The sequence below is a fragment of the Engystomops pustulosus genome, chromosome 6 (assembly GCF_040894005.1).
Source record: "Engystomops pustulosus chromosome 6, aEngPut4.maternal, whole genome shotgun sequence".
Classification (NCBI taxonomy): domain Eukaryota; kingdom Metazoa; phylum Chordata; class Amphibia; order Anura; family Leptodactylidae; genus Engystomops; species Engystomops pustulosus.
The window spans coordinates 76203618-76347796 of NC_092416.1; the positions used below are offsets into that span (position 1 = coordinate 76203618).

At 43.5% G+C, this 144179-nt stretch overlaps 2 protein-coding genes across 2 annotated transcripts in view; both read left to right on the forward strand.

Annotated features, from left to right (window-relative positions):
- SC5D (sterol-C5-desaturase) overlaps positions 1-2534 on the forward strand; it is a 9603-nt gene extending 7069 nt beyond the window's left edge. Inside the window, exon 5 of the mRNA XM_072156644.1 lies at positions 1-2534. This exon is cut by the window's left edge and continues 162 nt beyond it. Within this exon, the coding sequence (XP_072012745.1) occupies positions 1-249 (249 nt within the window). The 3' untranslated portion in view covers positions 250-2534.
- A 24694-nt stretch (positions 2535-27228) lies between these two features.
- Positions 27229-106977, forward strand: SORL1 (sortilin related receptor 1). Its single transcript, XM_072113499.1, has 48 exons — positions 27229-27464; positions 35576-35692; positions 35880-36002; positions 38976-39137; positions 39606-39673; positions 40181-40361; positions 42310-42411; positions 43086-43252; positions 44112-44304; positions 44405-44519; positions 45150-45223; positions 45325-45413; positions 46076-46254; positions 48778-48964; positions 50264-50392; positions 50704-50789; positions 52870-53042; positions 53126-53257; positions 53521-53612; positions 55112-55358; positions 55444-55582; positions 56904-57077; positions 58728-58841; positions 60296-60418; positions 61223-61342; positions 63972-64097; positions 64185-64292; positions 68657-68788; positions 70418-70549; positions 72148-72282; positions 74003-74152; positions 75734-75883; positions 76102-76230; positions 76534-76660; positions 76903-77072; positions 77213-77325; positions 77601-77705; positions 77890-77956; positions 78337-78419; positions 78667-78763; positions 80226-80410; positions 82232-82351; positions 82422-82586; positions 84304-84478; positions 85489-85559; positions 86095-86287; positions 86480-86692; positions 102815-106977. Exons 1-48 carry the CDS (start codon positions 27264-27266, stop codon positions 102880-102882), a joined length of 6501 nt encoding a protein of 2166 aa, XP_071969600.1. The 5' UTR covers positions 27229-27263; the 3' UTR covers positions 102883-106977.
- The last annotated feature ends 37202 nt before the right edge of the window (positions 106978-144179 follow it).

Sequence of the window (144179 nt, forward strand, 5' to 3'; positions counted from 1 at the left end):
ATCTGGACTGTGTCCATCCATGATGGAGATTATCGCGTCCCCAAGATGTTCGAGAGCATCATTAATGGCGCCGCTCACCACACTGACCATCACCTCTACTTTGACTATAACTTTGGCCAATACTTTACTCTCTGGGATAAAATTGGGGGGTCCTACAAGAACCCCTCAGCTCTCGAAGGAAATGGGCCACATGACTTGTGCAAGAAACTGGAAAAGGAGAAAAATGCCAATGTCAAGAAGAGCAACTAATTCTGATGTGGCAAGGATTGGTCCTACCATATCCCCTGCACCTTATCTCTTATGATTGAAAGACCTGCGACCTCAGCTCATTAACCTCTTCCTGCATTGAGGGAGGCAGATGCCCAAATAAACTCTATTTAATTGCAGTGTAAGGTTAAATGAATGACAGCTAAATCAGGGGCCCAAATTGCAGAAATTTCCAGGGGCACAAAGGTTGTGGGTGTGGACTGAACTGATCAGATATCAATTGGATTTTCTGACCTTGACAAGATACCTTATCAGCCAGACTATGACAGATGGCGACTGGCGAACAAAGTCCAAGGACGGCTAACTGTGTCAGTGTTCCTGTGAATGCACCCTGGAGGGGCGGAAAATGTGGTCCTGTCTTCTGTAAATAAAGCTTGATATTTCTGTAATCAAAACTTTAGCAAATTTCATCCGATGTTTAGTTTTCAAGATCAATCTTTGCTGCCAGTAAATAAGTGACCAAAAAATTGTTATGATCTAATACTTTCCACAGCTGAGTATTTGGTACAATGTTATCCAGTTATACAGTTATTTTCTGGGAAAACTTAACAGATGTAAGGCCACGGCTGAATTTTGCTTTGAGTTATAGAAGTGCATAACAGAAGCTAAATACAGAACGTGCAGAGAAGGTTTACCTTCGTTCCCCTAGTGCTACATGTACAGAATGCACCCTCCTGTTACGTCTCTGTTAATTATAACAAGAAGAGAAGGGAGATATTGATGGTGTGCACCGAGCCTTAGCTGTGCTGATACATCCAGACTTGTAACAAATAGTATGGGGGGCACTTATCAGTGCTTGTACCCCGGTTTTCTGGTGTAAAAGTATCAGGGTGCGTTCACACGTTACAGTTAAAACTGCATCGCGATCGGCTTTGAGGTGGTTTTAGGTACAGTTTTGTCAATTTAACGGGTGAATGAAATTTTGAAGGGGAAACCTACTCCACAAATCTCATTCAGAGTGATGCCACACATGGCATTTTGAACCCAATTTTTGGTCCGTTTTTAAGCAGTCCGTCAAAAAAACACATGCGTTTTTCAAAAATGCATGCGTTTTTTAACGGACTGCTTAAAAAAGGACCAAAAACGGGTTCAAAACGCCATGTGTGGCATCACCCTCACCCGTTCATGTCTTTCTCCTGTTAAACTGACAAAACTGCACCTAAAACCACCTCAAAGTTGATTGTGATTAAGTTTTAACTGCAACGTGTGACTGCACCCTTAGGTTTTCAGTCTACAAACTAGATTAGCTTTATTCATTAACGGCAAGAAGAGTTCTGGAGGGTGCATTCACACATGGCAGTAACGCATGCTCGCATCAGAACAGTTAAGAGAAGATTTGCCCGATTACATACCAATAAACATTGCATCAGCGCAGGCGTTTGTTAACATATGTGTTTTGTTAACTCAATGTTAACAGCTATGTAATCAACCAAATCCCTTCTCAGCTGTTCTGATGCATTACTTCCATGTTTAAACGCACCCTGAAAACAGTGAGGAACGGAACAAGATGGGGGACTTTTGCTGCTTAATCAGTGGCAAGGGAATGTTCTAAAGTTATGAAAAGGCGTACATCTTATCATAAATAAGGCACATCTTTCAGCTATCTTTTTGTCAGCTGTGAAGTTGGTAAGATTTTAGTCACAGTTTAGGTCAGAAAACTGGTGTAAATTATGATCTATTTGCTGGGTGCTAAAGGACCCAGCCAAACATCGTAACTGCTTACATCATTTTAGTGCTAGTTTCCCAGCCGCAAGTTAAAATAAATGTCCCCAAAAGTCTAGTAAAACATTGTAGAAGTGAACTATATCTCTCATGCTTTATTTATACAAGACAGGTCGTCCTATATTTGACATTATGTAGCCTAAAAGTTTAACTTTATTTTGTTGTTTCCTATTTTTTGCTGAGGTAAATTCCTACAGAAAACCTGCAGAACACAAAAGCTGAGACGCGTCAACTCGTTCAGTGATTGGTTCTGGAGCCTGATTGATATCTTGCTTTATAGAATAAAATTGCCAGTAAATTGAGTTGTCCACTTATGGCTAGATGTGAAAGTTTCTCCAACACTACATGTTGTCACACAGCCTTCCCAGTCCTGCAGGGTAAATCTGCAGCCATTGGGCTCCCACTGACTTTGGATTTTGTATTAAAGTTCATAAGTATATAATATCTGTGTATCCCTCAGTGCCAGAGATGACTTTATATTTTACATATGTTTGAGCACAGACTGGTGGTTGTGCGGCGGTGAAATAAATTAGTTTTCATAATGATCAATGGTTTGTTTCCATTCATAATTCGGAAAGATTTCGAGGACCCCCTCCTCAGCTGCACATTATGACTAAACCGAAATGAACACTATTGCCTTACTGAGTGTAAAAACCTTGAGGTACACACAGTAATGGTTTAGGAATGGTCTGTGTATCTTTAGTGTATGTTCAGCTCTTAAATCTTTTCTGCTAACATAAAAGCACAATGATTTGCTGCAGTTCAGGGAGAATTCCACTAGATGGTGCTTGCTCCTAGCAATTGTGCTCGCCTTGTGTATAGCCCAAGTAGTGCAGGGCATGGGGTGCCAGACATCTAGAATCTCAGAGGAGATCGTAACAAGATGTGCTAAATTTATCACAGTATATCTAGATTTTCTGTACCTTGCAAGAAATTGGATACTTTCTCTACTTTAGGCCAAATAGCTACTTTCTTGATACACGTGCATGAAAATCAGACTGTATTAGAATGGCATCCTAGTGCCATCTGTTTTTATCCACACTCCTTATGTGGGGGAAAGGTATTAACACTGGAGCTTTGTGCTTATATAGTATAGTGTTATAGTCTCAACACTCCCGGGGCTTGACCCGCCAGGATTATTAGCAGGTTGTGCCCTTGAATCAAATCTACGCCAGGTCCTTGACTTAATGCTATAGGGTGATGGCACACATGGCGTTTTGAACGCATTTTTGGCCCGTTTTTAAGTAGTCCGTTAAAAAACACATGCGTTTTTGACCAGTTTGAATTAAGATAATTGGTCAAACCTGTCAAAAACAGTTGCATTTTCAAAAAACGCATGCGTTTTTTGACGGACAGCTTAAAAACGGGCCAAAAACGACTTCAAAACGCCACGTGTGCCATCACCCTTAGCTTCGCCATGGAGCAGTTATCAAGTGATAAGAGACTTGATAATGACTCCAAGATGCAGCAGAAATGTTGTGGGTTTTTTTTACCATGGGTAAATAAAGGAACATATGAATTCTTTAGGAGTGTTGTTTCCATTGACTTTTTTTTTTTACTTATTAGATTGTTCAGTGGACAGAAAATGGGGCCCTTATCCGCACAGTGCCGTTCCATAAACCCTTTCTTCAGCATCAGCTATCTGTTATAAATCGCAGATCTTCCTTTCTCCATGGGGTAAACCTGCAGTACATAGCGGCATGTTGTAGCTTGAAAACCTAACAAGTCACTAGGTTTTAGTTGCAGCATGCAGATAAAACTATGCCACTACTGTAAAGCACAGATGTTTTGAGTGTTTGCCATGAGAGACCTTAACCAGTGGAGAATCTTCACAGAGGGTACAATAAAAATGAAATTCCCAATAATTATTAGGGAAAAAAAAAACTTTCAACACCTCAAAATGGCAGCCCTTAAACTCCAGGGCAGACCCAAGGCCTTCATGCCAGAGCCTCAGGTTTATTACTATGAAGGGGACAAATGGCGTCCGACTGTTACTGTTTGTTTCACATTAAACATCATATCTGAAAGGGTTAAGGTCTGATGCAGAAGTGAATGGGGGACAATGATCTGACCGTGAAATATTCGCAATAACTTGTGAACCACCAGGCTTTGTGATTACTTCTCTATAACACCACTGCACACCCTCCACTGGGCGTGAAGAGGGTGCAAATGGTGGCAGAGGAATGCCCCACGCCTCCACACTCACTATAGCCTGTGATCATTTAGGCTGAATGGTAGCTGGTTTATAGTTTTTTGCCAGGCAGGGTCTGGTGTAGAGTTCAATGCTGTGGAGCTGCCAGATGCATCAGGAGGCACCAAGCGCCGGTGTATGATAAATCTCCCCCAGTGACTATAAACACAGAGGGTTGTGCCCATGTTCCCAATGAAGATCCAGGTCTGGCCGTAGCCGATGATATATACCTGATATATACATTTTGGATAATTGTGAGTCCCCTCCCTGCTATGCAAGACATCCGCTGCTTCCATGCAGAGAATACATGAAGATGTGGGCACACATTTGAGACATTTCTCTTTCACATCTTGATTCATAGCAGCTTCAGACCTCATTCACACGACTATACATCAGGCCTTGATCTGGAGGCACAAATTACAGATCACATTGCAGCCCCACAGGGGTCAATGGTGAGACCTGAGAAATGTGTAACCACCTTTGGTGACAGGCTGCCACCTGCATAAGTAATACAAGGGTTAGGGACCCTTATCTTGCATTTATATGATAAATTAAACTACCCCATTAAACAGCGGCTGTATTGTGGCCTGATAGAACCAGGTGTAGAATACTGCCTGGTGGTCATATTATAACATACATTACTTTTAAAGCTGTAAGATCTCATCTGGCTTACAGACATATGTAGAGCTGGCACAGAACGGGTTAACATGGTCAATGTGTTTCCTTTCTCATATTAATTGTTTTTGCAATATCCCCAACATCTGTATACAGATGAGATCCCGCAGCCTGACGACTTCTGTGTGGCAGATAAAAGTATGAGAGATTGGTGAAATATTACTTACAGCCCCCGACTTCCATCAGCTTATCATCAGGGTGGTAACCCTATCTGTTAGCAAGAAATATGAGCTGATGAAAAGATTGGCTCTGTACAGGAAGATAAAGTAGAGGGGAGAACCCAGGCGAGGTCTTACGAGGTTCCAAGAACTCACCCTCAAAAACCACAGCACTGGGAGGGGTAAGGGTCGAGAAATAGGGCCAAGTCGGCAACAGCCACAAGTCTATGGGAAGTGAGGATTTATAGCGGCTTTACACGTTCTTTTCCAAGAAAAACATGATACTTCTCGGAAAACTTAACGTTCTTGGAAGTAAAAAAATGTTTAATTCATTATAATGAACACAATTCAATAAAAAGGCAAGTACAATACACCCCACAGCAGGGAGAGCCAGGTACACAAAAGGGAATTTCTCTATGGGACCTGACTATTAATACTCAGTTTGTAATATTGTTTGTGTTTCAGATTTTCACCATTATCAAGAATTTGGCCTGCTGTCAGTAAAAGGAACATTTGTGATTTCATCCATGGGCTGAAAATCTCTGCAGGCCTAATAGTCCCCTCAGTTAAACCTTTGTCTAGACCAGGGGTCCCCAAACTACGGCCCGCGGACCGTTTCTATCCGGCCCCCGTCCCATCCAGCGCCGAGCCCCGGGATCCGGATTTGTTATTTGGGGGCCCCCGGCCGGCGCTCCAGTATGGCAGTCGGGCCGTATCCAGTTCGGCAGTCGGGCAGGGGCCTCCGTCCATCCGGACAGGAAGCTCCTCCTTGTCACTGAATAGTGCTCGATGTGGCCGGAAACGGCCGCTCGAGCACTATTATTGCAGGTGGAGCGATGTGGCCGGAAGACAACCCCGGCGCACATCGCTCCTTGAACCTGGATGCGCGGCCGCGTGATTAAGTCATCACGCGGCCGCGCACCTTTTCCTGTCCGGCAGCAGCCCGAAGAAAGAAGACGCTGAGCCGCTGCCAGAGGTAAGTACAGGGTTTTTATTATTTTTTTTAAAACAGCAGTAGAAACATTGTGTCTGCCCTAATATATGAAATTATGGATTATGGGGCCATTATAGAAAATAATAATGGAGGGGCAGCATAGGGAATAATTATGAGGAGCAGGATAGGAAATAATTAATTATGAGGGGGCAGCATAGGGAATAATTATTTCCTATGCTGCCCCTCATAAATAATTATTTTCTATGCTGCCCCTCATAATTAATTATTTCCTCATAAGGGGTAGCATAGGAAATAATAAATTATGAGGGGCAGCATAGGAAATAATAAATTATGAAAGGCAGCATAGGAAATAATTAATTATAAGGGGCAGCATAGGAAATAATAAATTATGAGGGGCAGCATAGGAAATAATAAATTATGAGGGGCAGCATAGGAAATAATTTATTATGAGGGGCAGCATAGGAAATAATTTATTATGAGGGGCAGCATAGGAAATAATTTATTATGAGGGGCAGCATAGGAAATAATAAATTATGAGGGGCAGCATAGGAAATAATAAATTATGAGGGGCAGCATAGGAAATAATAAATTATGAGGGGCAGCATAGGAAATAATTTATTATGAGGGGCAGCATAGGAAATAATTTATTATGAGGGGCAGCATAGGAAATAATTAATGGCGGGGGGGGGCAGCATAGGAAACTTGAAGTGGCAGGTATAAGAAGGACATACCGAGCACCAGCTCAGGAGCCTATTTTTGTTAGTGTTTTAAACCGCTGTATCGCAGTTTAAAACACTTTTTAAACTTTATAGCCGAAGCTGCTTCGGCGCAGGGAGGTACGCGCTCAGCGCTTACCATGCGCACGGCTACATAGGAAGTGAAGGAGAGCCGTGCGCATGGTATGCGCGATACCGCGGTTTAAAACACTAACAAACATAAGCTCGGTATGTCCTTCTTATACCTCCCACTTCAAGTGGTAGGTTTCCTTTAATGGTGGGGGGCAGCATAGGAAATAATTATGAGGGGCAGTCTAGTAATTAATGGGGGGGCAGCATATTTAATAATTAATTGACCCAATTAATTCATTAACTGGGCCAATAAATAAAATAGTTCACAAAGGGGTGCAGTATATTAAATAATTAATTGAGGGGGGCCCAGTGTATTACAGATGCAGTCGCATGTACCGCTAGCGCTGTAATTTCTTATTTTTTTTATTTTTAAACTTCAGTCCGGCCTTCCAACGGTCTGAGAGGGACAGTGATCGGCCCCCTATGTAAAAAGTTTGGGGACCCCTGGTCTAGACAATGCTCTGTGAGCTAAACACTGCAGAAGAAATTAAAATCTATCCTAATGGTTTACTACAGTTTATCAGCTCAAGTAAATGTAGCAGCTAGTCTAATCTTAGCTGTTTATACCATAGGGGGGATATAACAGTAACCACAGCAGATTCCTATTATATCAGGATGGAATTTTCTGCCTCTGGTTACAACAATATCATTTCCATTCACTCATTGAACATCATCTGTTCCTGAAAAATGTTTGGAACAGGTTGTGGGTCCCACAGGACTAATGGCAAATCTAAGGATGGGTTCATATCTAGTATGTATGTCAGGAAAGCTTGCCGCTCCTAAACTTGTCTATAGATTTATACTGGCAGAGGGAGGCTGTATAAATCCTGCTTCCTGCTGTAGAGTGCAGTTTGTGCTCAGTGGAGGCCGTTAGAGGCTATGGGGGTGGATACAACTGTGTGGCATCCATCCTCGGCCTCCACAGAGTGTACCATCTGGGAGGTCCCCAGTGATGTAACTGTCCATATAAGGATAGTAAATTCACTCGGGAGACCCCTGAACATTGTCAGCAGACAGGGTCAGAGTTGAAGTCAGGCAGGAGGTCAGGACCGATGGCAGAGGATCAGAGTTTGGAAAGTAGCAGAAGGTCAAGGCAGGTGGCAGAGAATCAAGGTCAGGAAACGAAGAAGAGGTCACAACGGATAAATCACTAGAGTCTCAATAACAACACTTTCTCTAAGGCAACTGGGCACAAAGATGCAGCAGGAGTCATAGGAAGAGGCAGGCTATAGAGCAGGGCAGTGGCCAGACAGCGCCAATTAGTGGCACGCTGGCCCTTTAAATTTCAACGCACTGGACCATTGGCGCCGTTGCTGGAGCGTGGATGGGTGAGTATGCCTGCAGCCGCTGCACACGCAGAGGTACACAGGCGCGGCAGCGATCCAAGACATCTATGACTCTGTATACCAAAGCGTTCCCGACAAATTCCTATAACATAGGGCCTGCAGATCAGACTGCATTTTCTCCTGTGACAGGTTCCCTTTATGAAGTGTTTGAATTAAAAATTTTCAACAACTGGACGGCAGATGACGGCCTGATGTTACTTAATCTCTGTGTAAACTCTGTCCTGCGATCTGTCTTTCTATTTTATTCTGCCTTGGGCCCTTTTCTTCTACACATATAATGGACTGGACTGTAATAAATCTTTAAGTCTGAGACACAGGGACAGACTGGTTTTTCTGGTTTCTTGGATAAACATAAGTTTCTCTGCAGCAAGTGATCACCATGTACTATATGCAAAGGATATGCACACATGTCACCAAAAAACACCCAAGAGCTTTTACTGTGAAAACATTTCTGATCTGTGCATTTATGTGATCCTAAAAATTCCAACAGTGTTGAGATCAGTTGTCATGTGATCTTGAGTAACAATTTGTATGATACTGTAAGTGTGCGTGGACTGTAGAGGTAACCAGTATGGTCTTGAAATGTATTGCCGTGTAACTTCTGCATGATTCTGAAACTCACATGATCGTAGGGAAGAACCTGTATGATTTTGCTTTCACTAAGAAAATACTAAACAATCTGCAGATAGCAAGTTGTGGAGCAGATTGATATACATTATAGATTTTGGGGAAAAGATGCAATATGTAGTTTTATAAACTTTTATCATAAATAATATACAGATACATCTATCAATCCAATGTATATGGTGCCAACATATTCCACTTTGCTTTATAGATTATGGGGTACATATATATACGTATATATATATATATACATATATATATGTACATATATATATATATATATATATATATATATATATATATATATATGTGTGTGTATATATATATATATATATAAAATAACATATTACATAGTAACAATATAATCATATGAAACAATAGGACTAGGGTCCCTGCTCACTTCTTACAACCTATGAGGAGGAAGGGGTGAAAAGGAGGTATAAACACTTGTACAATGTCTAAGATGTTCTTCATAAGGTATCAGAATAAAAAAACGAAATTAACTAAATAAATAATGCGACATGAGCTATTTTTTTGTATATAGCTCATTATGCATGCTCTGTCATCAGCAGGCATCTTTATGTACATGAGTCTATGGTGCATGGGCTGCAGAGTAACTTGTATAACTCTCAGGGCCGGATCATAGGGGGGGCACCAGGGGAGCAAGCCCCCACCAAATGTAGGCGATTCATGCGACCGAATTGCCCCCGGGCCATACACAATACACCTGCCCAAATACAGTCTATGGCAGAGTGAGGGAACATTAAGTTCCCTTCTTTAATTACAAAGTATCCAGAGCACTAGTTTAAGCTACAGAATATGTTTTATTAAAACATTAATGTACTAGAGGTCCAACCTCTAATGTACTAGAGGTACACCATTGGACCTCTAGTACATTAATATTTTAATAAAACTGTATTTTATTGAAAAACATATTCTGTCTATTTTATTTGCAACTATAATTGGGTGTACCTGGTGCTCTGGACACTTTGTAATTTGTTTTTGTTTGTTGCTGATACTTCAACTATCCGTGGGGACATGTTTTTGGACCCCTATTGGATGGAATGATATCCGTTGAGTAGCCCCAATCCTTTACCTATAAGTTCCCTTCTCTGCCATAGACGATCAGACCTTCAGCAAGATGGTCCATAGACAAGATGGACAATAGGACAATCGGACCTGCCGCCTGCAGCAGGGCGTCACCATCTTTTTGAACCTCCGATATCCACTCGTGGGAAGATGAGGACGGCACGGCACGCATTGGGGATGGAAGGTGTGTACAATTTTATTATTTTACCTAGGACTGTATATAGTTATTATGGGGAAGGGGGTGTATATAATTATTATGGGAGGGGGATGTATATAGTTATAATAGGGGGTCTGTATATAGTTATTATAGGGGGGCCTGTATATAGTTATTATAGGGGGTTATATAGTTATTATAGGGGGTCTGTATAAAATTATTATAGGGGGTGTATATAATTATTATAGGGGGCTGTATATAGTGATTATAGGGGGTGTATATAGTTATTATAGGGGGCTGTATATATAGTTATTATAGGGGGACTGTATAAAGTGATTATAGGGAGACTGTATAAAGTTATTATAGGGGGACTGTATGTAGTTATTATAGGGGGACTGTATATAGTTATTAAAGGGGGACTGTATGTAGTGATTATAGGGGGACTGTATGTAGTTGTTATAGGCGGTGTATATAATTATTATAGGGGGGCTGTATATAGTTATTATAGGGGGGCTATATATAATTATTATAGGGGAACTGTATATAGCTATTATAGGGGGACTGTACATAATTGTTATAGTGGGAGCTGTGTATAGCTAGCGGATTCTGTATATAGTTATTATAAGGGGAGTGTATATAGTTATTATAGGGGAACTGTATATAGCTATTATAGGGGGACTGTATGTAGTTATTAAAGGGCGGTTGCATATAGTGATTATAGGGGGACTGTACATAATTGTTATAGGGGGAGCTGTATATAGTTAGCGGATTCTGTATATAGTTATTATAGGGGGAATGTATGTAGTTATTAAAGTGGGACTGTACATAATTGTTATAGGGGGAGCTGTATATAGTTAGCAGATTCTGTATATAGTTATTATAAGGGGACTGTATATAGTTATTATAGGGGGCTGTATATAGCTATTATAGGGGGACTGTATGTGGTTATTATAGGGGAACTGTATATAGTTATAGGGGACTGCATATATAGTTATTTTAGGGGGTGTATATAGTTATTATAGGGGGCTGTATATAGTTATTATAGGGGGACTGTATATAGTTATTATAGGGGGAATGTACATAATTGTTATAGCGGGAGCTGTATATAGTGATTGCTAGGGGAGCTGTAAATAGTGGTTGCTGGGGGAGCTGTATACAGTGGTTGCTGGGGAGCTGTATACAGTGATTGCTGGGGGAGCTGTATATAGTGATTGCTGGGGGAGCTGTATATAGTGATTGCTGGGGGAGCTGTATATAGTGATTGCTGGGGACTGGGTAGCTGGGTATTAGTCTGATAGTCTGGGGTACATACAGAACTTATTTTCAAAGCCGTATATACCATTTACGTATAGCACAAGGCCTAAAAAAATGCACAAGTAGGGCAAAAGCTTTGCACTTTCTATACTCACATCCCTTCGGCCCTGATTTTTAGAGCTAAAACCAGAAGTTTACATACATTATATAAAAATACACCTATGCATGTTTTTTCTCCCTATCCTTTATCTCAGTGATGGCGAACCTTTTAGCGGCCGAGTGCCCAAACTGCAACTCAAAACCCTCCTTATTTATTGCGAGGTGCCAACCAAAAATTAAAGCAGTAACTTATTGCTCCCTGTTCTTCAACAACGTTCGATCATATTGGCCTCCTGAGGACAAGATGGAAAATTTGCATCAATTTATCTTTTTTCCGGTACACAGAGAATTGTGGGGCCAGCAGAAGGTCTTCCAAAGTTAATTCGTCCCTGTCTACTCATTCTCCCTCTTCCTACAAGTAGTAAAGTATGAAAGTGTGACTGAAAGCAGCATCTTTTAAGCTGCTTAGAACTGCAGGAAGATTCTTTGAGTCCTGTCTGGTGTGCTTGGGTGATGGCCCGGGTGCCCACAGAAAGGGCTCTGAGTGCCGCCTCTGGCACCCGTGCCATAGGTTCGCCACCACTGCTTTATCTGATATGAAATCAGAATAAACCTTTCCCGTTTTAGAATTACCAAACTTATTTATTGTCACAGTTTGTAGGGATGAACCGTCAGAGAGTCTCTGTGGGAAGAGTCTGTGGACTCCCTGGACCACTGCGGGGGATGATGGTACGAGCCGCAACCCGGGAGTGGAGTCTAAGTGGACCCATGGTCTTCGCCAGAGCCCACCGCAAAGCGGGATGGTCTTGCTGCAGCAGGGAACCACCAGGTCGCTCCAAGGGTGCGACTCGGCCCACGTTGGCGGCCAAGGTAGGGACACAGGGAAGGCAGGACCACGAGAAGGCAGGACCACAGGAAGGCAGAACCTCGGGTAGGCAGGACCACGGGTGGGCGTGGACCTCAGGATGGCCACCTGGATACAGGACCACCACAGGAAAACAGGACCGTCACAGGAACACAGGGCTGCCACAGGAACACAGGACAGCCACAGGAGTACAGGACTGCCACAGGAACACAGGACCGCCACAGGAACAGAGGACCGCCCTAGGAGTACAGGACCGCCACAGGAACACAGGACCGCCGCAGGAGTACAGGACCGCCACAAGAGTACAGGGCCACCACAGGAACACAGGACCGCCACAGCGCCAATTAGGAGGATGATGGCCCTTCAAATTCAGAAGAGTCGTCGCGCATGCGCCCTAACAGCAGGAGCGCGCGGCCCAGATGAAACAGGCGTACGGTCTGGCCGAAGACCACAGCCTGGAACCCGGAGAGGTAAGTACAGGCCCGGGGGAGTGGGGACAGCGTCAGCAGGCACGGGTACTGAGGATTGTGGGTGTAACCGCAACATTTATATTTGCCAAATACCAGAATAACGAGAGAGAGGGCACCCAAGGAGAGAAGAACCAAACTTCTCAAGTCCACAATTCTCTTCCTGATATCTTGGCTAATTTCTTGAGGCTGTGGTCACATGTGGTATTTATATTGCATTTTGAAATGTGATTTAACAGATGAGGAGAGAAGATTTGCCTAATGAAATTGCTGTAAACATTTGTGTTTCCAAAACACAATGGGGCAGATTTACTTACCCGGCCCATTCGCGATCCAGCGGCACGTTCTCTGCGGTGGATTCTAAAATCATTTTCTAAAATTCTGATTTTACATTCTCAGTATTAGGTAGTGAAGTCTACAAAAGGGGAAAATTAAGGGACGGTGTCACCAGATTTTACCCCACTATACTACCTGCCCCCTAAGGTTGGGTAGGAAATGTCCTTTCTAGAATTATGTAAAATCTCTCTGTTAAAATAAAATTGCTTTTATAGTCATGTGAAAATGTTCTTAGAAGAGTAACCTTTTGCCTGAGATTAGTCACTTTTAGACACTGGAGGGGAAACTGGTGACAATGGTCACTTCTGTCTTTGGTTCTATAGACCTGAGGACATCACATACAGCAGATAAAGACATAGTTAGAAATGTGTAAAGCAGGTCCAGTTCCAGCCCTTTTATTCCACTACCCTCATCTCTGTTTCTATGGCTCCCAGAGCCACAACACTAATGTGATCTGAAAGATGTTGGGAACATTTATCAGGGCTTCTACATTAGAAAACTGGCCCTTAAATAATCATATTTATTATCCCATTAGATTTACGCCAAAGGGGGCATGGAGAGATTGGGCGTTCCTGCACTGCACCTGTGCACTCACTGCAGCCAATGAACTTTCAAAAGTGAGAGTTTGCAGGCTCCTCCATTTTTCTAACCCCGGTAGAAAAAGAAATATACACTGCGGTATACTATGGTGAATTTTCCCTGATATTCGTTTCTAATATAACACTAAAGTCATGTTTCAATGTACTATGGCACTAAAGAATAAGTGCCTTAATATCCGCCTTAAGCCTCTAAAGGTGACTCGTCTCAGGCAAAATATTCTCTGCTCATTTACCTATGAATTTGGAGGTGGTTTTACTAGGTAAAATTGACATAAAAGAAGCAATTCTGAAATGGTAGTGGTTTAATTGGGCAAAATCTCGTGACAGTGTGAGCTCTTTCTCAAAAAAATCTCTTGTTTCTAGGAAAGGGAAGCTAGTATGTAAAATGGAATAATATTATATGTACTGAACACAGCAAACACAATACAAACATCCAGAAACGCGTCCAACAACATTTTTTTCAAAGTGTCTTGTAATATTAGAGCCAAGAAAGAGAGCAAGTATTGAGCCGACATTGTGCTGGTGATGGATAATACACTGCAGATATTATTATAACCATCTGTACCCGCAGAGTGCAGCTCAGGCTCCGCACACAACATGCTGCTTTCATCCAGCACTATTGTTACAAGCCATGGACAGGAGGAGATGATAAAACTTTATAGAACTTTATATGTTAATTTTCCCAAATGGCACACAAACCAAGACATGAATTGTGTAGGGAATCTCCACAGAGCACTGTATCATTATTCATTGTTTTATCATTTGCCAGTCAAGCATTACAGCTCCAACCTCTCTAGTTACTTCCAGAGCAGTGCTTACAACTCTTCTACTCACTACATGCAACAAAAAGATGTGCACTCCTATTGTGATATGCAGTATAGGATAGGTAGTGGTGTAACTAGAAGCTGATGGGCCCCAGTGCAAAGTCTGTGCAAGACCCCTAACTATAATGTATGGTATATAGTACTAGTCTTCTCATATGAGAAATTGACACCTTATGAGCCCCCTAAACCTCTTGGGCCCGGTTGCGACCACCCCCTCAATTTACGCCTATGAGGATAGGATAAGAAAATCTTGGCCCTCATTCACAGTTTCAGACCATGCAGTAGAAGCTTAAATGTCTGACACACATAGAGCTATGGGCTTTTTAACACACGAGGAGCTGAAAGTGCATGTGTTAGAGACAACCTGTAGCTCTGCGCATGCCAGGCCACCACTAGGAATTGTGGGGTACCTTACTGGCAAATGTTTTGAACCCCCCCCCCCTTACTGGACACATTAGTTTCCCATCTTATAATACACTTCATCTCAAACTTGTTGAAGCCCTGGCTGTCAAGAGATTGTGGCCTCACAAACTATCTCAAGTTTTTAGATGATCTAACGTGTAGTGCACGAAAACAGTAATATTCCAAACCTTTTTACATAGACTATGGGGACAGTACCAAAACCAAACTACATAGATTCAGCACCAGAACCAATATTACTACATAGATATTAGATGTAAGATAACTTCATAGATATAGCACCTTAACTAAATAGAAACAGCACTGGAGCCAAACTTAATACATAATACCAGAACCAGAACGGTGTTCACTACATAGATACATTACCAGATCCAAGATTACTAGATAGATAAAGCACCTGAACAATTATTACTACTTAGCTGCAGACCTGTAACAATACTTACTAAAAAGATATGGTACTAGAAACAAATTTACTACATAGATATGTTACCAGAACCAATATTACTACATATATACAGGACCACAATCAAACAGAGAGACAGATCTGAACCAGATTTATCACAATGGGGCAGATTTACTTACCTAGCCCATTCGCGATCCAGCGGCGCGTTCTCTGAACGAGATTCGGGTCCGGACGGGATTTAGGAAGGTAGTTCCTCTGCAGTCCACCAGGTGGCGCTGCTGCGCTGAAAATCATCTGAACGCGCCGGAATACACCGAGCTGGACCAGGTGAAGGTAAGCGCTTCCCAAGCAACACATTTTCGGTTTTTAAATGCGGCGGTTTTTCAGAATCCGTCGGGTTTTCGTTCGGCCACGCCCCCCGATTTCTTTCGCGTGCATTCCAGCGCCGATGCGCCACAATCCGATCCTGTGCGCCAAAATCCCGGGGCAATTCAGGTACAATTGGCGCAAATCGGAAATATTCGGGTAACGCGTCGGGAAAACGTGAATCAGACCCTTAGTAAATGACCCCCAATGTCTGATGATTGATGATACAATGGGTACAGAAAGTATTCCACTTTAAAATGCTCACTCTTTGTTTTATTGCAGCCAATTGGTAAGATCAAACATGTTCTTTATTTTGATCATTAATGTACACTATGCACCATATCTTGACTGAAAAAAAAGAAATGTAGATATTTTTGCTAATGTATTAAACAAAAACAAAAAGAAATATCACATGGTTTTATGTATTTCCACTCATAATTAATTCACATGCTGTCCATTTCCTTCTGATCCTCCTTGAGATGGCTCTACTCCTTCATTGGAGTCCAGCTGTGTTCAATTAAACTGATTGGACTTGATTAGGAAAGGCACACACCTGTCTATATAAGACCTCTTAAATACTAAAAACACAACTGCAGGAATTATAATTTATTCTATTACTCTAACTACTCAAAATCTAGAGCACCCTCAATATTGTCAGCAGAATACCTATTCAAACCTCCATTAGAGCAAAATAATATATATATCCAATAATTTATTACAAAACACCTTAAAAAAAATCTCATCTTTATTAATAATGAAATTAATCACAGATCTGAGTTAAAAAACCCAATTAAAAGAGATACACATAAAACATCAACATGGACAGTTTGGGAATAACTGGAGAGGAGAATACCTGTGTATAAATACCTCCATGGGCAATGGCATTATATAATATTATGTGCTAAAGCATGTCACAAATAATACGTCATATGTTCCATACTTGTTGAACATCCCCTATCTCCTCAAACATGCAAACAAAATGCCACTCACAGATCCACAAAATACCCACCATAAGCCATATTCCAACCAGTTCCACACTGTCCGACACACCAACATACATTTCACACCCTGCTTCATCAGGGGGTGCCCCCCAGATCTGGCCATGGTTACAAAAGAATTTCTGCAGCACTCAAGGTTCCTAAGAGCACATTGTCCTCCATAATCCTTAAATGGAAGAAGTTTGGGACGACCACAACACCTCCTGAACCTGGCTGTCCAGCCTGACTAAGCAATTATGGGAGAAGAGCCTTGGTGAGGAAGGTAAAAAAAAGAACCCTAAGATCACTGTGTCTGAGCTCCACAGATGCAGAAAGGAGATGGGAGAAAGTTCCACAAAGTCAACTATCACTGCAGACCTCCAACAGTCAGGATTTTATGGCAGAGTGTGCCGAGGAAGCTTCTGCTGGAAAATGGCTTCCACCAACGTTCACACCCATCCTGAGGGAGCTGGAGAGGGTCTGCAAGGAAGAATGGCAGAGGATCCCCAAATCCAGGTGTGAAATACTTGTTGCATCATTCCCAAGAAGACTCATGGCTGTACTAGCTCAAAAGGTGCTTCTACTCAATACTGAGCAAAGGGACTGAATACTTATGACCATGTTATATTTCAGGTTTTCTTGTTTCATAAATTAGCAAAAATATCTACTATGTTCGTTTTTTTCTGTCAAAATGTGGTGCAGAGTGTACATTAGTGAGCAAAAATAAACTGTTTTGATCATATGAATTGGCTGCAATGAAACAAAGAAAAATTTAAAGGGGTCTAAATACTTTCCTTACCTACTGTAAATCTGTATAGGGTTGTCTCCATGTAGCGTCCCTATTATAGATGAATATATCCTCCCCTTTATAGATAAAGATATCCTCTTTTTTTGTTTTCAACTGATCCTTCTTCCTACAGCTCCAAGGAACAGCTATAGGGGCGGCTTGTGCCCCCTCATATGCTCATTTGTTCCTGGGGCTATGGGAGAGGGATCTGTTGGGTAACAATCGGGATGTCACAATAGACCACGTCATTTTTTTTTGGTGCGGTACATAGACGACATCCTGATGGTCTAGAGGGGCGATAAACAGGACTTTGATAAATTATTTGCTCTCCGGAATTGTAACAATCATAATATTAAGTTAACATATTGCTCTGATCCAAATAGGGTTGAATTCTTGGATGTTACGTTACAATGAGATAAGAATGGCTATATTCAAATATAGGACATTTTAATAAAGGACACATCTGTGAACTCACTGCTCCATGCATCATCTAATCCCTAACAGACAGCAAATGTGATTCTGACTGGCAAATTTCTTTGTATGAAGAGAATTTGTTCTACCCCCAATGCTTTTGAGAGACAAACATGTGACTTGAAACAATGATTTAAAGAGAGACAATATACCGTTTTGCCCTGAATTGCCCCGGGTTTTTGGCGCATACGATCGGATTGTGGCGCATAAGCGGACAAACCGCGGAATTTAAAAACCAAAATGTGTCGCAAGATCAGCACTCACATGCACCAGGAAGAAGAAGGTGAACTCCAACGGACCTCAGCGGGGAAGCGACACATGCAGGAAATTGGACTTAGTGAATCACGGCAGCTCCGAATCCTCGACGGACATTCCAGATCGGCGGCGTCAATGAGAAGGGTAAGTAAATGTGCCCCATTATGTTCGTAAGCCTGGACTATTCACATGTTATCATGGACATAATGGGTCACCCGTCCATGTCGCGATCCCCGATCCGGAATGTCCGATGATCATGCATTGTGCCGCGTGTGCCCGATATCCTGCATGTGTTGCACCCCGCTCAGGTCCGCAGGAGTTCACCTTCTTCTTCTCGGTGTATGCAAGTGCATTGTCTTGCGACACATTTTTAAAGTTACAACTCAAAGACAACAGATCCAGTGTCATAAACCAAGCTCAATCATCAAGAATGTAAAATAAAATCCAAACATTTTATTGGTATATTTAAAACCACGTAAAAAATGCGCAACCAAATGTGTGTCACAATTACACTGTGAAAAATTTGCAGGGTACTCCCCTCAAAAATGCCTATAAATGAGGCTAAATATGGGCCAGGACAAAAGTGCAGATAGATATGCTCACATCTAACACAAATGTATCAACAAGAGGTAGCATAATACATGACATAAATAAATACAAATACCGTAATATCACTGCAGTCCATGTGCCTGGAGGAGAGGAAAAATCACCACGCGTATCGCTCCGATCCTGCGGCTTTCTCAGGGGTCTATTTTAAAGTTAAATCCCGCGCTTAGTCTGAATCTGTCGGATTGTCGACGGCCCTCCCTCGCATTAAAGCTGGTGCCCATGATCTTGTGCGACACAATCCTTCTAAATCCCTGTCCCAGCAGCACGATCCCCAAAAATGTTGGAAAACCCGACAGAAATGCGGCCGCAGGACGCAAATGATCTAAACTTGTCGCATGGTTACGCAATTATGAACAGTTTTATTCCTTGTTTGCTATAGTAATTTATATGCATTGACGTTTATGTATACGACACGTTTTTATATATACAGGCGGTCCCCTACTTAAGGACACCCGACTTACAGACAACCCATAGTTACAGACGGACCCCTCTGCCCACTGTGACCTCTGGTGAAGCTCTCTGGATGCTTTACTATAGTCCCAGACTCCAATGATCAGCTGTAAGATGTCTGTAATGAAGCTTTATTGATAATTCTTGGTCCAATTACACCAAAAATTTTGAAACTCCAATTGTCACTGGGGCAAAAGAAAAAAAATTGTCTAGAACTTCCATTATAAAATATACAGTTTCGACTTACATACAAATTCAACTTAAGAACAAACCTCCAGAACCTATCTTGTATGTAACCCGGGGACTGCCTGTACTGTAGCCACTCTATTCATTTATACTGTATTACTGGGCAAATATGGATGATATTCTGCACCTTGTCACGTTTTTCATTATTTTTGTATTATTGTAATGTAATGATTATATTTATGTATATTTATTATATATTGCTGCAAAATTGTCCTTGTATCCGATGTGCTCGTTTGTGGATGTATTTTGCAGTTTCCCACCATTATGCCGTATCTTATTATAAGGAAGTGCATTTGCGCAAAGAAACAGCTGCCTGACGCCTCTTCATGTGCCCACATCTACTCACCCGTCCTCGCTCCTGCTTCCGGTCCCACGGCCATGCGCGCCAGCTTCAGAAGATTTAAAAGGGTAGCACGCCATTAATTGCTGCTGGCCTTACCCAGAATCCTCTTTAACCCAGCCTCGCCCCACAGACCCTGCTGGATCTTAGTGCTCTATCCCGATTAGAAAGCTTATGTCCCTGCTTTGTCTATTGATTTCCTGTTGTGACCCCGGATCCGTGTTTGACTTTGATCCTGGTGCGCCTGCCCTGTTGCTACGTCCCCGACTCTGATCCTGTGCTGCCCGTCCTGAACTCCTGCCTGTCCCCGACTACGATTCTGCCTGACCTCTGTGTACCTCGCCTCGGCTGCCCCCACAGACAAAGTCGCACCTGTTGAACAACCTGGTGGTACCTCGCCACAGCAAGTCCTACCCGCTTTGCTTGGGGCTCTGGTAAAAACCAGATGCCACTTAGATTCCAGGTGTTTTCTTACGTCATCGTCCATGGTGGTCCACTGGGTCCACTACCACTGGGCCTGACAACGCTTCTCTGTATCTGGGTATCTTGAGCCATGTGTACATATCGCATGACAGGAAGAGACAACCTGATAGATGGGACATGCAGGCTTGTGCCTCAACGTTCCTGCACCATGTTATTAGCGCTTCCCCTTCTTCTTATATTCAGGTGAGTTTCACCTACGGCATTGATGGATAGATTGCCAGCATGGTGCCTTAGGGTGCAGTCACACGTTTTAGTTAAAACTGCATCGCAATCAGCTTTGAGGTGGTTTTAGGTGAAGTTTTGTCAATTTAACAGGTGAAAGACATGAACTGAACGAGTGAATGACATTTGTGGAGCAGGTTTCCCCTTCAAAATAAAATTCACTCATTCAGTTCATGTCTTTCACCTGTTCAATTGACAAAACTGCACCTAAAACCACCTCAAAGCTGATTGGGATGCAGTTTTAACGTGTGACCGCACCCTTAGTGGATAGCATTACAACTTTGCAGTGCTGGGGACCTGGGTTTAAGTCTCAGGGTCAACTTCTGCAAAGAGTTTGTATGTTCTCTCTGTGTTTGCGTGGGTATCCTCCGGTTTCCTCCCACACTCCAAAACATACTGGTAAGTTGATTAGATTGTGAGCCTGATTGGGGACAAGGACCGATTTGGCAAGCTCTGTGCAGCGCTGTGTAATCTGTGTGCGCTATATTAATGAAGAATTATAATTATTATATATTTTCATACTTTGGATGGCGCCACCTCCAGATGAAGGCTGTAATGGCCAAAACGCAGTCTTGGTGGCATCCAACGTTACTTTATGTAAGATACACTTTGTACTGGATAAATTTGTGAACTTATTTAACTCAGTGGGATAACTGTGAATTGTACCCCCTTAGGGGTATACTAATACTCTACACACCTATGATGTGTAGAGTATATACAAGTGTAAGCACTTGTATATGTTCTTCTTGTGCAACTGTTTGTATATGTTGTAAATATGGATAGCCTATATAAACTCCGGGATGATACCCTTAATGTAAATTTTTATTGATGGATATAAACCATTATACAGGCAGTCCCCGGGTTACATAGAAGAGGGTCCATAGCTTTGTTCTTAAGTTAAATTTGTATGTACCGTAAGGCAAAACTGTATATTTTATAATTGTAGATCCAGACAATTTTTTTTTTGCCCCAGTGCAATAGGAGTTTAAACATTTTTTGCAGTAATGGGACCAAGGATTATCAATAAAGCTTCATTACAGGCACCTTACAGCTGATCATTGCAGTCTGGGACTATACTTAAGCATCCAGAGAGCTTCACCATAGGTCACAGTGGGCAGAGGGGTGCGTCTTTAACTAGGGGTCCTCTGTAAGTCGGGTGTCCTTAAGTAGGGGACCGCCTGTACTAATAATATATTTTTATACACTAAAAATGTTGGTGTTAGTTGATATTCTGTAGGTTTATATTATAGATGAAGATAACAGAGTCTGGAAGTTACTGTGCATGCGTGTGAAAAGGCTGAATAGCTGAAGAAAGCTGTGGGGATGTGCTGAGAGGTAAGACTTCAGAGGCTACAGAGGTGTGGTGTAGCCTTACCCTCAGCCGTGCATACAAAAAAGATAAAGTTTTTATTTATCTATTTATTTAATGTTAGGGAGAATTGTTTGGTAAATGCAGTGTAGAGCTTTGAAGGAAAAAAGGAATATACCAGCAGGAATACCTCAGTTAGTGTTGGCTGAAAAAAAAGAAGGATACTGGCGGTATCAGGCAAAATAGTAAAAAAGTATACATTTTATTGCTGGAAAAACATTGTGGTAGGTTTCCTTTAACTGCATTTATTCATGTCAGGGCTCATTCATATTGCTGTGCTGCTGTCCGTGATCTGGTCGCATGATTTGCGACCAGGTCACAGTTCCCATAGACCTCTATGGCTTCTGGTCACCGCCCAGTGAGCACACAGTGCACCACTGCACTTTGACCTAGTCGGGCTTCTTGTCTTCCTATGGAGAGAGAAAGGATGGAGAGTGTATTCCATTCCCAAGATATTCCCAGTTAAATCCATATGTTGAGAAGGCACTTGGTACGCCCAGAGCACTACTAATCCCACTTAAATGACTCCCCTCTTATTCAAGTGTCACCATATACTTCTCAAAAGACAAATCTCCTGCATATCTGATGAAGAGCATGCTGGGTTCGCCAACTGCTTCATTATCATAAGGAGTTAAATGAGAAATATCATAAGAAGTAATAAATAAATGTCCCTTATAGAGGCCATGACTTTCCAATGACTAGTTACTATTGTAGAACTCTCTGCAAACAGTGCATGAACATATTTACTGGAGATGTTTCTCATTTAAATCATTCATCTTAATGATGGATCTGGAGGCTTTAATTAAAAACCACAGATCCCATTTCATTAATTACAGCTGAAAAGGAAAATGAGAGTCCCAGGGACTTACTACAGAGTGTAACCAGAGTACAGCACAAGCCTTCTCTATTCTACCTAGATATTAGTGACACCACAACTCCCAGCATGAGATTGCTGGACACTGTTAAAAACCAAGAATACTATTAGTTCAATCAATGAGCTCACAATGAGCAGCAGAGCCTAGAGAGGTTTGGCCATGAAATAAGGTTCTCATATTTTAAAACCCTACTGATGATTACACAATTACATCATTTCTACCCCCTTACTTTACAATTTTACTCAGTTTTATTGCTGTTACAGCTCATATAGCTCCTATCACAGTGATGGTCAGTGCAGGCACATTATGATCCCCGAGTGCTGACAAACGGGTTACATTATCAGGGTCGAGGTTTATCTACACCTCCATTTAGCTTATTAACATTCACTAGAATCTGACATATAGAAAAAGAGAGAAGAGACAGTTCAGAGATGAGAGATGATGACATCCACGAGTTATCCATGAGACACTCAATGACAGCTCTCCAGCTCTGCTAACTCAGCTATATCACACACACTATGTGTTGCCTGTAGCTTTTAGATTTAGTCTCACTAGCGATGGGTCGTCCACGTACGAGCTGGCACATAGAGCCGGCTCTGTCGTGTGAATGACAGGAGTCAGCTCCCTTCAGTGAGCCAATAGCTGACTTAAAACCCTAAATTACTTATCATGCCCCCTTTAAGCTGATAAAATCAGGTTAAAAGTGGAGTGGGTTGACTTTCTGGACTGAGGTTTCCTATTATATATTTAATAGGAAACCATTAAGGAGCCAGAAGAGCCATTTCTTCTTAATGAGTGGAGCCTAATGATCCAGCTGACTAAGAAGAGCCGGACTTCCCATCGCTACCCCTCACGCTGCTGTTTTCTGGCAGGAAGTGTGAGAGTCTGTGTGTGTGTGAACTCGTCTTGGATTGCAAGGGGAAGGGCCGATGCCGAGACACTGCAGGGAGCAGACAGGAGAAGAATCTTGTCTTCGTGGAAATACCCCTTTAATGTTGCTTTAAATCATTGCATTTTAACTGCGTTTTCAATTGTAATTCATGTATAATGGGAATGCGCTTGGCCATGGGTGTTGCCAATGAAACACATGCAAACAGGAATCAACACCGCATCTTTTTCATGAAAACCATTCAAAATACATAGTTCTTGTTAGGGACTGCACATGTTTTAGTGGAAACACATATGTGATCGGTTCAAACCTCACCCTGTGCGTTTAAATTGAGTTTCAATATACAAGTGAAATGCAACGTCTAAAATCAGAATTAAAGAGAGCCTGCCATTTTAAATTTGGAACATTAAGAGAGAGCTCTGTTACATCATTGACCAGTTACTTTATCAAGTAAGATTTGCAACGTCTGCCCCATGTACGTATTTGATCACATGAAATCACAGCAGCCTCCATGGAGGATGGGGAGGAGTAGAAGTTCATGGAGGCATGCTGTGATTTCATGTGATCAGATACATACATGGGGGAGATGTTGCAAATCTTATTGGGTAAAGGCCTTAGAGCAGTGATGGCAAACCTTTTAGACGCCAAGTGCCCAAACTTAATCCAAAACCCACATATTTTTCACAAGGTGCCAATGCGACAATTTAAACAGCAACTTATGACTCTCTGCTCTGTCACGTTTAAATTGTATAGGCATCTGAGGACACCAATACAGTATAAAGAAGAAGAAAAAGCTTCGGTTATCATTGTAGCTTCCTTCTAGGGTCCTGGGCTGTCTGGAACTGCAAGAGGCTTTGAGTCCTGTCTGCCGAAGTCTGCGGTGGGGTGATGGCACGGGTGCCCATAGAGAGGCCTCTGAGTGCCACCTCTGGCACCCGTGCCATAGGTTCGCCACCAGTGCCTTAGAGGACATCACCCTGGTCACATGAGATGTTGAGAAGAGGCATGAGATTTGGGAAGTAGTAGATGGGAGGGGGTCGCCAACCAGGACTAGCCACCTTTAATGGGGATGTAAGGGGAACAATTTTGAGCTGACGGTTTCAGTTAGTTCAGAGGGATCTATGGGAACCTGTCACTAGCTGTATTTATGAAAATATGGTGGCAGGTTTCATTTAAGAGGTTCCGAAGGAGCAAGTGTCCCCTGTCTGTGTGTTTAAATAGCGCATACTAATTTAGCACCTTTAGTAATGCGGTGGCACAAGTGGCATTTTGAACCCGTTTTTGGGCCGTTTTTAAGCAGTCCGTTAAAAAAACGCATCCATTTTTGACCGGTTTCATCAATTATCTTAATTAAAACAGGTCAAAAGCAGATGCGTTTTCAAAAAATGCATGCATTTTTCAAAAATGCATGCGTTTTTTTTACGGACTGCTTAAAAACAGCCCAAAAACGGGTTCAAAACGCCACGTGTACCACCGGCCTAAGTCCAACGAATTGTCCCGAACGAAGTTTCGATAAGTCAAAAGAATAGTAACCAGGGTTAGGCATATTCTGTGGGCTGGAGGAACAAGGGCCCTAAATTACTACCTTACCATACGTCATTCCCGGCCTGTTATTTATTTCCGCAACTTTTATTTTAGCACTAAGCTTCATTAGAATGATCTTTTTAATTTTCTTCACAATATGTGTAGTTAATTTCTGTTAGAGAGTGTATATATGTATATCCATCCATTGCTACAGATACCAATATATGTCTAATAATATTTTTTATACAGTATTATTATTATATTTTGTAACGGATACCAGTATATTACTAAATGGTTAGCACCTTGTTCCAGATTTTGCAGGAATGCGTTACGTCCACCTCCACTGATGTCCTGCTTCTAGGACCCCTAGTGATCAGCTGTAAAAATACAGGAAAGTGACAAAAAATAATCAGTTTCTACCACATGGTACCAGGAGGCATTAAACAATCAAATTAATGAACTGTCTGTGTAATGCAAGGCTTCACTACAAAGGGACTCTCTACAGATTTCTTTGCTTTGGCTCCATGTGAGCCCTTGCTCCATACACCCTAACAGGACAAATATTCTGAGGTTGCTTCAGGCACAAACCCCCCTTTTAGGATAGGTCAATTAGTGATCACACAATGCATCACTGTGTCTGGATACTGCTGGTCTGTGGGGGATGTAATACACTAATCCATGGAGGATATCCAACTTCTAATTTAAAATATGGGGGCGAAGTGACTGAAACATAAATACATTTGGAGATGTAATTAATTCATAGGGGTATTTCATACCTGTAACGCATGGACATGTATGGGAGGAGATTTAATGACTAGTATATGAAGGGATTTGCATTACTTTTGACTGACACAAAAAGATATTGGGGCATCGTAACAATTCATCAATGGAGAATTTACCAGTAATCCATGGAAATATTGGGGAGATGTACTGACTGATCTTTGGAAATATTGGTGGAATGTATTCATTGATATTTATGATTGATGTATTGATAGATTTGGGGTAATGCAATGACTAATACATGGTGATATTTGGAGGTTCATAACTGATATATTGATATATTTCATTGATCCATTGACTGATCTACAGAGACAGTAGTGGGATGTACTTACTGATATATGGCCATATATTTGGGGTCAAGACTTGGATATTTTTTTCCTTGAATATATTGGGGTACATTTACTATGGACCTTGTGCCATTCTTTCATGTGTAAACTGCTTGCACAGGTAGTTAAGAAGTGTCCACGCCACATATGTGACGCATGCAACCCTTTTGGGTTGCAGCTGCACTATTCTTCACGTGACACAAATTTCGTCATTGACATACGCGTTACGGTGGTCAGTTGGACCATGCGACACATTTGACATGCAAACTCCAACAGAGATGTGTTGCACAGCTCATGTTAAAGGTGCACCAAAAAAACTTGTGCACTCAGTTGAGGCAGGGCAGGCCAGATTCATGAAGAATGGGCACCATAATTCATACACTATTCATACACTACACAGGCAAACTGCACATAGTTCTGGTTGCACAGTTTTTAGTAAATGTGCCACATTGATTGATACGGTACTTGATTGATATATTGATTGGAATGTGTGGAAGGAATGAATTGATTGATGAATGAAGAATGTAACAGAGAATTTAATATGGGGCCTCATTCATATTTAGTGGGAATGTAATTGATAGATGGATTTATTTGGCAACGATGTATTCACTGATACATAGAGTGAGATATTGAGGGAATGTAATGATTGATTCATGGAGGCATTTTGGGGATGTAATGACTGATACATGGAGATATTTTGGCGGAATAATTGATACATGGAGATATGGGAGAGATTGACCTATCCATATGTATTTGTAGTAGAATTTAATGAAGCTGTATGGAGGTGTACATGGTAGTGACTGATACATTGGGAAGGCAATGCACAAGCAAATGTTTAGGAGGATGTAATGAATCGGATATAATGAGGGGATGTAAAAGAGGTCTGGTTGTGACAGACACAAGCAGGACTGGCTACTAGCTGTAGGGGACCGGTACCGGTAGGTCACATGTCTCCGGTAGGCGGCGGTATTGGAGGGGGGGTCACGTGTCGTCAGAAGATGGCGGAGTGTGAGGCGGTGAGGAGGCGGCGGTGGACAGTGTCTGTGGCCGGGTTGGGGCTGCTTTTGCTGGGGGTCGCCGCTGCAGAAGGGCACACACTGACGGCTCGGTACCCAGGAGCTTGGAGCAGCGGAGAGCACACCCGGAGCAGGAGGAGCGCGCAGCCCAGCACTGAGCACCCGGTGCGGGTCTATGGCCAGGTGAGGAAAACACGGAGCCGGGGGACGGCTGGCCCGGAGCCTCAGCTCACCTGCGTCCTCCTAACATGCATGTCCACGGCTGCCGCTATGTATAGCTGCTATTATATACTAACCTCTACTGCTCTTTACAGCTCATTTACACTGCTCTGTATACAGCTATCCTTCTCTCTGTACTGCTCTGTATACAGCTATCCTCTGTATACTGCCCAGGCGCACTGCCCTCCTCTGTTTACTGCCCGGCTGCACTGCCCTCCTGCTCTGCATACTGCCCGGCTGCACTGCCCTCCTGCTCTGCATACTGCCCGGCTGCACTGCCCTCCTGCTCTGCATACTGCCCGGCTGCACTGCCCTCCTGCTCTGCATACTGCCCGGCTGCACTGCCCTCCTGCTCTGCATACTGCCCGGCTGCACTGCCCTCCTGCTCTGCATACTGCCCGGCTGCACTGCCCTCCTGCTCTGCATACTGCCCGGGTGCACTGCCCTCCTGCTCTGCATACTGCCCGGCTATACTGCCCGGCTATACTGCCCTCCTCTGTTTACTGCCCGGCTGCACTGCCCTCCTGCTCTGCATACTGCCCGGCTGCACTGCCCTCCTGCTCTGCATACTGCCCGGCTGCACTGCCCTCCTGCTCTGCATACTGCCCGGCTGCACTGCCCTCCTGCTCTGCATACTGCCCGGCTGCACTGCCCTCCTGCTCTGCATACTGCCCGGCTGCACTGCCCTCCTGCTCTGCATACTGCCCGGCTGCACTGCCCTCCTGCTCTGCATACTGCCCGGCTATACTGCCCGGCTGCACTGCCCTCCTGCTCTGCATACTGCCCGGCTGCACTGCCCTCCTGCTCTGCCCTCTTTCCCTGTCTACTACCCGCAGAGGAGGGTGCAGTATATGAGGAAGATTTACCAGAAGCATCTAAGATCAAAATGGTTCTAAAAACGGTAAAAAAAAACTGCCCTCCTTCTCAGTATACTTTTCTGTGTGTGTACACTTAAACTAAAATCTGCCCTAGCTGCTCTGTGCAGATACTTATCAATGGTGTGTGAGAGCACAACTGTTATGGTTGCTCAGCTTTCATTTTCCCTCAGAACTATTAATACTGTTTGGTTGCCACAAGTCACTAGAACCGTTTTGTAGATGCTTCTGGTAAATCTTCCTCATATACTGCACCCTCCTCACTCTATTCTTCTCTACTACCTCTATATGCCGCCTACCCCTGTATCTGTATCCGGCGACTCCACTAATATGCTAATATACTATTTTGTATACTAATTCTTGCTTTTGTATTCCGCCTCTATAGACTATGAATATATCCTCTGCACCTAATTTTTCTGTCTGTCCCTGTATACCGCCTCCGATTTCTATATACTGCAATGTAAACAAGCTTTATTCTTAATCTATGAACTGTTACCTGTATTTTTACCTATTTGCTGCTTGGTTCTTTATCCTCTACCATATATGCTATGTACCTTATACTGCATGATTCTACCTTTATTTATATTACAGGCAGTCCCCTACTTAAGGACAACCGACTTACAGACAACCCATAGTTACAGACAGACCCCTCTGACCTTTGGTGAAGCTTTCCGAATGCTTTACTATAGTCCCAGATTGCAATAATCAGCTATAAGATGTATGTAATGAAGATCACAGCAAAAAATGTTTAAACTCCAATTGTCACTGGGACAAACTTAAGAACAAACCTCTGGACCCTATCTAGTACGTAACCCGGGGACTGCCTGTACTGAAAGATATGCTCTACCAGTTGCTCCTGTATCTCCTACCCCACCGTGGGGCAGACAAGGGGTATCTGATATTGAACCTCTCTATTTGCGGTTGGATACTTTGGTTTCCCATTATACTCTTGGAATGGGTTAACTATTTGACCCCCAAGTCCCACCATAGCTTATAAGTGATGGCAAGTAACCTACAGGTTTTTATGTGTTTCTTTTCCCATATAGTTTGATATGACCCCTGGGATGGAATCTGCAGCTTCATCCCGGCCTCTTGTGCCTTTTTATTATAAACCATTTATTGATTTTTATAGGGAAGGGCTGAGAGCGGCGACATTGAATTATACTGCTGAGAAAATTCTATTATGTCTGCTTGGTGCTGCTGCCACCTCTTATGTTTTAGCGTTTGACATTTCTTGTCCTGGGATGACATTCTGGAGTAATGTGAAGATACTGCAGCTACCCCCGTAGAACAGATGCAACACTGTTACTGACAATGGCCATCTTACCATTCACTATTTAATTTGTCCTCCCACAAAGCTCTGTTCATCCTGAAATCATTCAGGAATAGAAAGTCAGAAGTGAGGGCTGGAATATTTACAGGTAGAACAATAGGAGATGGTGCGCAAGATGCAATGATTCTCTCCCCCCTACACAGGCTTAGGCTACATGCACATTAACATGCATTCATTTCTAAAGGCTTATGCACAAGGCTGTGGATTCCATTGCTCCGTGTATCAGTCACGACCGCACCCGGTCCACTGCCAGCCTGGTAGAGAGAAGAGTTGCAGATACCAGATGTGAGTCAGAAAAGCTAATTTGCATATCAGAAACACATTTGTAATTAAGATACAGAGCCTCACTGGCAGATAATTTTAGGTGATATGGGGAGGACTTGTAACCCTTTGTCAGAAGGCATTGTTACTCACGGTGGTCAAAATCTGGTGACAGGTCCTCTAAGTGTCTGTACGTAAACATTCTGGCTGTTTTCGGGTCACAAAGAGCAGAATAGCTAGTGCAGTTACAGGATGTTACTCATGATTAGTACAAATTCAATTCTTTGTGCACAGGGACTCCACCATTAGAATAGTGAGTGGCGCTCTGGAGTGTACTGTATGATGTTACTTGTAATCAGTACGGGATAGGTAATGTTTGTACACTGTGATTGCACCCGCAGCAGCTCTGGCATGTAATACAGCATGGGTTAATACACAATGCATAAGCAGTCGTGTAAACTGTTTAGAATAGGATTTTCTTCCTGCTGTCTGACATCTCTGAGGTCTGCTGTTCTTTCTTAGACCCAGTTTTTGGCATCTCCAGACTCTTTTCATTGATGCCAAGTGGGTCAGCTTGTACCCACAAGCTCCTTCCTTCAGCCTCCTTGTACCAGGCACAGTAACTGCTTCTAAAACTTTTGCACTTGTTGCGTAGATTACATCCATTGGTGGCTGACATCGGCATTACCTCTCCTTTTTCCACAGCGGGTTATAAAATTAAAGCTGAGCTCTGATTGATTTCCATGGGCAACTATAACAGTTTTACCTCAGAAACCAGATGATAAATCTCCCACTATGTGTCAATGTGACATCAGTTATAAAAGTAATAGCATGCAGACACAAACCATATCTGTGTGTATGTAGCCTCATGCAGATTCATGGCTGCTTACCAGAAGACAAAAAGAGAAACTCATTTGGACTGTGAGCACAGACTGAAATTCACTTCAGTGTTCAGTCCAGTAAAGCTTATCAGCATCTGGATGTAAACACCTCATAACAACTGCATGTTCAATCTAGGCATCATGACCGTGGTAATCTTCTTATATTTGTTATCTGTGACCTTTTTTCTTCTACAATCAGGACGTACTCTGGGGTGCTTTACCAGAGACCCTCAGTGTTGCAGCTTCACAGGCTGTTACACGGTCTCTTCCTCCCTCAGCCTGATGTTCTCTCACTGCAGAAGAAAGTTTCAGCACACAGTGGGAGGGGGGGAGTGCTCCTTGCACAGTGTATAACAGCATGTACTAGAGCCAATGTATATTCTGTGGAGGACATTTATCATATGCTGTATTGAATTTGTGTTACTTGTGATGTAGAATTTCGCTATTTCCAGCAAGCCTGTGCCCTACGCCGGCCCACTCCACTCTAACTTAGCCTGGAGGTGTCGTAAAGGGAGAAATAATTGTAATCAACATGAGGAGAGAAAAAGAACTGGACCGCACATCCACACATGATACAATGATCTACTGCCGCTATGCTACATTATATAACGAACTCGAGGTTCTTAGTTACATTTTGATCAGATTGTATAAGCCCACCAACCACTTCAAGGTGACCTCTTTTTGGTGGGTCCCTACGCTATTGTGTGCGGCATCACATGGCGTCCACCACCGCCGCAGCACAGCGCCGGCAGGGACCAAGACCTGGTTGCCCCCCCAGCACCCGTACTGGCAGGCATAGGCCCCATGGCTCCAGGCCCAGGTCCCCACCAGCACCACACGACAGAAGCGGCGGACGCCATGCAATACCGCACCGTGTGAACAGGAAAAAGGCTCACCATGTGTGAACAGGTGTTGAGTACTCACTGTTCCATGTAGTCTCAGGCACTAGCTGAGAAGAAGTAAGCGGCCCCCTATATGCAGTCTCCTGCTAATTTAAAAGCACCTGGGTCGAATGGGGCAGAGTGCTGGTACCAGGCGAAAAACAAAATAAATGAAGGGATAGAATATACTAAACCAACATGAGGAGAGAAAAAGAACTGGGCCGCCTACTTCTTCTCAGCTAGTGCCTGAGACTACGTGGAACAGTGAGTATTCAATACCTGTTCACACATGGTGAGCCTTTTTCCTGTTCACATGGTGCGGTATTGAATGGAGTCCGCTGCTTCTGTGGTGCGGTGCTGGTGGGGACCTGGGCCTGGAGCCATGGGGGCTATGCCTGCCAGTACGGGTGCTGGGGGGCAACCAGGTCTTGGTCTCTGCCGGCGGTGGTGGATGCCATGTGATGCCGCACACAATAGCGTAGGGACCCACCAAAAAGAGGTCACCTTGAAGTGGTTGGTGGGCTTATACAATTTGATCAAAATGTAACTAAGAACCTCGAGTTCATTATATAATGTAGCCTAGCGGCAGTAGATCATTGTATCATGTGTGGATGTGCTGTCCAGTTCTTTTTCTCTCCTCATGTTGGTTTAAAAATAATTGTAATGCCTAGTTCTATATATTTTCTAGTGCTTGTAGTTTAAGCCTCTAACCATAGGTGGAAGGGCAGTTTATCTCATTCCAAAATATAGTGCTGATGCTATAGCAAAAAATACTGCTCATATTACCCCCTGTTAACCATTGTGTCCCCAAACCATCAGCCCCAGACTAGGTAGTAATCCATGTCCCACTTCACAGCCTATCTGCTAGTGTGTATTCACACCAGAACTGCCATGACCTTACCACTCACCCATAATATGACAAGAAAGCCCCTTTAAATCTTTGCAGCGTATGAGAAAGGTCAGAGGTCATGTATATTGGGTGCTGAGACCTTTCTTGCCAGATTGGCAGGCACAACTGATAGTGGCTCTAAGTTGGTAGAGCAGATGGTATTGTGAATTTTTGAGATGTGTCAGTCTTCATTTTGGAGCTAACGAGGGAGCTCAGGATGAAATGATCTACAAATTCTTACTTTGGCTATGTATAGGGAAGATGCACAGTGCGAACCTCGTGCTCCTATAATAAACATTTGAAGAAACATCACGTTCTTTGTGTGACAGGAAAGAGGTCAGATGTCAGCCCTGCTCTCAGGTAGAGCCTCCTGTGTGCAGCAATGAACCTACGTAATCTCATATCAAGCAAACAACAAGCTAATCACAGGTTCAGTCACCTAGAAACCAGCGCCTGGAGAAGCGTCCCTGAGCTCTGCGCCATTATCTGCACTTGCCCCCCTCCCCATGTCCTCTCCGTGTAGCCAACCTTCACCGCCTGCAGCCCCACTGCTACACTGCTCGTTCCATAACTAAGCAGTGGCAGTATTGTCCACACAGTGCTGAGAACAAAATGTATTCACCTCTTTCCAGAAGACTTTAAAATGGGATGTTTTTGATATTAAACAAAGTGATCTGTGAAGTGGGTTTGCTGTGGAATGGTTTTCCGTGAATGAGGTCGCTATTAAACTCTTGTATTGCATATGGCTGAATTCTGCTGCTTGAATCCGCAGTGCTAATTTACACCTCCATCGGAACCAAGCCTCCACTCTCTATTGGTATCTCTGCATGTGGATGGGATCCGTATATATCACATGGACTATGCTGTAAATGAGAATCACTGCTGGTCAACACTAAAGGGATTTTATGTAGAAAGAGGAGTTTCTGGCCAAAAGGAACCCCTGTAATCAGGATAGTGGGGCGCCGCAAGTACCCACTTAAGCCATCATTGTCTGTATCCTACATTACCTCATACACTGTGTGCATATCTAGGCATATTTTTGCCATTCAGGAGCAGCTGATTGATTACCCATCATTAGCTTATATAACTTCCCAAGGGTTTTTACCACTAGATGTTGGTTTAGTGGTATGAGGTGCCATATTTGTTTTCTATCCTTAGTCTATAAGATAACTCTTTGCCACCCATAGCAACCAGTCCCAATGCACGTCCCCAGAATAATAATGAGGAAGAAGCTGTCACAATATTTTCAATGGAGATTGTAACTAAAAGGACCTTCCTCCTCGTCTTTTCATGTTCAAGATTTCTGTCTCTCTTATGTCTTTTTCAGTGCTAACAGTGCGCTCCGGATTTTCCAGAATACCAAATATCTAATCTTGCTTGGCAAAAGTTCCATTCAGGAGTTTGGTACGGCCAGTATTAGTATAAGCCTTTGGCCTCGTGCACACACAAGTTGTTTTTGAATCATCGGATAGCACATGGATAAATTCATTTCTATGGGCTCGTACAAACACAGTGGGTTCCACCGCTCGTAGATGAGCCAACCTCCAATCAGGTCTTATTCCTATGGCTTGGGCAGCCTTTATTGAGGTCAATGGCACATGAGTGGGCAAATATTTTTCTGTAGAATCCACTCCTGGAAATACAGCCTTGTGACTTTATAAATATACCATATATTTTTTTTTAACTATAAGGCTTAATGCACAAGAACGTATGCCTGCACATGTCGGCCCACCGGAGAGGCATGTACCAGGGCTTTACGTGCTAAAGTAGCAGAACTGTCTATGTGAGTAAATGTAGGAGAGATGTTTTACACTTTTGCAGAGATGTGTGTGTGACCAATAGAGAATTTTGAATTGATGTCAAATATCTCTCCTCTTTTTTTGATGTCCAAATCTGGGGTGCTGCTGTAGGTAAGGTGCGTCTTAGAGTCCTAAAAATTCCCTCTGAGGGCGAGTCGTGAGCAGGTCATTCTTGTTTTACATTGCATTTTTTTTTTTTGTGTATCTGCAATTTTAAGCCCAGTGATCGGATGTGAGTAATAGATTGTATTTCCTTCCCTATGGAGACGAAATAGAGAGTGGGTCTTTAAACTGACACCCACACCCTTGACAGTAGGAAAAAATTATCACTTGTGTGAAGTGTTTTTCGCGGCAGATTTCACAGAATGCTACTGTTGTCTTCGGCTACAGTTCCTGACTGGTTTTGCAGTTTGCAGTACATGATACATCCTTCTGTCTATTGCTTTTATTGCTCTATGGGAAAATATGCAAAGTTTCCTGGATGAGATGAGGAAAACCACGTCTCTTTTAGCTACCTGGTAAGGCAGCTCCCTTGACATCAAGCATGACCTACAAGAGGCCTTATGACCAGTATATCTATTCCAGAAGACTCCCAACTGTAGACAGCACTGTTTAGACCTGATTGATTCTCATTAGTGCAGTGTAGGGAACTGGTTTGGCTGAGTGAGAGGCTTGTGACTAGGGTCTGGATTTATAGCGGCTTTGCACTGCAGTCACTCCCACAACTATGATGTCATGTGGTGTATATTATCAGCTGTTTTATAGATCTGTTCCATCATGTTCTGTGACTTTCACTTACTTGATTTGCCTGTTGCACTCTAATGTAATCCTAAATCCATCCATCGTCTGTTTTTTAGAATAGAGGGCACAAGGCTTTATTAAATTCAATCGTTTTTAATGTATCTGTGTCCCCGGATGATGTGCCCAATCCATTAATAAGTAGAAAATGGCCTAGTCAGAACATTTTTACACACACAGAATATAGTTTATGAGGATCCATGAAACACTGATACCAGACTGATGAAAATTGGTCATTAAAAATGGACAACACGTTTTTCATGGCCGATTTTAAAACCTTGAGAAATAAAAGCACAAATGGGTCCTGAACTGTTATAAATGTATGTGGATTGTATTCATTCTTTTTCTTACGTTTTAGGTTAGTCTCAATGACTCTCACAACCAGATTGTCGTCCACTGGGCCGGAGAGAGAAGCAATGTCATTGTTGGCCTCACCAGAGACAGCCTGGGATCTCTAGGCACCAAAAGCAGCAATGTGAGTAGGCACAGAGTCTTTTTGTTGTTAGAGGATTTTATTATTTCAATTCTTTGTCGTAGTGGGCTGCCCCTGTCGTGCTCTGTATCTCCACTCACAGGAGCTCCCCTTTTTTATAAAAATAAAGTTGGAGTTTCCCTTTAAACTTTCCCTTAAATATCATTGCATATTTTTTCATTTTTTTCAGGTCTACGTGTCTTATGACTATGGAAAAAACTTCAAAAAAATATCAGAGAAGTTCCGATATCCATCCAGCGACAGCGTTCCCACTGTGGCTCAGTTCTTCCACAGCCCTGTCGACAATAAGAGGGTAATAATGCAGCTTTTCCACCCTCATGGTTAACTCCTTAAGGACCAGGCACTTTTTCTTTTTTGCGTTTTCATTTTTCACTCCCACCTTCAAAAATCAGTAACTTTTTTATTTTTCCATGAAAAGAGCTGTGTGATGGCTTGTTTTCTGCATAACAAATGGCAATTTATAGTGATGGTATTGAATATTTTATGCTGTGTACTGGGAAGCGGGAAAAAAATTCAGAATGCAGTGAAAATGATGAAAAAACGCATTCGTGCCATTTTCTTGTGGGCTTGTATTTTTTTTTTACGGCTTTCACCGTGCCCCCCAAATGACATGTCTACTTCATTCTTTGAGTCTGTACATTCACGGGGATAACACATTTGTATAGGTTTTATAATGTTTTCATACATTTACAAAAATTAAAACCTCCTGTACAAAAAAATGGCAAAGTGGCATTTTCCAGAGCGGGCACTATTTTCTGTTACAGGGGATAAACGCAGTGAAAAAATGTTATTATATTTTTATAGATCGGGCATTTTCGGTCCCGGCGATACCTAATTTGTTTATGATTTTTACTGTTTTATATTTTTATGACTTCTAGTGAAAGGGGGTGGTTTGAATTTTTAGTTTTTATTTTTACAATTTTTTTTTTTTTTTTTTTTACTACTTTAGCCCTAGGTTGTCTGTCTGATCCTACCATATACTGATAAGATTTTCCAGTGGATAAACTGTATATAGAATGTTATGTAAAAAACTGAGAAGGCACCATGGTTTACAAACACCCTTTACCTCATCCTTTCCTGGTCATTAGTGTTCATGTTCTATCTTCTAGACATTAGCCCACTACAGATTTGGTCATTGCACTCTCCCTCACCTCTCCCTGAACTAGGGCATTGACAGGGTAAGTTTTAAAGGGTGAAGTCCGCCTCTAGTCTCCCATGACAGTAATGAGATTGAATACTTTCATAAGGTCCTGGAAGGTAGAGCATGCACTGACTGGTCATGACGTTCAGGAACACTTGATTCTGCATCTTTAGCCATTGTATGGACAGGAATGGCTGCTGATGAGGTAAAAGGCATTTCTGAACTAGGGGCCTGGTTCACTTTACATATCAAGAAAGCAATGCAGAACTATTAATAGATGTATATTGGTGAATTACCTGATATCTTGCCCCCACTCATTACAAACACCTTAAAATAAAATGGCGTAATTTGTGGTTACAAAATGGCTGTCCTTTCCTATAAAAGGACTTTGCTTGAGTTCATGTTCCACTTCTTGTTCTCCTGTCGCTTTGATGTCACCTGTTCACCCAGTACAGATGGTGTTCTGCTAACACAACATGTGACTGCTGCACCATAGTCGTTTCGTCAGTGTCAACATGTTGTTGTAAGAGCCGAGTAAATAGAGACTGGAGACATGGGAAGTGTTGGCAAGGCAGTGGCAGGGGATTGATAAGGTAAAGGGTATACCATGGGTATAGGTCTAGCCATACGGAGGCAATAACTAGCATAAAAACTCCCTCCACAGAGATTAGACCAGTTTTAGCTTTGTGTATCTGGGAGGTAGACACAACCTGTTTTCAGGTCTTCTGGCTTTTATTTTAGTTTTCATTTCTTTTTTTCATTTTCCTCCTCTTTTTGTAGTTTGAGCAGCTGTTTCACTACCATCCCCATTTATGCAGCTTTTCTTTAGAGAATCTGTCCTCTATGCTCTGCATTGGCTATAGATCCACTGATGATGACTGTGGGAGGTCACCAAAGGGCACTTTACAATGTCTGAGAATTAAAGGGTTTATTCCAGAGAAATGTTCCGTTACATGATGTGACCAGAGGCTGATTTGCTTAGGTACTTTGTGCTGTTTGCGACTCTGAAAGTGTCTATTTTGTGTTGCTGAACTGCAAAATGCTCTATGCACGTGTCTGTTTGGTCAAGTGACACTGTACCTGCAGCAACTAAACTTGACCCATGTCATGTGAAAGTGAGAAGAGTCATATTTTCCTGATTTTGCAGGAGATTTATAGGTAAGTGGATGAGATTTCACATGAAAGAAGGAATTCTAGAAAGGAAATTTTATACCCTACCCGAGGGAGCAGTAGTTTATTGGGGTAAAACCTGGTAAGAGCCTCCTGGACTGCAGCAGTCTGTTTGTCCGCTCCAGCCTGCTCTAGTGGACTACAGCATGCCATACTAATGCAGGGACCCTCTTAGCAGCCTGTTATGTTGCCTGCTTCACCTTTGGGATCTGGTAGGCCAGTTTCACACTTCTACTTCGCTCCCTTATCTCCTTAATTCACATTTTAATAAGCAGCTAAGGGCAAGTTCACACCTGCATTTGGACCTCTGCTAGAATAATCTGTCACTAAAATGATAATGACAGAAATCTAATGGAAATATGTAAAACTGTCCAATGATTTCAGTCCCATGAGTCTATTTAAACAACTTATACAATGCTTGCGTTATTTGATATGGAAAAAATGGCACTGCAGCTCTTGTCCAATATTCTGTTTAAAAAATGAACACTAACCAAATCTAATAAGTTCATTTTAACAGATCTATCAGACCTTCATTATTGTTTTAGTGATGGAGGATAATAAGAGGTCCAAATGTGGGTGCGGACAGGGTTTATCATGTGCATGTTTCATGCACTTTTGTAGATGTTTCATAATTTAACAGTGATCAAGCTACCGTATGTTTAAATAAAACCAGAAAACTTGATCACCTGTAAGGGAACCAATATTCTTCTACATTACACTATGCAGTTATGTGTGGAAGCAAAGTCTTAGTCATTATGATCTATTTACAGCAATCACTGCAGTATTTTTGCCAGTGGTGACAATGGCCTCTGGGAGTATTGCACAGTGTGATACTTGTCCTTGGCACTATATTATCTGTGGAGCTTGGTGAAGGTGGTACATGTAACCTGACTATTAGAAAACGCAGTACTGATGATTAATTTGGCTTTTAATTAATTTTTTCTTGTATTTCAGTACATCTTTGTTGATGCAGATGCCAACTACCTGTGGATCACAACAGATTTTTGCCTTACTGTGAATGGTTTTTCAATTCCATTTAAACCATCTGATCTCCTCCTGCACAGCAATGATACTAACCTGGTGCTGGGATATGACAAGCTGCACCCAAACAAACCGGTACGGTGTGATTACTTAACCATTGCTGGATTACCAGGTATTCTGAATTATTAGAGGCTCATAGAAAACTTATTATTAATTTTGCAGACAATCACACTTTTATCTGTAGATGATAAACCACAAGTCTATGAGACCAAGGTAGAGATGTTGGAGTTTTCACCAAATGTGCCACTGCACATTATGGCAAAAACAGTATATCAGCATGAACCCCTTATATTATCTGTAAAGCACAGCGGTAGAGTGGAATAAATTTGGCAAAGCTACTCTGTTTGCCACAAACAAACCCACAGCTCTTTTCTGAACTTTAACAGTGTATTGTGCTTTACTAGTACCTTTCACTGTATTTTTCACCCTAAAAGGTATGGGTCTGGCGGATCATGTGACCCATGCGAAAAAGTCATGCACTGTATGCACATTACTGTATGGACATCTGCGCTAAAAAAAGCCTAAATGTCTCTTCTTTTTCAGCTATGGAAATCTGAAGATTTTGGGCAGACATGGATAATGATTCAAGAGCATGTCAAGTCCTTCTACTGGTAAGTCCTGCAACAACAATTTGGAGATATTCAATATCTTAGTGGTGTTAGTCACTTGCCTGGTAAATCAAATGTTAGGTAGGCAGATTCCTTTTTGGCTACAGCCCTAAATACTCTTTTGTTACATAACATAAAAAAAGTTAAATCTAAAAAAAAATCTACATTCTTTTTGCTTTAATATTTGTCCAACTTCCTGCATAACCCTGTTTATGAACATGGATTTTTCAATTGTTACAAAAATTGATATGTGAGGGTGGAATTAGAGAGGCTGTCCAGAATTGGTTCTGTTTTATGCTTTATGATATGGCTACAGGTAACATTGATCCAATCAACCAGTAGTCACATGTTTAGGCCTATTTCCCATGCGTAAGGAATCTTACGATGCATCATGCTCGCTTGTGGGCTATAAGCCTTAGTGGACAAGATTATAGAAAACTCCCCTAGCAATCAGTTCATGCATTCAAGTTATTCTGTTGTTATCCTTTTATTTTCTTTGTTTCAACCCAGGGGCTTTGCTCCCCTTGACAAACCAAATACTGTTTATGTGGAGCGCCATGAGCCCAGGGGAACTTCTACTGTCCTACGCAGCACAGATTATTTCCAGTCTCGTGACAACACGGAGCTGATTATCGAGAATGTGGATGGATTCCAGCTCAGGGAGAACTACATGTTTGCCACGAAGACCATGGTAGGAATAATAAAAAAAATATATATATGTTTTAACCCCTCGCCTCTTCGATGGTCCCCTCTACGGTCCGTCAGACTAATGAAGCAGACTGCTATGGAGCTGATGGAGATTGCCGATCGCGGTGCTCGGCAATTTCCGTCAGCTCCATGGAGATTAATGGAGAAGAACGGTCAAGCGCGGTCGGACTGCAGGGCCTCGTTTTTGCGATCCGGGGAGGGGGGGAATCGGCACTGAGACCCCCACTGATCAGCAAGTTAGGCCCTATCCCGTGGTTAGGGCCTAACTTTAGTTTGTGAGAAAACCCCTTTTGAGGCCAGTGATGGAAGAGAATTACAGACAGCAGGAGGAACCCTTGATGAGGCAGTTGTGTTCAACTTTTGCTTTGTATTGCCTGATTTCTGTACTTTTTGCAGTATGCAGTTGGGAATCCCATCTATTATGTTGGTGCAAAAAAATGCAGCAAGCTAGCCGCCGGCTATTCCACTGCAGCTAACCTGCAGCAATTTTACTAGCATGATACATGTGAATGTGGTTCTACTGAAGTTGCATGGATTTGTGCGTTTAATATTGCAGCCACATACATCCCTTTCATACTCTTGTAATTTGCATGGATTTTTAGGTTGTGCTGCAGGCTTAAAACCTCAGATTTTGCTGATTAATACAATGCAGAGGTTAAAAGCCTGGCCAACTGCAGAGAAAATTGCAACTAAAAGTGCTGAATTTCACAATGGGCCTAACCTGTGTGTCCCTGGTTTTAAAGGGTTTTTTTTAATCAGTATCTAACTTGGAAAACCCAGTTTATTGCAGCTAAAGATTGGTCAAATAAATATTTATTCCACTACAAGAATTGGAAATATGCAGTGGTAGGTTATTGATTGATGCTCTAGAGACACAGGGTAAGGCTGAAATGGCTGATATCTACATGCATGTAGTTCCATGTGAGAAATGTTCTTGAATTCTATTAACTCCAACATTATACTAGTTCCCTGCGTGCAGCCTTGACCTTTTGAATAATGAGGAAGTGGCTTCTGTTAAACATTACACTGTATTTGCTGTTGCGTTATGCAAACATGTTATAATTTATACAGAAAGCTGTATATGTAGGCGAATTCTATAATGCACTCCTATAATACAGATCCAGTTTTAATGCTGCATAAGGAAATCCCTCTGGTTTCAGAGACCGCATCCTGAATATCTTTATTGACTTTCTTGCTGCAGCATGTTTTTGTACTAGCTTCCACCTCTACCTCTCTTGTACGTAGTAGAACTAATTTTATTCCCCAAAATCTGATACATCTTTATTCTGTATTATGTGTTTCCCACATGTATCTAGATCGGGAGTGCACAAGCTTTTTCTGAGGGCCATATTAGCATAAGTTTCAACTTTTAAGTGCAGAAGTAGCAATTATCACTATAGACACCAAATACTACCCTAGTTATGATAGGACAAATCTCCACTATGGTATTTGGTGACAAATACTTCTGGACAGAAGTACAAAATAATTCCCCAGCAGAACCAGCCAAATAATGCAGTACAACCCAAATACCACTCTGCACCCGGCGCTGCCCTCCACTGGGTCCTAATACAGATGCCAGTATTTAGTCCTGTATACAGGACACAGTGTATAGAGGAGCTGGCGGCAGGATAGGACTGGGGAGTGGTAAGTACTTGTAGCTGTTCTCACTGCTCCCCAATTCTTGTGTACTATCAGTGATCTAAGTTACCTCCTTTTATCATATGTAAAATAAAACAATATTCTGCAGATATATGTATGTATATGTGTGACACTATATTGGGGACTACTGTCTACACTATTATGACTGCAGCTCGGACTAGTGCAATTTAAAACGGTCAATTGTGATTTATCTCTTTATGTTCCCTATATGTAGGAACAAAGTTAATGTTAATGTGCTCGTGTCTACCATTTCTTTCCCTTTCTTGTTGCAGCATTTGTTGGGCAGTAAGGACCAGTCCTCGGTGCAGCTATGGGTGTCCTACAACCGCAAATCGATGCAGTCGGCACAGTTTATAACCAGACATCCAGTAACGGTGAGTCATCTCTTTGTCACTGCTGCATATGATCCCGACAGTATGGACAGCAGCTCCTTGTGGTTTGCACTGTATATCTTTAATCTGATATTTCAATAATCCATGTAGGTGTATAATCTGGCAATATTATACTGGATTAGAACCAAAATTTCACAGATTAAGGATCAATAGACTGAGCAGTGACAACCATGAGGAAATTACAGGCAGTCCCCTACTTAAGGACACCCGACTTACAGACAACCCATAGTTACAGACAGACCCCTCTGACCTCTGTTGAAGCTTTCTGAATGCTTTACTATAGTCCCAGATTGCAATAACCAGCTGTAAGGTGTCTGTAATGAAGCTTTATTGATAATCCTTGGTCCCATTACAGCAAAAATTGTTTTAACTCCAATTGTCATTGGGACAAAAAAATGTTTTGTCTGGATCTACAATTATAAAATATAGAACATATAGAATATAGAGAATATAAGAACAAACCTCTGGACCCTATCTTGTACGTAACCCGGGGATTGCCTGTACATGGATTTTGTGTAATAATTAACTGCAGACTTCATAATTTTGATTTTTAGCAATTTTGGTAGCCCGAATATTTGATAGTCCAGTCACTGTTGTTAGACTGAGATTGATTTTCTTATAAAATTGAAGGGAATGTCATCTTCTTTCCTCTTCAGGAATTTTACATCGCTGATGTCTCAGAGGATCAGGTTTTTGCATGTGTCAGGCACAGCAATAATGTAACAAACCTGTATATATCAGAAGTCGAAGGTCTGCGCTTCTCTCTCTCCCTAGAGAGCATCATGTATTTTAATCCTGGAGGCGGGAAGGAAACTCTTGTCAGGTACCAGCACCCATATGTCTGTATTGTGCTCTCTTTTCCCAGGGGCCTTGAGACTCTCTACAATTAACTCTACACTAGACCTCGAGCAGGTTATTATCCTCTTTAGAGGGAGTCTACCAGCAGAGTTGACAATGCAAAATTGCAGACAATGTTGGGCAACCTGGAGATCCGTGTAATCATACTTTTGTGTATATACGTAGTTATTTGCGGGACTGTGCAAAAGGCATTTATAGGTATAGCTGGACTTGGAACACTGGAGAGTCCTCAAACTGCTGTGCTCTTGGCTACCTACATTTAACTGCTCAGCTACCCGCTTCTCTAAAATATACTTCATACAAATGGCCTCTGTCATTTAACCAGTTCAGGACCAGAATTTTCCAGTTTTTGCATGTGTTTTTTCACTGGTTCTAACTTTACACAATCCTGGTATCATATGATAAAGGAGATTCTAGGTGCCACCAGTCCAGAGTTATGGCTCTTGGAACCCAGGACGAATTTGATACGTCTTTAGCCACAGAGATTTGTAAAAGTATACATAATGTAAATAAATATTATGTAGCGCTGCTTCACTCCCCTGTAATATATGAATTTTGAAGAATTTTATAGCATTTCAATAATGTGTTAGTGACATTTTTGACTTTGTAATATTTGTAACTCTGTTATTTGCCACCAGTAATGGCTTCAGGGAGAATCTTGCATGGGGCGGGGCAGTAAAATATACTGAGAGCACACTGCTTCTTTAAAACCCCTGTACCAACATGTTGTGCACGGGGATTTTGCTAAATGCCATAAAGTTTGTATGTTAATCTAGCCATAATGAATTGATCCTTTAAGTTACTTATTGCAATTTTAACTCCAGATACATTGAAAATGAGCCACTTGCCGACATCCACCGTGTAAAAGGTGTGAAAGGAGTTTACATTGCCAACACCCTCACAGGACCTCTGTCCAAGGAGAATGTGGCCTCTGTCATTACCTTTGACAAAGGAGGAACTTGGGAATATCTCCTGGCACCAGGATACAGTGGATACGGAGACATGGCTCGCTGTGTGGTGAGTTGTTGCAGTGTCTCGGGTCCATATGGCGGCAGGTACAAGGATTTCCTCTTCCTGTGCTGGTACATGTTTTCAATGGATTGTTTTTGTATTGCAGAACTCTAAGGAATGTCAGCTACGCCTGGCACAACCACTAAGTCAGGTGACTTCTCAAGGTCGGGTTATGCCTATCGTGTCCAAGGAGTCTGCTCCAGGAATAATAGCTGCAACAGGTATGTGTGGAGTTTTGTTTACAAAATCTTTTAATGACCCATCCACAGTGTAAGTAATAAATATGTAATCGGCACCTGGCACACGCTACTGCTTCTGGTTCTGTCTATAGCATCTGCTCAGGGATGCAACTACAGCGATAGCAGCCGCTATGGGGCCCGCGGTGTTGGGGGCACCATCATCTGACCTGACACTGAAGAATGAAGGACCTGAACCCCTTTATACTGATTATGCTGCACATTGTACATCATAATATGTATATATGGGTGTATATGTAATATATATTATACCCCTCTGCATATGTAGCTTCTTACTTCCTTCTCGGTCCATATTGAATTAACTGGGTGGAACTGTCAAGGATTGTACCTCAAATAAAATTAGATTTTTACCTTTAAAACAAAATATTACTATTAGGAACAAGATATTTTTTGCCAAAGCTGAGAAAATGCCCTACATGGTTTAAGTGGAAAAACACAGAAACTTTCCCTCATGATTCTGTGTCGCAGCACGCCTCTACATGTTATCACCCATTCTTCCCCTTAAATTTTGTATAGGAAGTACATCGCACATAATACATGGCTATAAACAATCAAAATGTTTCTGTCTGTAAAAATTCATTGTTGTCTTTTTAGGATCAGTGGGGAAAGATACTTCTGGTAAAATTAACCTCTATGTGTCCAGCAGTGTAGGCGTAAGGTGGAGAGAGGCAAGTTTCTTTATTTTACTTCCTATAATTCTCTGTCCTTGTCAGTCGGCTTCCTCACTGCATATACCTAATTATTATTATTATTATTATTTTTTTTTTAGTCTCTTCTCGGACCCCACTTTTGTACCTGGGGAGATCACGGTGGCATATTGGTGGCAATTGCACAAGGGGTAGAAACCAACCAATTAAAGTAAGTGCACAGTGTCGCAAGTATGCCAATGCACTCCCACAAACCTTTCTCCTGGAGCTCATTCTGGGCCAAGCCACTTGGCCACATTTAGGCTGCATTCATTCACACGACCGAAGGGGGACATATATATACATCCTCCATAGGGGACATGTCCTATTTTTCCCTGTGTTGCAGTGCCGGTCATGGCTATGGGAGGGGAGGGGTCACCCCTCCTCCTCTCCAATGCAGCGAACGTACGCCTGCCAGGCTACGGCCTAAGTTCATGTAAATGCAGCCTTAAACATCAATTGTATGAGAATATAATAGCTCCGACTTAAGCTCTATATGAAACAGCCGCAGTTCCTTAATTTAGAAGTCTTTTGAGTGCCGTTTCAGATCTCTTTATTGAAGACTTGTAGTTTCGCTCCTCCACACTTAGAAATGTGCTCTATAGAATTTCAGGGAACATAGCGTAGCGTGTTTTGTAAACTTTAACTCAATTGTATTGTAGTGTACTGTATATTTAAAAATCTTTAAAAATGTGCATATCAAATTCCACAGTGTAAAAAAACGTTAGGCATTCTATTCTCTTGTACAATTGAAGTTGTGACTAGTGTCTGCTGTTGTGTTCTGTATCTCGTTATCAGTTATTTGTAGTGGTTTTTTTTTTCCCCCTCTTCTAGGTACAGTACAAATGAAGGGGAAACATGGAAAACATTTAACTTTTCTGACAATTCTCTCATCGTATATGGGTTACTGACTGAGCCTGGAGAGAAAAGCACGGTCTTCACGATCTTTGGCTCCTATGTCCATAAGGGACACAGTTGGGTTATATTACAGGTCAACACCAGTGATGTCCTTGGTATGAGCTTTTTTTTTTTTTTTTTTCTCCATGTATAGCTTTACATTTTATGTCCTTTGTTTTTACATTGCTTGAAACAGACCACATAATATTGAATTAAAATAAAATAGAGAGAAGGGAAGGGTGGAGAGCAACATCAGTTATTACTCTCCTGCTGCAGCCCCTCCTTTTCATCAGTGTTCAGACATCCACAGGCAGTTTGCAGACAACACAGGAGCAGGAATGCTGAATACGTGATGAAAATTCATGGATTATTATGAAGACCGTAAAGGCACTTGAGAAACTTGTACTTCTATAGGCTGAGGAGCCAACCCGGTAGATTGTATATAAGCGAGACTCGGACGTGGGGATTCGAGGATTGAGATAAAAGAGCAACATAGATTAGATTTTATATTTAATTACCTTAAGGGCACATTAGACAAAACAATTTATACAGTAGAGATATATACAGTTACAGAGTACAAAATACAAGGTAGCACTACAAGTAACAGCAGCTCAGTAAGTTTGTTACCTTGTGTGTGGCCTAATGGAACCTGATAGTTCACACCTTAACATCCTTCTCTGCTCTTGATGTTAAAATGGTTCCCAGACAAAAGACATTGCAGCCTTAGAGGTACTTGATTATGTCAGGTGCAGTCACAACTCTGCCCACCCAACAGGAGGGGTCATGGGTTCCTCCTACCTGGCATTACAACCAGAGCACTAGAGAATCCATAGCTTCTGAAAGGGAAGTCTTAGGGTCATGGTTCTTGTATCATTGGATCCGGGTAAATCCCTGGATCCCATTGATACCTGACCCATTTGCTATGGTCCTATCCAGAGATATTAATATCTCTGGACCCAACGGTGCTAGAATGCCAGGAATTGGACCACTGTGATCTTCTGAAGATAACAATCCAAAAATGTATTTGTCCTTGGGGTGAGATGAACCATAACTTGATATGGCTCTTTGTCTGTTTGAAAATTTGGGTGGCCACACAGGCTAATTGGCAGAATTGATAGTTGATTTTGGAAGGGAGGACGCCATTGATAACAAATATAAGATTACCAGGGAGCCTTGATCTATGAGTAAGCGCCCCTGGTTTATCATGCTTGCTTTAAATGGTAGATTTGCTTTAGAGGGGTTTTCCCATAATGTTTACACAATAAAGATAATTTTTATGTCTTACTTTGCAATTTTACTTATTTTTATTGCTGTTCTAGTGTGGGCGGGACTCTCAAAGCAGGCACTTCATGATCCCTCTAGTACTATGAAATGCTGTGTGCTGTCATTGTACTTGGATCACAGGGTTGATCTACACTATTATTTAGCTCCTGAACATTGTACTAATATCTGAGAGAGATTAGACAGAACAGAAATAATGAATGATATGCATGTAACACACAATGACACACTTCAGCCCTGCTACATCTGAGCTATAAAACACACAGTCAGCTCTGCTGAACTCCTTCCCCTGCTATAAAGATCTTATCTTGCTTGTAGATTTGGTCTCCTGGCAGTGCTGCTTGCCTGCAGGAAGTGTATGTGTGTGAACCTTGTCTTGGAATGCAGGGGTAGGGGCAGAGAGACACTGCAGCGAGCAGAAAGCCAGAACGGCTTACGGTCACATCACAGGGCAACCAAAATGGTATACACCAGGACTGATAGAGACGTTTTGGAATTATATCAGTGAAATGCTGTAATTTTGTCAATAACAGTGAATCGGAGAATGTATTATTTTGCTATCCCGAGTATATTAAAGAATCTTTACTTTATGGGAATACCCCTTTAAAGAATTAGTTCTAAGTAATCTTCTTGAAATCGATTCCATTGAAAACCATACAGCAGAGCGAAATTTCTTCTTGGACAGTGATTAATCATAACTGTTATTAGAAGACCTGATTCCCATAAGTGAACTATACAGGCGGTCCCCTACTTAAGGACACCCGACTTACAGACAACCCATAGTTACAGACAGACCCCTCTGACCTCTGGTGAAGATTTTTAAATGCTTTACTATAGTCCCAGACTGCAATAATCAGCTGTAAGGTGTCTGTAATGAAGCTTTATTGATAATCCTTGGTCCCATTACAGAAAAAAATGTTTAAACTCCAATTGTCACTGGGGCCAAAAATTTTTTTTACTGGATCTACAATAATAAAATATACAGTTTCGACTTGCATACAACTTCAACTTAAGAACAAACCTCCAGACCCTATCTTGTACGTAACCCGGGGACTGCCTGTAGTATGTCCTCAAAATAAAGGTAGAGCATTAAGCATTTTTTTTGTTTTTGTTTGGTATAATTGTATATAGACGTATATCGTAGTTCAAACACTGTGCATGAGGAAGATTCTTATTGTCTTCGTGTTCAATAATGCTGTGAGCCTCCCAGTGAGAAAACATGATATTGCATGACTTGGGTCTACATTATGGTGTTCCGGAGAATGTGACCACATATATTTGTGTATGAAACACATAATAAAATCTGCCACCACAGATTTTTGGAAATATTTACATTGTTCTCTCTGTCTCTTGTACAGGAGTCCCCTGCACTGAAAATGACTATAAACTCTGGTCTCCTTCTGATGAACGCGGCAATGAATGTCTGCTTGGAAGCAAAACCGTTTTCAAGAGGCGAACCCCGCATGCCACCTGCTTCAATGGTGAAGACTTTGATCGGCCGATTACAACCTCCAACTGCTCGTGCACCAGAGAAGACTTTGAGTGGTAAGGAAGGGTTCTATAGTAAACTGGTAAAACATTGCTACAGTCACATGTTGCATTGTGGCAAAAAGAATTTTGTGGTTGTTATAATTGATGGATAGTAGAATGTAGAAACTAATGTTTCCACCAGAAATGATACTAGAATTTTGAGTGCATTACAATATCTGGAGAAGTATCACAATACTCAATACCGATACGATATTTTCAAGAAAAGATAAAAGTATTATCGGAATTCAAAATGTGTAGGTGCAGTCACATGGGGCGTTTAGAAACTCAATGCAAACATCTAGGGGTGGGGCTCAGCCAGATCGCATGTAAGTTTCCAATGAAATGCATGCGATCAGTAAAGATTAACCAGCGTTTTGCAAGGAGATTTTTTCGTTTTGACAGTTTATTATATGTATTGTAATGGTTGTGCTGGTAATGTTTATATAAAATGTTAAATTTTATTTTGTGTCTTATTCATTTTTATTTTAACTTTATTAATAATATGCTTTAAACCAGTGCATTTGGCTTGTGTAACAGTGTAATTCTATGGAAGCTCTAGTAAAGCTCTTAGTTAAAGAAAGATGCATAGCTTGGAGGATAAGAGCACTGTATGGCATTGCTAGAGAGTGGAAATTAAGTCAGAGGAAGCCCTAGGACAGTGGTGGCGAACCTATGGCACAGGTGCCAGAGGCGGCACTCAGAGCCTTTTCTGTTGGCACCCGGGCCATCGCCCCAGTATGCCAGACAGGACTCAAAGAATCTTCCTGCAGTTCCAAGCAACTTAAAAGATGCTGCTTTCAGTCATATTTTGATACTTACTACTTGGGACTGTATGAAGTGGGAGAATGAGTACACACGGCTGAATTATCTTTGGAGGACCTCCTGCCGGCCCCACGATTCTCTGTGTACAGAAGGTCCCTGGAAAGAAGCTGAAATTATGAAATTTTTCCATCTTTCTACTGTGTGGCTGTCCTCAAGAGGCCAATATGATTGAAAGTTGTTGAACAGGGAGCAATAAGTTACTGCTTCAATTTTTGGTGGGCACTCAGCCGCTAAAAGGTTCGCCATCACTGCCCTAGGAGATGTAGAAACACCATAGATGGACAGTTCATGATATTTCCCTGACGATGGGGTTCTAGCTCTGCCGGATGAATCCCCTGCAGACATTAAAAGTCTGTAGAATTGCTGAAGTTCTTCAGTACCAAAAATGACAGAAACCTGATATTGAATCATTCTGAAAATTATCGAAAAAGTACTGAGGTTTTGATGTATTTTGCAACTCTAGTAGGAGCTGTCTCCTTTTCATCTCTTCAGTGATTATGGCTTTAAGCTGAATCAAGATCTGAGATCTGAAGTTTGTGTTCCTGATCCAGAATTTGCGGGAAAACTCTACCTTATTCCCTCTCCTTGTCCAGTTGGAACAACCTACAAGAGGAGCAAAGGGTAAGTGCACCTGTCGATTTTTGGCACATTTTATTTGGCTGGTTGTGGTACAATGGTTGTTCATGGGAATGTAAATGGACTACGCAAACCTCTAACTACACCACTGCTTTGAAATATAGCTAACCTCTGCATGTCGTCAATGAATTGCAAATTATATTGTTCCAATGCAAAGGCTGTTTTTTGCAGTTGTATGTAGCCATGGCAGTTCTTCTTATCTTGTTATCGCTATGCTGTTCTGTTTGGGTTTTCTACTTGATATGAGAAATTTTTCATCATTGCTGCACATCTTAACAGTTAGGGCCTTGGTTTAGTTATCGCAGGATTTCTGGAGATACCTGCTCCGGAGGTGATGTAGAGGCACGTCTTGATGGAGAAGATGTCCCCTGTCCTGTGGAAGGTAATTAACATCCATATTAGCCTAATGCTGATTATTAGTCCAGCATCTGTAAAGCCACTGAGCTTAAACAGTCACAAGATCCCCTAGCAGCTGGGTTTGGGACCTTCTGTGACATCCCATATCCTGCTGTCTTGTAGTGGATGGAGTGTTGCAGGCAGGCATAATGTCCTTGACATGCACCTCCATCCACTGATAAGGGATGGAGGTGCATGTCAAAAAGGCTGCAGGACACTGGACATCATAGAAAGTAAAGAGTCCTGCTGCTTGGGGTTACGTGACCTGCCACTCTTGACTGCTTTAATGAGACTCTACCACGGTAAGTACTATGTGGGTGACCCTTTTATGATCTTGTACTTAACTTGGTAAAGTTTAGTGATTGTGACCAAGCCATTTTATTTGTGTATTCTTAAAAGACTTTAACAAATTTAAAGGTAACCTGTCATCAGCTTTTACCCTTCTAAACTACCAGCATCTAATTCTCACCATTTACCTATAAAAAAATCTTATCCATTTTATGCAAAAATGAGCAGATAAGGCCTTCTACACTCGCAAGTGGGATGTGATGAACTCGCATCACACTCTCAACGCATGCTGCTCGGATCGCACGGCCAGAATGCTGCACACAGGGAGTGAACTCATCATGTCAGTTCAGTTCGGGTGTGCAGTGTTCGGGCCGTGCGATCCGAGCAGCATGCGTTGTGAGTGTGATGAGAGTTCATTGCATCACACTCGCAAGTGTAGTAGGGGCCTAAGAGTCATATTTACACCCTGCATGCGGAGTATCAATTCAGATGCCCCTATCTTCTGGCTCTATAGGACCAAGAATGATCTCATTTTTCAGATCCTATTGTGAGCTACAGAAGCAGGTATATAAGTAGAAATACTGTATCTTTATCTTGTATACAGCGGTTTTGAGCCGTTATAACTTGCATACTGATGCAGTGCTGCAGATGAGGCAGCTGTAAAGCTGAATTACAGGAACGTTTGGTTAACAGAGAAAAAGACGGTAGCCCGGGAGCGCCCAAGGAGGGCAGAGAACTGCTCGGGCACTCGCTATATACATAAATATGCAAACCTGGGCGCTGGAGGGGCGCTTCTTCCCTTCTCCATCGCATTCTCATGTACACCACCCACCTTGAGCTGTGAGAGGTGTGATGAATTATGCATATAGCGAGCCCCCGAGCCATTATCCGCCCCCCCTGCTGAGTGCAAAGATTTTAAAACTTTCTCTTTTATCCAAAGATTCCTGTAATTAAAGGGATATTCCCATCTGGGCATTTACATTTCATTCATTTGTCATATGTAAACATTTCTTCAATTGGATGTTATTAAAAAAAATGTTGCTGTGTGAAGATAATTTCTCATAAATGTAGCCATGTTGTCCCTTAGAAACAAGATAACTCCCTCGGATACGACCACCTCACATTTTGGCAGCGGTGGCCAGACATACACTATTGAGCCGTGCCTGACCACCTGGATTCCGCAATCATTAGCACAGGACGGCTGTGGGTTATGCAGTAACTCCCGGACATTTCATATATAAACAACTTTTGTGTCTTTGTGCAATCCCTCCAGCAGAGGTGGCCATATCCAAGGACACAGTCTTGTTTCTAAGGGACCATACGACTACATTTATGAGAAATTATCTTTACACAGAAACATTTTTTTTAATAACATCCAATTGAAGAAATGTGTATATATATGGCAGATTAATGAGAATGTGAATGCCCAGACGAGAATACCCCTTTAAGCTTTACAGCTGCTTCCTCTGCAGCACTGCATCTATATGTAAGTTACAGCGGATCAAAACCACTGTATATAAAGGGTTTCTTTTTATCAAAGCCTCATATTTCCAATGGGGCTGTTAGCAATCAAATGAAAAAAAATATATCTTCTGATATTAGTGGGGCCATTAAACGGGATCCCCCATTTATTTTGCAGAGTTGTATTTGGAGTTGCAATTGTGTGATTGATGGCTACATGCAACTTTAAGAAGATTTAGTATTGTATAACTATGTATCCACTGGTATTTGTGTGATATACTCCTCACCCATATCTCCCTCTCTTTATCATCAATAAGAGGAGAATGAGTTCATCCTGTATGCAATGAGAAATGCCATTTACCGGTATGACCTGTCCTCTGGGGTCAGTGAAGAGCTGCCATTGAAGGGTCTGCGGGGGGCTGTAGCCTTGGACTTTGACTATGAAAGCAATTGCTTATATTGGGCAGACGTCACCCTGGACATCATACAGGTATCTGCTCCTCACAGCTTCCATTAACCCAGAATAGCCAATAGTAATGCTGAGGATGTCACCATGTATGTATTTTCTTCCAGCGACTCTGTCTAAATGGCAGCTCCGGACAAGAAGTTCTTGTAAAAAGTGGGCTGGAAACTGTGGAGTCCTTAGCTTTTGACCCCTTGAGCCAGTTGCTTTATTGGGTTGATGCGGGAATAAAAAAAATTGAGGTATGAGATGTTTATTTTGAATATATTTGTGGGGAAATAAGTGCTGGCATTGGTGAATTTTAATCTTAATAGTGCTAGCTCTATAAAAGGCATCATCCAGTTTAACGTTTCCCCCTACATTGTAGGAGCTTAGGTGAAAGAGTCGGTCAACGAGATTCGATTTAGAAATGGCAGGCATAACTTGTGTCATGTTTAGTATCATACACTCACTGATCTATATTCATTAATCACACATATTAATCAACTCGAATTTTGTAATGTAGGTCGCCAACCCAGATGGAGATTTGCGTCTGACTATTCTCAATTCCACTGTTCTGGAACGTCCACGGGCTCTTGCTTTAGTGCCCAAAGAAGGGTGAGTAGAAATGTAGATGGTGTCTTACTAATCATCTGCTTTCGATATGGGAGAATGTTATCTCATATGACATTCATTTAAAACCAATGAAGTCTTGTTTGATTTCGCTACAAATACCTTGTCCTCTAGAGTAGAACAGACTATGATCACATCTTTATAAGCCTCCAACACAGTATCCCCAGGTATGCTTTATGTAAGTAAATCCCAGCTGTGCCAGGTACTGATCCAGTGTCTGTAGAGTTTGGGTTCTCATCTTCTGTTAAATAATACCAGTTAAATAAGAAAACATAAAGGAAATACCAGTTTTGAATGACAACTTAAAACGGAAGGGATTTTCTATTTTCTAAATTTGATCACCACAATGTGTGGCTTTCCTTGGAAAGGAGAATTGTTACTAGAGGCAGCTGTCCATGAGCTTCAAGTGTATTCATAATCCCACAGCGACGGCCACATCCTAATGAGAAAATTATAATGTTAAAGTTTAATGGGATCCCAGAATGATTGCAATGGTTTCTTTCTTTTCCTCATCACCAACATTACATGTCATAGATGAGAGATGAGACAGACTGTTCCGTGTCCTTCTGCCCATAATATGGCATCATTGCACCTGAAGGTCAAAGAAATGAATAGTGATATACAGACATACAAAGACCTACATATAATCATACAAAGGCATGTTTATGATCAATGATCCCTACTAATGAGTACTTTTTTTTTTTTTTTCCTGAAGTTCATTTTGACTTAAGGACACATACAGAGTCTACCCTAGGTTGTGCTTTCTGATTGCCACTTCTTGAGTTATGAGGCATAGCATAAAAAAGAGCTGATAAAATGTTACAAGTGGCTGGCTATATTCCTACTTGAAGGGAACCTACCACCACGAATCTACCTATAAAGGTAGATCGGGTGGTAGGTGGATCTATAGGACGAAAGAATAGCCCTTTTAAGGGCTAATACTCAAGTCCCCACAATTTTTTAATAACTTTTATTCCCCTTATATGTAAATTTTGTAAAGAAGCTACTGGGACTTGGAGTAGCCGGAGCTGAGGCTACACGACGCGGCTACTCCACGCCCCAGAAGCCTATTTGTTCCTCCTACCCAAAAACTTTTGTTTTTTGCATGCGCAGAACAGCAGGCCCACGTCTGCGCAGCTCCAGCTTCAGAGCAATGACCGTGCAGATGCCGACCTGCTGTTTTGTGCAGGTCTCTTGGCACGCCGAAGATTTCGGGTAGGAGGCTACTGGGTCGTGGAGTAGCAGTGCCATGTAGCCTCAGCTCCAGCTACTCCACGCCCTACTAGCCTCTTTACAAAATTTACATATTAGGGGAATAAAAGTTATTAAAAAATTGCGGGGACGTAAGAGTCAGTCCTTTTAAAAGAGCTATCCTCACGTCCTATAGATCCACCTACCACCTGATCTACCTTTATTAGGTAGATACGTGGTGGTAGGTTCCCTTTAAAACTTAAAATAAATGACCTTCATATTGCTATTCTTAGGCTCATGTTCTGGACAGACTGGGGAGATGAGCGGCATGGAGTCTACAAGAGTGAGATGGATGGATCAGGAGTGACACACCTCGTCTCTGATGGCATTAAATGGCCAAATGGTATTTCTGTAGATGACAAGTGGGTCTACTGGACTGAGGCCTACATGGATCGAATAGAGAGAATCGATTTTTCAGGCCAACAAAGGCAGGTGGTTCTAGACAATCTACCCCATCCATATGCAATAGCAGTGTTCAAGGTAAACATGGAAATGGTGTCTTAATTGTAGCTGGGAACAGCAGAGAACCTGTGAACATTAATGCCTCTGTCATTCTCATTGACAGAATCAAATCTACTGGGATGACTGGTCTCAACTCAGCATCTTCAGAGCTTCAAAGTACAATGGAGCTCAGGCTGAAGTTCTGATTGAGCGATTGTCGGGAGTGATGGACATGAAGATTTTCTATAAGGGCAAATGGACAGGTAACCCGATGATCTCTGTTTATGTCAAAGGTCGGGCACAATGTTATGGGTCATATCGACTATGTTACAAATTGAATGTAATGCTTTATCTATGTAAAATATAACGGTAAAATTATTTGGACATGTCTATTATTCATTAAATTTCCTTGTTATATTACAAGTGTATTATACTTTTGAGAAGCACACACTATTCTGCTGATGGATTTACGGTGTATATACTTGAAATTACTTATTCTGTTCGGAGTCTGCTATTCATCCTGTATTGTACTTCACCTGCCAGCAGAATAGCAAGTGCAGCTCTGGAGTAATTATGCTCATGCAATACATAACTTATCCTTTTGTAATCCTGAGTAGGGTTGCACAAAATCTCTATGCTTGTTCAATACTTTCAAAACTCAGAACAGTTCAATACTGGGTTTCTGTCATTTTCGGCACTGAATGACTTTTGCCATTCTGCAGACTCCTAGTAGCTGTCTGCTGGGGAATCCTCAGAGGAGACATCAGGCAGGGTATCCTTTGAATAGATCTGTAGGGCAGCAGCAGAGCAGAGACCTCGTCAAGGGAAATGCCATCATCTGTCCATATATGGTGTCTCTATATATCCCAGGGCTGCCCCTGACACAAGGTCTCAAAATTATTTTATTTTATAAAATTAAATAAAATATTTCTTTGGGCCATACGGTTTGAACTCACAACCTCCCCTCTGTACCTGCCATAGAGATACAGCGCCTCTATCTGCCAGACTATGGGCAGGATTTTTTCTGACTAGAACTTTCATAGTTACACTGTTCAAGCTCCATGCACTGGTATATAGAGATATATCCTCCCAGAGATCTCTCTATATATCACAACATTTGCTTTTTTTAACCTCCAATACAGTTAAATTGAATGCACAAACCCCCAATTTTTTTTTTTCAACATTACCAGGACAACTGTTATAATACATATAATAAACTTAAAACTTAAACTTAAAAACTTATGCTCTCCTTTCAAAATGCTGGTTGATGATCGTATCATTAGAAATGCATATGTGATTTGGCCAAGCCCTGCCCCAGACATTTGCATTGAGTTTATAAACGTTGAATTCAGATAATATTTTTGAAATTATTGTATCGGTATAGAATATTGCGATACTTTTGGGTATCACATTTCACTCCAAATTATGGTGCAACCTTAATCCTAAATTGCATCCTATTATACTCCAGAACTGTCTTCAAATTCTGTTGTTGGTGTCCCTTCATACATTACATCACTTATCTCATGCTGATCCTGAGTTGCATCCTGTATTGATATCCAAAGTTGGTTATGTCTTTCTGCTCAGGAGCGAATGCTTGCACTTCCAACTCTTGCCGGCTCCTGTGTCTTCCCAAAGCCAACAGCAGCAGAGTTTGTCAGTGTCCTGAAGGGGTGAAGGAAGAGACTTTATCTTCTGGGGAGACTCAGTGTGAATGTCCACATGGTTATCAGCTAAAGAACAAGACTTGTGTCAAACAAGGTGGGGTTTTGGAGATGAGTACAATTTTTATCATTCAAGGTTTTATTAAGTATTATGAAACATATACAGGGTAAGGTATAACTGTGATGTAACTACCTTTAGGGAATACACAGAGTAACAACCGAACAAACATTCTTGTTTACAAGTGTAGATACATTATGGGCATTGGAGCTTCCGGAAAGAGCTCAACACATAAACAGAAATGAAGTATGTCTTCTGTTATTGTTTGGTAAATATGATATATACCGTTTTTAAAAGATGGTTACTTCCGTGGTCTCTACCAACTACCATGGTCTGGAAAACATTGTTGCGGTATTGCTAATAATATACATTTTTCTTCTTGTCTGGATCATGAACTGCATCTGCTTTGCAGAAAATTGTAATCAGTATTTGTGTTAAATCAAGAACCAGGGTGTTCCATGTCAACTTGCCTAAAGTAGGGGTGGCATCTCCTTTTGTGTTTGTATACCCAGCTTTCTTCAGAGGCCTAAGACATCAAGTCAATTTTTCATGTGACCTGGTTTCATGTTAGACTCCTCTAAAGGAAATCAATCCTGATAAACCAGGGACCCTTACTGATAGATCCAGGCACACTGACTGTAGTGATCCTTTTCTTTGTTATCCTAGGCCTCCTTCATTCTAAATTCAACTTTTTTTTTAAATGATCACCCTCCCAGGGCCCTTTAGACTCAAAAGCATAATTTTAAACATTGATTTTTAGAAGGATGAAGGCCATGGATAAATATGAAGATTACCACAGCCACAGTCCCTGGATCTATGGGGGATAACGGGATAGTACTGTATTATTCAGCCAATTGTTAATCGGAGGCAATATATTCACAACATACGGAAATACAGCAGTATTGTAGTATATTGTATGACTAATCAAACAAAGCTCCCTGGGGCCTTAATAAAATAATAATTTAAAAAATAGAATGAATATAAGTTCCTACCCCCCCCCCCCCCACCTATCCAGAAATTTTTTTTAAAATTTTAGGCATCTCTGCATCCTAAAATACCCAATTTATTAAAATATAAAAATGATTATCCCATACAGTAAACTCTGTAATAGACAACGTAATGGCCGTAAAGCTCTGAATACTAAAGTATATTATAAAAAAAAAAAAAAGTTACTGGCATTAGAATGTGGGGGATTCAGGACATTTTTTTTGCACAAGAACAAGATAGAACTTCTATAAATGTGATATCTGTAATCATACTGAGCCAAACAATAAAGGGAAAGTATCATTTGTAGCACATAGACAAAGCTTGGAAGAAAATGGTGCAAACAAGTTTCTTTCATATATTTTACCACATGTGCAATATTTTTACAGATTCCAAATATTACATTACATAGGAAATTATATGGTGGCAATGGAAAGTTCCATTTATACTGCACAAAACAAGTCCATATACACCTTTATAAACAAAAAATAAAACAAAGTTTGGGCTTTTGAAGGCAACTAAAAACAGAAAGCAGCAAGGAGTGAATATTAATGTTGAGGTTGTACAGTGTACATGCTGCTGCTCATAGAGAATGGATTTCTGTGTATCATTGAAGTGCAGTGGTTTCAGGATGTTGTTGCACAAATTATTTATTTTTTTAACATTTTTTTTCATTTGTATTTTTATTCTTTTGTCATATTCCAGAGAATTCCTGCCTTCCCAGTCAGTATCGCTGCTCCAATGGGAACTGCATCAACAGCATCTGGCAGTGTGACAATGATAATGACTGCGGGGATATGAGCGATGAGAGAGACTGCCGTAAGTCCACACATCTTTCCTACATCTTATCCATTCTCTGTTCTGCTAGGCCACCTGCGGCAACCCATTTGACAGAGACTCTGACACTTTGCTATTTGTGTGTTCTATGTTACATGGGTGACACTGGGCCCTAACAGTCAACATGGCTCCACTCATCTGACAGTAAGGAGCTAAAATATTGACATTGATTGCTGAGGAATGGGGACTAGAGAAAAGTTCTGATTCTGTGTAGCAACACCTATCATAAGATGCAGAAAGTTGGGGTCATGGAAGGTGATTAAAGGTCCTCTTTATCACAGCATATAATATGTTCTTCCTCATCCAAGGCTGAATTGGCTGATATCGGGGAGCAGTAAGATTACCGTATATACTCGTGTATAAAAATGTGCTGAAAAACGTCCCCTCGGCTTATACACGAGTCAATGCAGAGTAAAACATACTTAAAAAATAATAAACTTATATACTTGCCCTCCGGTGGCCCCGATGTGCAGCGCTGCTCCCCCGATGTCCGCGCGGCTCCTCTTCTTGCTTCCGCGCCCGTCTTCTTTCTTCAGCAGCGGCGCGTCATACTATGCGCCTGCCGGCCGGGGGAGAGCAGTGGCGGCACCCAGCAGAGAAAAGAAGATGGGTGTGGAAGCAATAAAAGGAGCCGCGCGGACATCGGGGGAGCAGCGCTGCACATCGGGGCCACCGTAGGGTGAGTATATAAGTTTATTTATTTTTTTTAATGCTGGGCAGGCTGTATACTACTGGAGGCAGGCTGTATACTACTGGGGGCAAGCTGGGCTGGCTGTATACTACAGGGGGCTGGCTGGCTATATACTGGGGGGGTTTGTGACCAACCCTCGGCTTATACTCGATTCAATAGGTTTTCCCAGTTTTTGGTGGTAAAATTAGGGGTCTCGGCTTATACTCGGGTCGGCTTATACTCGAGTATATACAGTAATTATTTGTTCTAAAATAGAGCCTCTACACAGCCTGAATTTGTCCCTAACAAGTCAGAAATGGATTATAACAGAAGGAAATAAAGTATTCAGCCTCTCTCTGTTGGACCTTGGATCGTTATGGAGAACAGTATAATTTATCCTTATCTTCTAAAGTCGGACTTTCTCCAGTATTTTACCTTTTAAAGGGACTTCTTGGGTTTCATTTAAACAATGGTTTGAATGTACCGTCTCTTCCTGTTATACAGCCAAGTTCCTGCCACTCAGCTGTGATTTACTGTGCTCCTGCCCTATGACTCTGGGCTGCTGAAGATGCAGTGCCATGGTGCACCAAAATTCTAATTTATATATTTCTCAACAAAAGCAATCTTATGATGCCACGTGCTAAATGTGACTAGAGAGGTTACTTTTTTACCCAGCATATTGTATAAGGGTTAGGGTTTATGAAAACGACCTTGTGTGTAATTTTGTGATTGCCACTTGCTGATCCTTTGCATTCTTTCCCCTCAGCGACCACAGCGTGCGACCCTGACACATTATTCAGGTGTCAGGAATCGGGAACCTGTATCCCCCTCTCTTATAAATGTGATCTAGAAGATGATTGTGGAGATAACAGCGATGAAAGTCATTGTGGTGAGTTGCAAATATGTTGACCTAGATCTGAAATCTATCAATATTACCTTAGATCCACAAACGTGCCATGTCCACCAGTGTATACATTTCCTATTTATAGATGAGGGGAAATGTTCAGTGCTTATACAACCCTACTTAAAAAGAGCAGATAAATATATAATCATAGCTCTGCAAGTTTCTAAAATACTCTGTTTTCATTAGGGCGCCCACAAACCAAGACATGGTCAGCCCACGTTCATAGACTGTGCTGTGTCGCGGACTGACCACGTTGCTGGGGACAGGATTCCTTGCATTATATTCATATACATTGTATCAGACTAGTATAAGGGTAGAACAGTTGGTTTTGCTTATGTATTAAACTTTTCCATTGCAGACCGTTTACAATAAAGTCAAAGCACAGAGATTAGATCCATAGATGCAGCTACAAGTGTAAATGTTGAAATATTATGATGTATGATGAAGTCTGCTACCCACTAGCGCCATCAGATACATCAGGAGGCTCTGATGTATTTTGTGGGGCGTTTGAATCCCAATCTGATAACTTCACTCATGAAAGACCACAGGCCATAGCAAGTGTGCAGGCACGGGGCACTAACACACAGTGCCGGCCCAATCATCCGTCAACTGTTACCTCCTTCACAGCCCTCCACGGGCACTCGCTATTGGTGGCTTAAAGGGAAAATAATTGCACTTACTGGCGGCCTACAAGCTCTGAAAAATCGTCCCCAACTTTTTTAAAGATTTTTGTGGCAGCCAAGGCTTCACCTTTAATAATAAATAATGAAAATTAACCTCTCTTTTCAGAGGCACATCAATGTAAAGAGGACGAGTTTAACTGCAGCTCTGGGATGTGTATCCGTCAGTCGTGGGTCTGTGATGGGGACAATGACTGTAGAGATTGGTCTGATGAGGCGAACTGTACAGGTAGTATTCTATGTTTTATTACATATCACTGTATTCATCGAAATGTAAAGAAAATCTACCATCAAAATTAAGCATAGATAAACCAGGCACACTCCCAGACCTACACACTATAACTGTGGTCATCTTCTTTGTTATCTATGGCCTCCTTCCTTCTATAATCAATTATGCTAATATGCCAGAAGGGCTCTGGTGGCGTTACCAGAGCCCCCCAGTGCTTCCGATTCACTGGCTGGTAGATTGAGCAGAACATGTCTTGCCCAACCACCTGCTTTCTCCCTCCTACCTCTGCAGGTGTAAACTAAAAGCAGGAGGAAGTGCAGGGGTTGGGGAGACCTGTTTTGCTCATTATAACAGCCTGTGTAGCTACAGCACTGAGGGCTTTGAAAACAAAACCACAGTCACTGTGCCTGGATCTAAAAGTAAGTGTTTATAGTAGATTTCCTTTAAAGTGAACATCCACCTCTTTATAAATTGTGCCATCAACAGATTTTTATAGAAGCTGGAGTTCGTCTTTTCTCCAAATCCTCTACACATACTCTTCTTATTATAAATTAAAATTGTATGCAGTAAACTCATAGGCTTCCTCTATGGAGGAGGTTTTCCGTGGAATAAAAATATTCCTGTCACTTGCTGTACATGGGTCCACTAATGTTATAAAAGGTTATTTTCCTCTCCCGATCCTCCTCTAGATCAGGTCAAGATGGTAAGAAATTCACCCCCCAATAATTTGAGGGAACCAGGTGTTTTGCCTCCTGATTTATGTAAACCAGCAAGTTTTTTTCTTTTTGTGGATATGAAGTAAAGTGATGAACAAATGGCATACAAACATTAAAGAAAACTGACACGGATGCAATATGAACACAAAATTGAAATCGTGTATAGTTTACAGGCAGTCCCTGGGTTACATACAAGATAGGGTCTGTAGGTTTGTTCTTAAGTTGAATTTGTATGTAAGTCGGAACTGTATACTTTATCATTGTAACCCCAGCCAAATTTTTTTGGTCTCTGTGACAATTGGATTTTAAAAATGTTTGATTGTCATTAGAACCAGGATTCACAATAAAGCTTCATTTTAGACACCAGTGATAACTATTATAGCTGTTTATAGTAGCCTAAGGCTAAAGTACAGTAAATTGCCAAAAATCCAGAGGTCCGTTTGTAACTAGGGGTCATATGTAAGTCAGGTGTTCTTAAGTAGGGGACCGCCTGTACTGACAAAATAAGCCCTTATTTGTATATTCCTTACAATGGTTAAGTAGCAATCCCTGTCTTTTCCTATGTGTTGGGAGACATTAGGATGTAAAGCAACTGCAATATGTCAGCAAGATTCTTTTGTTGTGTTAGGGACCCCAATTTCTGCCATTTATAGATTGGGTTTTCCATGGGAAAAAAAAATTAGTGTGTCTTTGTACGGAGAAATTTCTAATGATTGCTGTGCGGTTTCACATTTATAAATGATCTTTATTCTAGGGGATGTAATCGATCACTGGGGTTCACTTTGTATAGTTCAGTGAATACTTAATGGTATATTGCTGGGTAAACACATTTATGCCGCTGGGGGACACAGGGAACTTGGGTATAACTACTGCAATTGGGAGGCACATGCTAAACCAAAAGTTTTAGCCCTATACCCCCCTGAATGGGTATGATTCACTTCCAGTTTGACTACTTTTGTGCTTACTGAAGGGTCACAGCAGAGGAGGAGTTAACACTTATTTATTTTTTTTGTGCTTAGTTATGACCTATTGGAAAATGTTGAGTATCACAAAAATGAATGCTGGGATATATTTGATCCCAATGTATTTTATGACAAAAAATGTGTACTGTGTTACAAAATAAATGTAGTTCTCATAAAATTCAAACTGTAAGCATAGAAATCATGTGACCAAACAAAATGCTTTTTGTCATCACCTAATTTTTTGATGCTGTGTTTGTGACCCCAAATTAATTCTGAACACAATATTTTTGCAACACAGAATTTACTATATATTCATTTTGTACCACAATTTGCATTTTTTTTTAAAGCTGCTAATAAAAAATACATTTGAGGGGAGTGCACTGCACGCCAGATATACTAAAAGGCTCTGGCCTTGGTAAATCCAGAGGTGCACTCCAAAGCCAGAGTGAAGTCTCTGCCAGGTTTTCCAGCATAGAACATAAATACTGTAATATTTTAGGAAGTGGTGTGCGGATGAGGAAACAAATAGAAAATTGCTTTTGCTGGCCATGCGCCAGAAAATTTCCAAGCAAACTGGCAGACGAGGCTTGGTAAAAGTCCTCCATTATGTTAAAAATAAAATTGTGAATCACTTTATACATTGTGTTCCCTAAAATGAGGTGAGTATTTTTGTGATCACAACATTATTGTTATACTGTATTCTGTGCTTGTACAATGCATTATGTGTCACAAAATGGACTGTGAACCAACAGCCCCCACAAATATATAGCTTACTTTGTCTAGGGATTACAATGGATACTCTTTAAATAGACTTTTGGTATGTTGATAAGATTATGAAATCAAGCTTACAATCATTTCAGGACTTAAGAGGTCTATAACATCAGCACAGCCGACTGCAGAATGAGATATAAATGACACCTGACCACCTCTACCTTCTTATCTTATCTGTAGCTATATCACACACCTGTGAACCCTCTAGCTTCCAGTGTCATGATAGTCATTGCATCCCTCAGAGATGGGTTTGTGACGGCGACTCTGACTGCCAGGATGGCTCGGATGAAGACCATACCATCTGCGGTAAGTAGCTGCATGTGGTTTCTCTTCTCTGATCATATCCATATGGCTTTATGTAAGTATTCAATGCACTGATCTTCCATATTCCAGAAAAGAAGTGCAACGGATTTCAGTGCAGAAATGGCACCTGCATCCCATCTGGAAAACATTGTAATGGTGTCAAAGAGTGTTCAGAAGGGGAGGATGAACAGAACTGTGGTGAGTCCTTCACCTTAGAGATTTCCTGATGTTGGCCAAATCTAATGTAGATGATCCCATTACAAAAACAAATAACTTTACAATATTATAGCTTTCTCTCTGATCCTGATTCTACAATTTACAAAAATGGCATAAGCTTGGAACATTTTTTATTGAAATCAGTTTCATACACCGTATGGACCAGGTTATTGGGACTCATTTGAAATGTGTGCTTAAAGGAAATCTACCACCAGCATTAAGGATTGGAAACCAAGCACACTTGCATGCTGGCGTGTGCCCTCTGAAAGGTTCTGCTCCTCTTTAAGCTTCCTATTCCTATCTGGAGGCCGGAGCCTCTCAGGCTTATTGGCATAAATTTAAAATCCTTCTTTGGTTAAAACCAGGGCATAGAAAGCTAGAAAAAGAGTAGATTCTGCCAGATGGGGCACACACCATGATGTCGGTGTGCTTGGTTTAAAATCCTTTATCCGGGTGGTAGATGTCTTTTTAACCCCATAAGGATGCAGCCATTTTGTAGCTTAAGGCTCAGTCCTATTTTTGGATTCTGACTTGCGTCGCTTTATATGGTTATAGCTTTTGAACACTGTTACATATCAAAGTGATTCTGAGATGTTTTATCCCCATATGTTGTACTACATTTTAGTGGTAATTGTTGGCTAATAAGTTTTGTGTTTATTTACGAAAAAAAAAAAAAATCAAAATCATTGCGTTTTTCAGGCAGATAGATTTACCACCTAAATAAGTTGCTGAATAACATTTCCCATATGGCTACTTTACATTTTCATAATTTTTGAAATGTCTGTATAATTTATTTTGATGTAACGCGGCTTACAAATCGAATACTGATTTTCCGGATTTTCAGAATTGACTATTTTGATGATAAATACTGTTTTGAATGAAATTTTACATATTGAACATTAAAAAAAAACCCTATATAATCAACCCATTTTCAAATCTGCACCCCTAAAACTATCAGAAACAGTTTTTAGCAAGATTGTTAACCCCTTGAGTACTTCATAGTTATTAAATCAAAATGGAGGTGAAATTTAGAATGCCAGGAAGCTGCCAGGATTTGTTAGGCTATCAAATTTTAGCTTTTTCTTTATTGGGGCCATGTGACGGCATTTTTTTTTTCTTTTTGTTGGATGCTTTTTCTAGTAAAACCATTTTGGGGTCGGTATCCCCTATTGTTGAAAATTTAGGAACCCTGATGTGGTGAAAAATCTATCGTGTTTTTTTTGCATCGCCATCATCCAAGACAATGGCGTATCATTGGTTGATGGCTTGTTTTTATAGATTTTTTTTTTTTGATTGAATAACATTTTTTAACACTTTTTTTTTTATTACTTCCACCATGGGACATGAATAAGCAATCACCTGGGGGATAGACCCCCAGAAGGCAGTTTAAATGCTGCGGTCGTGCTTACCGCGGTTCTATGAAATGTCACTTGATATTAATATATTTTCTTCTACAATCTTCAAACCCAATCCAATATTCACAAGAAAAAGCTAATTTTTATTCCTATCCAACATAAGGAAAATTCCCAACGGCTAACGGCCCTGGGTTTCACCTAAAATGTGACCCCGGAAGAAGCTTTTCAGGTGAAACCCAGGGCCGGGCTTGTTAGACTGGTGTCCTTATGGGATTTTATTTGCATTCTAATGTTTTACTTGTAAGTATAATGCAATAAAGAGCTATTTTTACAATTAAAAAAAGATACGAAAAGCTTTTAGATTGCTTTGTACTGGTCAGTTCTAGATGGCGAGGAAATGCCACGAAGGTAGGAATGTTTAGTGGCAGCGCTGCTGACTTTTGCATGTTGATTTTAAAATGACATAGTCTCCTAAAAGGTATCTAATTCTTTAAGAAGGTTAGGGATGGACAACAAATCATCGCACAGAACACAGCGTGACCTCACTCTGTGTTCCATGAGCTGAGCCCAGCAGCTGCGGGCACTTAGCAGTTCAGAGATTTAATAAGTTTTGGGGGGGGGGAGTGGAAGGTCCTCTTTGAATCCGTGTATGTCCCTGGACATGGATGTTTCCAGGGGTACTACACACCTGTCACATGCTCGTCTGTGTTGGGTGAGGGTCCCAAACTCAATCTAAAGAGTGAGATAAGAAAAGAAACAACTTTCCAAAGGTGTCTACTCAAGGCAGTCAACACCTGGGGGTCCCTTGTAGGGGCTTTAGTAAGGCGATACAGAGAGAGGAGACCACCACTCCGGATGCACTTGAGAATAATACGGTACACCATCTATGTTTCTAGATGGACAGGTTGCACACCACTGGTTTAGGTGTATCCACAGGATACTCAGTTGCGATGGATAGAGGGGTTGGGTTTTAAGGGGTAGAGTAGGAACGCTAGCCTCCCGTTCGTCCAATAATTATTACAGCTTCAGCTAAACAACCTTGGGGGGGGGGGGGGGGGGCCTTAGTAGCCCCATATTTAACTAGGCTTCTATCGTTATCTCTAGACTGTAGTTTACAACCAGAAACAAACTCAGAGCTGTATGGAAAAATTAATCCGAGCAGCTACTCGGGAACAAAGTGGAGAGCAAGGTACAAGCACATAGGCTACTCAAAACGTAATGGTCTAAATCTGGTTAGAATAAGTGTTTGGCCATTAAGGCCCGTTTTGAACAAGGATCATTGGTCGCCTGGGCGACCCCTCCTGGGTAGACGCACCCTTGGAGGACAGAGGTTTCCAGTCCGGTCATGGCGTCTTTACTGGGAATAAGGCGTTGCTGCTGCCTGCAGCTAATCTTGGGGACACCCCAGCAGGTCGAAAAGAGCTGAAAAGTCGCTGGGTCGTGGACAGGCAATGAGCGACCTCCCCTTTGCACCACCAGTTGAAAAGTAAAGGCCCAGACATAAGAAGAATCACATTCTCTGATTTTGTCCAGTAGGGGGCATAACGTGCGTCGCATCTGTAGGGTACAAGAGGAGACATCAGGTAGAAATTGTATAGGGATCCGCCATGGGTTAGTTGGCCTTTTTCCTCTGGACACATGTCATCAGCTGCTCCTTAGTGCTATAGTGGTGGATTCTGCATACCACATCATGTGGGGTATCCGGGTCCGTTGGTTTCAGACCTAGGGCTCTGTGCACTCTATCCGGCTCAGTTGGAGAGTCTGGTGAGTCCCCCAGAACTTCATCGAAGATTGGTGTGATAATGAGACTGATATCTTCGGCTGCTTCATTCTCAGGAAGGGCCCTCACCCGCACTTTGTTACGATGGCTCTGCTTCTCAAGGTCGTCGTGTTCCAGAGTCAATGAGCATAGCATGTGCTTTTGAGCGGTAACCCGCTGTTCTAGCTGCTCCAATGTGGTTTCATGAAATACAGTTTGTATTTCTAGAGGCCCCAACCTAGCTCCCAGCTGTTCCATAGTGCGGTGCACCTCATCCAGGCACTGATGTTGCATCTTCTCCATCCTGGAGATCATAGAGTCAAAGAAAGTTGTTGTAGATAGACTTCTCAGGGTCTTGTGTAAATCAGCCCTGGTTAACGGGGGCTCTTCCAGCATCACAAAGTACTGCACGTAGGGGGAGGCCCGTGCTTGGCCAGGTGGGATCTTGGGATGCTTGGGGTCCATTTGCAGTGAGGGGTGCTAGTGGAGGGGGAGAAGGTCAGGGGCGGTAAAGCCTGCGGCCCTGCAACCACCCCATATCACTTTGTAGCAGGCTCGTATCCCAAGTGTGGATCATCGCCTCTCCCCAGCCGGGCTGGTTTGTTACTAGCATGAGCTCCATGGCCAGGGGGAAAAGCCTAAAGAGGCGTTCTCTCCTGCGTGTTCCTGCAATGGGGCAAGGCCGATACCTGCTTGGCCCGGACAGCGCTAGATAGCCCTCCACCCCCAGGCCAGCTGAGGATGTCGCATGGATTTGTGCCTGATGTCATTCAACAATAATGACTTTGTACTTTTATAAAATGTTATACAATATTGCAGCATACTTTTTGTATCAATTACTCACATTTTTCTAACTGTTTCTTGTCATTCCAGTTGAATTGTGTTTTGAATGCGATTCAATCGGAATGGGCAGGGGCTGGTCCTGATCACGTTTGTGTTTTAACAGTAATGGCTTATTGAGCGTGAAAGGGTCCCTCGCTCTAAGTAGTCAGATACAAATCTTGAGAACGTGTGTACAGTCCTTGCATTTATAAAAAAAAAATGGAGAATCTGCTGAGCAAGCATATGCATCCCTATGTTGTAGAAAAGCTATGTTGTTTAAGCAGGCTTTTCACTGATCAGGCCTTGAAGGTGAAAATGTATGTATGTGTATACGGTATATACATGTCTATTTCCTGCAAGGATTTATAACTGGTAACAGTGTTTACACTTTTGACATATGTTTCCCTCAGAACCCCTGTGTACACGCTACATGGATTTTGTATGTAAAAACCGCCTACAGTGTTTGTTCCACATCATGGTATGTGACGGCATTGTGCAGTGTCATGATGGCTCAGACGAGGATCCTGCATATGCTGGATGTTGTAAGTATTGCACTTATCAATTATATTTACACTCATTGACAAAAAATACCACACCAGGAATAAGTAGTTGGAGTTTAATGGAGTTCAACTTTCTATGTGTGAGTGGAATGATGATATAGGTACAGTTAGTGAATACAACACGGGACTGAAAGGAGATGTTTATTGAGAAAACATGTACATTTGAAATGAGGGACTGGTGCCCTGGTGAGCAGCTTCCAGTCTAGATACAAAGTGAGATATATTTTGACTTGTTCTGAATGGTGTGATGCAGCACATTGTCCACAGATGCTTAAGCTGGGCATGATCATCACAATACCGTTTGGGGCAGACCACTCTTTAATGAAGATGTGCCTTGTGGATAGTAGACAACAAAACTTTGGGAGCGACTTATACTAGGTATAATAAAAATGATCTTTATTTATATAGCGCCATCAAATTCTGTAGCACTTTACAAATCATAGGGGAAATGTAAAAATATAATGCTACATTACAGAGTACAAACATAGACAATAGGAGTGAGGGCCCTACTCGCAAAAGCTTACCGTCTACGAGGATGAAGTGGGCGACGTGAAGTATAAGAGACAGTTATTCTTTTATAAGGGAACTGCATAAAATAATTTAATAAAAATTCTGCTGCTTGAACCACCCAACAACCGCCATCTTATATACAAAGTCCAAGGTGAAAGTGACTGCAGAGAAGCCTGGAACTTGGTATATATCTTGTGTTTGCCGCAGCTACAGCCTATGCCGCAGTGTTACACTGCTAACGTTATTGGAAACCTCATATAATGCTAACAAACACTGCAGCGCTGTACAATTGAAAACGCCGGACCACGCTGTAAGCGGTCTGGAGTATTCATGCTGGGGCGGGATTTGAAGCTCGGCAGTCACCGCCGGCCTATGGAGTAAGAGGGCGGTCCGGGGGAGAGGCAGCACCACGAACTGCCCCCCCCCATGAATACACTCTACCACTTACAGCGCGGTCCGGCGTTTCCAATATTACAGTGCTGCAGTGTGTGTGTTGGCATTATCTGAGGTTTCCGATAACGCCAGCAGTGTGACACTGTGTCATATGCTGTAACTTTAGTAAACAGCTCCTAGTGCAGTTTTTAGAGGTGAACGGTCCACTAATCTAATATCACTGGCAGATCGAAGAGCGCAGGTTGGGCAATAGACTGAGATCAAAAAAGAGAGATGGGGAGGTGCAGCATTATGCAGAGCTTTGTGGATGAGGGTAATAATTTTAAACTGAATTCTGAAGGATACAGGCAGCCAGTGCAGTGTTTGGCACTGGCATTTGTACACCAGTCGTAGGCCTGGCGTAGATTTTGCCTGAAAGCTGCGCTAGTATTTTTGTGGAGGTTATAGTAAATTTGGTAGGCCAGAGAGTCCTTGCCAAAACCACATAATAGCCTCATAAAGTCACTAAATCTGTGTTGAGCCAAACGCATCAGTAAAGCAAATTTCTAACCGGTTGTGATAAATACTTGTAATACTTGTATCAGCTGAAGCAAGATATATTATTCTGGAGTCCTCACCCTTTGGCTCACAGGGTATTATCTAGGCTGGTAACAAACCCTTTGCAGTTTAAAAAACGCGCTCCCTTCCCCCTTTTTTTTTTTCTTACAGCACGAGATCCAGAATTTAAACAGAGCTGTGACTCACAAAGTTTTTCATGCCAAAACGGAGTGTGCATCAGCCTGGTTTGGAAGTGTGATGGCATGGATGATTGTGGTGACTACTCTGATGAGGCAAATTGCGGTGAGTTGGGAATATGCAACCAAATTAAATACCTTTTAACTAAGGCATTACGTATATGGTATTCACCCAATGTCCATGAAAACCAATTAAAATCCTTATTCAGCCCAAGATGCCATGTGTGTTCAGTACGACTCTTTAATTGCTTTTCTTATGGGGAAAAAATAATATGATAGCGCTTAGAGGTTGTCCACTTTCAGAAAATAATTGATATTGTTTGCGTAATTTTCCTATATACTTTTTGTATCAAGTCCTCTAGATTTCTGCTTGCTGTCATTCTCTAGGAAGGTTCATTGTTTAACCCCTTCCCGCATAGACCCTTTTTTGTTTTTGCATTTCCATTTTTTACTCCCCTCCTACAAAAATCTAACTTTTTTTATTTTTCCATTTAAACAGCTATGTGAGGGCTTGTTTTCTGCGAAAAAAAAAAATTGCACTTCATAGTCACGGTATTTAATATTCCATGTTGTGTACTGGGAAGCGGGCAAAAAATAGCAAATGCAAAAAGGTGAAAAACCGCATTTGTGCTGTATTCTTGCGGGCTTGGACTTTATAGCTTTCTTTGTGCGCCCCAAATGACATGTCTACTTCATTCTTTGGGTCAATGCGATACCAAATTTGTATAGGTTTTATGTTTTCATACATTTTCAAAAATTAAAGCTTCCTTTACAAAAATTTTATATTTTTCAAAATGGTATTTTTTTAACTTTGCATGCTATTTTCCATTACGGGTCTAAATGGGAATATGCGAAATATTATATTTTTATAGATTTTGGGATGCAGCGATACCCAACATGTTTATGATTTTTACTGTTTATTTATATTTATATCAGTTCTAGTGAAAGGGACGTGATTTGAATTTTTAGGTGTTTTTTTTAAAAACTAAAAAAATTTTTTACTATTTTTCAGACCTCCTAGGGTACTTTTAACCCTAGGTTGTCTATTTGATCCTACCATATGCTGCCATATTACAGTATGGCCCTATATGGGAAGTTTCCTCTTCTTCCTAAGACTCAAGGCTGTCATGACGACCGATCGCCGTTGACGTCATGAGGGTTGGGATGGCGATCGTAATCGTATCTAAAATGGTGGCGCTCTCGTGCCGCCAGGGTTTAAATGCCTTCAGCAGCTTAACTAGAGGCACTTACAGGTGCAAGCACCAACTGCAGGTGTTACCGGTGGGAGTTTGCTGCAACATGCAGTAAATGCCCACCCCTTAACTGAAGTCACATGACAGTTAAGGGGTTTCATTCCTGTCGATAAATACCAGTCCATGATCATGGATGTCAAGCGCAGGTGCATGGCTCTTTATATATTTATCATTATATTCATCATTATATAGCAATAATCTCTCTGATACTAACCAGCCGTGCACCTGTGTGACCTCACATGACCATGGACCAGTTTTATTCACAGGAAGTAAACAAAGCTTCCTGTTGAAGTACAGGAAGCAGAGTTGAGAACAGCAAGAAGTGCAGAGAGTATATTGGAAAAGTTTATAACTTTTCACTACAATATAAAGGATTTTCTGAAATTGAACATCCCCTTTAAACTGTTCAGTGTGTTATTTTACATTTTGTCTTGTTGTCTCCCTCATGCAGCCAACCCTACAGACACTCCTGCTTGTGCCCGATACTATCAGTTCCAGTGTGAGAATGGGCATTGCATACCCACAAGGTGGAAATGTGATGGTGAAAATGATTGTGGGGACTGGTCAGATGAGAAGGATTGTGGAGGTTTGTCCTTATCTATTTTAATGGGCAAAAACTGTTTCTGATACTTAAATGGAACCTGTCACCAAATTGCTATTTTTATCAGGGGGCAGGATGCCATAGACAAAGTACTGTATATGCCAAATAAGTTTATTAAAAAAAATGCCTGTGTTATATGGTATTTGAATTAAAGTAGGTGAAACTTTACCTGGCTCCCAGAGAGGAAAATTTCAAATGACAATTTCTGCTTTAGAATAATCATGCAAACTGCTTGCACAGTTATTTAAAAAGTGTTTGCACCGGTTTTGTCGCAACTACAAGTCGCAAGTTTTATGCTCCCCCAAAAAATGGTGCATTCTGCTGGGGAAGTGCAGGGGGCGCCAGATTCCTGAAGAATGTGTGACACATTTCATGAATCTATAACCAAGACAATGAACAAGCCGGTGTGTAAAGGCTAAAGAATGAAAAAATATTTTTATTTCAATATATGAAAGACACACACAAAAGATGCATCACAATTCATAAAAACAATTAAAAAGTGTAAAAATGCACATCGGCGAACATGTGGATCGGAGCCAATCCCACACATCCACAAATGGCCACAGGTCGACAAAAAGTAAAGAGTAACACACACACACACACACACACACACACACACACACACACACACACACACACACACACACACACACACACACACACACACTGACAATTCAATGGTGAATAAATGTTAGCTGCAATACAGTATAATCCTGGCTATAAACTATAAGGGACTCCTTAGCAACAATATAAACAAATAGTCCAACAAGATGAGTCAGAGAAGGAGTCCACCAATATGGAAGTCAAAACCAGCATTATATAGGTAGGCTAAACAATGTAGAGTAAACCGTGGGAGGAGTAGTCAAGTATCAGATGAGTGGCCGGAGGCACCCGTCACGAATCTGTGGCACAAAGCACCCTCTAGAGTCTCTCCCTATGTGCATGGAGAGGATATGGGAGGGGGAGGATACATGGTGGGAGATATTATTTGTCTGTGAGCTGACACATCTTTATGGGGGAGGAGCAGGAGCCAGGAGAGAAGTGAATATATTATACAGCAGACAGAAGATGTCTTTTGAAATTTTCTTCTTTGGGAGCCAGGTTAAGTTTCACATATTTTATTTCAAACACAATATGACACTGCCTTTTTTTAAAAGCATTTTTGGCATATACTGTACTGTACTTTATCTAAAGCAACCTGTCCCTTGATAAAAATTGCACTCTGGTCACAGGTTCACTTTAAAAGGTTTCCAATATTGGTGCAACATAAAGCAAATGTCAAGGCGTCAACATATTCCTGAAGGATATATACCATATTGTATATAAAAAGGAAAATAGCAGTGAGTTTTTAAAATCCTTATAACTTTTTGTTTGCCTAAAAGCAAGTGCACTGGCATACTACACACTTCCTGTGGTATTGTGGTCCGGCTGACCACTCCACTGGTCTGTCTAGCAAGTGGGAGAGGCCTAATGCCTTTTGTTACTTGGAGGGTGAATTTTGGGATGTGCCTCTGAATACAAAGCCTTAGAGTTATAGATGGCTACAGAAATATAAGGCAGCGACTTTCTGCTTGATATACTAAAAAAAAAAAAAAAAGAGCAAGACCGCTGTGCTTTAGTCTGCAGTATATTTATTTTTCTCCTGAAATGTGAAGTTTTACTTCTGTGCAGAAAAAAAAGAAAATGTTTATGCCTCTTTGAACAGAAACAATTCCTCAAACAACCGCACGACCATCCACATGTCCAGCAAATCACTTCCGATGTGACAATGGAGTCTGCATCATGAACACGTGGGTTTGTGATGGTTACAAGGATTGTATATACGGCTCTGATGAGGAGGGTTGTCCTACTTCAGGTATGTTATGTACATTTTACTTACTTTTCTTTGTTGATCTTCCACCATCCAATCAGTTCCAGAACTTAAATCCGGCTTCCGTGGCACAAGTGCAGGTTGCAGACTTTTCCGTTGTGTATCACACAAATTACAAATATACTGCACACTCTACAGTAGGTCTCGCCACCAATATTGACATGTGCTAGGATTCATGTGCAGAAAATGTCGCTAAAAGGACAGATCTGAGTAAATCCAGGGAAGCTGGTAATAAGTCTTGAGCAAAACAGACCCTCCTTCACCGTGGAACAGCATGGCTGCATAATGGTCACAATTACACTTTGGTGCTGCTGTTGTGTTGGGAGAAAAATGCTGTGGTTGATCCATGAACACTGTGCACGGTCTGTGATTCATGGGGTGAACACAAAAGTGTGAATCGCCCCAAAGTCTGTATTCTTTTAAATCTTAAAAATCAAAAATTGATTTTAACCAGACAAATAATAAGGCACAAATCAATTAATCAAATAAATTAATCTTGGGGAAACTCAATCCAATACCACATGACCCTTGCAGTATGAATGCCACTCAAAAGTACTTAACCTGTCATCAAGAACAAGTACAATAAACCTTACACTCTCCCCCTCCCCCACTTAAATTGCTCCTCAAACTTTTTCTGCCTCAGTCTGTTTGCTCCGCCCATCGCTGCTTTGCTCCCATCTCCATGCGGGAAATAGTGACAAGACCTGCAGTTTCCCACACAATGGGGCACATTTACTAATGGCGCCAGTTTTCTGTCAGACTTGGCAACATCTTTTTAGTGCACACTGCTAGGTATTTATGAAGCGTCTGCAACTTTTATATTGATATTTTATATATGATATTTAAGAAGTATAATACAACATAAATTAGGGGTCATTAGGGTGCTCAGTCGGATCATGTGCCAGATTTATCATGCAGAGTCTGACAGAAGTGTTTTTGCAAGCCCCATGTTAAAGGTGCACCTAAAAACAGTTGGTGCACTCTGTCGGAGCTCTGTAGAGGGCACCAGATTGATGAAAAACGGGCGCCAGAAATCCTGAATCTGGCACACCCTGCACTGTACACTGGCAAACTGCGTTTAGTGCAGTTTGCACTACACTTAGCAGAGAACATTGGGGCACATTTACTAAATACACCCTGCAGTGAGAGGGGCAGCATTCTGTTAAGGACAGGGAGAGGACTTCCTGTCTGAGAGCTGAAGAAACACTGAGCTGTCAATCAAAAAAAAAAAGGCAGATGACTCTTCTCTTCAGAATTCACTCTATCTACTCATTTGCATATCAGAAAATGTCTGTAATTAGGGTACAGAGCCTCAGTGGCAGATAACTCTAGGTGATGTGGAGATGGTGTTTAACCCTTTACCAGCTGGTATTACTGGTGTGAGGGGTTAAATTCTTGTGACCGGTCGTCTTTAACCTATACATACATATACACTTATACTTTTTGGGGGAAGAGCACACACTCTTAACAGGCTGTTCTCTCAGATACTTGTGCAGATTGTATTGCCTTGTCTCTATTATGCTTTACAAGTCAATGAAGCTAGTTTCTGGCTTTCCTGATTTTAAGCGACCAATGTCACAGTGCCTAGCACCACCGCTCATGACCGATGCAGCAGTTTCGAGTTTGAATGTCAGAAGGGGAAATATTGTATACCCAAGTGGAAACGTTGTGACGGGATCACAGATTGCCAGGATGGCACGGACGAACTTCACTGCCGTAAGTTTGCTGCTTTCTTGATATCACAGAATTGAAATTTCTATACGCTCTCAGCAATAGTTTATCCATCTTTTAAGGCTGGAAAGAGGAAATGTGTAGAAATAAATTGTATCTGCGCAGCCATTGTGAGAGTTTCTGTAGCGTACAGTCTCTTACCCTACACCCTTGTTGGAGGTTTATTCTACTGTGTTGATCTTTGTACCCTCTCTTCTCTGCAGCCACTCACAGACCTTCCTCATGTGTGAATGGTTCCCAGTGTGATGATGGCGAAGCATGTTTAGCATTGTCTGACCGCTGTGATGGCTTCCTGGACTGTACTGATGGCAGCGATGAAAATAACTGCACAGGTAAGAAATCTTTTCCTATACATACAGCCAGGCTCCGTACAGCGGTCACCCCTCCTCCTCTTTAGTGCGCTGCTGTGTATGCAGCGTTGTGCAAGTAGCCTAACCCTAAGTAATTTTTAAATTACCCTGAATAAAATATCTTGAAATTTGATCATGACATCTTTGATTCCTTGCGTCTTGAATTTTGTCTCATACTTTTTTCTGCTGTGCAACCTCAACAGAACTAGAAAGTGCTAAGCTGCTGAAAGTACAAGTTAAGTACTGGTAAATATTACTAGTCATGTCCTTTATTTGTTTACTTAGATGACAGCGTGGTCTACAAGGTTCAGAACCTGCAGTGGTCCGCTGACTTTTCAGGCAACATAACCCTAACATGGGCACGACCCAAGAAGATGCCGCTGTCATCCTGTATATACAACGTATACTACAGGTAATCTCTTATGTCTTGAGCACTACACTTCACCATCCACAAGGAAATTAGACTAAATCTGAGTCATTGAATGTTTGGGGAGAACTATTTGAAATATCCAAAATGTAAACATATCTGGTTCTGTTCTCAAAAGATTATCAAATCCCCAGTCAAAGTGAGCTAGACTTTTTCCACTGGGTTACTAATGCAGTTGGTTCCCTGTCAGTCTACTGCAATAATTCCATCCCCTTTGCTTTCTGAAGGATTATCGGGGAGAGCACATGGAAGTTGTTGGAAACCCACAGTAGCAAGACTGTTTGTGTATTGAAGATTCTGAAACCAGACACAACATATCAAGTGAAGGTTCAGGTGCAGTGTTTGCGCAAGGTGCACAACAGCAATGATATGATTACCCTACGAACACCCGAAGGACGTGAGTATCACCCCTCTGCTGTGTTCATTGTATTAAATTGTTCATATTCTGCAAAAAGTATATGATACATTTTACACTAACTTCTGTAGCTGATGGAGATGACAACATCCTTTTTTATTTTTATTATTGCATACTTATAGTTCCTGGTCCACCCCAATTACGGCAACTTGACCCAAGTAAGAATCTTCCATCCACCATTTTCTGTTGCTGGTCACCTCCTGCAAATGCTAATGGTTTAATTCGTGAGTATGTGGTAAGTAACATTCTATATTCTGGAAATTAATCCACTTCTAAGAAGATAAACTGGCTGATACATACTCAATTGTGTCTTTTCTGCCCACAGCTAGTAAATAAAAATAATAAGACTTTATTTGTCCCCAAAGGGAAATTCAAATGTCTTAATCAGCACAAACAGACAATATAAAAAACATTCAAACATTAAAAACTTCACATTCACAAACCTCAACACAAAGTAAAGAAATGTTACTGCACTCTGTAAGTTTAATAGCAGTGTTGTTCTTCATCTAGGTGGAGTATGGCACTAACACTTCAAAGGGCTGGACGTCTTTTAGTACACAGGACCTTTGCTATAATATTCACTATACAGAAGACAACACATTGTATTCAGTGCGGGTGAGTTTGTCTGATTGGGAGTTAATAGGTATTTCAGATTGCTTGTCTATAGAGGCCTCAATGGTTAAGGCAGCAGCTCACATGACTTTATTAGTCTTATGACATAAGATTTTAATATAGTAAATATCCTTTAGTTTTAATACTTATGCTTTTAATGATGAACTTGTTATATTCTTTGTTGAAGGTGGCTGCAGTTACCAGTCGTGGGGTTGGCGAATGGAGCAGCATCAAATCTATCAGCACTGCTAAAGGTAAAGCCACAGGGACAGCGCTATGTATGGGGTCCACCCACTGAAATGTGTAAGGTTCTATTCACATTTTCTTACTTGGGGGCCGTGATCTGGCCGCACAAATTGAGGCCAGATCATGGCCGCCATAGAGGGCTATTACACTGTTCACGGTGCTGTGAGCACACTGCACATAACGCAGTCGGGTGGCAATGCTAAAAAAAAAATATAGAGCAGGTCCTAGTTCTGGCCTGGTTTGCCAGTGTGAACACGCTTTCTGTGAAGAACCCTCGTTCCCGACTCCCCCATTGTGAGCTTTACCCATGTGAAGCACACAGTCATGTGCATAAGTTAACAACAGAAAGATGTCTTATGATTTGCATTATATTGCTTTTTTCTTTTAGCTGTGCCTTCTCCAATTATTAAGATTCAGACCATCAGAGAGAATTCAGTGGATTTTACACTGAAAGTGGACACTGATGTATTGGTGAGTCCTATATTGAATTTTTCTGTATAAAGTCAAAGGCAGACAATAGCCAGATATAAGATACATAACGGAGAAAAAACTTGCCTGCCTTTTTTCATCTTGTTTTCTCTTTGTCCTTCCTACAGTGTTCCATCAAGCATTCCTTGTATCATTAAAATGTCTCACCTTCTGGTCTGCTATCTTGGAAAAAGAACTTGTTGCCTTTTCATTTCCTATTAAATAGTGTGATTTTTTTTTTTTAATGTAGATAACTGGATATACAGTGACTTTATCATGGGAGTTTGACACACATGTACAGGAGAGAAGAACTTTACAATTTGATGGACAGAGTGTATCACAAACGGGTAACTTTTACAGCCTCTGAATGTAATGATTACATTGACTGATGTAATGCACCTTGGGATACAGTTAAAATTCCCTACTCTTGAAGATGGTCAGGACGGTGTCTAATTTAATCGACACCTCCCAGAATGCAAACCAAGTAATGGACACCTCATAGAAGTGCTCCTGCATGTCCATTACAAGACAGATTTCTATTCACTGGCTGTATACTGTGGGGCAGGCGGCTGCTGGCTGTATACTGTGGGGCAGGCGGCTGCTGGCTGTATACTGTGGGGCAGGCGGCTGCTGGCTGTATACTGTGGGGCAGGCGGCAGGTGCATTTCCCACCCTAGCCTTATACTCAAGTCAATAGGTTTTCCCAGTTTTTGTTGGTAAAATTGGCTGCCCCGGCTTATACTCTAAGGAAAATTGTATAACTTAAACCATATCATTTATTTGCTGAAAGTGGACAACCCCTTTAATGCAGTTTTAAAGTAGAATACAGGCTGTAACGCTGGATCGTTACAAAAGTAACCAAAAATTAGAAGATTCCTGCTTGCATACTTGTCCTTCATTTTATACTTCCTATTTTGTACATACACAACCCCTTACTCAATAATCTGTCTCTGTGAGCGCTACCACAAGGACTTCCAGGTGCCACTGGAGGCTTGTAGAGCGGGACAAAGCGTGACCCCCACCAACACAATAATTACTCTAGCTTTTGAGTATAGATGGAAATATGGTTCAGTACAGATAATGTCTGTTTCTTTCTCTTTATTTAAATGACAACAGTGGGTTAAGGTTAATAAAGTAGACTCTTCACTTTTCTCATTTTTCCTCCTAATTTAAAACATACTGTCATTACTCAATAAGCCATCAATAAGGGATTCCACCAGGGCTTCATTTGAGAGGACTGTAGCGCCTTGAGGGCCAGGTTACACAATCATGGTTTCAATAGATCCTTGTAGGGAGGAATATGGTGTGGTGGCACAAGGTCATTTCCTAGGAGTGAAAGGCTGGAGTGTGATCTAAAATCATGATCAAAATTTGTTTCTTAACTGTTTTATTGGAGTTAGTCTGACATTGCAATACATACCGCATTCGTTGATATGTTTGAGATATGCCAAAATTTATGAGAACGGGGAACCTCTTCTCATTCATAGTGGGAGCAGCAGTCTGAGCTTGCTCCCCTGCTTCTCATTTCCGTTCTATGAGGGCAGCTGAAAATGGCTGAACATGACCTGAATGGAGCGGTGTAATGAGTACGGGATCCCCATTCTCCTAATTGCCAAGGATCCTGTTTTCTTAATTGGTGGGGGTACTATATATATCTGAACCTCAATGATTAGGAAGTTGTTCCCCATCCCCCATGTGGATTGAGGATAAATTCTGTGGTAGGGACAACTCCATTAGGAAGGATAATGCCAGAAGGAGGTCAATTTATTAATTCATATTATTAATAACTGTATGTTGACTTTGTTTTAGTGACCAATCTGACGGCGCAAACTGAATATGAGATTTCTGCTTGGGCAAGGTCTTCGTATGGTGAGAGCGCTGTTTGGTTTGCACAGTTTACCACCAAGGGTACAAGACCAGCAGCCCCAAGTCTAAAAGCAAAAGTGATCAATCAGACAGCAGTTGAGTGCAGCTGGGTGGGCATCAGGAATGTGGTAAGAATCTCCTTTTTTCTATTTTCATGTGCTACATCCATTAGTTTTATTCCAAATTTCTGCAGGCCTCCAGATAAAGCTTAACCGCTTAAGGACTGTCCATAGTAAATATACGTCATAAAGAAGTTGGGGACTAGGGTAACAAGGAGAAAGCTCCAAGGCTGTTCCCTCTCCATACAGGTGTTATGGGACTCAGAATAGGGCAAAATGAAAACTTTTTTTTTTTTTTTTCTTGTACAAAAGGTCGTTACTTAATTAAATCTATTAACATGAAAAAACCTATATGAACTTGGCATCCCTGTGGTCATACCAACCTGTAGAATAGATGAGAGGCGTCATTTGGAATGCAAAGCCTTAAAGGGTATACTTGAAAATGGTACAAATTTTTTTTTCTGCACTTTCATTTTCCATGCTACACAGAAAACAAGCCCTTTTTACAGCTTTATATATGGAAAAATTCAAAAAGTTATGGATTTTTAAAGATGAAAAATTACAATGCCAAAAAACTAAAATGACATGGTAAAAAATAAATGGCTAATAGAGATCACGCTGCATTTAATTACCCCACTACTGTTGTAAACATTTGGGAGATGTATCATACCACCTGTACTGTACCTGTTTTTGTTAAATTGCTGTTCTGTTTTGGTAATGAGGGCAAATTATAGACTGCCCCCCCCCCCCTCACAATACAAGAGCTTTACTATAATAATAGTTAAAGGGCATCTACCACCAGGATGAAGGATTGTACACCAAGCATGCTGACATACTGGTGTGCGCCACCTCTGGCAGGATCCGCTCTTCTTTAAGATTCTTATGCCTTTGTGTTTAAGAATTTTTTTTTAAAGGTTTTAAAAATTATGCCGATGAACCTGAGAGCCTCCAGGCTCCATTGACATCTATAGAGGCAGAGTCCTGTCAGTGTGCTGGGTTTACAATCCTTCATCCTGGTTGTAAATGTCCTTTAAGACTGCCGGAAGAAGCATGGGAGAATCTGTTACAGAATTTGATACATCTCTCCTCAATTATTGAGGGGAAACTTGCATTTTACACCTAACATTGCAACAGCAGAAACATTGTGGAGTTTATAGATGACCTAAATGTAAGTTTAAGCTAATCTACCTTGTAACCTGGTGTATTCTGCTGCAACTTTTCTTAGAACATGCATACTATTCTAAGAAAACATTAACCTTTGAATGTTACCAGCTGGAGGTATCTCTATACACACACTACCACTGCCCAATAAGTGCTGACCCTGTAGGAACACACCCCCTTGTAATGGAAATGGTTAAACCCAGTTATCAGCTTATTCATACATTTCTAAAGGGAATCGCCAAGGAACAGCCCAAAGAGAGCAGAGTTATATGGGAAGATTCTCCAGAGTTGTCATTTTAATGAAGAATACTAGTATTTTTCAAAATCGAGATTACATGAGACATGTCACCAGAATTGCAAGTTACAGGCATTCCCTGGGTTCCATACAAGATGAGAGCAAACCTAAAGCACCCAAGTTAAATTTGTATCTAAGTCGGAACAGGTATATTTTATAATTGTAACTCCAGACAAAATTTGTCCCTGTGACAATAGGATTTTAAAAATATTTTGCTGTCATGAGAACAAGAATTATCATTAACAAAGCACCAGAAAGCTTCACTAGAGGTCCCAATGGGCACAGGGGTCATCTGTAAGTTGGGTGTCCCTAAGTCAGGGACTGCCTGTAAAGGTGTGGACATGTGTAGAGAAACTATATGGTTATTAAGCAATATATCTAAGTCTATTTATGATGCACTGCTACTAATGTTTCTAACCATCTCCTGTGTTCAGACCTATGGGGTTTTTTATGCGACATCGTTCTCAGAGCTGCACAGGAATCCACTGAACGTGACGACAACTCTTCATGACATGATTGTCAATGTGAACCGGGATGAGCAGTACTTGATCTTGGTGAGGAAACAGTATTGCTTGGTTTACAGCTGAGTCTTGTAATAGAAATAACAAGAATCTCTCCTCTCAGGTGCGGGTCATATCCCCCTATCTGGGTCCCCCATCAGATTATGCCGTGGTCAAAATGATCCCTGACAATCGCTTGCCGCCTCGCCAGCTTCATGCTGTGCATGTGGATAAAACATTTATCGTCATGAAGTGGGAGTCTCCGTATGACTCTCCAGATAATGAATTAGTAAGTTATCTTCTCCCTTGGTATAGAAGCTATATAATATTATTATATAGTCACATATTTAGTTGATTTTGTATGTAATTTTGATATAATTTGTGTATATGGTCACATAATATATTATGCAGAGATTTTTTTTCCTCTTAGAATTAAGGAGCCACATTAAAATGTCATCCTTAATAGTGACTGAATACATGCACCATTATGAACATAAAATTATATCATGAAAAGTTTAGCAATTTTTATAAACCACTTTGGGTGGAATTTACTAAGCCTTGTCCACCAATTTTCTGAAAAACAGAACATTATACCAGCTTTGATCTAAACTAGGCAAACCTGAGGGAGTGCGGTGGACTGACCTTTAGGAATTACTGCGAGGCCGGTGCCTCTTGGTAAATCTTACATGTGGTAGGCTGGCATTTGGAGAGAACCTGTCGCCACATTTTCACATATACAGCTAGTGACAGGCTCCTGTAGAGTCCTATTTACTAACTCACCCCCTTCTTTTAGCTAAACTTTTGTCCATTACATACCCATAAATTAACTTTATATTGTATTCCCTGGTATTAGAGAAGGCTTGTTTTGCTCCACCAGCGCCTCCAATCTAAATCACCCCATGTTCCATGCCTCTTCTCACCATGTGATGTAACCAGGGTGATGTCATCACAGGTCTATTAACCTTCTAACAGTAGCAAACTGTACACCATGCGTCTATCTAATCGCACAAAATCACAGCATGCCTCCATGGAATTCTACTCCTCCATGGAATTCTACTTATCCCCATCTTCCATGGAGGCTGCTGTGATTTCATGTGATCCAATACATCCATAGGGTGGATGTTACAGATGTACTAGGACCTTGGGTGATGTCATCCTGGTCACATGAGGTTAAGTGCCCAATGAGCGCTCTCTCTGAAGATGCATTGATACAAACCCATTGCTTTCTGTGTGAAAAAATAGCCTTACTAGTGAATGTCAGAGTTCAGTTCTAGTTCTGTAATATACTAAGTTCACAGATGTGCTTGGCAGGTTCTTCTACACCCTCCTTTAATAATAGTGGAAAAATGGTGTATTAGCCAGCATTTAAAAAAAAAAAAAAAATTTGACTTCAATAGACCTTCCATTATACAAAGATAAACAGAAGTTCTTTTGTTTACCTACCATTTTTTGTTTCCATTAAGCTCTTCTTAAGCAGAGAGCCATGACACGAGTGTGCAATAAGCAGACATTCTTCTCAGATAGCAAACAGTCAGATTGTGGAGCAGCACAGCGAGTATAATGGATCAAACCAATGGTGGGTGACTCCAACAAACCTGATCCACCAGTTTGTAAGGTCAGATATCCAAAAAAAATGCAATGAGGCAGCACTCCGGTAAGTATAAAGGTGATCTTTATTCACCCATGGCAAAATGAGGTGCAACGTTTCAGCTCATCCATAGAGCCATTATGTATGCTTGATAATGGCTCTATGGACGAGCTGAAACGTTGCACCTTATTTTCGCATAGGTGAATAAAGATCACCTTTGTACTCAACGCAGTGCTGCCTCATTGCATTTTTTGGATATTCTTCTCAAATTTCTATAATATAGATCCTCCAGGTTCATTTATTATTAGAGTAATGTATGGGTGGAGTGCTTTTATATCATGCATTGTGAATTGGTTCAGTTTGCAGTTGGCTGTGTGCAGTCCACCTCTGCTTTCTCAGGACACATTTTATATTACAGGCTTACATTGTCTCCATAAAAGATTTAATAATGAAGACAGAGAAGAGTTACAAGGTGAACACCCGGAACAGTACAATAGAGTTCAGGATTGGGAACCTTGAACCTGGAGGAAAATACAATGTGATTGTCCAGTTGCGGAATATGAGCAAAGAGTCCAGCACTAAAGTCAGCACAGGTAATGTGGCAATAGATTCAGAATTCAGATCTCATGATACATATAAACATATGGCCAGGACTCGAATAAGTCTACATTCACACATTGCACTTGAATTGTGTTTTGAAAAGAAGAGGAGCAGCACCCAAGCAGTTATCAAGGCAAAGCACTTTCTATTTCCTGAAGGCAAGTGCTTAAGTGTAAATACATTTGTGTATGGGAGAAGCTTCACCCTGAACTTGAATTTAGTTTCAAAACGCAATGCAAGTGCAACATGTTAACCCAGTGTAAGAAATGAGTAAAGTGACCCAGAAAAGACAGAGTACTCCCAAGACACAAATAATTAACAATCACAGGCATAGCAGTGCACTTTAACAAATTACAATCCAGGCCAAAACACTATTCGAGCCTTTTACAAATAAAAGTCACAGTAACATCTGCATTTCTGTAGACCAATCATGGCAAATGGTCCATGTTACTGCAGGAATACATATTTAGCTAAATGCTGTTAAGAGCAAGTCAGTCAAGATGGTAGCCTCTATCACCATGCACTGAAAATATAAATAAATCCTCTGCAATTGGAAAATAAAGACAGATGAGTAAGAGAATATTTTTCACTGAATTAGCAGAGTTCCATTTAAAGGTGGGTTCTACCAGCCCCACTACAATAAAAGGGAATATGAGCTGTCATGTGCTTTTCTCAGTCTCTATCCTCTTTTATTGGACCATGGCTTTAGTACCATGAATTATCTTTATCATATACCCATGTTATAGATACAGTGAATAACAACATTTTAGAGCTCATTCACATGACCGTACTTGAAGCCGTGGTCTGGTTGCTTGATTTGCAACCAGATCTCGGCCTCCATAGATCTCGGTGGCTCCCGGTGTTGCTGTGGTGAGCACATGGTGCATCACCACACAGTGACCGAGGGGTGAAGAGCGCTCAAACCCCCCCCTCCTCCTCCTGGCCCTGTGAATGAGCCCATAAAGCCCATCAAACAATACTTATTTTTTCCTGTTCTTTTCAGTTTCTCTGTGCTCCAGAAGCCTTAAAACTCATGAACAAAGATCACGTTTTTATTACTTCAATGAATCTAGAGTAAGTTTATCAGCAACTTATGTATTAAGTTAAGACTGTATTATACATTGCTGCATACAGTATTCTGCTTGCGGATTCACTGAGACAGATTTATCAGGGCCTGAAAACTTGTGTACAAGCCCCACCCCGGTGGTAAGGATTGCATCATATGCTGGTACACCTAGTCCCATTATATGGTAAATCTCCCCCATTATGCTTATGTAACTAAGTACCAGTAAAGAATAAGTAATGTAATGTATACAGTTAGCTGCACTTAGTATACTGCTTGTAGAGTCATACATTGCATAATATAGTCTGTACTATACTACAACCACTCTGAGGCTAGGCTACACTCCGGGCTTCATATAGATTAAATGTACAGTCAGATCAGCAGCAGATTAGTGAATGTATAGAGAATTTCTTGCCTGTCTATACTGGGGTACTCCTCACTGCCAAGAAGGGAAAAATAAATATATAAATATATCCTTGTAAATCTGGGTGACAACCTGTATGTAATATTTTTAACATAATCTGCATTGTTTTCCTGCTACTGCAGGGTTATGAAGTTCACATGTTTGACAGTGCAAGCAACATCTCAACACTCCTGGGAAATACAACAGAGAACTACTTCAAGATCTCTGACCTAAAATTGGGTCATAGCTACACATTCAGCGTCCAGGCCCGATGTCTGTACAGTAGTCAGGTCTGTGGAGAGCCGGCACTGCTTCTCTATGACAATCTTGGAACAGGTTAGTTATTTACTACTTATGGGAGTGTATTATGGGAAGCTATACACTTACTGTCAATAAATGGTTATATTCCTATTCACAGCTCTCTATTCGGCTCTAATAGTTTTATACAACTATAATTGACTTTGAAAATTGAAAAAAACAAATTAAAAGCTGACGCAATAGGATGACTGATTCCTCTACTGTTTCCAGGAATGGATCCTCTGCCGTCCACCAGTGTCCAGTCCTCAGATGTGGCTTCTATCGTGGTCCCAGTCTTATTCTTGCTTTTAGTAGCCACTGGCTGCGGCTTTGTTATATTGTACATGCGACACAGGAGACTTCAGAACAGCTTCACAGCTTTTGCAAACAGCCATTACAGCTCACGCCTCGGAGCTGCTATCTTCTCATCTGGAGATGATATAGGTAAGACGACTGCAATTGGGATCCTCTGGGAAAGTGTTTTATAGTCTAAAAAGAAACATTACATTGTTACATTGCCCAAAGAAAATGGACCTTAAAGGACATCTACCACCAGGATGAAGGATTGTAACCAAGCACACTGACATACTGGTCCGTGCCCATCTTTCCCCCGGTTACGGAACGTGCGCCCATTGCCGTCCATGGGGGACATATAATGTATTTTTTGGACTATAAGACGCGATTTTTAGCAAGAAAAAATCTTATAGACCGAAAGTCAGGAGGATCCAGCACTACCAGACCACTGAAAGGGAGATCGGGTGATGTCCTGACATAGAGCTGCACCCGATCTCCCTGAGAGAAGCCTCTGTACAGCTCTCCCCTAGTCCTACAGGTACAGGACCTGCGGTGATGTCAGCATCATGTGACTGATCACATGCTTCTTACATCACCACAGGTCTGCGCTGGGACTGGGTAAGAAGAAGGGGAATGGGGAAAGTGTGGCTGTGTGTGACGCTGTGTGTGTGTGTGTGACGCTGTGTGTGTGTGTGTGACGCTGTGTGTGTGTGTGTGACGCTGTGTGTGTGTGTGTGACGCTGTGTGTGTGTGTGTGACGCTGTGTGTGTGTGTGTGTGACGCTGTGTGTGTGTGTGTGTGACGCTGTGTGTGTGTGTGACGCTGTGTGTGTGTGTGTGTGACGCTGTGTGTGTGTGTGTGTGACGCTGTGTGTGTGTGTGTGTGACGCTGTGTGTGTGTGACGCTGTGTGTGTGTGTGACGCTGTGTGTGTGTGTGACGCTGTGTGTGTGTGTGACGCTGTGTGTGTGTGTGTGTGTGTGTGTGTGGGTGACGCTGTGTGTGTGTGTGTGGGTGACGCTGTGTGTGTGTGTGTGTGTGTGTGGGTGACGCTGTGTGTGTGTGTGTGTGTGTGTGGGTGACGCTGTGTGTGTGTGTGTGTGTGTGTGTGTGGGTGACGCTGTGTGTGTGTGTGTGTGTGTGGGTGGGTGACGCTGTGTGTGTGTGTGTGTGTGTGTGGGTGACGCTGTGTGTGTGTGGGTGACGCTGTGTGTGTGTGTGGGTGACGCTGTGTGTGTTTGTGGGTGACGCTGTGTGTGTTTGTGGGTGACGCTGTGTGTGTGTGGGTGACGCTGTGTGTGTTTGTGGGTGACGCTGTGTGTGTTTGTGGGTGACGCTGTGTGTGTTTGTGGGTGACGCTGTGTGTGTGTGTGGGTGACGCTGTGTGTGTGTGTGGGTGACGCTGTGTGTGTTTGTGGGTGACGCTGTGTGTGTGTGTGGGTGACGCTGTGTGTGTGTGTGTGTGTGGGTGACGCTGTGTGTGTTTATGGGTGACGCTGTGTGTGTGTGTGTGTGTGGGTGACGCTGTGTGTGTGTGTGTGTGGGTGACGCTGTGTGTGTGTGTGTGTGGGTGACGCTGTGTGTGTGTGTGTGGGTGACGCTGTGTTCTTGTGTGTGTGTGTGGGTTGACGCTGTGGTGTGGTGTGTGGGTGACCCCCCCCGCTGTGTGTGTATTGTGTGTGGGTGACGCTGTGTGTGTGTGTGTGTGGGTGACGCGTGTGTGTGTGTGTGTGGTGTCCTGTGTGTGTGTGTGGGTGACGCTGTGTGTGTGTGTGGGTGACGCTGTGTGTGTGTGTGGGTGACGCTGTGTGTGTGTGTGTGGGTGACGCTGGTGTGTGTGTGTGTGGGTGACGCTGTGTGTGTGTGTGGGTGACGCTGTGTGTGTGTGTGGGTGACGCTGTGTGTGTGTGTGGGTGACGCTGTGTGTGTGTGTGTGGGTGACGCTGTGTGTGTGTGTGTGGGTGACGCTGTGTGTGTGTGTGGGTGACGCTGTGTGTGTGTGTGGGTGACGCTGTGTGTGTGTGTGGGTGACGCGGTGTGTGTGTGTGTGTGGGTGACGCTGTGTTGTGTGTGGGTGACGCTGTGTGTGTGTGTGGGTGACGCTGTGTGTGTGTGTGGGTGACGCTGTGTGTGTGTGTGGGTGACGCGTGTGTGTGTGGTGGGTGACGCTGTGTGTGTGTGTGGGGTGACGCTGTGTGTGTGTGTGGGTGACGCTGTGTGTGTGTGTGGGTGACGCTGTGTGTGTGTGTGGGTGACGCTGTGTGTGTGTGTGTGTGGGTGACGCTGTGGTGTGTGTGTGGGTGTGTGTGTGGGTGACGCTGTGTGTGTGTGTGGGTGACGCTGTGTGTGTGTGTGGGGTGACGCTGTGTGTGGTGTGTGTGGGTGACGCTGTGTGTGTGTGTGGGTGACGCTGTGTGTGTGTGTGTGGGTGACGCTGTGTGTGTGTGTGTGGGTGACGCTGTGTGTGTGTGTGTGGGTGACGCTGTGTGTGTGTGTGTGGGTGACGCTGTGGTGTGTGTGTGTGTGGGTGACGCTGTGTGTGTGTGTGTGGGTGACGCTGTGTGTGTGTGTGTGGGGTGACGCTTGTGTGTGTGTGTGGGTGACGCGTGTGTGTGTGTGTGTGTGGGTGACGCTGTGTGTGTGTGTGTGTGTGTGGGTGACGCGTGTTGTGTGTGTGGGTGACGCTGTGTGTGTGTGTGTGTGGGTGACGCTGTGTGTGTGTGTGTGTGTGGGTGACGCTGTGTGTGTGGTGTGGCGTGTGTGTGTGGGTGACGCTGTGTGTGTGTGTGTGTGTGGGTGCTGTGTGTGTGTGTGTGGGTGACGCTGTGTGTGTGTGTGTGTGTGTGTGTGTGTGTGTGGTGTGTGTGGGTGACGCTGTGTGTGTGTGTGTGTGTGTGGGTGACGCTGTGTGTGTGTGTGTGTGTGTGTGTGGTGACGCGGTGTGTGTGTGTGTGTGGGTGACGCGTGTGTGTGTGTGTGTGTGTGTGTGACGCTGTGTGTGTGTGTGTGTGTGTGGGTGACGCTGTGTGTGGGTGTGTGTGTGGGTGACGCTGTGTGTGTGTGGTGTGTGTGTGACGCTGTGTGTGTGTGTGTGGTGACGCTGTGTGTGTGTGTGTGTGTGTGGGTGACGCTGTGTGTGTGTGTTGTGTGTGGGTGACGCTGTTGTGTGTGTGTGTGTGTGTGGGTGACGCTGTGTGTGTGTGTGGGTGACGCTGTGTGTGTGTGTGGGTGACGCTGTGTGTGTGTGTGGGTGACGCTGTGGTGTTGTGTGTGTGGGTGACGCTGTGTGTGTGTGTGTGTGTGTGTGTGGGTGACGCTGTTGTGTGTGTGTGTGTGTGTGGGTGACGCTGTGTGTGTGTGTGTGTGTGACGCTGTGTGTGTGTGTGTGTGTGTGGGTGACGCTGTGTGTGTGTGTGTGTGTGGGTGACGCTGTGTGTGTTTGTGGGTGACGCTGTGTGTGTGTGTGGGTGACGCTGTTGTGTGTGGGTGACGCTGTGTGTGTGTGTGTGTGGGTGACGCTGTGTGTGTGTGTGTGTGGGTGACGCTGTGTGTGTGTGTGTGTGGGTGACGCTGTGTGTGTGTGTGTGGGTGACGCTGTGTGTGTGTGTGTGTGTGTGTGGGTGACGCTGTGTGTGTGTGTGTGTGTGTGTGTGGGTGACGCTGTGTGTGTGTGTGTGTGTGTGGGTGACGCTGTGTGTGTGTGTGTGTGTGTGGGTGACGCTGTGTGTGTGTGGGTGACGCTGTGTGTGTGTGTGTGTGTGTGGGTGACGCTGTGTGTGTAGCTGAGCTGTGTGTGTGTAGCTGAGCTTTATTGTGAGCAACAGGGATATTTTAATTGGTGTCAAATATATTTTTCCTTTTTTTAGAAGCCTAAATCTGCGGTGCGTCTTATAGTCCGAAAAATACGGTGATAAAATATATGACTTATAGAAGTCGGCTGTATATACATCCCCCATATGTTGGTGTGAATGTAGCCTAAGTTTGAAGAAAGAAAATGCGAGTGTTGGGCATCAATAAATGTGTGCCCAGGAGATATAAATGTGTGTGTGTGTGTGTGTGTGTGTGTGTGACGCTGTGTGTGTGTGTGTGTGTGACGCTGTGTGTGTGTGTGACGCTGTGTGTGTGTGTGTGTGTGACGCTGTGTGTGTGTGTGTGTGACGCTGTGTGTGTGTGTGACGCTGTGTGTGTGTGTGTGTGTGACGCTGCGTGTGTGTGTGACGCTGCGTGTGTGTGTGACGCTGCGTGTGTGTGTGACGCTGCGTGTGTGTGTGACGCTGCGTGTGTGTGTGTGACGCTGCGTGTGTGTGTGTGACGCTGTGTGTGTGTGTGTGACGCTGTGTGTGTGTGTGTGACGCTGTGTGTGTGTGTGTGACGCTGTGTGTGTGTGTGTGTGTGTGTGTGTGTGACGCTGTGTGTGTGTGTGTGTGACGCTGTGTGTGTGTGTGACGCTGTGTGTGTGTGTGACGCTGTGTGTGTGTGTGACGCTGTGTGTGTGTGTGACGCTGTGTGTGTGTGTGACGCTGTGTGTGTGTGTGACGCTGTGTGTGTGTGTGTGACGCTGTGTGTGTGTGTGTGAGTGACGCTGTGTGTGTGTGTGAGTGACGCTGTGTGTGTGTGTGTGTGACGCTGTGTGTGTGTGTGTGTGTGACGCTGTGTGTGTGTGTGTGACGCTGTGTGTGTGTGTGTGTGTGACGCTGTGTGTGTGACGCTGTGTGTGTGTGTGTGACGCTGTGTGTGTGTGTGTGACGCTGTGTGTGTGTGTGTGACGCTGTGTGTGTGTGTGTGACGCTGTGTGTGTGTGTGACGCTGTGTGTGTGTGTGACGCTGTGTGTTTGTGACGCTGTGTGTTTGTGACGCTGTGTGTTTGTGACGCTGTGTGGGTGACGCTGTGTGGGTGACGCTGTGTGTGTGTGGGTGACGCTGTGTGTGTGTGGGTGACGCTGTGTGTGTGTGGGTGACGCTGTGTGTGTGTGGGTGACGCTGTGTGTGTGTGTGGGACGCTGTGTGTGTGTGTGGGACGCTGTGTGTGTGTGTGGGACGCTGTGTGTGTGTGTGGGACGCTGTGTGTGTGTGTGGGACGCTGTGTGTGTGTGTGGGACGCTGTGTGTGTGTGTGGGTGACGCTGTGTGTGTGTGTGGGTGACGCTGTGTGTGTGTGTGGGTGACGCTGTGTGTGTGTGTGTGTGGGTGACGCTGTGTGTGTGTGTGTGTGGGTGACGCTGTGTGTGTGTGTGTGTGGGTGACGCTGTGTGTGTGTGTGTATGTAGCTGAGCTGTGTGTGTGTGTGTATGTAGCTGAGCTGTGTGTGTGTGTGTATGTAGCTGAGCTGTGTGTGTGTGTGTATGTAGCTGAGCTGTGTGTGTGTGTGTGTGTAGCTGAGCTGTGTGTGTGTGTGTGTGTAGCTGAGCTGTGTGTGTGTGTGTGTGTAGCTGAGCTGTGTGTGTGTGTGTAGCTGAGCTGTGTGTGTGTGTGTGTGTAGCTGAGCTGTGTGTGTGTGTGTGTGTGTAGCTGAGCTGTGTGTGTGTGTGTGTGTGTGTAGCTGAGCTGTGTGTGTGTGTGTAGCTGAGCTGTGTGTGTGTGTGTGTAGCTGAGCTGTGTGTGTGTGTGTGTAGCTGAGCTGTGTGTGTAGCTGAGCTGTGTGTGTGTGTGTGTGTGTAGCTGAGCTGTGTGTGTGTGTGTGTGTGTGTGTGTGTAGCTGAGCTGTGTGTGTGTGTGTGTGTGTAGCTGAGCTGTGTGTGTAGCTGAGCTGTGTGTGTGTGTGTGTGTGTGTGTGTGTAGCTGAGCTGTGTGTGTGTGTGTAGCTGAGCTTTATTGTGAGCAACAGGGATATTTTAATTGGTGTCAAATATATTTTTCCTTTTTTTAGAAGCCTAAATCTGCGGTGCGTCTTATAGTCCGAAAAATACGGTATATGACTTATAGAAGTCGGCTGTATATACATCCCCCATATGTTGGTGTGAATGTAGCCTAAGTTTGAAGAAAGAAAATGCGAGTGTTGGGCATCAATAAATGTGTGCCCAGGAGATATAAATGTGTGTGTGTGTGTGGGTGACGCTGTGTGTGTGTGGGGGTGACGCTGTGTGTGTGTGGGGGTGACGCTGTGTGTGTGTGGGGGTGACGCTGTGTGTGTGTGGGGGTGACGCTGTGTGTGTGTGGGGGTGACGCTGTGTGTGTGTGGGGGTGACGCTGTGTGTGTGTGGGGGTGACGCTGTGTGTGTGTGGGGGTGACGCTGTGTGTGTGTGGGGGTGACGCTGTGTGTGTGTGGGGGTGACGCTGTGTGTGTGTGGGGGTGGGGGTGACGCTGTGTGTGTGTGGGGGTGACGCTGTGTGTGTGTGGGGGTGACGCTGTGTGTGTGTGGGGGTGACGCTGTGTGTGTGTGGGGGTGACGCTGTGTGTGTGTGGGGGTGACGCTGTGTGTGTGTGGGGGTGACGCTGTGTGTGTGTGGGGGTGACGCTGTGTGTGTGTGGGGGTGACGCTGTGTGTGGGTGTGTGTGTGTGTGTGTGTGGGTGACGCGGTGTGTGTGTGTGTGTGGGTGACGCTGTGTGTGTGTGTGTGTGTGGGTGACGCTGTGTGTGTGTGTGGGTGACGCTGTGTGTGTGTGTGTGGGTGACGCTGTGTGTGTGTGTGTGTGTGTGGGTGACGCTGTGTGTGTGTGTGTGTGTGTGTGTGTGGGTGACGCTGTGTGTGTGTGTGTGGGTGACGCTGTGTGTGTGTGTGTGTGTGTGGGTGACGCTGTGTGTGTGTGTGGGTGACGCTGTGTGTGTGTGTGTGTGTGTGTGTGGGTGACGCTGTGTGTGTGTGTGTGTGTGTGTGTGTGTGTGGGTGACGCTGTGTGTGTGTGTGTGTGTGTGGGTGACGCTGTGTGTGTGTGTGTGTGTGTGGGTGACGCTGTGTGTGTGTGTGTGTGTGTGGGTGACGCTGTGTGTGTGTGTGGGTGACGCTGTGTGTGTGTGTGTGGGTGACGCTGTGTGTGTGTGTGTGGGTGACGCTGTGTGTGTGTGTGTGTGTGTGTGTGGGTGACGCTGTGTGTGTGTGTGTGTGTGTGTGTGGGTGACGCTGTGTGTGTGTGTGTGTGTGTGTGGGTGACGCTGTGTGTGTGTGTGTGTGTGTGTGGGTGACGCTGTGTGTGTGTGGGTGACGCTGTGTGTGGGTGACGCTGTGTGTGGGTGACGCTGTGTGTGGGTGACGCTGTGTGTGGGTGACGCTGTGTGTGGGTGACGCTGTGTGTGGGTGACGCTGTGTGTGGGTGACGCTGTGTGTGGGTGACGCTGTGTGTGGGTGACGCTGTGTGTGGGTGACGCTGTGTGTGGGTGACGCTGTGTGTGGGTGACGCTGTGTGTGGGTGACGCTGTGTGTGGGTGACGCTGTGTGTGGGTGTGGGTGACGCTGTGTGTGGGTGACGCTGTGCGTGTGTGTGTGTGGGTGACGCTGTGCGTGTGTGTAGCTGAGCTGTGTGGGTGACGCTGAGCTGTGTGTGTGTGTGTGTGTAGCTGAGCTGTGTGTGTGTGTGTGTGTAGCTGAGCTGTGTGTGTGTGTGTGTGTGTAGCTGAGCTGTGTGTGTGTGTGTGTGTGTAGCTGAGCTGTGTGTGTGTGTGTGTGTGTAGCTGAGCTGTGTGTGTGTAGCTGAGCTGTGTGTGTGTGTGTGTGTGTGTGTATAGCTGAGCTTTATTGTGAGCAACAGGGATATTTTAATTGGTGTCAAATATATTTTTCCTTTTTTTAGAAGCCTAAATCTGCGGTGCGTCTTATAGTCCGAAAAATACGGTGATAAAATATATGACTTATAGAAGTCGGCTGTATATACATCCCCCATATGTTGGTGTGAATGTAGCCTAAGTTTGAAGAAAGAAAATGCGAGTGTTGGGCATCAATAAATGTGTGCCCAGGAGATATAAATGTGTGTGTGTGTGTGTGTGTGTGTGACGCTGTGTGTGTGTGTGTGTGACGCTGTGTGTGTGTGTGTGTGACGCTGTGTGTGTGTGGGTGACGCTGTGTGTGTGTGGGGGTGACGCTGTGTGTGTGTGGGGGTGACGCTGTGTGTGTGTGGGGGTGACGCTGTGTGTGTGTGGGGGTGACGCTGTGTGTGTGTGGGGGTGACGCTGTGTGTGTGGGGGGGGTGACGCTGTGCGTGTGGGGGGGGTGACGCTGTGCGTGTGGGGGGGTGACGCTGTGCGTGTGGGGGGGTGACGCTGTGCGTGTGGGGGGGTGACGCTGTGTGTGTGTGTGTGTGGGTGACGCTGTGTGTGTGTGTGTGGGTGACGCTGTGTGTGTGTGTGTGTGTGTGGGTGACGCTGTGTGTGTGTGTGTGGGTGACGCTGTGTGTGTGTGTGTGTGTGTGGGTGACGCTGTGTGTGTGTGTGTGTGTGGGTGACGCTGTGTGTGTGTGTGTGTGTGGGTGACGCTGTGTGTGTGTGTGTGTGTGTGTGTGGGTGACGCTGTGTGTGTGTGTGTGTGTGTGTGGGTGACGCTGTGTGTGTGTGTGGGTGACGCTGTGTGTGTGTGTGTGTGTGGGTGACGCTGTGTGTGTGTGTGTGTGTGGGTGACGCTGTGTGTGTGGGTGACGCTGTGTGTGTGTGTGTGGGTGACGCTGTGTGTGTGTGTGTGGGTGACGCTGTGTGTGTGGGTGACGCTGTGTGTGTGTGTGTGTGGGTGACGCTGTGTGTGTGTGTGGGTGGGTGACGCTGTGTGTGTGTGTGGGTGGGTGACGCTGTGTGTGTGTGTGTGTGTGTAGCTGTGTGTGTGTGTGTGTGTGTGTTGTGGTTGACCGCTGTGTGTGTGCTGTGTGTGTGTGTGTGGGGTGACGCTGTGTGTGTGTGTGTGTGTGTGTTGTGTGTGTGTGTGTGTGTGGTTTGACGCTGTGTGAGTGTGTGTGTATAGTGTGATATCGCTGTGTGTGTGTGTGTGTGTGGTGTGTGGTTGACGCTGTGTGTGGTGTTGGTGTGTGTGTTGACGCTGTGTGTGTGTGTGTGTGTGTGTTGTGTGTGTGTGTGTGTGTGTGTGTGTGTGTGGTGGCTGTGTGTGTGTGTGTGGTTGACGCTGTGTGTGTGTGTGTGTGTGTGTGTGGTTGACGTGTGTGTGTGTGTGTGTGTGTGGGTGACGCTGTGTGTGTGTGTGGTGGTGGGTGACGTGTGTGTGTGTGTGGGTGACGCTGTGTGTGTGTGGGGGGGTGACGCTGTGTGAGGTGTGTGTGTGTGGGTGACGCTGTGTGTGTGTGTGTGTGTGGTGTGGGTGAGTTGGTGTGTGTGTGGTGACGCTCTGTGTGTGTGTGTGTGGTTGACGCTGTGTGTGTGTGTGTGTGTGTGTGTGTGACGCTGTGTGTGTGTGTGTGTGGTTGACGCTGTGTGTGTGTGGGTGACGCTGTGTGTGTGTGTGTGTGTGTGTGTGGGTGACGCTGTGTGTGTGTGTGTGGGTGACGCTGTGTGTGTGTGTGTGGGTGACGCTGTGTGTGTGTGTGTGGGTGACGCTGTGTGTGTGTGTGTGTGGGTGACGCTGTGTGTGTGGGTGACGCTGTGTGTGTGTGTGTGGGTGACGCTGTGTGTGTGGGTGACGCTGTGTGTGTGTGTGTGTGGGTGACGCTGTGTGTGTGTGTGTGGGTGACGCTGTGTGTGTGTGTGTGGGTGACGCTGTGTGTGTGTGTGGGTGACGCTGTGTGTGTGTGTGTGGGTGACGCTGTGTGTGTGTGTGGGTGACGCTGTGTGTGTGTGTGTGTGGGTGACGCTGTGTGTGTGTGTGGGGGTGACGCTGTGTGTGTGTGTGTGTGTGGGGGTGACGCTGTGTGTGTGTGTGTGTGGGGGTGACGCTGTGTGTGTGTGTGGGGGTGACGCTGTGTGTGTGGGTGACGCTGTGTGTGTGGGTGACGCTGTGTGTGGGTGTGTGTGTGTGGGTGACGCTGTGTGTGTGTGTGTGGGTGACGCTGTGTGTGTGTGTGTGGGTGACGCTGTGTGTGGGTGTGTGGGTGACGCTGTGTGTGGGTGACGCTGTGTGTGGGTGTGTGTGTGTGGGTGGGTGACGCTGTGTGTGTGGGTGACGCTGTGTGTGTGGGTGACGCTGTGTGTGTGTGTGTGGGTGACGCTGTGTGTGTGTGTGGGTGGGTGACGCTGTGTGTGTGTGTGGGTGACGCTGTGTGTGTGGGTGACGCTGTGTGTGTGTGTGGGTGACGCTGTGTGTGTGTGTGGGTGACGCTGTGTGTGTGTGGGTGACGCTGTGTGTGTGTGTGGGTGACGCTGTGTGTGTGTGTGTGTGGGTGACGCTGTGTGTGTGTGTGGGTGACGCTGTGTGTGTGTGTGGGTGACGCTGTGTGTGTGGGTGACGCTGTGTGTGTGTGTGTGGGTGACGCTGTGTGTGTGTGTGGGTGACGCTGTGTGTGTGTGTGGGTGACGCTGTGTGTGTGGGTGACGCTGTGTGTGTGTGTGACGCTGTGTGTGTGTGTGACGCTGTGTGTGTGACGCTGTGTGTGTGTGTGTGTGGGTGACGCTGTGTGTGTGTGTGTGTGGGTGACGCTGTGTGTGTGGGTGACGCTGTGTGTGTGGGTGACGCTGTGTGTGTGTGGGTGACGCTGTGTGTGTGTGTGTGGGTGACGCTGTGTGTGTGTGTGTGGGTGACGCTGTGTGTGTGTGTGTGTGTGGGTGACGCTGTGTGTGTGTGTGTGGGTGACGCTGTGTGTGTGTGTGGGTGACGCTGTGTGTGTGTGTGTGTGTGTGGGTGACGCTGTGTGTGGGTGTGTGTGTGTGGGTGGGTGACGCTGTGTGTGTGTGGGTGACGCTGACGCTGTGTGTGTGTGTGTGTGTGTGTGTGTGGGTGGGTGACGCTGTGTGTGTGTGTGTGTGTGGGTGACGCTGTGTGTGTGTGTGGGTGACGCTGTGTGTGTGTGTGGGTGACGCTGTGTGTGTGTGTGTGGGTGACGCTGTGTGTGTGTGTGTGGGTGACGCTGTGTGTGTGTGTGTGGGTGACGCTGTGTGTGTGTGTGTGGGTGACGCTGTGTGTGTGTGTGTGGGTGACGCTGTGTGTGTGTGTGTGTGTGTGTGTGTGTGTGTGTGTGTGTGTGTGTGTGTGTGTGTGTGTGGGTGACGCTGTGTGTGTGTGTGTGGGTGACGCTGTGTGTGTGTGTGGGTGACGCTGTGTGTGTGTGTGGGTGACGCTGTGTGTGTGTGTGTGTGTGTGGGTGACGCTGTGTGTGTGTGTGTGACGCTGTGTGTGTGTGTGGGTGACGCTGTGTGTGTGTGTGGGTGACGCTGTGTGTGTGTGTGGGTGACGCTGTGTGTGTGTGTGTGTGGGTGGGTGACGCTGTGTGTGTGTGTGGGTGGGTGACGCTGTGTGTGTGTGTGGGTGGGTGACGCTGTGTGTGTGTGTGTGTGGGTGACGCTGTGTGTGTGTGTGTGTGGGTGACGCTGTGTGTGTGTGTGTGTGGGTGACGCTGTGTGTGTGTGTGTGTGTGGGTGGGTGACGCTGTGTGTGTGTGTGGGTGGGTGACGCTGTGTGTGTGTGTGTGTGGGTGACGCTGTGTGTGTGTGTGTGTGGGTGACGCTGTGTGTGTGTGTGTGTGGGTGACGCTGTGTGTGTGTGTGTGTGTGGGTGACGCTGTGTGTGTGGGTGACGCTGTGTGTGTGGGTGACGCTGTGTGTGTGGGTGACGCTGTGTGTGGGTGACGCTGTGTGTGTGGGTGACGCTGTGTGTGTGGGTGACGCTGTGTGTGTGGGTGACGCTGTGTGTGTGGGTGACGCTGTGTGTGTGGGTGACGCTGTGTGTGTGGGTGACGCTGTGTGTGTGGGTGACGCTGTGTGTGTGGGTGACGCTGTGTGTGTGGGTGACGCTGTGTGTGTGTGTGTGGGTGACGCTGTGTGTGTGTGTGTGGGTGACGCTGTGTGTGTGTGTGGGTGACGCTGTGTGTGTGTGTGGGTGACGCTGTGTGTGTGTGTGGGTGACGCTGTGTGTGTGTGTGTGTGTGGGTGACGCTGTGTGTGTGGGTGACGCTGTGTGTGTGGGTGACGCTGTGTGTGTGGGTGACGCTGTGTGTGGGTGACGCTGTGTGTGTGGGTGACGCTGTGTGTGTGGGTGACGCTGTGTGTGTGGGTGACGCTGTGTGTGTGGGTGACGCTGTGTGTGTGGGTGACGCTGTGTGTGTGGGTGACGCTGTGTGTGTGGGTGACGCTGTGTGTGTGGGTGACGCTGTGTGTGTGGGTGACGCTGTGTGTGTGTGTGTGGGTGACGCTGTGTGTGTGTGTGTGGGTGACGCTGTGTGTGTGTGTGGGTGACGCTGTGTGTGTGTGTGGGTGACGCTGTGTGTGTGTGTGGGTGACGCTGTGTGTGTGTGGGTGACGCTGTGTGTGTGTGGGTGACGCTGTGTGTGTGGGTGACGCTGTGCGTGTGTGTGGGTGACGCTGTGCGTGTGTGTGGGTGACGCTGTGCGTGTGTGTGGGTGACGCTGTGCGTGTGTGTGGGTGACGCTGTGCGTGTGTGTGGGTGACGCTGTGCGTGTGTGTGGGTGACGCTGTGCGTGTGTGTAGCTGAGTTGTGTGGGTGACGCTGTGCGTGTGTGTAGCTGAGCTGTGTGTGTGTGTGTGTGTGTGTAGCTGAGCTGTGTGTGTGTGTGTGTGTGTGTGTGTAGCTGAGCTGTGTGTGTGTGTGTGTGTGTGTGTAGCTGAGCTGTGTGTGTGTAGCTGAGCTGTGTGTGTGTAGCTGAGCTGTGTGTGTGTGTGTGTATAGCTGAGCTTTATTGTGAGCAACAGGGATATTTTAATTGGTGTCAAATATATTTTTCCTTTTTTTAGAAGCCTAAATCTGCGGTGCGTCTTATAGTCCGAAAAATACGGTGATAAAATATATGACTTATAGAAGTCGGCTGTATATACATCCCCCATATGTTGGTGTGAATGTAGCCTAAGTTTGAAGAAAGAAAATGCGAGTGTTGGGCATCAATAAATGTGTGCCAAGGAGATATAAATGTGTGTGTGTGTGTGTGTGTGTGACGCTGTGTGTGTGTGTGTGTGACGCTGTGTGTGTGTGTGTGTGACGCTGTGTGTGTGTGTGTGACGCTGTGTGTGTGTGTGTGTGACGCTGTGTGTGTGTGTGTGTGACGCTGTGTGTGTGTGGGGGTGACGCTGTGTGTGTGTGGGGGTGACGCTGTGCGTGTGTGGGGGTGACGCTGTGCGTGTGTGGGGGTGACGCTGTGCGTGTGTGGGGGTGACGCTGTGCGTGTGTGGGGGTGACGCTGTGCGTGTGTGGGGGTGACGCTGTGCGTGTGTGGGGGTGACGCTGTGCGTGTGTGGGGGTGACGCTGTGCGTGTGTGGGGGTGACGCTGTGCGTGTGTGGGGGTGACGCTGTGCGTGTGTGGGGGTGACGCTGTGCGTGTGTGGGGGTGACGCTGTGCGTGTGTGGGGGTGACGCTGTGCGTGTGTGGGGGTGACGCTGTGCGTGTGTGGGGGTGACGCTGTGCGTGTGTGGGGGTGACGCTGTGCGTGTGTGGGGGTGACGCTGTGCGTGTGTGGGGGTGACGCTGTGCGTGTGTGGGGGTGACGCTGTGCGTGTGTGGGGGTGACGCTGTGCGTGTGTGGGGGTGACGCTGTGCGTGTGTGGGGGTGACGCTGTGCGTGTGTGGGGGTGACGCTGTGCGTGTGTGTGTGTGGGTGACGCTGTGCGTGTGTGTGTGTGGGTGACGCTGTGCGTGTGTGTGTGTGGGTGACGCTGTGCGTGTGTGTGTGTGGGTGACGCTGTGTGTGTGGGTGACGCTGTGTGTGTGTGTGTGTGGGTGACGCTGTGTGTGTGTGTGTGTGGGTGACGCTGTGTGTGTGTGTGTGTGGGTGACGCTGTGTGTGTGTGTGTGTGGGTGACGCTGTGTGTGTGTGTGTGTGGGTGACGCTGTGTGTGTGTGTGTGTGGGTGACGCTGTGTGTGTGTGTGTGTGGGTGACGCTGTGTGTGTGTGTGTGTGGGTGACGCTGTGTGTGTGTGTGTGTGGGTGACGCTGTGTGTGTGTGTGTGTGGGTGACGCTGTGTGTGTGTGTGTGTGGGTGACGCTGTGTGTGTGTGTGGGTGACGCTGTGTGTGGGTGTGTGTGTGTGGGTGACGCTGTGTGTGTGTGGGTGACGCTGACGCTGTGTGTGTGTGTGTGTGTGTGGGTGACGCTGACGCTGTGTGTGTGTGTGTGTGTGTGTGTGGGTGACGCTGTGTGTGTGTGTGTGGGTGACGCTGTGTGTGTGTGGGTGACGCTGTGTGTGTGTGTGTGGGTGACGCTGTGTGTGTGTGTGTGGGTGACGCTGTGTGTGTGTGTGTGTGTGTGTGTGTGTGTGTGTGTGTGTGTGGGTGACGCTGTGTGTGTGTGTGGGTGACGCTGTGTGTGTGTGGGTGACGCTGTGTGTGTGTGGGTGACGCTGTGTGTGTGTGTGGGTGACGCTGTGTGTGTGTGTGGGTGACGCTGTGTGTGTGTGTGTGTGTGTGTGTGTGTGGGTGACGCTGTGTGTGTGTGTGGGTGACGCTGTGTGTGTGTGTGGGTGACGCTGTGTGTGTGTGTGGGTGACGCTGTGTGTGTGTGTGTGTGGGTGACGCTGTGTGTGTGTGTGGGTGACGCTGTGTGTGTGTGGGTGGGTGACGCTGTGTGTGTGTGTGTGTGGGTGACGCTGTGTGTGTGTGTGTGTGGGTGGGTGACGCTGTGTGTGTGTGTGGGTGACGCTGTGTGTGTGTGTGTGTGGGTGACGCTGTGTGTGTGTGTGTGTGGGTGACGCTGTGTGTGTGGGTGACGCTGTGTGTGTGGGTGACGCTGTGTGTGTGGGTGACGCTGTGTGTGTGGGTGACGCTGTGTGTGTGGGTGACGCTGTGTGTGTGGGTGACGCTGTGTGTGTGGGTGACGCTGTGTGTGTGGGTGACGCTGTGTGTGTGGGTGACGCTGTGTGTGTGTGTGTGTGTGTGTGACGCTGTGTGTGTGTGTGTGTGGGTGACGCTGTGTGTGTGTGTGGGTGACGCTGTGTGTGTGTGTGTGGGTGACGCTGTGTGTGTGTGTGTGGGTGACGCTGTGTGTGTGTGTGTGTGTGTGTGTGACGCTGTGTGTGTGTGTGTGTGTGGGTGACGCTGTGTGTGTGTGTGTGTGTGTGTGTGTGGGTGACGCTGTGTGTGTGTGTGTGTGTGTGTGTGTGTGGGTGACGCTGTGTGTGTGTGTGTGTGTGTGTGTGTGGGTGACGCTGTGTGTGTGTGGGTGACGCTGTGTGTGTGTGGGTGACGCTGTGTGTGTGTGGGTGACGCTGTGTGTGTGTGTGTGTGGGTGACGCTGTGCGTGTGTGTGGGTGACGCTGTGCGTGTGTGTGGGTGACGCTGTGCGTGTGTGTGGGTGACGCTGTGCGTGTGTGTAGCTGAGTTGTGTGGGTGACGCTGTGCGTGTGTGTAGCTGAGCTGTGTGTGTGTGTGTGTGTGTGTGTGTAGCTGAGCTGTGTGTGTGTGTGTGTGTGTGTAGCTGTGTGTGTGTGTGTGTGTGTAGCTGAGCTGTGTGTGTGTAGCTGAGCTGTGTGTGTGTGTGTGTATAGCTGAGCTTTATTGTGAGCAACAGGGATATTTTAATTGGTGTCAAATATATTTTTCCTTTTTTTAGAAGCCTAAATCTGCGGTGCGTCTTATAGTCCGAAAAATACGGTGATAAAATATATGACTTATAGAAGTCGGCTGTATATACATCCCCCATATGTTGGTGTGAATGTAGCCTAAGTTTGAAGAAAGAAAATGCGAGTGTTGGGCATCAATAAATGTGTGCCCAGGAGATATAAATAAGGGTAAAAAATAGTGGATGAGTAGTGATGGAAGGGTAGTAGTAGAAGCAGGAGATGAAGAGAGTAGAGTTGGAATAGAGGATATGAGCTGTAGTGGAAATAGGATAAGAACCATGGGGTAGGAGACCAGAGAGGGGTGGCAGTACACTAAGAAAAAGGAGACTAAGTTGAACAGAAAGATATAATAGCTTAAAATGCTGTACAAGAGCTGAAAGGAGTGGTGAGGAAGTGGGAGGGAACCTTTTATAGTGTCCCTGTGATGATATCGTGCATGACTGTCATACGTGATCTCATCACATGGAGGCTATAAAGGTCCTGACTGCCTCACCACTCCTTTCAGCTCTTGTACCTACGTAAGTAGTATACGCCATGTATGAACATAGCCTTAGTGTTCATCTTGTAATTGCAGAATCTATACCCCCATTGAATTCCTGGGGGAAGGGATTTTATAGATGAATAATACAAAGGTTTTCCTATCCTGTGATCTTTGTGATATTGGTGCTGTTTCTGCTTAACGTTTCAGGTGATGACGATGATGACGCTCCAATGATCACCGGCTTTTCAGACGACGTCCCCATGGTGATAGCATGAAGCTCCTTTGCGGTTCAAACCAAATGATGTAAATATCTTTTTTTTTTGAAGAATCGTCCGTCTATTCTTTTGGATTTCCCGCACTTTTACGTTATTTTTATATGGGCCAAAAAAACTTTGTTGTAGCCGTCTGTAAAATACAAAGTAATGTTTTTGTTAACCAAATATTGCTGTTTCTGTCTGCAGAGTATGACCCCTTCAGCCCAGTCTGACCTTCACCCTATTGTCTGCTGTAAATGTGAAGAAATGTAATATATATGTATAGAGCCCATAAGCGGCCGGCTTGCTCCACGCTTAGGATTTGGATGTTCCGCGAGGTGCCTTACTGATTTCTCTGCAGGACTCTAGTTTCAGAAGGAGACTGCTTGGTGTACCGCAGGTTCTAGCTTCTGAGCAGCCCTCGCTTTCTGCCGGCATTTATTGGTACGGGGAGCGGCGCTGAAGGGGTTGATCTATTTGGTCTAAGTTTGCTGGCTCTGCATCTCCTGTCATGAACCCTTTGGCTATGTCCTCGAGTTCTGTGCTTGGGGTGTGTTTTAATTATTTTTAATATAATATTAGGATGGCAATAGATTGTCATTTTACCCTTTTAATTGTTGGGGGCAGAAGTTTTTTTTTTTTTTAAGTCATATTGGTTTCTGGGAAAGCTAGGAGACAGCGAATTTGACAGCTAGATGAGGAATATACAACAGTAAAAAAAAATTTATAAAGGTTATTCAGGACTCTTGCAAAGACCAGACGCAGGCCATTTGTGTGCCATTTTGGCTGTTACCCAGCTTTATCAAAACCAGATAATTTAAAGAAGAATGGAATTTTACTGCAGTATAACACTTTGGGATGTTGATCCCCAGCAGTGGGCGTTGGTCACTAGCGCCATTCTCTAGTACCAGTAAATAATAATAATTGCATAGAGCAGTGGCTGTGGTGCATATTCTCCCAGGGCCATCGCAGCATTCAGGATTGTGTTTGTATATAGAGTGTGTATATATATATATATATATAATATTATTATTATTAATGTTATTATTCTGTGTGAAGTGAATCGGTTGCTGCACTTTGTTCCTCACTGTGATTTTTTTTTGACTGTACCTGTTAATTAGGCAAACTCTTCAGCGGGGAGCGAGGGTCCCGTCCACACCAGCGCTACATTGTGCCAATATGGCTATGGTCAGCGTCTATAGCCCCTGTATAGACACTTAGATATTAGTGACAGGGTACCCCACTAGTTCTCTCTTTTTTTAAGGGCCAGCTGAATCACACCCAATAGTGAAAGCATTGAATGGGAACGTTTTTATGCCATCGAGAGGTTAAACATGCTTCTCACAGCTGAGTGTTTGCTACAATTTTGTAACCTGCACTCCGAACTGATACAGTTTACCTGCACTTATACATAATTTCACACATTGCATAAGCTACATACAATATAACACATCTTCACACCACAGTATGCATCATAGTGATAGGAGTCCCTGTTTACCCAAAGAGAAGGAACTCTCTATATATATCGCTGTGATACACTGAGCCCTGCCTCCAGGGGATTATGAGATCTGACCTGCCTACAATCGGTGATTTGTGGACCGACCACTGATCATTGAAACCTCAGAATGTTAAGAGGAATATGCAGAGATTGAAACTGGCGAGTAATTGCAGTACAGACGATATTCCACGGTTATAGAGCCCATTATAAGGCTCTGTAAACAACCTTGGTGGCTAAATGACTTCTCCCAATATGCCTGTGAGGGGCACTGGCCATGATTAGCCCGATGGGAAGATTTTCAACCTTTTGTTCAGTGTAAGGTAATGGAATCTATATAGCTTACAGGTTCCCTTTTAATGCATTAACTATCCACATCCTGTTTATTTTTCTGGTCAGTTTTAACTATTTTCTGGTTCTTTGACCCCGTCTTCACTGTTTAGTGGTCCCTTGTTATGTGAAGCCCATTGTCCTGGTCTCACCACTCAGATCTTCTTTTTCTTTTTTCCACTGGGCATAGATACGTCAATTTTATATCAGAGCCCTAAAATCTCAGGAATGTAGTTTAGTGCCAAGTCAGTGCAGTGCGTGATCATGGGCTTTTATTTGGCGGGTGGAGTCATTGTGCTTGATACATTGAGGATCTGTTTGTTTTCATATACAACTTTGTATCAATGTGTCTAGTTTGTGTGCATGAATGGGTGCGCCATTTATTTCAGAGATATTTTTTTACATATAGATAGGTGTTCAATGCAAAAGAAAAATTCACAGCTGCAACGGTTTAATATTTTTATTTTTCATATCCTTTTATCTTTTAAATCACCAGCATCTGAAATTGCCAAAATCCTTTTCTTAGGACTTTGAGAATATGTATCGTATGGAATACACCTCCCTCCACCGTGCTTCTTTATAAGAAAAAAGTTGATATACTGTCAGATTTGCAGAATTAATCCACATCTATGATATATTAAATGTTATACCCTAGTAGTCACATCCAGAGCTGCACCTCATTCTGCTGGATACAGCTTTCATCATATTGAACCTGCTGCTATGTTTGATGGAGAGTCGACAAAAACATATCTCCCACAATGCAATGCTTTGTCTAGTAAATAACCTATTGTGGTACAGATTTTATCTGTGGCCTGGACCCGTAGAGCTCACACAGTGCGGACTAACTGCAAATCGTAAGCATGGAATATATGCAGCTCTGGTTGTAATTAGGATGGGTGAGTAAAGGAAATTAAGTAAAGCAAGTAACATATCAATAATCACTAAAATATTCAGCAATAGAACACTATACATTACCCTGTTCTGCCCCACCTGTATGTTTACATTTTAGATATGCAAATTCATGACCCCTCTTATTGTGAGCAATATGAAATGACCTGTAGTGCCATATCACTGGACATTGGTGTATTATGCAGCAATGCTCCTAGTCCACTTATCATACATTCCAGTAACATATGTTACCACAATTGCTGACTATATGACAAAGTGTCAAGCAGCAGCCAATTGGAGGACATCTTTCATCCTCCAAGTGCACTAGAAAATTCTTGTAAATCTGGTTGCTGTTTATAGGGAGCAATGTTATTTTTGTTAATCTTGATTATATTCAGTAGTGTGTATTATAAGGAAATTGCATTGTGAGATATTCACCCAGGAATGCGTTGTTGAAGAGTTGATGCTTCCTTACTGTTTTGCTGCAGGTGACCAGCGCTGTTAGCGCAGGCTGACAGTAAATGTAATATAGTAAAGCCTGCTAGTCTGGCACCCACAGATTCACTTCTAGCATGGCTCCAGAGCGGTATTGATGGTAGTTCCCAACTTCAGTGTTGAACGCTCTGATGTCTCTTGGATTTCACACCATGAGAAACAATGGATTGTTGGGACGCTATAGAATGAACTGTTAGACTTTTAGATAATATCCATAGTAAGACAGGCAAGTCCTTTTTTAATTTTCTGTTCCAATGTCAGATTGACAGCAATTCTGGATTTACTACCCTTAAGACAACCTATACTACAAAATGCAAGCCATTTTTTTTTTTTTGTCTTATGATATCTTTGGCGCTGCTGCTGTCTGGTTGTGCTCTTACAACAGGTATCAGGTGATTTCTCTAAATCTAATTCCTTATATGAAGATTTATAATGCGGCTAGACTTGAGTTCCTCTTTTAGGGGTTGTTTTGAAATGTTTCATTCATCCTGTAACTAAAAGGCCGGACCTAGTCTTGTCCATGTGTGTTCACCTTTGTCAATGTTTAATATCATCGACTGCCACTTCTTGGATGGTAAAGGGATGTATTGTTACCTACTTGTTTACCATGAAATACAGAATATAGAGTAAGAAGCTTTAGCAGATTTGTGCTCAGTATAAGGACAGTGTAACCCTTGTTATGCTTCTCTGTATATACCGCCACTGTGGTAGCCAACTACTGCTTACATACCCCTGCTACAGCACAAGTCACCTCCTGTGGAGAACTCCACATCACACATTCTTTATTCCACATTAATTGTGCCTTTCTTTTTATTCTTTGTCATTTACAGTTTTTTGCACAATTTTTAGATTTGATGTTTACTGTCATTTGTTTCTTTGTTCCTCTGCATTAAAATTTGATTCAAACACCTTGTCTCCAATTCTGTCTGTTTATTACACATCCTTAAGCAAATTAAAGTAAAAATGTAGTTTCCAAACATGACAGGCTGCTGTACAAAATCTGGAGGGGTTAGGAAGTGTCCTGTAGATGGTGGTAGAATTCAAAAATGTCCTTGAACTTGGATATAAAACATAAAGCACCTCACACTTCATACCACTCTGAGGACAAATCCGCAACACAACACAGGATATGTCCAAGGGAAAGACATATGGTAATGTGTGGTGCCACGTGAACCATCTAGAAGTTGAACAGCAGTAAGAACAGGCTGACCAGTAAGTAAGAATAGCTCAAACCTACATTATCTAAATGGTTAATTTCCTTTGAGCTAGCACGCAAAATCCGATCTGTATGAAAATTGCTAAAAGTGCCCCAGTCATTAAAGCCTTTTGAGGCCTGGTCATTAAGGGGTTAACTTCCAGACTCCTTGCCTTTGAAGGCTTTGGGCTAATACACAGTGGCTAGCACACGTCCCCATAGCTTTGTTTGGGCTCGTGCACATGGCCATTTATTATCCAACTGCCTAGAGTGCAAGTTATGGAGCCAAACATATTCCTGTCCATGTTTGTGGCCCAGGCCGACATTTATTGTCATCGGAGCACATAAGCGGATGACCTAAGGGCTGCGGTCAATGGGTGGGCTGGAGGGCTTACAACAAGGAGGGTGAAGCAGGGGGCTTGGAAACAAATCTTTAAAAAATCATTAATTATAAAATAACTATGTGATGTAGACCATGTCAGTTTTAGCTGGTGTCTGGTACCAATAACCCATGTTATGGTGAATCCAAGGGGGAGAAACTGCTGCAACTGGCCTGTGCCTGTGTCTCCTCATGCATTCTTCAGCCATGACTAAGAGCATGTGAAGCGCTCGAAACGCGTAGGCTTATGCTTGTAGCCCACCATCTGGACGCAGTGCTGTAGTGCGCTTTTTCATGTATTGCCTTATCTGGAGTTTGCAATAAAATTTGGAGGCATCTTTTAATCGTATGCGTTAGATCGTTTTTCCTTGGGATTCTTTCACTCATTCTTCCTCTCCCCCACACCATCCCCCTCCCCTGCCTGCTCAATGCACATGACAGGAAGTGGGGAGGAGGGAGCTGCATGAGTGTGGAGGAGAGGAGACTGGCACAGGCTGCAGATACCCCATTCCCAGGGTAGGGAACCCCTATATTACAACTCTATCTTTATTAGCCTAACTCCTGTATCGAATGGCCAATAAACATAGTTGTCATAGGTCCCTACCCTCTCGATATATGTATGTAGTAACTAGGGTATTGTTGATTTTGAAAATACTTCCTATTGGTTCTTATAGTATCTCCCTTTTGTTACGGCTTTCCAGGTGTGCCCTAACAAAAGGGTGACACTATAAGAATCAATAGGAAGTGTGTTTTTTTTTTTTTTTTTTTTAACAATACCCTACAGTTACATATATATATATCAAGATGGTAGGGAAATCTTTTTTATTTTTTTTTTTTTAGAATAAATTATAAGTGATGTTTTATTGTCAAATATGTTAATTACCCCTTTTTGGTTGCAGAAGTGCATGATAGACTAACCAAGTCAAACCAGATTAGTCCTAATTGTTATTTTCTATGGTTGCATTACATGTGGTGAGGCATATTAATCCAAACAAAAACTTCAAAATGCATAAAATCACACCGGTGGGTAGTCACCTGTTATAGTTGCCGATTTGACCATAAATGTTTCTACTTGGACCACACTACACAAACCACAGGTGTAGTTCTGCCTGTAAACTTTATCTACAGTGCATACCTGGTTTGTTCTGGGGATTTTTTTTTTCATTACTGTATTGTTTTATTAAAGGAAATATAACAGCAACCTGGGGATTGCAGGTCAAAATGAATAAGGAAAGGAAAAATCTTGGGATGTCAAAAATAATCCAGGTAATAATCCAGTGAAAATTAAAATTTATTGCAAATGGCCTATACTATATGGGTTTGGATGAAAACCTGATCCAGTTACCTTGAAAAATAGAGTAATCCTACCTTGTAATGTGTAAGCCAATTAATGGCAGAATCTACTTTATGACAATAATTTTGACATGGGATGCAGTTGGGTGACAGGCAGTTTCATTCAGAAATGAATAGAGCTGGTGATAATGGTACACTTGGTAATATACTTTAAGTAAAGCAGCTTGTTTCAGCATTTTACTACTGAGTAGTGTATTATGAGGTCTCTTAACTTCAGACAGATAAGGAGGGAAATTATTAACTCTTTCCATACCTAGAGAATATTTCTCATGGTTTATCTTCCTGAGGGGATTAGGTCATTAGACAATTTATCAGGTTTCTTTGTCTCTCAGCTGCAAGTGGAGTACAGGACAGGAAGCTGATTCATGCAAACCGCTACATGCTGTGTTCACACAGTATGAGGAGGGGCTTGGCCCAATCACATTTAAGATTAAACTAAAACCCATACGATCGGTAACAAGCGCCACATACTTTGCACGTAAACAATGGAATGTGTGAACACAACCATATGCAATCGGGCCTAGTTCCTTCTGCCTCTGGTTGACTAATGTAAACCTCCTATATGGACACATGATAATGTAAACTAAATACATAGTAACAATTAAATAACTTACATGCAGTATAGAAAATCCCATAAAAAGTTATTGTTTTGCAAGACCGTTTGTATTTGCAAAATTGCAGTGTCCATATTTAACATTCAGCCAAGCATGACCAGGAACAGAAAAGCTACATGTTACCTGCAGATTACAAAACACAAAGCATGTATTATTATGGCCCAAAATCAAGGACGTTTTTGCCTCTGGTTCACTCAATATTCAAAATTTATCAACATGGCTGTGAACTAAAACTTATATTTTTATTAGATATACCTTAAAATATACAAAGGTCACAGGTTGTGAATTCTAAAAACAACAACAACAATCCGTACTATAGACGCCGACCTAGGAGACTATACTGATCACCACAAGCCCCAACGGTTGTGGATCAAACAATGGGGATACCACGTACCTGTAAATCACGGTGCCATGCACCATACCATCCAATAAATACCTTGCAAAGAGGAAATAAAAGATGGTTCTTACCACAACTTGTAATGGTCTGTAGTTGTGTCCAGTGGTCAGCTGTGCTGTTTCCAAAGTACGTGTATTGACGGGAGCATTAAGATGGTAAGGACATACCTGTATATGTTGGAACCAAAAACGTCACAAACTGTAACAAGGCTACAACTGTCCCAATAGCTTGCCCTAGTTTAGAAAAAAAACACCCTGCATTCCCCTTCCCTGACGCGTTTCTTCCTGCTGTAGGTTCTTCAGAGGGATTGCGGTGGAATCAATAAAACATGGGGTCTCCAATGTGGAGGAGCATCCCTTGGGGTGTAGTAAATAGTTTGATAAACCCAAGTGTAGGGTCATCTACTGGGTCCCTGGTGTGGAGCCCCAGGCGTTGATCCCTATCTGATGGTGTAGGGATAACTGTCCCCATCAACTGACGGATAATATATACTCTCCTTAGTACATCCCCCTGTGGATCACTCACCAATCGGGGATCCTATCACACACATGTCCGTCCGTGGTGCCAGCTGCGTTCTGTAATTACCGCATGAGCTGCCCTCACATGCCGGCGGAACTTCCGGTCACGTGATACCGTCACGTGATCACCAGTCATGTGATCTGGTCACATGACCGCTCGGGGGGGTGCCTAATGTGGTTGTCATGAGTGCATGACGCTGTCATCTGTGAAAGCATCAGCTCTCTACTGATGATCCTTACACAGTTTAAAATGGCTAGTAAAACTTAGCGACCAGATCGGCTGAGCAACAAGTGTCTGAATAAGTGAAAAAAATATATATATATATTTTTATTTTTTATTTATTTTTTTTTCCTCTTTCTTTATTTAAAAAAAAGAACAAACAAAACAAAAACAAAAAAAAAATGGAGATTTATTCCTTTGTTTACTCAGGGTTACTGATGTAAAATACAAATTAGTCATAAGGTATTTTTACTAGGATTATTGGGTTGGTGGTTAATCTCGGCGCTGTTGAGGGGGCCCAGTCCAGAGGTGAGGATCAGTGGCGTAACTACCGCCGTAGCAGCCGTAGCGGTTGCTACGGGGCCCATGAGCCGCAGGGGCCCGCGGCGGCTCATTCACAATGGCTGCACTGCAATTCCAACCCAATCCAGCCTCCGCCCGGGCCCTGCTATTCTGCGCAACGCTGTCTACACAATCTTCCCGTCCCCTCTCTGTTCCTGCCTCTCTGTTCCTGACCTGCCTCTCTGTTCCCGCCCCCTCTAATTTTCTTACCCAGCGCTGCGTCGGCTGTCCGGTCCGCCCACTGTCCGTAGCTCCTCCAGGCTCGGCTCCTCCAGGATGCACTGCGCGCCCCTTGTCATGTGATTGAAGCCACCTGACGTCACTCACGTGACCAGAGGCGCGCGGTTTACCATGGAGGAGCTTGAGGAGCCGAGTCGCAGACACAGGTAAGAAGACTCGATCACCGGAGGGTGAGTATATAAGTTTATTATTTGTAAAGGGAGGCTGCTGGGGAATTTTATTTGTAAAGAGAGGCTGCTGCTGCTTGGGCATTTTACTTGTTAGGCAAGGCTGCTGGGGCATTTTATTTAAAAAAAAGAGGCTGCTGGGGCATTTTATTTAAAAAAAGAGGCTGCTGGGGCATTTTATTTAAAAAAAGAGGCTGCTGGGGCATTTTATTTAAAAAAGAGGCTGCTGGGGCATTTTATTTAAAAAAGAGGCTGCTGGGGCATTTTATTTTAAAAAAAGAGGCTGCTGGGGCATTTTATTTAAAAAAGAGGCTGCTGGGGCATTTTATTTAAAAAAAGAGGCTGCTAGGGCATTTTATTTAAAAAAAGAGGCTGCTGGGGCATTTTATTTAAAAAAAGAGGCTGCTGGGGCATTTTATTTAAAAAAGAGGCTGCTGGGGCATTTTATTTAAAAAAAGAGGCTGCTGGGGCATTTTATTTAAAAAAGAGGCTGCTGGGGCATTTTATTTAAAAAAAAGAGGCTGCTGGGGCATTTTATTTAAAAAAAAGAGGCTGCTGGGGCATTTTATTTAAAAAAAAGAGGCTGCTGGGGCATTTTATTTAAAAAAAGAGGCTGCTGGGGCATTTTATTTAAAAAAAGAGGCTGCTGGGGCATTTTATTTAAAAAAAGAGGCTGCTGGGGCATTTTATTTAAAAAAAGAGGCTGCTGGGGCATTTTATTTAAAAAAGAGGCTGCTGGGGCATTTTATATTAAAAAAGAGGCTGCTGGGGCATTTTATTTAAAAAAAGAGGCTGCTGGGGCATTTTATTTAAAAAAAGAGGCTGCTGGGGCATTTTATTTAAAAAAGAGGCTGCTGGGGCATTTTATTTAAAAAAAGAGGCTGCTGGGGCATTTTATTTAAAAAAAGAGGCTGCTGGGGCATTTTATTTAAAAAAAGAGGCTGCTGGGGCATTTTATTTAAAAAAAGAGGCTGCTGGGGCATTTTATTTAAAAAAAGAGGCTGCTGGGGCATTTTATTTGAAAAAAGAGGCTGCTGGGGCATTTTATTTGAAAATGGAGGCCGCTGGGGCATTTTATTTGAAAATGGAGGCCGCTGGGGCATTTTATTTGTGAAGTAGGTCCTTTTAGGTGTTTGTTGCATCATTTCTAACCCCTTATTGTAATTACTTTTAAAACTGTATAATTACAATTAAAAAACCCTATATATGTTGTATATGTTCAAAATGGGCAGGGGGTGGGAGGAAGTGCTGAGGTCGGCGTGGGGATGGGGGGGGGGGGCCCAGGCAAAAGTTTGCTGTGGGGCCCACTCATTCCTAGTTACGCCACTGATGAGGATATATCACCTGACACCTCCCCCTTAGGCTAAAACATGATCAGGTTCATGGTTAAATCTCCATATGTATGGTCACAAACTACAGAGCAGGCAATACCCGGTCTTTTCCTTACCCGGAGGTGGGGAGGTGTAATGTTGTATCTGTAGTTGGATCTTGTGGGGAACTATTTTTAGAGGAAACATGTAAATTGTAGTTGTTCATTTAGTCCCCTTGGTGTCACTGTCCCCAGTCTGTAGATCCACTTGGCCTCTACTTGCAGAATCCTCTTGTTCCAGTCCCCCCCTCTCTCAGGGTATGGTATTATGTCAATAACCACAAACTGTATTTGTTTAGGGTCCCCTCCATGAATCTGATGCATATGTCTGGCTATTGGTGTGTCTCTGTCATGCCTTATGTCCCCTAGATGGTCACCAACTCTTCTCCTGAACTCCCTATAAGTTTTTCCAACGTACTCAAGTCCGCAGTTACACGTTGCCTTGTAAATCACACCCTTCGATCGGCAGTTGATGAAGCCACGTATATCAAAGGTTCTACCAATTACATTACTGTAAAAGTTTTGGTGGTTTTGATGTAGGGGCAAGCGACACAGTTTCTCCCACACTTAAAACAACCTTTAGGACAACGATTAAGCCATGACCCCTCTGGTTTCGCAGGAGAGAAATGTCTATGGACAATCCTATCTTTTATGGATCGTCCTCTCCTGAAGGTGATTAACGGTCTGGGGCCAACCATTCCCTTAATGTCCTCATCTAGCATTAGTATTGGCCAGTGTTGTTCAAGTATGGCTCTCGCCCCGTTTGCTCCATTGTCGAAGGTGGTAACTAGTCGGGACAATGTTGCAGACCCCTCATTGTTTTTGGTGGTGCTCACAAATAGTTCTCTTTGATTAAACCGTGAGGAGTGTTGGTAAGCGGAGCGGAGTACCCTGTCCGGGTATCCCCTTTCCCTGAACCGTTTCCTAAGGTCACCCGCTTGCTTACTGTATTCCCTGTTGTCACTACAGTTTCTCCGCATGCGGAGATATTGGCCTTTGGATATCCCTTTGCAAAGTGGGAGAGGATGATGACTATCCCACCGCAGGAGGGAATTTGTCGCAGTTGGTTTGCGATAGATGGTTGTTGCAAGCGTGTTTTCCTTAGTTCTTGTTAAAAGTACGTCTAAGAACGGGAGTCTGTCAGGATTTGTCTCATAGGTGAACCGCAGCCCTATAGAGTTCCTGTTAAGGCTTTCTGCAAAATTTTTGAAGCTTTCCTTATCCCCTTTCCATAGTATAAATATATTGTCGATAAAGCGGAGAAATATCTCCGCTCCATCAATCCCTGGATATGGGGTGTCACCAAATAAAACTATGTTCTCCCACCAGCCCAGGAGCAAATTGGCGTACGTGGGGGCACTTGGGCTCCCCATTGCCGTGCCCCTGAGCTGGTGGTAGATCTTGCCGTTAAACAGAAAAAAATTAGGTTTAAGTGAAAATTCAAGCAAGCGTAAAATACACCGGTTGTGTTTAGTGAACTGGGTGCCTCGACTTGAAAGAAAAAATGCCACTGCCTCTAATCCTTTGTCGTGTGGGATAGACGAATAGAGAGCCTCTACGTCTATACTGGCTAAGAGGTAGTTGCTCCCTATATTGATGCCTCCTACGTGTTTAAGTAGGTCAGTCGTGTCCCTTATACAGGTAGGGAGTGCCAGTACAAATGGTCTGAGGACTTTATCTACGTAAATGCCGATGTTTTGGTATAACGATCCCACCCCAACACTATGGGGCGGCCTTTCAGTGGATCAAGGCCCTTATGCACCTTCGGTAGGGCATAGAAGGTGCTGCATGTTGGAGTCCAGGGGAACATGAATTCAAATTCAGCATCAGTCATGAGTTCGTCTCTTTTTGCCTCTAACAGAATCTGTTTCAGTTCCGTTGAGAAGCGTTCCGTGGGGTCCCTATCTAGTGGATTGTAGCACTGTTTATCCTCCAATAGGTTCAAACACATCTCTTTATATCGGGGGGCATCGAGTAAGACGATGTTACCCCCTTTGTCTGAGGGTTTAATGATTAAATTCTTGTCCCTCTCAAGTCCCTGTAGGGCTTGCATTTCTACCTCGGACATATTGTATCTCTTACTGATGTGTTTGTTCGCCAACTTTTCAAGGTCCCTTGTAACCACCTCAACAAATACATCCATACAAGAGACCTCCCCTTTGGGTGGCATTTTTGTGCTCCCCACTCTTAAGTCGGTGAAAGGTCCTTTACCCTCAAGGTTAGTAGTGTCCCCCAGTTGGTAGAGCAATCTTACATCTTCTAACATGTTTGTAGGTATCCCGAGTTCCCGGCTTTCCCTCTCATCCATCCTTTTGAAGTGCTTACGCCAGTGTATACGTCTGGCAAACTGTCCCTGTCCCCAGGTGTGATTAGCTCCCGCCCTGACAAGGGCAGTCCCAATAGCTTGCCCTAGTTTAGAAAAAAACACCCTGCATTCCCCTTCCCTGACGCGTTTCTTCCTGCTGTAGGTTCTTCAGAGGGATTGCGGTGGAATCAATAAAACATGGGGTCTCCAATGTAGAGGAGCATCCCTTGGGGTGTAGTAACTAGTCTGATAAACCCAAGTGTAGGGTCATCTACTGGGTCCCTGGTGTGGAGCCCCAGGCGTTGATCCCTATCTGATGGTGTAGGGTGTCCCCATCAACTGACGGATAATATATACTCTCCTTAGTACATCCCCCTGTGGATCACTCACCAATCGGGGATCCTATCACACACATGTCCGTCCATGGTGCCAGCTGTGTTCTGTAATTACCGCACGAGCTGCCCTCACATGCCGGCGGAACTTCCGGTCACGTGATACCGTCACATGATCACCAGTCACGTGATCCGGTCACATGACCGCTCGGGGGTGTGTCTAATGTGGTTGTCATGAGTGCATGACGCTGTCATCTGTGAGAGCATCAGCTCTCTACTGATGATCCTTACACAGTTGAAAATGGCTAGTAAAACTTAGCGACCAGATCGGCTGAGCAACAAGTGTCTTTTTTTTTTTTCCGGGTTGTTGTTGTTTTTAGAATTCACAACCTGTGACCTTTGTATATATTAAGGTATATCTAATAAAAATATAAGTTTTAGTTCACAGCCATGCTGATAAATTACCTACATATTACTACAAGAGGTCTGCAAATAGTTAATCTTTAAAATGTGGTTCTTTATGCAAAATTCGCAATTTTACTCGTATTGAAAAGCAATTTACTTTCTCATATGAATCTGACAGATTTTGTTTTGGTTGTAAGGGTTCCCCCCTCTATTTTGGGTGCTATTTCCAACAGGTGTAGAGGATAACCTCTTTCATGTTTTAAGGGACATCTACCACCAGGATGAAAGACTGCATGCAAATGAGCCTGAGGGGCTCCAGGCTGGAGCCCTTCAGTTTCATTTGCATACAGTCCTTCATCCTGGTGGTAGATGCCCTTTAAATCATTAGCTTGATATAACAAAAAAGTCCATTTTATATACTGCTTATTCAATGTAATTGTAAGAGTTGATCGGATGGGATTCCCTCTTTCTGGTTGCAGTTTGAAAACCTATAAAAGGCAGCAGTGCCATTACTTTCTAGTCCTGCACTTTATAAGACTGCCCCCTTTAATTTTGTCTTTAAGAATTATCACAATGTCTACTCTGCATTTTAGTATAGGAAGTAATGTCCCACTTGTATCCTTCTGCTTTTATCTCACCTCTTCTTTTCTTCACCTTGGGGTACATTAGTTTATCTGCACAATTGCGGATTATGTGCAGATTTTGTTGTGGAAATTCGCAGTGTGATGGAATAGCATTAATCCCTTAACAAACAGGCCCTTCTTCATTTTTGAGTTTTAATTTTTCACTCCCTTCCCTGTAAAGAGCTGTGTGAGGGCTTGTTTTTCTGCGTAACAAATTGCACTTCACAGTTGATGGTATTTAATATTCCATGCTGTGTACTGGAAGCAGGAAAACCATTCCAAATGCAGTGAAACTGGCAAAAAATGCATCTGCACCGTTTTCTTGTGGGCTTTCATTTTACGGCTTTCACTGTGCGCCCAATTGACATGTGTCCTTTATTCTTTGGATCGGTTTGGATAGGTTTTCTAATATTTTCATACATTTACAAAACTGAAAACCTCCTGTACAAAAAGGTTTTTTTGTACAGCGCCATATTCTAGCGCTAATAGCTTTTTCATACTTCAGTTTACAGAGCTGTGAGTGGTGTCATTTTTTGTGAGATGAGAAGACGTTTTCAATGCTACCATTTTGAGGACTGTACGTCCTTTTGATAACTTTTTTATTACATTTTTGCTATTTTGCAAAATGGCGAAAAAGTGTAATTTCCATGACGTCCCCAGTGACGGCCCACCTGGAGGATTATCCCTTGACCTCTGCAGGGACAGGAAGAAGAGATGTTAAATGTCCCTCCCTCTCCAGTGTTCTTCCTGTCCCAACTCAGGTCAGGGAGAAGAGAGGGTCTCTCTCCTGTCTCATCTCCTTCGGGGGGTGGGAGTGGAGGGGGACGCCATGGAGGCACGGTACCTGGTACTAAGATCCTCTCCTCTCTGGGCCTCGATCGGTTCCTTTCCTGGCTTCCAACAAGGAGAGGGTTATGGTGCAGATCCTACGGTCCCTCAGCGATCTATGGAGGCACCATGTGTTCCCAGCTTCAGACGGCACAGGCCGTGATGACGACTTCCGGTTTGGCACGTTGAACCGAAAGTGACTTCGGCCTCCGGCTCATTGCTGGAGTGGTATGTTTAAGAAAAAAGCGGATAGTGTCTGCTAGAGGTCTTTTTGCCTTCTACCGAGACTGTCGCAGGATTTCTGTCTTATTCTAATTGTGTCGCACGGCGCTGGTTAGTAGTATACACTCTGTTGCAAGACTTATCCTGCACCGCTTCCACTTGCACCTCACCCTCCTCCCTTGTCCACAGGTAGTGGAGGCAAGAATGGATCCAGTCCCCCTTCCTCAGACTTCTGTAAGTCCAGTGGGGGTCTGAGGAGGGAGGTGTGTATTACATACATACATGTATTACATACATCACCTTCTCCTATACGATAATTCTTCTCAGTCTAAGATCAAGATTCCTCAATCCCGTATATGCAACATGTGTTTTAACAAACTTCCGGATTCTTACAAGAAACCGGTGTGCAAGAACTGTGTGGATAATATAATGCGTGAAGAAAAAACTTCTCTTATAGATAAAATAAGATCCATGTTTCAGTCAAAAGTAAAAAACACAGTTGCATCCCTCGTTCCAGAAGGACCTCCTCCAAAGCCCCTGAACCCATTCAAGAGGTAGACTCGGATCACGATGTTGCTTCCCGTTCCTACCAGGGGGGTGAAGAGGAGCAGATCCTCGAAATTCAGGAGAAAAAAAACTGAATCTAGGTTTCTCTTCTCTCTGGATAATCTGGACACCTTATCAAAGGCAGTCAGAGAAACACTAGACATTGAAGATCCTGTGGAAACAAAGTCGGTACAGGATGAGCTCTTTGGATGTCTGAGAGCAAAAAAGAAGAGTGTTTTTCCAGTCAACAGTGTCCTGGAAGACTTTATCAGGGAAGAGAAGAAAGGCCCGAAAAAAGGCTCTCAGTAGCCAAAGATTTCAAAATAGGCTGGTCTTTGACGAGGAAAAATCAAGAGTTTGGAATTCTATTCTAAAAGTGGACATCTAAGTCACGAAGGTAGTCAAGAAGACCGACCTCCCCTTCGAGGACGCGACTCAACTTAAAAACCCTATGGACCGAAAATCGGATAATGTCTTAAAGAAGACATCGGAGTCAGCGATGTTAAACCTAAAAGCAAATGTTGCAGCCACTTCTGTCACTTCTGTAGCGGACAAAAAAAAGGGCTTTCCAGAACCGAAACAGAAGAAGCATTCCTTTAGTGATTCCCGAGAAAAGTTTCCATCTTACCGAGGGAAAGGAAAACAAGGCAGGTGGTGCTGGCCCAAAGGGGGTATGGGTAGGGGATACAGTTCCTCCCAAAGTAACCAGCCCAACCCTGCCAGAAAACAAAGCCAGGGTGGGGGGAAGACTTGCTCTTTTTTTTATCATCCCAGTGGAAACAAAGCATTAAGAATGCATGGATCCTAGGAGTTGTACAGGAGGGCTAAAAGATCGAACAAACACTCTACCTCTTCTCCATAGATGCACCATCTCATGTTGGAAGAAGTACAATCTCTACTAAACAAAAATGTAATATCTCCTGTGCAATCCCATCAAGTAAGGAAAGGATTTTACTCTCCCCTATTCTTGATTCAGAAGCCGAATGGAGCTTACAGGAAGATTATAAACCTAAAAAACCTGAACACTCATATCAAGTACAAAAAATTCAAGATGGAGTAGCCGGGGTAGGCTTTAATAAAATATGGAGGGGGGGGGCCTTAATAAAATATGGATGGAGGAGGCCTTAATAAAATATTACAGGGGGATGGCAGTGTGCATTGAGGACCTTAATAAAATATTAGGAAGGGGGTGGCAATGTGCATGGGGCGCCGCCATCTTCCCGCGGATCGTCGCTCCCCGTGATGTCATCAGGGAGCGGTGATCCATCGCCATGACAGCCTCAGGTCTTCTGAAGACCTGAGGCTGTCTCGTTTTCTATCAGCACATTGTAATGAATGAGGAGGAAAATCCCCATTACAGTAGTATGGCAGTATATCATAGGATCGATCAGACAACCTAGAGTTAAAGTACCCTAGGTAGTCTGGTTCTATCCCTGAGTTCCCCATCCCAGGTATTTCAACTATTTTTCAGAGTTACCCCGTAGAGAACAGTGCAGAGGAGAAACGGAGAAGCGCAACCTTGTGTAGAACCATTAGTCACCTATGTTCGTGGATATGATGATTAGCAGACTCTCACCTGATAATAGGTTATATAAGGCACTTCACAAATGTAGACCCGAGCAGCCGGTCCCGACAAACCACGCTCACACCAAGGACCAGGATCCCGGAGGCGTGTAAACAATAGTAGCGAGAGGATCCCGAAGGATGACGTTATGGACCGGCGCTTCAACGATTGTCAACAAGATCCAGTTTGTCAACCAGAAGTGTTTTTTAATATTAAAAATGCGATGTGTTTCTACTCCGGACTGGAGCCTTCGTCAGGCATAAATACATACAATAACAGGGCATTAACCCGTTCACGACCCGTGACGTAATAGCACGTCACGGGTCGGCCGCGGGTGCATGGAGAGGGCTCACGCGCTAAGCCCTCTCCGTAGCCGGTAAGTCTTTGCTGCATATTGCAGCAAAGGCTTACCGGTAACACCGATCGCGGGTGTTTTCCCGCTGATCGCCGCCGGCGGCTTCAAAAGGATTGCGGCGCATGGGCGCCGCCATCTTTTCGAGGATTGCCGCTCCCCATCCCCATGGTAACCTCGGGTCTCACGAAGACCCGAGGCTACTTCGGGTTAACCCATGCATTACAATGTGCTATCAGCACATTGTAATGTATGAGTAGTAAAATACACATATACTGCCATACTGTAGTATGGCAGTATATGATAGGATCGATCAGACAACCTAGGGTTAAAGTACCCTAGGGAGTCTGAAAAATACTAAAAAAAAAAAAAAAAATTATGATAAAAAACCCTAAAAACTCAAATCACCCCCTTTCCCTAGAACTGATATAAATATAAATAAACAGTAAAAATCATAAACACATTAGGTATCGCCGCGTCCGAAAATGCCCAATCTATCAAAATATGATAACTGTTTTTCACTGCGTTTAATCCTGTAACGTAAAATCGCGCCCAAATTCGAAAATGGCACTTTTTTGTCATTTAAAAAAATAAAAAGATTCTATAAAAAGTGATCACATGGTCGAACAGTCCTAAAATTGATAACATTGTAAACGTCATCAAAATCCACAAAAAACGACACCACCCACAGCTCTGTAAACCAAAGTATAAAAAAGTTATTAGCGCCAGAAGATGGCAAAATCCCCCAAAAATTTTTGTACAGGAGGTTTTAATTTTTTTAAATGTATGAAAACATTATAAAACCTATACAAATTTGGTATCCCCGTAATCGCACAGACCCAAAGTATAAAGTAGACATGTCATTTGGGGCGCACAGTGAAATCCGTAAGATCCAAGCCCACAAGAAGACGGCACAAATGCGTTTTTTTACCAATTTCACTGCATTTGGATTTTTTTTTCCCGCTTCCTAGTACACGGCATGGAATATTCAATACCATCTCTATGAAGTGCAATTTGTTACGCAGAAAATAAGCCGTCACACAGCTCTGTACATGGAAAAATAAAAAAGTTATGGATTTTTGATCATGGGGAGTAAAAAATGAAAATGGAAAAACAAAAAAGGGCCAGGTCCTGAAAGGGTTAAATACATTCCTATTACACTACTATTGTCTGACAAATTGTGACAGTAAAAATTAAAAAAAAAAAAATAATATAAAATAACTTAAAAATTATAATCACCCCCCCTTTCCCTAGAACTGATATAAATATTAATAAACAGTAAAAATCATAAACACATTAGATATCGCCGTCTCCAAAAATACCTGATCTATCAAAATATAATAACGTTTTTTCACTGCGTTTAACCCCATAACAGAAAATAACGCCCAAATTCCATGCCATTTTGAAAAATATTTTAAAAAATCTATAAAAAGTGATCAAAAGGTCAAACCGTCCTAAAAATGATAGCAATGAAAACGTCATCAAAAGTCACAAAAAAATGACACTACCCACAGCTCCGTACATCAAAGTATGAAAAAGTTATTGGCACCAGAAGATGACAAAATAAAAAAAAAAAATTTTTGTACAGGAGGTTTGAATTTTTGTAAATGTATGAAAACATTATAAAACCTATACAAAAGTGTTATCCCCGTGATCGCACCGACCCAAAGAATAAAGTAGACATGTCATTTGTGGTGCACAGTGAAAGCTGTAAAATCCGAGCCCACAAGAAAACAGTGCAAATGTGTTTTTTCACCATTTTCAATGCATGTGGAATTTTTTTCCCGCTTCCCAGTACACGGCATGGAATATTCAATATCATCACTATAAAGAGCAATTTGTTACGCAGCAAATAAGCCGTCACACAGCTCTGTACATGGCAAAATAAAAAAGTTATAGATTTTTTAAGTATTATTATATACATATTATGCTTCCTTGGCTGAACTTGATGGACAAGTGTCTTTTTTTTCAACCGTATAAACTATGATGCTGCACATCTTCCACAGTACACAGCATGAAATGTCGGGGAGAAAGAGGGGACAGCAGAACGACAGGACCATCTCTAATTCCTGCTGTGGTCTTTCCCCATGTGGTCAGCAGCTACTGAGACAGATCTGTATAAAGTGTATAAATGGTGTTTAAATATATAGTGCATAAATGTGTGAGTATACAAATGTGTATATTTTCTGAGGGGGTAGAAGGGCCCCATTATGAAGTCTGCTATGGGGGCTCTGCCTCTCCTAATTACACCCCTGACGGGTCTACTGGCCTGAATATATATCTATTTGTCATTGTATCTACAGTGCAAAATCGCAAGGGAACCATTGTGCAAAAAAAGCTACTTTGTTTATCCTAACGCGAATTGAAAACATATCAATTTGACCCTTACACTGCAAGGTTGGATGATGAGGAAAATGATTTCCCAGACTTGAATCGATCTACTTGTCTCTGAGAATTTCCCATATTAGACAACCCATTCTGTTTTCTGGTTAATTTGCTCTGGGTTCCCTAACATTTCCTCTGCTCCTGGATTTCTCTTTTTCAGTCGAGCCTTTGTGTCTTTGCCCCCCATGGAAGCCAATACAAGAGCACTGAGCCCCCTATGTAGTCGCCGCTGCCAATAGGTTATTTGTCCTGGTGGAAGAGAAGAATGTGTCTTTCTGCAGCTTCCCGCTGATCGTTCTCCATTGGTTTATACGACAAAATAGAAAAACCAATCACGTCTGACTTTACTCTCCACGTCCTAGCAACAAGCCGAAGTCTCTCTCTCTCCTGCAAGCTGACACCTGGATAATGACATCATGAAGAATGGCGCTGCAGCAGCGGGGCCAGCGCTCCCTTCTTTTTTTTTTTTCTTCCACTGTCTGCAGCTAAGTTCATCTGAGGTGTCGCAGTCTATAGTCTTAAAGTGACAGAGCGATTGCAAATCTGCAGCTAAGAGCTTCCTTACCCCTCCTCCTGAGATGAAGCATTTGGGAAGGGAAGTGTTAACATAATGCAGCTTGTGAATGCAGCACGGAATTCTGCGTTTTAATATGAGCAGAGGTTTCTATCTATGCTAGGCTTATGGTGTTTGGCCACAGTAACTCCACCACATCAGCATCGAGAGACGCCATCATTCCAATTATTTGTTATACAGTATTTTTGTTTGTAAATATTAATGTTGATTAAGTATCTGTAAATTTAGATTTCTTCTATTTTAATTATGTCTTTTTTAATACATACCAACGTTGTGTGAATTAATCAATTATTCAGTTATCTTGTATTATAATTTGGTATTATGTTCAATTATATTGTCATTACATTCGATGAAATCTTTTATCTTTCATTTGAATTATATTTTGCTTTCTTATCTTCTGTTATAAAGTTTTTTTTTTTATAATGATTACTGCTTTTTTTATATTTTAGAATAATTTTTTATTAAGGTTGTGATGATACTTTCATTCTTTGTATTTATAATTTTAGTGTTAATTATAATTAACAATTAAAGAATTATAATATTCTGATTCGGTGTTCAATTGAGAGACTGCAAATTTACAACATATAATTAAATGCTAAAAATGATGCAAAATGTTGAAGTGTTGACGCTTATCAGACTACACATCACAGGCTGCTGCAGATGATGTGGACATTAGCCAGATACTCTATGTGCATTATAATACATCCTGGGGGCCTACAGCAGAGGGGGAGGCAGTCAGAGTGAGGGATCCACGGGGTTAACCTCTTATGTGCCAGATAATAATCAGTCCTTCGTGATTATTCAGAGTCAGAAACTAGAACCAGTATTTCTAAGATCCTTTCAATTTTCAATTCATTCATATTGGCATTGATAAGCTGAACCTGCTTTACTGTTGTCACTATCCAAAATTCTTTCTTAGAATTGCACACCATTTTTTCCTGCATTTTGTCTTATATGTTATGTTGACTAAGATCTGGTTTTGCCTCCCCCACATCAACCCTGGGAAATCTTTAACTGAGAATATTGATTTTCTTAGCATTTTGTACCCTTTGCCTTGTGTGCCGAGACACACATGTACGGTTTGTGGAATCCTACTGTACTAAGCTCACTCAAGAAATGGGCTGCTTGGAATTCCAAGGTATAAGACCTTTTCATAAGTTACCTTTATACCTGTACATTTCTTTTTAATATTATGAATTATTGTGAAATAATGATAGGAAATTTAGCTGCAGATCTGTGGCCACTTGCATCACCAGGTACAAAATATTAGATAAAAGATGAAGTACTCCATGCTGTGTGTCAGGTAGCACCTCCAGATTAAGGTTGAGCTTGGAGACTGTGACCACAATACTGCTCGGTATACAACAATCTGCAATTCTTTGACTGCCTCCATTAGCACACAGCTATGATCAGTGACTCCAACTTGGCTATAACAATATAGGTTATAGGACAATGCACACAGGCCATCACACCACTTCTATCGCAATGCATTTATGGTGCATTAACAAAACACAAATTTTAATGCGATATAACAAGTGTTAAAATCATGTTAATATTACGTTTTATAAAAGCAAATGTTGACAACAATGTTCAGTTAGGTAAATCTCCTCTCCTGTGGGTTCTTTTACATTGTTGTAGTCTCCACTGCGTACTGATAAGCTTGACTATAACCCAATATTACATTTAAGCGACTAGTTCTTTCCACTGTATTCACGAGGCTTTCTTGTATTGATTGCACATTCTTTGTAGTCTATGTATTTTCCATTTGGATTGTTATATTGCTTGCTTTGTTTTTGTTATGAAAAATTAATAAAATGATTGAACATTAAAAAAAAAACATGTGAACAGGGGCACACCACTTATGAGGCGACGTGAGAAAGTCACCTCAGGCGGCACTCCCTGCTGGATGAGAGGGGAACATCTTGGGGCAGTGCTGCCCCCCATCCCCTATCGATAAAACACCACTGGCTGTTGACCAGGACAGGACCATGGAACACGCGGTCCCGGGTTGCAGCAAAAGAACAGCTACTCACCATCGGCTTCTGATCCTGCGGCTCAATCTTCTTCCCTGTTCGACCGCACATACTATGACATCATGTGCTGCCTTGCCACGTGACGTCATAACGTTTGCGCCTGCAGGAAAGAAGACGGAGCCGCCAGAAGATGAAACGGATGGTGAGTATAGAGTTTTTTTTTTGTTTTTTTTTAGCAAGGGGAACTTCTGTACAATTCATTACTGTGGGGAGGGAGAGCTGTGCAGTGGCCATTTCATTAAAGGGGGGTCCTGCTTTGGACATTTAAACTTCCCTTCAGCCGCTTGAATTCCCTTCTATTTCACAATATTATATTTCTACATCAGGTTTAGCAGGTGAAACTCTTGAGTTCATCTGAATTTTCTTGGGAGAGTCTGAAATCCACTTTGTCTTATTGGGTACCTAGGCTGCTGCTTTTCCTCTTTTCTATGATTTTCACTGCTGCGTTAACACTTCGGGGCACATTTACCAAGAACAGTGCAGTCTACAGAAGGCGCCAGATTCAGGATTTCTGACGATACCTGCACTGTTCCGACAGAGTGCACCACTTTTTTTCTGTGCATCTTTAACATTGGCCGCCCGTCAGACTTTCCATCAGAAATCTGGCACACGGTCTGACTGAACGCCCCCTTCGGTGCAGAAATTTGTGTCGCATGACGAATAATGCAGCCGTGACAAAAAAATGTAGGGTGTGACACAAATGTGGTGCAGAACATTTTTAAATACCTGTGTAGGCAGGTTGGACTAGAAAGATTGTGCAAAGCCGGACAGAAAACTTGCACTTAGTGGTTGAATTTACACTGAGACGCATGCGATAGGGAATATGCACCGTGCGTTAAACAATGTTAATTTCTTGGTGCACTTTACTGATAAATCATCAGGCCAAGCCCCCTTTACATTGGGTTTGAATTGCGTTTCAAAACCCAATTGAGACACTATGAGCGGCAAAAAAGACAGATGATTCGGGATAGTCAGAAACATCTGTTCTTCTTGGTGCAAACACATTATAAATTATCTGCAACATACTATAATACATCTGGTGTTGAAAGACGTCGGTTGACACAGAGACTTGGTTACCAATCGCAGGGAAACGTATATGCGATTGGGCCAAGGCCGCCCCCTTATCGCTTTCGTTGCATTTGTAAACACAATACAAATGCCATGTGTGACCGTACCCTTCATGCTCTTATGGATGTTATTGAAATTCTGCTACTGTGTATTTATATAGACCCCTGTATATTCATACGGGAAAGATTGGATGCTGTAAGTCAGGACTTCAAACCCTAGTAGTGTGTAAAGTTTTTTTTTTATTGTGAACACCTTTTAAAGGTGCAATTCTACATACAAAGTGTTTAATAATAGTTATAATACTATGTTCATTCATGCCGTACATCATTACCAAGGGTGGATTAAGACATGACGCCATGGGCCGGAGCTGTATGAAGCTCCTACAAGTATGTACGGAATTCACTTTCTATATATGGTACTAGAATCAAGCTTCTTGGGGAATGGAGAATGCATCCTTTCTGCCTGCTTTCAGAGCATTCCAACATGGCGTCCTGATGCATGCGTTTATATGTTACTATGGGTTTTCCAGCTGGTCGCCACCCGTGAAAGCACCCTCAATCTGTGGTTTCAGGACCTTTGGAGGACGTTAAAAGGCCTTGAATGGCTCTTGTGTACATGCGTTTTGAGAGCAGGAACAGAGGATTTCATGGGCGAAGGCCCTTCTCAGTATAAAATTTGGGGGATGGTTTGGTGTCCAAGGGCTCCTTAGAACGCTTGGAGCCCAGGCTACCACCCAAACCACCTATATTATTACACATATCCAGTACTGGAATAAAACAGTACTTCTAACGACTATATGTAATATCTCTGTGGAACACCGGGGGCAGCAAAGTCCAGTCATTTGCAACATTGCTCTCAATCAGAATGTAAAAAAATTTCTATTTTAGTAAAGCCCCTCTAGCAGGAGAATTTGTATTCTCATTGGATGGGTTTTGCCAGACATAAATTTTTTTCACACACACGCACATTTTTTTTAATGTGCATGAAACTTGCAGCTCTACTCACTCACATGAAAACTGCCATATACAAATATATGGGGAAGCATCCAAAACACATTGCAGTCTGAAATACACTGGATATGAAAATTAGAGAACAACACACAATTTCCTAAATGTCAAGCTCATTGTATAGCAGTCTTTTAAAGGGGTTGGCCACTTTACACCATGTTTTTTGTAATGTGCGTGTAAGTGTGTGTGGAGGGGCAGAATATTAGGCAATTCACCAATATACATTATTAAAAATACTGGTCCGCTTTTATGATATTGAAATTGAAGCGTCCTGTTTTTTATCTCAAAAGCCAGAAATCCCAGGCCACTGATAAAGGGTCATCATGTGATCTCTATCTGTTCATGAGCAATCGTGGTCCTGGTTGCAACTGTCCCCACTGCACCCCCTCACATTACGCCCCACTGGTTGTCATCAAAAGACAGATGCACAGGAGGACTTGATAATTTGAGAATCTCTATGGATATTCGTTTCAACACTGCAGCTAAAATTGCTCTGCAGTTCTGCCTTGAACAGGGTAAAGATATGTCTCTTTATACAATGTATCAACATTTAAGCATTTACATGGATTTTGGAAACACAATGTTGACAGCAATGTGACAAGTTAAATCTCCTCTTCTCAACTGCTGTGATGCGTTTGAAAATGCATGAGTTAACGCCACGTGTGAACACACCTTGAAAGTACAACCACTGCCGTATCCAAACTCTCACTAGCAGAAAAAAACTCAAAGGGCTAAACTCACCTTTGCTGACATGCATGTTGTGGGGACAAGGAAGTGGTCCACAGTTCATTTTAGTACTAAAATTTATTTGGATCTGCTGGGAAACATGTTTGTTAAAATGGGGAAAGAAGGGGACTCAAAGGGGCTCATTTACTAAGGGTCGTGGATCGCACTTTTGTCGGACTGTGCACTTATTTCGGGGATTGCGCGGCTTGGACAGGTATTTAACAGGTGTATGCTGGGATTGTGCCGCACACAATCATTCTTTTTGGTGCAGCTGCGCCGGCTTCCATGCAGGGGCATACCGTCTGATGATCCAACTGATTCGGACTGAATCGCCACGTAGTGCATTATCGCCAGACAATGCACTTTCAGTGAACTCTGCGGACCGGGTAAGTAAATGTGCCCCAAAGTGTGTAAAGAAGTCAGTAAAAGGTGGTTGAGGAAGTTTCATGGTTTAGAGAATGTTTTTGCGGCAGGAGGTTGAGCACTCATACATCTTCATGACAGAGTGAATGCAAGTGTGTATCAGAAACTTCAACAACACAAGGTTCCTTCCTGGTGTTCTTCAATCAATAAGCCAGCAATTTTCATACAGGACATTGCCCCCTGTTACACCGCAAAGCAGGTAAAGCAGTTTCTTGAAACAGAAAACATTAAAACAGGGTCGGCTCCAGGTTTCAGTAGGCTGTTGTCAACAGAGCCTCAGTAGGCCCCTTTGCAGTAGGCCCCCTATGGACTCATTAGATACAGCCCTCCTCAACCCCATGAATTCCTTATGTACAGCCTTATTTTTCTCCAACCCCAGCAGCTCTGGACCCCGGCACTTGCCCAGGTATGCCCAATGCTGGCGCCGGCCCTGCATTGAAACAATTAAATGGCCAGCCCAGATTCCTGATCTAAACAGGAAAAGAAAACCACTGGAAAATTCTTAGTGTCGAAGTTATGGCCAAGCAACCCACAACAGTCACAGAACTGTGGGAGAGACTGGAGGAAGAGCAAAGTAAAATTTAGAAAATTTCAGAAAATTTAGTTACAATCTATATCAGTGCTATAGTCATTGCTGTTCTCTAATGATCATCATGTTTTTTTTGTAAAATAAAGGTTTTATGTTGATATACTTTGTTTATAATGTAAAATACTGATCTAGAGGTATTCTTATTGTTTTATATGACTATGGTTTTACTCTGTTCTCTGTGGAGGATTCGGGTCTTCCAGCGATTCACTAACGTAGTGCGCCCGATGTCCACTAGGTGTTCCTGCTGCGCTGAATTCCGTCGGAGTTCACTGAAGTTCACCGTCCTACGCTGGGTGCAGGTAAGTGCGTGTCAAGCGACCCTTTTTAAAAAAAAATACGCAGTTTTTCCCGAATCCATCGGGTTTTCTTACAGCCACGCCCCCGATTTCCGTTGCGTGCACGCCGGCGCCAATGCGCCACAATCCAATCGCGTGCGCCAAAAACCCGGGGCAATGAAGGGAAAATCAGCGCAAAACGGTAATATTCGGGTGACCCGCCGGAAAAAACACAATTCGGGCCCTTAGTAAATGACCCCCCACGTCTTGCTCCATCCACCAACATCAGATTGCACCACAAACTGTCCAGGAGTTGGCAGATGCTTCAGGAGACCATCTACAACCTCATCAGGAGCATGCTGAGGCATTGTCTAGGCAGGTGGAGTTCATACACAATACTAAACCTCATTTTTTCCTGCACATTGTGCGATCTGCACATTGAAATAGATGGTGTGCAAAATCCCCATATACTGCCATACTGTAGTATGGCAGTATATGGTAGGATCAATCAGACAACCTAGGGTTAAAGCACCCTAGGGGGTCTGAAAAATAGTAAAAAATTTGAATACAAAAAAATAAAAAATAAAAAATTATATTAAAAAAACCTAAAAATTCAAATCACCCCCCTTTCCCTAGAACTGATATAAATATAAATAAACAGTAAAAGTCATAAACACATTAGGTATCACCGCGTCCGAAAAAGCCCGATCTATCAAAATATAAGAATGTTTTTTTACTGCGTTTAACCCCGTAACGGACAATAGTGCTTAAAGTCGCAAATGGCATTTTTTGCCATTTTGAAAAATATAAACAATTCAATAAAAAGTAATCAAAAGGTCGTAAAAATCTAAAAATAAAAGCATTGAAAACGTCATCAAAAGTCGCAAAAAATGACACCACCAACAGCTCCATACACCAAAGTATGAAAAAGTTATTAGCGCAAGAAGACGTCAAAATGAAGAATTTTTTTTTTGTACAGGAGGTTTTAATTTTTGTAAATGTATGAAAACATTATAAAACCTATACAAATTTGGTATCCATGTGATCATATTGACCCAATGAATAAATTAGACATGTTATTTGGAGCGCACAGTGAAAGACGTAAAATCCACGCCCACAAGAAAACGGCGCAAATGCGTTTTTTCACCATTTTCACTGCATTCATAATTTTTTTCCCGCTTCCCAGTATATGGCATAGACAATTAAATGCCATCACTATGAAGTGCAATTTGTTACGCAGAAAACAAGCCATCACACAGCTCTCTACATGGAAAAATAAAAAAGTTATAGATTTTTGAAGGTGGGGTGTGAAAAATAAAGACGCAAAAAAACGAAAAAGGGCCTGGTCCTTAAGGGGTTAAGGATATTGGGGCTTTTTTTACTAAGGGTCCCGTGGCCGCATTTCCGTTGGGTTTTCCAACTTTTCGGAGATTTAGAAGGGGATTGTGTCGCACGCGCCGGCTTTCATGCAACAGAAATGGGGGGGGGGGGCGTGCCGTCAGACGTTCCAACGGATTTCAACAAAGCGTGGGATTTAACATTTAAATTGTGCCGCAAGACATACACTTACTTACACCAGGAAAAAGAAGGTGAACTCCAGCAGAACTGAGCGGGGAAGCGACAGATGCAGGATATCGGGCGCACGATCTTAGTGAATCGCCGGAGTCCATGATCGTCGGACAGTGCACTGATGTGTTATTTGAGTGCTCCCTTTATTTTTTTGAGGAGCAGTGTATATTCTCTCCCTCCAATGTCTGTGTCTAGAGAAACAAATCTAATATAGGAAGTGCAGTAAATAGAGTTTTGCTCAGGACTCTTCATGTTGGTTAGTAAACCTCTTGAGATGTTCTCTACGAATTTAAATAATGTCCTAGGACCCAGCAGATCCTGTGCGCTGATGGAGCCTGGACTGGAACTAGCAGCCGCCAGGAGCTGTCACGTTCTACTCACAATATTTACATTTTTTCAGCTTTTTCTATATTTGATGACTGACAATTCTCTCCCACTCTGCTGGCAGCCGCAGAGGCGATTACAATTTGTCACAAGAGGGTGGAGTGGAGAGAGAGTGGAGAGATGAAGGTTTGAGAGTGTATGGGCACATTCCTTACATGACAATATTGTTATTACATATTACAATCTGCAGTTTATTTGCTTTATTTTGCTGGGTAGGTGAATGGAATCTGTTGCTCGCTGATATTAGCCATGTAAGGCAGGTCATTACGGAAAAGCTGACTGTAGGACAAGTGAATATAATCTATTATTCACTGGAACCAGACACTGCAGGTTGGCAGGAGGTTGACTGTAGGACAGGCAAATGCAATCTACTGCCAGTTGTTATCATCCATTTCATGCCATGGGAGGGCTGACTGTTGGGCAGGGGAAGACAATGTAATGTTCCCTGCCATTTCAGACTAAGTAGAGGCTGAGCATGATGGACCACAAACTGGGAAAGATAAAGGCATCAATGGGGAGAGGTGGCAGAATAGGAGGGGGTTGTCGGTTTTGAGGGCAAAAATGGGAGTAATATAAGGTGATGGCCCGCAAGGGGGGATTATGTGTTTATGGAAGCTACTAAATAGAAGTGTATTACACTGTGTGGGGATCACTAATATCAGCCAGTCCCCTCTGATGTTGCTATGTGCTGTACTAGGGTGGCTGTCTTACAATACTGCTACACTGTAATAAGACCACCAAAATCATCCAATTCTCTCATAATTCTGCTACACTATAATAAAGCACTTCAGAAGAAAAGGAAAACTGTACAGGGAAGCTATCAATCATCCTAAATTTGATTTAGATATCCCCTGTATGTAGAGGACTGACCCCATGAGCCTTCTTCATACAGCCCCCACACCTTTGCGCCAAACATTAATGTTAATGCATTTTGGAAGTGTTGCTGATTGCATTGAAAATCTGATAGATCTGAATACAGAACCTAAAAATTGTCACATCTTCAGTCTATTAGTACACGTGTGATTGGATGCAGCCGCACTGGACACTGACGTGACAAAAGATCTGCATCACCTTTTCAGAACAGGAAAGCCCTTAGGGTGCATTCACATGTAGTGTTAACTTATGCGTCTTAAAACCCATTAAAACAGCTGAGAAGAGGAGATTTGCCTAATTACATTTCTGGTAGCATTGTGTTAACAAACTGATATGTTAACACACGTGTTAACATTGTGTTAAAGCATGCATTGATTCCATGTGTGAACGCACTCTTAAGAACAAAACTGTGTGTTGAATTTTCTTTTAACATGTGGACAGGATGGAGATGTGCTACAATTCCTTATGATTATAGTGTGTATGACTTAGTATGGGTTAAAATAAAGGGCTTGTGCCACAAATGTAAGTTATGATATGTGTACAGGGGAGTGAATAGCTGTGTAATGTGCTCTATTTTAAGACAGTCTTGTGTTGATATTAGTAAGGAAAGTAAGGATGGGGACAATGGGTGATCATCATCCCCTGTAGCTGATACGATTTCACCAAATCCCATCTACATACTGGATAAATAATGTGCAGCAGAATGTGTCTTGTAGTACAGATGGTAAATCCATAGAGTTTTCACTATAAGCTTCCCTTCATCGGCCCATTGTGTTTTATATTGGTAAATGTTGAGGTAAGATTGTATTTCCTGCGCGTTTAGTTAGCGCCTTGGAAATGCAATGTTACCCCAACATGTGATCACGAGTAAAGCATTTGGATTTCTTTTCAAAACGCAACCAAAAAGCCACTTAGCCCAGAGAATGACTCAATTTTGTAAACTTTTTATCAAGTGGTATAGGGGGCATTTTAACCCCTTGTCACTGATGGGCTTTATCCATTTTACTTTCTGTTTCGTTCCCCACTTTCAAAAATCTATAACTTTTTTATTTTTCTGTGTACAGAGCTGTGTGATGGCTTGTTTTCTGCATAACAAATTGCACTTCATAGTGACAGTATTCTATATTCCATGCCGTGTACTGCGAAGTGGAAAAGCCAATTTTATTATGTCTTGTATGCCTGACGAAGGCTTGGTTCCCATTCAAATTTAATAAAGGATCTTCGTTTGAAGCTGAACTGAAGAAGCTTTACTTGAGCACCTGCAACATCCCACACTTCCAAGGTTTATATTTGGGTCCTTCTACTGCACCGTGATAGCGCGTTCTGATTCCCCATTTACAATTAGGCATACTAGCAGTAAATATAACATATACATTCAGCAAATATATTGCACATATATAAATATGTACCTGCAATGAATTTACCAAACATGTAAATATACATCAGTAGTTAATAACAACAAATAGATATATAATAGGAATAAATATATCACATACCAGGGCTGCAATCAGTCAGGCACGGTTATCACTTACTGTTCAAGTTAGGATGGAGCTGAACAATCCTGGAGCACAGATGTGCCATACCATTAGGGTGCAGTCATATATACCGCTAGTGCTGCTTTTACAAGAGCAGCGCTAGGGTACGGGGCGGGCCATGGCCCAACCGCATATGCATTTCTATGGAAACGCAAGCAACCAGTAACCAGAACCCGGTGTCTTGCATTGTTTTAATGCAAAACACTGGGTTCTGGTTACTGATTGCATGCATTTCCATAGATTTTTTGATTGAAAGAGCCTTTATTCACAGATACACAGTAAAACTTACAGACAGTGTGTGCCATGACGCAGCATGGGCTTTGTACAAAGCACACAATAAATTAAGATACACTCCTAGCACTATCCTAACACTATGGCAGAATAAGTGCTACTCTAGCATACTAGCTCAGGCAAACAAAAAACACACATTTTTCAAATAAAACAGCTAACCTGCAACAGGGGATTCAGATGGGAGGGGGGAGGGAAAAGGGGAAGGGGGTAAGTTGTCACAGGCCCGAAGCTTTATTGAAAAATAACAGACACATGAGGGAGGTAGGGGGGGAAGGAGAGGATGGTAAGTCTTCTTCTTCCTGGATGCCTCCTTCTGTGAGGAAAGAGGCAAAGTCCCATAACTCCCTAAATAAAGTCCATGGTCAGATAAAACAAGATAAACAAAGTCCACAAGAGAAAGATGAAGAAGTGGCTTGTCAGTCCTCTTCTTCTAAGTCCACCCTGCTGTCAAGGGAGGCGTAGTCTCTGAGCTGGCTCAAGACTAGCCGGTGACAGTCCTGGATGGACAAAGTTTCTCTGTGAAGGGTGAGGCGCCTCCTGGCGTACCACAAGACGTCTTTGAAGCAGTTCATAAGACGCCAGGCATCCTGGATGGCCCCCACCGTGTGGGTGCCTTGGAACAGGCCATAAAGTGCAGCGTGGCACGTCATGGTGTTCCTGGGCACAGAAAGTAGCAGTTCGTGATCCAGAGCTTTCAACAGGCCCCGAGCAAAGGGGCATTCCCAGAACAAGTGCAATGCATTTCCATAGAATCGCATATTCGATCTGTCCGAGGCCCGCCCCGTACACCAGCTGTATGTGTGTCTGCTCTATCTGACACTCTATCTTCTTCCTGTCAGGTTTGCTAGGGAAAATGATGGGACTTCTGGTTCTTCTGCTGGTGCCAGCAGCGTTCTCCGACCCCCGGCGCGTATCCGCGCAAACTCCACCTCTCGTCCAGGGCAGCGGCTGCTAAGATCTTGCGCTGTCTAGGAGTTGTGTTCAGAACTGCTGGGACTTGTGGTACCTCTGCATGGTGCCTGGTTGTTCTGCACCATGAGGGGTTAATTCCCAGAAGCTGTCCAGCTCCTATCAGGTTCTGGAGGTGGAGTTCTGGCTGCATAAATTGCAGCTTCACTAGTCACCTGTGCCAGTGTTTGAAATCCCTTCACCACTCGCTTGCTGCATTAGGTTGTATTGCTCTATATCTGTATCTGTGTTGATGTGACCTCGGCTAGTTTTTGACATTGACTCTTTGCTTTCTTACTCTGTTCTTGACGTACCCTCTCGTTGTGACCCCGGCTAGTTTACCATTCTTTTGTGTCAGTCTGTTTTTGTTTCCCTTCCCACACTTATCCAGTGTATTTCGAGTCTTCAAGTAGTCGCCCCACGGTTTAGCGTGGGGGGCTATAGGAAGGGACAGAGGTTGGGACAAGCTCAGGGCACACAATCCCCTGTCTTCTGTGTTACCCAACCCTAGCACTTCCCTAGTCTTCCAGTGCTGCATGCGTTCGATTTTTGTAAGGGCGAAAAGTCACTACACGTCTGTACAAACTGCAATAAAAACTACTTCAATGTTTTAGCTGAAACAATGGGGTACTTATTTCTCTATACTCCTCACAGGTACTCCCATCAGGAACAAGACTGGCATGATGCCTGGTCACTGAAGAATTTGCCACCTTGGTGGCATCTCCACACTATGTTCATAAAAATACCACAGTTACTTACAGTATAGTGTCCCCTGGACAACAACTATATCCTACACTGTGCTCCTTAGTAATATTAACATCCTAAAAATTATGCTACACAAGCACTGCCATAGTTAGCACAGCACACCCAATTAATTTAGCATAGCAATCCCCTTAATGTAACACAGCACCATCCCCTTAAAGTAGCACAGCAACCCCATTCATGTAGCACTGTGACCACCCTATTGTAGCACACCTCCCTTGACATAGCACAGCATCCCCCAAACGTAGCACAGCATGTTTCTAACCCTTAAAGGGGTTTCCGACTCTTTTGAAAATCCTGCAGGCGGCCTCGCCCGACCATCCCTATTCCCATGGCTGTATCGTGCGCTCATTTATGGGGTAAGGTGGGCGTGGCCGACTGGAAGCCAAACTTAGCAGAGCTTTCTAACCTCATTCAGGGACTGGTCATCAACAGCAGATGAAAACAAAATAGCCTTTTTCATAGAAAACAGGGGCTAAAATAATAGAAATTGGATTCTTCAAGGATGAAACTAACCACTGGGTTGCACCCTTGCCCTTTTGCCAGGTTTCCAAACAACTTTATCTCTTTGCATTGTACATTAAGAAACAAGCCTGGACTGGATGGTTTGCTAAACTCCTTAACAAACTAATTATGGGGGCCATTTAATAACAAAGAAATAATTAGTAAACATGAAAGTATAAGGCACCTGAATGAGTTTGTCAGAAATAACCAGCTCAGTAACTGTATGCCAGCTGGAATCCCAGCTGGAAAATCAGCCAGCTGAGCATCACCTTTCAATCTAGTGACCATCCTGTAGAATTCAGAGACTTGAATCTAGGCCTAAACAATTCATCAGTCAACCCAGGTTTTGAACACCGGCATCCACATTATTAAGTCAGCTGCTTGCTGACATAAGCGGAGGCGCCAGCAGTGCAGTGCATCATCAGTAAGTGGCTGATATCATAGTAATTGTGCCGGTAGCGTGCAGGGACCCGAAGACGGAGACAGAGGACCGGAAGAAAGAAGAGGACCCACGGGGGCGCCAAAAAGGTGAGTACAGAGTTAATTTTGGTTTTATATAAGCATAGTCTTGGAAGGGGCTGGCTATATAATGGAGACAGGAGCTGGCTGGTAATGGAAGATAATTCTTAATATTATTAAGAATATTTTTATATTGTGCATATGAGGTACCAGGGGCGTCGCTAGGTCAAAAGATCCGGGCCTCATGCCCCGGATCTCCTCGGGTCAGCAGATCATCTGCCCGCTGCCCGGGAGATTCCTTCCCTCTCTCATCAAGATCTGTGTCTGAGGACACAGATCCTGATGAGAACGAGTGCAAGCGCTGCTTTCCCCTGCAAGGACCTAGCCTCCGGGAGTTCCAGAGGCTGAAGGACCTGTCATGATGTCATGATCACATGACTTGCAGGGGAAAGCAGCGCACAGAAAGAGAGAGAGCTGCATCTGTGAGGTGAGAAACATGATAGGGACTAGGGAAGGGGGAGAACATTGTGGGGCACATTATTTACTGGGGGGCTGTGTGAGGCACATTATTTACTGGGGGGCTGTGTGAGGCACATTATTTACTGGGGGGCTGTGTAAGGCACATTATTTACTGGGTGGCTGTTTGTGAGGCACATTATATACTGGGGGGCTGTGTGTGAGGGACATTATTTACTGGGGGGACTGTGTGAGGCACATTATTTACTGGGGGGACTGTGTGAGGCACATTACTTACTGGGGGACTGTGTGAGGCACATTATTTACTGGGGGGGGGGACTGTGTGGGGCACATTACTTACTGGGGGACTGTGTGGGGCATATTACTTACTGGGGGACTGTGTGAGGCACATTATTTACTGGGGGACTGTGTGAGGCACATTACTTACTGGGGGGACTGTGTGAGGCACATTACTTACTGGGGGACTGTGTGAGGCACATTATTTACTGGGGGGACTGTGTGAGGCACATTATTTACTGGATGGACTGTGTAGGGCACATTATTTACTGGGGGGCTGTGTGAGACACATTATTTACTGGGGGGACTGTGTGGGGCACATTATTTACTGGGGGGCTGTGTGGGGCACATTATTTACTGGGGGGCTGTGTGGGGCACATTATTTACTGGGGGGACTGTGTGAGGCACATTATTTACTGGGGGGACTGTGTGAGGCACATTACTTACTGGGGGGACTGTGTGAGGCACATTACTTACTGGGGGACTGTGTGAGGTACATTATTTACTGGGGGGACTGTGTGGGGCACATTACTTACTGGGGGTCTGTGTGGGCACATTACTTACTGGGGGGTCTGTGTGAGGCACATTATTTACTGGGGGGACTGTGTGAGGCACATTATTTACTGGGGGGACTGTGGGGCACATTATTTACTGGGGGGCTGTGTGAGACACATTATTTACTGGGGGGACTGTGTGAGGCACATTATTTACTGGGGGGGCTGTGTGGGGCACATTATTTACTGGGGGGCTGTGTGAGGCACATTATTTACTGGGGGGACTGTGTGAGGCACATTACTTACTGGGGGGACTGTGTGAGGCACATTACTTACTGGGGGACTGTGTGAGGTACATTATTTACTGGGGGGACTGTGTGGGGCACATTACTTACTGGGGGTCTGTGTGGGCACATTACTTACTGGGGGGTCTGTGTGAGGCACATTATTTACTGGGGGGACTGTGTGAGGCACATTATTTACTGGGGGGACTGTGTGGGGCACATTATATACTGGGGGGCTGTGTGTGAGGGACATTATTTACTGGGGGGACTGTGTGAGGCACATTATTTACTGGGGGGACTGTGTGAGGCACATTATTTACTGGGGGGGCTGTGTGGGGCACATTATTTACTGGGGGGCTGTGTGAGGCACATTATTTACTGGGGGGACTGTGTGGGGCACATTATTTACTGGGGGGCTGTGTGAGACACATTATTTACTGGGGGGACTGTGTGGGGCACATTATTTACTGGGGGGCTGTGTGGGGCACATTATTTACTGGGGGGCTGTGTGGGGCACATTATTTACTGGGGGGACTGTGTGAGGCACATTATTTACTGGGGGGACTGTGTGAGGCACATTACTTACTGGGGGACTGTGTGAGGCACATTATTTACTGGGGGGACTGTGTGGGGCACATTACTTACTGGGGGTCTGTGTGGGCACATTACTTACTGGGGGGACTGTGTGAGGCACATTATTTACTGGGGGGACTGTGTGAGGCACATTATTTACTGGGGGGACTGTGTGGGGCACATTATTTACTGGGGGGCTGTGTGAGACACATTATTTACTGGGGGGACTGTGTGAGGCACATTATTTACTGGGGGGACTGTGTGGGGCACATTATTTACTGGGGGGACTGTGTGGGGCACATTATTTACTGGGGGGCTGTGTGGGGCACATTATTTACTGGGGGGCTGTGTGAGACACATTATTTCCTGGGGGGACTGTGTGAGGCACATTATTTACTGGGGGGACTGTGTGAGGCACATTATTTACTGGGGGTCTTTGTGAGGCACATTACTTACTGGGGGGCTGTGTGAGGACATTACTTATGGGGGGGCTGTGTGGGGGACATTTCTTGGAGCGTGTTCACACATGGCACTAGGACAGGCCTTGGTTTGATCACATATATATTTTCCAGTAATACACAAGTGATGGGTAACACGCACCTGGTTTTGTTTAAATGCAAGACAAACGTGTGAGCGCTGCCTTTCAGTATTTGGGGAGATTGTTAGGGGCGGCAGCAGGATAACACTGCCAGGGAACAAAGATGTAGGGACAATGAGGAACATAAGATGTGGTTCTCTGTAGCTGTATATACCAGAAGTAACCTTGTTATAGGCACAACCACATGTGAGGGGGTTATGTACAGGAGGGGGCATTACTGAAAGTGCCATACACATGGGGTGTGCAACACATTTTTGTTGGACTTTGCATGATAAATGTGCTGCAAGGGTATATTTATTAAAGTTCTCAAATTTTAATCCACTAGTGTTTACACAATGAACCTCATTTTTACAATTATCTTTAACTTTAACTCAGTGTTGGTCAGTGTGAATTTCCTGAGTGTGGGCAGGAACTCTCTAAGCAGACACCTTATGATCCCTGTAGTGCTATGAGATGCTGTGTGCTGACAAAGTGCTTAGATCAGCGGTTCCCAGCCTGTGGGTTGCAACCCCGGAGGGGGTCGATCGACCAAAGCGCATACGTCACGATTCTACTCCATTTTTGCCGCGTTTCGCAGCAAAAACGGAATAAATCAAGTGTGCAGTAATCACACACTGCTTGAGGACCTGTCCGTACAGAGGAGAAACTGAAGGACCTGTGATGATGTCATCATCACATGACCCTCCGACTTCTCCTCTATACAGCCTTCTGCTACACAGAGCTACTCTGCTCACATTGAGGAGAAACTGGGGCCTGCAGAAGGGGGGGGGGCTGAGGGGTGCAGAAGGGGGGGGGGGACTGGGGCTGCAGAGGGGGGGGACTGGGGGCTGCAGAAGGGAAGGGAGTACTGGGGCTGCAGAAGAGGGGGACTGGGGGCTGCAGAAGGGGGCGATAGAACTGGGGGCTGCAGAGGGGGGGATAGAACTGGGGGCTGCAGAAGGCGAGACTAGAACTGCGGGCTGAAGAAGGGGAGATTAGAACTGGGGGCTGCAGAAGGGGAGATTAGAACTGGGGGCTGCAGAAGGGGAGATTAGAACTGGGAGCTGCAGAAGGGGATATAGAGCTGGGGCTGCAGAAGGAGGGGGACAGAACTGGGGGCTGCAGAAGGGGGGGGGGATAGAACTGGGGGCTGCAGAAGGGGCGGATAGAACTGGGGGCTGCAGAAGGGGGGATAGCAGACTGCCTGTATGAACATAGAAAAGCCATTAATGATTTTTTGATGATGCATGTGGACAGGAGTACTCCCCTGTGTAACTTTGATGTCAGCCACAGGCAGCTCATGTGTGACACCTGCCGTTTGCTCACGCCCTTTGAAGAGGACACGTTACTTGTCAGTCGCCAGGACTGTGGGATGAATAATGTCATTTTACTGCTTCATGTCCTGGAACTGATGCTGCAAAATCTGTCTGATCAGGGCACTGGAGAAGTGGAGACTACATCTCATGGCCACATGAGTCCGGTGGGTGCTGAACTGGAGGAGGAGGAGGAGGACATTGGAGCACCAGCAGTCTGGTGAAATCAGTGGTTTTTCCACTCAGATGACAAGAGTGGAGGAGCAGGAGCATCTGGTGGAGGTAGAAGACGAGGCAGATGACCCAGAAGCACCGTGGCAGTAAACTGTGGAGATGCAGGCCGGGTGTCCTTCAGAGTCACTTGCGCAGATGGCCCGCAGCATGCTACTTTGCCTTACTAGTGACAGTAGAACAGTGAACGTCCGGCAAAAGGATGACCTTTGCCTCTCCACCCTCTTGGACCCTTGCTACCGGTCAAAAATGGGTGACTTTTTTCCAGCTGTCAAGAGGGAGAAACAACTGGCATACTATAGAGAAATACTGAAAACACAGATGGATGCTGCCTATGTGCGCCATTGTCCATCCTCTGTCTGTTCTGACCGGGGGATTCCTGGCAGTCATCGCTCACATACTACTGCCATGGCTGCTGTGGGGAGATGGGGGAGGAGGGGAGTAGCACCTCCACTAGCAGCAGCTTACGTCTAGATTCCTTATTGAGCAACTTTCTTCACCCGCCTAGTGAAGAGGGTAGCCGCCACTAGCAGCAGCAGCAGGACATAGAGCAAACCCTGCACTAGCAGGTGAAGGCCTACTTTGACAGCACTTTACTACCCCAGGTAGAGGAACCTGCTTGTCCACCCGTGATGCGAAGAGACTGACCTTTGTCAAGGTGAATCAGGCTTGGATCGGCCAGGATTTCAATACACCAATGCCTTATGCATCAGATTAGATCAGCCATGACGCCTCCCCCAAACGTTGAGAAATGAGTCTGGATTCTAACTACCTGCCTCTGCCACTATTCTGATGCTGCCACCCGCCTGATGCCACTGCTGTCAGTTGCTCAATATGCCTCCCGCCATCTTTACCAGGGACTGGAATTGTCACCCACTTCAACACTCTGTCATTGTGCCACTCTCTAACCTCCTGCTGTTCCTGCTCACCCTTCCACACTTTGTCATTGTGCCACTCTGTGGACTCCCATGTTGCTGCCAGATAAAGAATTTGTCATTGTGCCACTCTCTGACCTCATGCTGCTGCTGCTGCCACCTCCACACTCATTCTGCCACTCTGTAGCCTACCATGTTGCCGCCACCTTCACAGTCTGTCAATGTGCCACTCTGTGGCCTCCCATGTGGCTGCCAGCTAAAAAATTAATCATTGTGCCACTCTCTGACCTCATGCTGCTGCTGGTGCCACCTTTGAAGTTCTTTTTTAGCAAAGACATAATATTTTCAGGAAAATTGTAATATATTATGCACATGGCGTCTCTAATCTTCAAATTCAAATTTAAATGGAAAATTTCAACTTCAAATTAATTTCAAACTTTGAATTTGTTTCAAACTTCAAATTCATTTCAAACGTTGTCATTATGCCACTCTGTGGCCTACCAGGTTGTTGCCACCTCCACACTCTTACTCCTCCACTTACTTAACCTTTAACTTATGTAGAGGTGAATAAGAAGTACTGAGCTTTGATGGCAAATTTGCAGACAGAGAAAACAGATGGAAATACACTCAATGGCCCATATTTATTAAAACTAGTGCAGTCTGTACTAGGTGCAGAGAGAATTGCTTATTTATGCCTAGTAGCATAGTTAGGCAAAAGTTTTTATACTTTAAAGTTGTACTTTAAGGGCCATAACTTCTCTTTTTTGCGTGCTACCTTAAAAAAAAAATTCCGTGTTTTTATTCAGGACATATATTGCTTTTTCTTTTGTAATTTATAGTATTTATTTTTTCATTTTTAAACTAAGCTCAAAAAGCACATTTTTAATGAATTTCCTGTTTAGTTTCATTCATTTTTGATATACAATGGGGCACATTTACTAAGGGCAGTGCACCAGTTTTCTATCAGTCTTTGCACGTTCTTTTAGGTACAAACTTCTTGCCCAGGTATTTATGAAGTACCTGCACCACATTTGTGTAGCATAAGACATTTTTGTGACGCAGCTGCACTAGGCACCATGCGACACACATTAGGGGGCCGGTACTCAGTTGGACTGTGGGCCGGATTTAACATGCAAAGTCCAACACGGCATGGTGGCTGAGTGAGTAGCACTTCTGCCTTGCAGCACTGGGGTCCTGGGTTTGAATCCCACCCAGGTCAACATCTGCAAAGAGTTTGCGTGGGTTTCCTCCGGGTACTCCGGTTTCCTTCAAAACATACTGTTAGGTTGTTTAGATTGTGAGCCCCATGGGGACAGGGACCAATTTGACATGCTTGTGCAGTGCTGCGTAATCTGTGTGCACTATATAAATAAAGAATTATTATTATTAACACAATTGTGTCACACTCCATATGTTAAAGGTGGAAGAAATAATAATTGTTGCACTCTGTGGGGGCAGGGCAGGGAGTGCCAGATTCATGAAGAAGCAATCCTGAATCTGGTGCCCTATGCACTATACATATGCAAACTGCACTGGTCTCAGTAAATGTGCCCCAATATGTAAAGTCTCAGGCAAACGGGGGGGCGATTATGATCATGTTTTTTGTAGTGCAGCAGGGGATTTTTTTTTCTATATTGGGAATTGTGAATGAATATTTCTGAATATTTATATTTTTTTTTGTGTGTTTGTACTTTATATGTCCCCCATGAAAGACCCCTGGGGGCACACTTTCACCGTTTTTTTTTTTACATTTTTACATTTTTGTCTTTTACAAGTTTTCCCCTGTAACTGGGGAATCTATAAGAGCCACAGTTATAGGGGGAAATGACCCCTGTGAGGGCTTATATTGATTAGAGCTGTACTGGATTCTGATTAACCCCATCAATAGAGCAGGCAGCAGTTCTGCTCCTCTATGCATCGCACTACTTCCATAGCATCTCCCTTCTCAATTGACATTAGGATTCTAAGCCAAGGGTCACAAAGTTCTTCTTTAAAGGAAACCTACCACTTGAAGTGGCAGGTTTCAGATGGAAATACCGAGCACCAGCTCATGGTGAGCTGGTGCCGGAGCTTATTTTTGTTAGTGTTTTAAACCGCTGTATTGCGGTTTAAAACACTTTTTAAACTTTATAGCCGGCGCAGGCAGGTACGCGCTCGGCGCTTACCATGCGTGCGGCTCCATAGGAAGTGAAGGAGAGCCACGCACATGGTAAGCGCCGAGCGTGTACCTCCCTGCGCCGGCTATAAAGTTTAAAAAGTGTTTTAAACCGCGATACAGCGGTTTAAAACACTAACAAAAATAAGCTCCGGCACCAGCTCACCCTGAGCTGGTGCTCGGTATTTTCTTCTGAAACCTGCCACTTCAAGTGGTAGGTTTCCTTTAAGTGAGCTGCTTAGTTCACCAGAATGACCTTATATGAAACATTATACCGTGTGGCGACCTCAGTTATCTACATAACCTAACTAATTTTGTGTGAACATCAGGTAATGATTACACCCTAATGTCACATGTAATCCCTTCTGCAAATCTAAGGAAGTGAGCTCACATCTCCTACTGCCTGTAGAGATTATCAGCAGAGATGATCACAGGGAATAATATATAGGGTTCACATACAGAGATAATGATCGTATTGA

Bases quoted from the DNA above. Each gene is read 5' to 3' on its own strand.
- SORL1 (XM_072113499.1), top strand. From the start codon at position 27,264: ATGGCGGAGTGTGAGGCGGTGAGGAGGCGGCGGTGGACAGTGTCTGTG. The intron at 58,842-60,295 runs GTAAGTCCACAC...CTTTCCCCTCAG, and splicing joins GAGCGATGAGAGAGACTGCC to CGACCACAGCGTGCGACCCT. The intron at 68,789-70,417 runs GTAAGTATTGCA...TTTTTCTTACAG, and splicing joins TCCTGCATATGCTGGATGTT to CACGAGATCCAGAATTTAAA.